The 122435-nt window shown below is 48.1% G+C and overlaps 4 protein-coding genes across 7 annotated transcripts; 2 read left to right on the plus strand and 2 right to left on the minus strand.

Moving 5' to 3' along the window:
• Positions 1 to 33851: 33851 nt before the first annotated feature.
• On the plus strand, positions 33852 to 84427 carry PADI2 (peptidyl arginine deiminase 2). Its single transcript, XM_081954643.1, has 16 exons — positions 33852 to 33987; positions 40956 to 41139; positions 46027 to 46099; positions 47960 to 48021; positions 52083 to 52200; positions 55413 to 55538; positions 58440 to 58618; positions 61029 to 61132; positions 62077 to 62188; positions 63409 to 63516; positions 71679 to 71830; positions 72995 to 73139; positions 76156 to 76249; positions 80789 to 80874; positions 81626 to 81754; positions 83726 to 84427. The coding sequence occupies exons 1-16, from the start codon at positions 33893 to 33895 to the stop codon at positions 83957 to 83959; spliced, it is 2001 nt and encodes a 666-aa protein (XP_081810769.1). The 5' UTR covers positions 33852 to 33892; the 3' UTR covers positions 83960 to 84427.
• A 2475-nt stretch (positions 84428 to 86902) lies between these two features.
• Positions 86903 to 91773, minus strand: LOC309392969 (E3 ubiquitin-protein ligase TRIM62). The gene is made up of 5 exons (XM_081954666.1): positions 90571 to 91773; positions 89731 to 89826; positions 89391 to 89647; positions 89185 to 89300; positions 86903 to 88544 (listed from the first exon to the last, which is right to left on the minus strand). The coding sequence occupies exons 1-5, from the start codon at positions 91015 to 91017 to the stop codon at positions 87994 to 87996; spliced, it is 1467 nt and encodes a 488-aa protein (XP_081810792.1). The 5' UTR covers positions 91018 to 91773; the 3' UTR covers positions 86903 to 87993.
• A 42-nt stretch (positions 91774 to 91815) lies between these two features.
• On the plus strand, positions 91816 to 96190 carry SVBP (small vasohibin binding protein). The gene is made up of 2 exons (XM_081954704.1): positions 91816 to 92044; positions 95844 to 96190. The coding sequence occupies exons 1-2, from the start codon at positions 91874 to 91876 to the stop codon at positions 95928 to 95930; spliced, it is 258 nt and encodes an 85-aa protein (XP_081810830.1). The 5' UTR covers positions 91816 to 91873; the 3' UTR covers positions 95931 to 96190.
• Positions 96191 to 96793: 603 nt separating this feature from the next.
• On the minus strand, positions 96794 to 114994 carry TMEM269 (transmembrane protein 269). Of its 4 annotated transcripts, XM_081954697.1 has the most exons (10): positions 114898 to 114994; positions 111878 to 111989; positions 110646 to 110720; positions 110185 to 110251; positions 107939 to 108027; positions 104011 to 104158; positions 103445 to 103542; positions 102076 to 102219; positions 100599 to 100799; positions 96794 to 98750 (listed from the first exon to the last, which is right to left on the minus strand). In XM_081954697.1, exons 6-10 carry the CDS (start codon positions 104058 to 104060, stop codon positions 98641 to 98643), a joined length of 603 nt encoding a protein of 200 aa, XP_081810823.1. In that variant the 5' UTR covers positions 104061 to 104158; positions 107939 to 108027; positions 110185 to 110251; positions 110646 to 110720; positions 111878 to 111989; positions 114898 to 114994; the 3' UTR covers positions 96794 to 98640. The 4 variants fall into 4 exon arrangements, with proteins under 4 accessions (XP_081810823.1, XP_081810821.1, XP_081810822.1 ...); XM_081954695.1 differs by lacking the exon at positions 107939 to 108027; XM_081954696.1 differs by lacking the exons at positions 107939 to 108027; positions 114898 to 114994 and adding an exon at positions 114855 to 114873.
• Positions 114995 to 122435: the final 7441 nt, after the last annotated feature.

Raw genomic sequence — 122435 nt, forward strand, 5'->3', positions numbered from 1 at the left:
ATGCACGGGCGGCGGAGTTGTCGGAGCAATCTGTTGCTGAGATGGACCGCCACCCGTTCCAATCTTCCCCAGCGCAAACCTGCCTCATCGATCAGCTGGTGCCCATTCCGAGCCCGGCTGAGGAAGAGGAAGAACTCGTGGCTCGCCTGGCAGAACTGCAAAGGCGCCGCAATCCGCGACCTCCGCGCCAGACTGTGACAGCCTGCCTTGGCTGCGGTGGCAGCCACGACCGGTCAGCCTGCCCATTCCGGGCATCCATCTGCCGCCGGTGCTCGAAAAAAGGGCACCTGGCCCAAGTTTGCCGTGCTGTGTTACCACCATCACCATCCCAGGGAGCCACAGGCCAGCAGATGACAGCCGGACCGCAGCAGCAGCCCCGCCGCCAGCCGCGCTCGAAGGCCAATTGTTACACAGTGGAGCCAGGCCCAGCAGCTGCCCCTGCTGAGGCGATCTACCAGGCCTCCGCAGGTGCGGACAGAATCAAGGCGTCAGTCCTCATTGAGGGCGCGCCTTGCGTGATGGAGGTGGACTCCGGCTCGTCCCGCTCCTTGATTGCCTGGGCAGACTTTCAAAAACTATGCCCCGGCGTCCTTAAACGCCAGCTGTCTGCTAGCCCCGTGGCCTTAAGGGACTATCAGGGGTCACTTATCCCAACCCTGGGCTGCCATACAGTCAGGGTGGAATACGGGGGGTTTTCGGGGTGCCTGTCAATCCTAGTGGTGGAAAAGCCCCTCCCCACTCTATTGGGTCTAGATTGGTTCCCCGCCCTTGGTCTATCCGTGCAGGGGGTGCACTCCATCTCAGACACGCCCCCTGACGTAGCGGCTGTCATCTCCGCCTACGCGGACGTCTTTGACGGCCAGTTGGGACTATACAAGGGCACCCCCATCTCTCTTAACTTAGATCCCCAGGTTGCTCCCATTAGGCTGAAGGCCCGCAGGGTGCCTTTTGCCTTAAGGGCCAAAGTTGATGAGGAGATTGACCGCTTGCTGGCGCAGGGCGTACTGGAGCCTGTAGACTACTCACGTTGGGAGACCCCTATAGTGGTCCCAGTGAAGGCCGACGGCTCAATACGCCTCTGCGCCGATTTTAAATCCACCATCAATTTGGCCCTTCAGGCAAACCCCTATCCAGTCCCTGTAGTACAGCACCTGCTCCACTCCCTGGGGCAGGGCTGTATTTTCGCGAAACTGGATATGGCGCAGGCCTACCAGCAGCTCCCGGTGGATGACGAAGCGGCGGCCGCGCAGACTATCGTCACCCACCGAGGGGCTTTCCGTTGCCGCCGCCTCCAATTCGGAGTTTCCGTGGCCCCGGGGATCTTCCAGAGCCTCATGGAGCGTTTGCTCCATGGGCTCCCTGGCGTTGTACCCTATTTCGACGACGTCCTGATCGCTGCATCCAGCCGCTCAGGACTCCTCGAAGTACTGGGGAAGGTCCTCGACCGTTTTAGGGGCGCGGGTCTCAAATTAAAGCGCAGCAAATGTTCATTTGCTGTGCCTAAAGTGGATTTCCTCGGCTTCTCCATAGATGCCCACGGAATCCACCCCACCCCTGCAAAAGTCGCAGCCATCAAGAACGCCCCCACCCCCGCCACTAAGGCGGAGCTGCAGTCGTTCTTGGGGCTTTTAAATTTCTACGCGCCATTTTTGCCACACAAGGCGTCACTAGCCGAGCCGCTGCATCGGTTGCTCGACCGATCGGCAGCCTGGCGCTGGGGCAGCCGCGAAGCGCAGGCGTTCGCGGCTGTCAAAGACATGCTGACGTCAGAGGCAGTCCTAGTCCAATATAGTGACAGGATGCCCCTGACTCTAGCGTGTGACGCCTCCCCCGTGGGTTTGGGGGCTGTCCTGAGCCACGTCCTTCCCAACGGCTCAGAAGCCCCCATAGCTTTTTATTCCCGGACACTCTCTCCAGCGGAGAGGAACTACAGCCAGATCGACAAGGAGGCTCTGGCTGCCGTGTCCGGGGTTAAAAAGTTCCACGAGTACCTCTACGGACGGCATTTCACGCTCTTCACTGACCACAAGCCGCTCCTTGGTCTTCTGGCCGGTGACCGTCCGACCCCTCCCATTCTGTCACCCCGGATGACACGCTGGGTGGAGTTCCTAGCGGCATACTCTTATGCCCTGGTCTACCGCCCTGGCAAGCAGCTAGGGCATGCTGATGCCCTCAGCCGCTGCCCCTTGCCCGTCTCCAACCCTCAGACAGTGCCTTGCATGTCTGTTTTGGCCATTGCAGACCTCGCCTTGCCGCTCTCTGCGGGCGATGTGGCAGCAGCGTCTCTGGCCGACCCCACCCTCTCCCAGGTGATGACCTGGGTTCTGCGGGGGTGGCCTGGGGGGCCGGTGCCCGACGGCCACCGCCCCTACAAGGCCAGGCAATTAGAGCTGTCCCTTCACAGTGGGTGCCTCCTGTGGGGGGACAGGGTGATCATTCCACCCACTCTGCGTGACCAGGTGCTGTCTCGCCTCCATGAGGGCCACCCTGGCATAGCGCGCATGAAGGCATTGGCGCGCAGCTATGTCTGGTGGCCCCGCCTGGACGACGAGATAGCTACCTGGGTTGCCAGGTGCTCGACCTGCCAGGTCTCCCGTCCAGCGCCTCCGGCGGCCCCGCCGCGGGAGTGGGAGATTCCCCGCGGCCCATGGTCACGCCTCCACCTAGACTTCGCCGGGCCTTTCCGAGGTCAGGTTTTCCTGGTTGTGGTGGACGCTTACTCGCGCTGGGTGGAGCTCATCATCATGACCTCCACCACAGCCGAGGCCACTGTCCGAGCACTGACGCGCCTGTTTGCCACCCACGGCTTGCCAGACGTCGTTGTGTCGGACAATGGTCCTCAGTTTGCGTCCACCGTGTTCCAGGGTTTCCTGGCCTCCCAAGGCATCAGGCATGCCCTCGTCGCTCCCTATCATCCGGCCAGCAATGGCCGGGCGGAACGCGCTGTCCGCTCGGCCAAAGACGCCCTTGGCCGAATGGACAAGGGCGACTGGCCCACGAGGGTGGCTGCTTACCTCCTGGTTCAGCATTCCACCCCGTGTCCCTTGTCCGGCAAAACCCCAGCTGAGCTGCTGATGGGCCGGCGCCTGCGGACCACCTTAGATAGGTTGCACCCAACCTATTCTGAGGCACAGCCGAGCAACCTGGGGCCCCCTCCCCGTTCCTTCCGTGAGGGCGACCCAGTATGGGCTAGGGTTTTCTCCGGGGATTTTAAGTGGGTGCCTGCCACCGTCACTTTTGTAACCGGCCCCTGCTCTTACAGGGTCCGGACCGCCGACGGTGCAGACTGGCGCCGCCACGTGGATCAATTAAGGCGCCGCGAACTTTTGGATCCACACAACAACCCCGCAGAGTCGGCCTCGCCAATTCCACCCGAGGCCCTGGGGTTGGCGCCGCACCCGTTTCCCCAGCCGTGGCAGTTGCCCAGGCCGCAAGAAGTTTCGCCAGAGACTGTTCCAGGCGCCTTCCGCCTTCCACAGCCCTCCATCGTTTCAGCCCCCGTTGGGCTACCAGCTCCGCCGTTGCAACCGACTTTGGCCTTCCCTCAATCAGGCCAGCCTGTCCCTCGCAACAATTCAAAGTTCCCTGACTCAAGCCCGTCAGCGGCCGCGCCACCCCGGCCCTGCCTACCTGTTCCAGAGTCTCCGCCTCCTCCTCCTCCGGCTGGGGTAGGCCTTCAAGATGGCGCCCGGAGCTCCACTCCCTCCAGGGAGGAGCTCCCACGGACACCACCTCCTTCTCCGACGGTCTGCCCAGTTCTGAGGCGTTCTGGGCGTGTCCGTCGCCGCCCAGCCTATCTTCGCGACTACGCATGCTCCACGGCTACGCATGCGTACTCGCTGGGGGGGAAGGAGTATTGTATCCTTTCCTCCCCGACCTACGACCGGGGAATTCCCCCTGTTGTCAGCCAGCAACAGCCATGCTGCGCCTTAGCCAATCAGGCGCGGCATGGCTGAGGCGGGCTGATCTGGCCTGCTGATTGGTTCTTCGGCCTGACAGCTTTCCCTTAAATAGCTGTCAGGCTACAGAACGGGCGCTTCTCTCCTGTATTACTTGACATTGCTTCTTGTTAATAAACAGAGTTGGACGTTCCTCTTTGTGTCAAGCCTCGTCTTTCCCCCACACTTCTTCACTCTGGACAAGAGTCCTTCAGGCTACATGACCAGCTGGTGACTTGTCCAGAAATAGATCCAATCTTACCTTGTTGGCAGCGTAGTTCTGGATGGTTCCTGTTCGGCTGGTATCGGCGTCCAGGGAGAGGGCTAAGAGAGAGACAGAGTTAAAATAGTATGTTTCTTCGGCCTTGGCCTTGAGAAGCAAGTCGGCTTCTTCTAAAATAGCTTGACAACAAGTGTATCCTCCATGTAAATGTTACCAACCAGTTCTCTGCCCAGTTGCTGGGTGGGCGTGGCCATAATGGGTATGGCCTACTTGGCCTCCTGCACCATTTGGGGGTGAGAGTTTTCACCCTCAACAGGCTCCGGAGGCATTTTTTGAGCCTCCGGGAGAGTGAAAACGGCCTCCGTCAGGCTCCAGAGGCCAGGAACGGGCCCATTTTCGGACTTCCAGTACTTCCGGTAGGCCCATTTTTCGCCCTCCCCAGGCTCCGGAGGCTTTCCTCAAGCCTCCAGGAGGGTGAAAACAATCTCCCCCTGGCTCCGGAAGCCCTCCAGAGGCTGGAACTGGGCTCAATTACGGACTTCCCAGAGCCTCTGTGCAGGCCCAGAACCTACTTAGCATGATGCACAGGCTGCGTGAAGACTCCTGGGAGGGGAAGAGAGGGGTGGGCAGGGCCAGCCGATGCTTGCAACAACCAGTTCGGCGAACCGGATGCAAAATTAACATTTGGTTCCCCTGAACCGGCGCGAACCTGCTGAATCCCACCCCCTGATGTTACCTGGTGTGAGCAAAACTCTAATTCCCACCCTCGTTCGCCATGGCTTCCTGCCTACCCTTCGCACAGAATTGCTGAGAAACTTGGCAAGGCTAGCCCAAAACAAAGCCGGAATTCACAATATACCTGCAGGATGGAGAAATTTTGACAGGTGTGCCACCCCTCCCCACCCCCCTCGCTGCTCCTTGGGCCTTAAGAACGCAGGAGAAGATGCAGGTTGCGGGTCAAGCTGATACTTACCTACACAAGTGATGTACACCCAAGCTTCAGCAATTGGTGTGTCACCTGTTCGATCGTAATAGGACACCCTGACCTACAACGAGAACGAATGGCCAAGTCACTGCTGAGCTGGTTAATATGTCAGTTTGTTTCCCTCCTGTTGAGACATGACCTGTGTGAATCCACAATCTGTCATGCAACGGGAAAGCAGATGACTGGACAGAGAAGTGAATTCAAAGCAGCTCCTAACTCAAGCTTTACACCTCAAGAAGGCCCTCTGGGATTTCTGATCCTCTCTTCTAAAGACTCTCTCCACCAGCCTGATGTTCTGACCGAGGCTTCCTAAGAGCATGAAGCAAACTCTACGTCCTGACAAAAACCCCTTGATTTACTGTGAATTCTGCTCATTCACATCCAGCAAAGTCTTTCAAGGGAGGATTTACAGTCACAGAGCTTATCTGGCTTGGAGAGCTGCCAGGCTGATGTCTGCAAAACTTGGCAAGGGGTCTCGGAGAGTCACCAATCAATGAAGCGAACTAATTGCCTCCTGCCAACTCTGCTCCCCTTTCGCTCCTCTTTTATTTCCTCTGGGTGGGGCCATTCATTGTCCACCTGTGGCCTTACTCCCAAGTCAACCCCTGTTCTCTAGCTGTTCCTTTAGTCTGGCAACTCTGCGCATGCGCACACTGGGAACAAGCTCCAGCTGTTCATCTGCCCCACTGATGTCTGACTCTGAAGGCAACTGATAACTGGCATACGGCCCTGGCCCCCTCTCACAGAGCCCTCATCAGAGCCTTCCCCAGACTCTAGGAGTGGCCCATGTTCCTCCCCAACCTCCTCACTGTCCGAATCTGCTGCCAGCTCCACTGGCGGGCCACAACACCTGGCCCAAAGACTCTTGGGATGTTATTCCCCACCATCTCAGTGTAGCACCAAGATGTCCTCCTTACCTTGTTGTCGTTGACCGCACCGCTAAGAGACTTCAGAGACACTATGACCTCGATGTCTGCATCAAGAGGCCACCTCTTCGAACCTTCAGGCTTGGGAAGGTGTCTGGGGTCATAGGTCACATAGACCTGGAGCCTTCCTGTTCCACGGGCTTCAAAAGATGTGGCCCCCCTGGGCCTGGAACTAAGGTCAAACCAAACAACACAGGTGTGTGTGTGGCATTACTCTATTTATTTATTTTATTTATTTATTTTAATTTGTCAACAAGTACAAGGAAACAAGTAGGAAAAACTGGATATAAATAAGCTAAACGTAGCCGTAAACACATAAAAAGAGTACATATAAATTGGGACAGTAGGACAGGGACGGTAGGCACACTGGTGAGCTTATGCACGCCCCCTTAGGGACCTCTTAAGAAACTCGTAAGGTACACAGTAGACAGCTTAAGGTAAAAGGTATGGGGGTTAGAGGAACTAACAACAGGATCAGGTAGGGTGTTCCACACATTTACTGCTCTATTGCTGAAATCGTTTTTCCTGCAATCAAGATTAGTACGGATGACATTTAGTTTGTATCTATTGATAACCCTTGTGTTACTGCTGTTGAAGTAAAAGTACCCTATTTTTCGGAATATAAGGCGCACCAGAGTATAAGACGCAGCAAGGTTTTGAAGAGGAAAATTAAAAACTCTGCAGACCTCCCAAAAACGGCTCATGAATAGCCTTTAGGGCACTTGCAGAGTGCTCCGGGGGTGGTGGTGTCAAAAAACAATAACAAATGCCCTGTTTTTTGCTCATTTCTGCCCTCCCCAGCCCCCAGGAGCTCTCTGAAAGCCTCCTAAAGGCCATGCACTGCCATTTTGGTGAAGGGGGCGGGGTTTCAGGAGGCAAAAATGCTGTATTCAATGTATAAGACGCATCCAGATTTTCAGCCTCTTTTTTTGAGGGAAAACGGTGCGTCTTATACTCCGAAAAATATGGTAGCCATTAACAGGTAGGACATTATGGCAGGTTATCTTGTGCATTAATCTCAGGTCAGAACGTAGACGGCGTAGTTCAAGGTTATCCAGGCCTAAAATTTCAAGCCTGATGGTGTACGGAATTTTATTACGAGCAGAGGAGTTGAGTCCTCTTCTTGGAAAGTACCTCTGGACCCTTTCTAATGTTTTAATGTCCAAAGTGCAGTGTGGGTTCCAGGCAGGTAAGCAGTATAAGTCCGTTCCGTCCTCAGCGAAATATTGCTCTAAGTCCTGCCGCGGTCGCCAGAATTGTTGCAGAAAATAACAGGGCTTAGACGTCTCGGGATTCAAAGAGAAGTTTATTGGCAGCCAGGTTCAGAAAACTAGCCAAAGGCTAGTATTGCAAGTTCTGAGCAACCTTCATCATCGAAGCATGCATTCTTATACATTCTCAAAGGCAGAGTAACACGGAAACACTTAACTCATTTCTTATTGGTTACCTTGAGGAAAGAAGCCTTATAAGTAGATATTGTCTTACTTCTCCTTTTGTCTTGGGCCATAGGTACTGACTACATGTTTCTGTCCGAACTTTAGCTGAACCTTGTGGTTTTGGACTTTTGACATAAGGACATTTACTGGAACCTTTACTGGACTTCTGTGATTTAAGGCTAATGACATTTTCCTGTCTCTATACACGACTTACAAGTGGGCTTTTATCTCTCCCTTCTGCCACGTCTGACTTTTATATTTTAATTCACATTTTATCCTGCTTTATCCCACCTTCTAGACTCTATTAATAGCCACAATTGAGCCTAGCCTATTACAGAGTTTTTGATTAACAATGCAAGCATACAGAATACACACCAGCAGGAGAGAAAAGAAACAAGTAATACACATTTTAGGGCTTATCTTCCGGAGGCACTTTCTCCACTCCCAAGAGTGCAAGTTGAACATACGGGCCAGTATCTGAAATTTCATCTTCCTCATCAGGATGTGGGGCAATCCTATGGTCAATAAGGCTTTCCATCAGCATTAATTCCTTTTCAACTTGTATTTCCTTTACGGATCTCATAACGAGTTGCTTGAGTAGGCGTATTATGCAAGGAAGAAAGGCTAAGCTCGCGATCCCACATAGCAGAAGAAACAGCATTTGCTTAATCCAACCTGATCCCGGTAGCCAAGAAAACCATGCATCTGTCCCTTGCAGTCTTTGACCAATTGTGGAAGCCCGGTCCCGCGGTTCTTTTACTACCCCTCGGACTGCTCCTGATCTATTCATATAGAAATAGCAGTCTTCTCCCAGGAATACACATAGCCCACCTTTTTCAGCAGTTAAGAAATCTATGGCACACCAGTTTTGTAAAACCAGCACTGCCAATGAGTCTATTTAGAAAGAAAACTCCATCCTACACATACATAAAGGCTCAAACGGCCATACCCTGACAGGTACTCAAACTTTCTAATTCATCTTATATCTAAGAACTGGAACGTTGTCTTCCTCCTTCAAATCTTCAGCCGTACGTAGAGGTCAGCTTCCAAGGGTGACTTCAGTAGGGCGTCTTCTGCCCCGTATGTAGATTGCCTGTTGCCGGTAGGACAAGTATAGGGGGGGCTTCTTTAAGCGTATCACTAGAGGAAGGGCTTCATCCCGGTTAGCTTCCCAGTACTCCTCAGCAGCTGACTTAATTCGTGTCCAGTGAATCCAAGACTTGGATTCTAACACTTTTACTGCAAGCGGAGAACACATAACTACAGTATACGAGCCCTTCCATCTAGGTTTTAGATCCTCCCCTTTCCAGTGTTTCACCCACCTGAATATTATGACTAGAAGTTGTCAGAAATGGTGGGGTAAGAGAAACACAGTACTATTGGATTTCTTGCATTTGCTTATTTAATTCTCCCACCATTTGATTCACCCATGAGATCCCCAGCTGTCCTAGGTCTCCTATATGATTTTTCAAATTAGGGCTTATAACCGGTGGCCGTCCAAACATCATTTCAAAAGGAGATAATTTAACTCCTTTACATGGAGTACATCTCACAGACCAGAGAGCCAAGGTGGGTTTCAAGACACATTTAAGGTGGGTTTCAAGACACAACCTCGGTTATCGTTTCCTTAACAGTGCGATTCACACATTTAGTGCAGCCCCCACTTTGGGGGTGTTTAATTTCTTTCCTGAGGCGCTTAAAAGACCTCTTTCCCTATAATCGGCACCATAGATATGCAAGGTAAGGAAGGCATACTTTGAGTCAGTCCAGATGTTCACTCTCTCATTCTTTGTCCTTTCTAGCGCTCGGATCAAAGCCCACAAATCTGCTGTCTCTAAGATTCCTTGAATTGCGTGGCTGGTATAGATCATGGTAGGCTGTCCAAGGATTAATTTATTAGCTTCCTCCATCAAGAGAGCCGTAGCGGCCAGGATTTTAAGATAATATGGCCAGCCTTTTGCAACACAATCCAACTGTTTGGATAGATAAGCCACAGATTGTTGCCAACTTCCCTTTTCTTGTGTTAGGACTCCCAGAGCCATATTGTCTTTTGAGTCCACAAAGAGATTAAAGGGTTTTTGTTTTGTTTTTCAGATTGGGGAGTCCCATCACCGGAGCCTGAAATAATTCTGACTTTAGGGCTTTGAATGCCCGTTTCTGTTCTAAACCTCAAACAAAGGGTTCTTTTTCACACACACCCCTCGTGGACTCGTTAAGGGGTTTGGCTAGAGACGCAAAATTTGGAATCCACATCTTGCAATATCCTGCCATGCCCAAACGTCCCCGTAACTCTTTCCTAGTCATTGGTTCAGCAATTTGGCACACAGCTTCTTTTCACTTGTGTCCTATTGCCCTCTGTCCTCGACTTATGATGTACCCTGAGTATTTAACTTAGGGCTTTACCAGCTGAACTTTTTGCCTTGAGGCACGATATCCCTTGTCCATTAACTGATGAAGCAGTTGATTGGTATTTTCCCAACAAGTCTCCTTCGTCTGTCCGGTTACTAAGATATCATCTACATATTGGAGTAGCACATCTCCGTCTTCGCGAGGCTGGAAATCTTCTAGATCTGAGGCTAAGGCTTCACCAAAAAGGGTAGGTAATTTTGTTAATCCTTGGGGAAGCCTAGTCCAAGCAAACTCCCTCTTTCGACCTGTTACTGGGTCTTCCCACTCAAAAGCAAACAGTTTTTGACTGTCTCTATGTATTGAGATGGTGAAGAAGGCGTCCGTCAAATCTACCACTGAGAACCAATTGGCTGAGGCTGGGATCAGGCTCAAAAGGGTATAAGGGTTAGGAACAATGGCGTGGACCGTGATTGTGGCTAAATTCACAATCCTCAGGTCCTAAGCTGGCCTGAAGGAGCCATCAGGATTTGGTATGGGTAGAATTCGGGTATTCCAGGGGGATTGTATTGTTCTTAGAATGCCCGCTCTTAAATATTTGACAATATGATCCTGAATCGCCCATACAACGGGGCAAGGATAACTTTTCTTGTCTGAGGCAGACAGGCACGGCTAGAGGCTTCACTTGTATAATTATTGGTGCATGATGAGATCCATGGCCTGGTGGATTATCTTCTGCCCACAACTGGGGCACCTCGAACTCTTGCTAGGTATTGGGGACCTGGTTCTCTTGAGTCACCATTACTCACCATATTTCATCTGGGGGGTGTCTCATCATTAGGGCCATCTTATCTCCCTCAGAGGACAGGGTAGCTCTCATTTTGCATAAGATGTCATGACCCAAAAGAGGAACTGGACACTCAGGCATGTAGAGGAACTGGCGTTCTAAATTTCTTCCATTCAGGGAACATTTCAGGGTCTTTAATACAGGGCGCCAATTTACTAAACCATCAACCCCTTGGATATCTAATACATTATTGGAAAAGGAAGCCAAGGGTTTTGTAATCACGGATCTAGACGCTCCTGTGTCTACCAAGAAGGTTGCATTATTGCCCCTTATCTTCATTCGGACCAAAGGTTCAGGGGGGAGCTTGATTAAACCCTGGTCCTCTTCATTCTTCAGACCACTCATCTATTGCAGCCAAGCCTTTAGCTTCTGTCCTTTTTTGGTGCCGACTTCGGCTTTTTCCCTGGAATTCACGGGACTTCATTCCTCTTCCACTTTCTTCCTCTCTGGGAATCATAAGTCTTGACCTCTCGAGTCAATTGGCCAGAGTCCATTCTTCTATTCTGTCCACTTCCTTGTCCCCTTATTCCGATTTCATGTCTCTTGGGACATTCTTGTAGCCAATGGCCTTCTTCCTTACACCAATTACATCGACCTCTGCCCTGGGTTTTGGAATTATTTGACAACGCAACTGTCAGCAATTAAGCTTTACGTTGCATCCGGTCATCTTTCTTCCTTTCTTCTACTTCGTCTCTATTCACAAAGACCTTTCGTGCAATTTTCATTAATGGGCTTATATTCATTCCTAAGACCCCTTCTTGCCTCTGGAGCTTCCGTTTAATATCCGGGGCACTCTTGAGATATGAAAGCCATGGCTAGCATCCGGGCATTTTCGGGATCCAGGGGATTGATTGGGGTATAGGTTTTATATGCTTCAACCAGCCTTGGGAAGAAGGCTTCGGGACTTTCGTCCGGTTTTTGGATTACAAGAGAAGGCTTGGACTTTTTCACTGGAGGTTTTGCAGCCTGCTCTAAGCACTTCCAGCAAGCCGGCCTGGCCTGTTAATGTTAATTTTATCTCATTTTTTAAAATGTTATTGTCCTATTAATTGGGTTTGTTTTTTTGGATATGTATCTAATTTCTTTTTAACTTTCGTGATGTGTGTTTTTTAATGTTGTACGCCGCCCTGAGTCCTTTGGGAGAAGGGCGGCATATAAATCCAATAAAATTCAAACTCAAACACTTAAGAATTAGTTCCTGACAGTCCTGGAGGGGGGGTCATGTCTCCATAGGGATCACATTGTGGAGCTTGTCTTGGAAACCCTAAATTTAGCGCAGCCTGACGGCTTCCTCCGGCTTTAGGATTTTTCCAATGGCGCTCCTTAATCTTTCTCTCTCTCTTCACCATAAAGGAGAGTAGTCATTAACTGTTCCAATCCTGCCAGGTTGGATTATGGGTTTTAATAATAACCCTGAACAAGTCAATAACATCCTGAGGCTTAGCGGACAACGGCCCGTAATGTTGTTTCCAATTTGTATTGGTGAACGGGACGTATTGAAATAGAGGCTGAATTTTCTGCCTGTCCCCATCCATTTACAATTCTTTGATCCACTTGGCGAAGTGGGGCTAAGAACTGACTTCTGGTTCGGGCAGCAATGGGAGAAGTCCGTTGGGTTGCAGGAGAGGGGGGAGGGTCTGCTAGAAGGACTTTCCACTTTTTGCATTTCCCTCTGGTCACTTTGTCCTACTGCCCCTTGATTATTACCACCGCTAGCATTTTGTTGCTGCCTTGGATGACAAAGAGGGGCATATGGAGGGGGACCTTCCTCTTCATAGGGTGCGGTCTTTGAGATAGGCTTCTTTTCGGGGTGACTCTTTTTGACCTCACATTTGCCATTTCCTCTCATTCGAGACACACAGACCTTCATGGCTTCCATTCTACATTTACGGAGCCAGTCAGGATTCTGTTGTACTGCTATTTGCCACTGGTCAGTATACTGATACTGATCCGGGTGGCCGGTTTTAGCATCTGTTATGATCTGGTGTATTTTTGAAATGATGTCTGGATTAAAAGTGCCTTCGGGCTTCCACCGTACATTAAATGTCGGCCATTCGTTCTCACAGAATCTTTTCAAATCCCCGGGATTGGGTTTGGGATCTCCATAATCTCCACTAAAAGCTTTCTTAAAGTTTCTCAACATGAATTGAAGAGGCGTTCGAGGAACGCCTCCCCCCCTCCCATGTTCTCTCTCTAACACACTTTCCACTGACCTGCGGCCCCGGAGACTCATGGTCACCAACAGGAACTGCAGTGGCTTAACCACCCACACAACTCTAGAGCCTCATTAGGATACGCCAGTTCTGTTTGGAAGGGACATTATCCCGGGCTCGGGGGGTGATTGGGCCCCCTCTTCCACTCTTAACCAAGTGGGTCTACAATTCCCACAATACTTGCCTGCAGGTGTCTTCTTTCTCAGCTGACGTAATTTTATTGACTTGTCCTGATCCCAGTCAGATTCTTGGATCGCCGGGGTCCACCGGATGCCCGAGGGAGGTCGTCTGCCCTCTTCCAGAGAAAGTCTCCATCGGCGCCTGAAAATGGGGCGAGACGGCCTCGATGGGGCACCGGTCAGTCCGTTCCGTCCTCAGCGAAATATCGCTCTAAGTCCTGCCGCGGTCGCCAGAATTGTTGCAGAAAATAACAGGGCTTAGACATCTCGGGATTCAAGGAGAAGTTTATTGGCAGCCAGGTTCAGAAAACTAGCCAAAGGCTAGTATTGCAAGTTCTGAACAACCTCCATCATCGAAGCACGCATTCTTATACATTCTCAAAAGCAGTGTAACACAGAAACACTTAACTCATTTCTTATTGGTTACCTTGAGGAAAAAGCCTTATAAGGCGATGGGGTCTTACTTCTCCTTTTGTCTTGGGCCATAGGTACTGACTACGTGTCTCTATACAAACTTTAGCTGAACCTTGTGGTTTTGGGCTTTTGACATAAGGACTTTTACTGGAACCTTTACTGGACTTCTGTGGTTTAAGGCTGATGATATTTTCCTATTTCTGTACACGACTTACAAACAGGCTTTTATCTCTCCCTTCTGCTACGTCTGACTTTTATAGTTTAATTCACATTTTATCCTGCTTTAGTATAGCTCATCTAGACATAGGGCTTTATCTGCATGGCAAACCATCCAGGGCCAACTTTGGGGTTTGACTCGGTGTGTTTTTCTGAATTTGTAGACAGAAAGGAAGACTTGCAAAATCCAGAAGGCAATTCCTGCTTTTGAGGTGAATTTAAGCCCGAAGGCTACGGCTACTCCAGCTTTGGGATTAGAGTATGTGTTAAGGAAAAAAGAAGAAGAAGAAAAGACTGTGATGAGAAAAATAGAGATAGTCCTTGATTTACGACAGCTCAGTTAGTGCCCATTCAAAGTTACAACGGCACTGAAAAATGTGACTTATGATCACTTTTCCACAGTTACGACCTTTGCAACATCCCCAGGGTTACATGATCAAAATTCAGACGCTTGGCAACTGGCTCATATTTATGACAGTCGTAGTGTCCCAGGATCAGGCAATCCCCTTTTGCGACCTTCGGATAAGCAAAACCAATGGGGGAATCCAGATTCATTTAACAGCCAGGTGAGTAACTTACTTATCACTGTGGCAAGAAAGGTCATAAAATGGGGCAAGACTCACTTAACAAATATCTCAGTTAACCGCAGAAAGTTGGGGCCCCTTTGTGGTCGCAGGCTACTTCTGCCGACGGCTGGGTTTGGCAGTTCGATCCTCACCGGCTCAAGGTTGACTGAGCCTTCCATCCTTCCGAGGTGGGTAAAATTAGGATGCAGATGGATGGGGGCAAGAAGCTGGCTCTGTGAACCGCTTAGAGGGGGCTATAAAGAACTGTGAAGCAGTATATGAGTCTGAGTGCTATTCCTTCCTTCCTTCCTTCCTTCGTTACCAATGGTTAGAATACAGTATTGCAGGCTAACTCTGCCCACTGCCAACAGTTCGATCCTGACCGGCTCAAGGTTGACTGAGCCGTCCACCCTTCTGAGGTCGGTAAAATGAGGACCTAGATTGTTGGGGGCAATAGGCTGACTCTGTAAACCGCTTAGAGAGGGCTGGAAAGCACTATGAAGCCGTATATAAGTCTTAAGTGCTATTCCTATTAAGAGCCATGGGGTCACAGTGGTTAGAAGGCAGCATTGCAGGTTAATTCTGCCAACTGCCAGCAGTTCGATCCTGACCGGCTCAAGGTTGACTCAGCCTTCCATCCCTCTGGGGTCGGTAAAATGAGGATCCAGATTATTGGGGGGGGGCAGTCTGACTCCAAGGTTGGGTTTCTTCCGGCATTATTGCCGGTTCAGTGCGTGCGCGATTTTGCACTCGCGCCAGACGCACGCTCCACACGCGTGCATAGTTGCCTATAAATAGGTCTGCGCCTGCGCAGAACATTTTAGAAGGCCAAAAAAAGATGTTGCAGTGACCGGAGAACTGGTTCAGGGGCGTGGTGAGCATGCCGTCCATACCGGTTCGCTCACCCGGCTGCCATTTCCACGATCAGTTCCACCGAACCGGTACGAACCGGTAGGAACCCACCACTGGCTGCCTCTGTAAAATGCTTAGAGAGGGCTTTAAAGCATCATGAAGCGGTATATACCATATTTTTCGGAATATAAGATGCACCGGAGTATAAGACACACCAAGGTTTTGAAGAGGCAAATTAAAAAAAAAAGTTTTTGCACTCTGCAAACCTCCCAAAAATGGCCCATTTTTCACGAAAACAGGCTCGTTGTTTTTTTTTTAAAAGGGCATGAATAGCCTTTAGGAGGCTTGTAGAGTGTTGGGGGGGGGGGGGGAACCAAGCAAAAAATGGCTCATTTTTCACGATAACAGGCCCATGTTTTGCCAAAAATAGGCATTAGGAAGCTTATAGAGTGCTCCTGGGGGTGGGGGGAGGGAAATTTGAGCAAAAAATGGCCCACTTTGTGCTCATTTCTGCCCTCCCCAGCCCCCAGGAGCTCTCTGAAAGCCTCCTAAAGGCTATGCACAGCCATTTTGGTGAAGGGGAAGGGGTTTCAGGAGGCAGAAATGCTGTATTCAGTGTGTAAGAAGCACCCAGATTTTCAGCCTCTTTTTTGAGGGGAAAAAGGTGCGTCTTATACTCCGAAAAATACCATAAGTCTTAAGTGCTATTGCTATAGGGGGAAAATTACATAGGGAAGAAGGAAGAAAAGGAGAGGGGGGGGAATGCATACAGGATATGAAAGGATATGTTTTATGAAACCGTGTTGTGGTTAGCTCCCTTCTCTTTTTTTTGTTCTCCCTCTTCAATGTCTTGCAGCGACTTGTTAAGAGATATATTACTCTGTCGGTACACTCAATTACACTCAAAAGGGGAGAGTCCAAGGCTGTAAATCTTCCCACAAGCGCTTCTATCAGCATCTCCTCTTGCAGCTGCCTTCCGCAGGATTTACAAGCTGTTGTAGCACAGCCACGGACCAACAGCTCCGCTGCGAGAATTTACACCGATGCTGCTTGCTGTTGATATGAAAAGAGGCTCTGATTTTTTTCTTGTCCATTGTCAGCTCCTTAAAAGTCGATCCTGCCATGCAAAGCTTTTAAAAAAAAAACCTCTGCAAACTTTTAACCTACTCTCAAAACACTCAGTATACTCCGAGGAGAAAAACGGCAAGAAATCGATAAAAGCAGAAAGGGTGGCCTGTTTAGTTGACCTTATAATAAAAGGAATTCCTGTACACCCTTGGTGTTTGGCAGGAAGAAGAAAAATTTTGAGTGCAAAATTTTGCACTCAAAAGTAACCAAGAATTTTGGGTAACCTTAAAGGGACGAGGTGGCTCAGTGGCTAAGATGCTGAGCTTGTCGATCAGAAAGGTTGGCAGTTCAGCGGTTCCAATCCCTAGCGCCACATAATGGAGTGAGCTCCCGTGACTTGTCCCAGCTTCTACCAACCTAGCAGTTCGAAAGCACGTAAAAAATGCAAGTAGAAAAATAGGAGCCACCTTTCGTAGGAAGGTCACAGCGTTCCGTGTGCCTTCGGTGTTGAGTCATGCCAGCCACATGACCACAGAGATGTCTTTGGACAGCGCTGGCTCTTTGGCTTTGAAACGGAGATGAGCAATGCCCCCTAGAGTCGGGAACGACTAGCACATATGTGCGAGGGGAACTTGGTGTTTGACGGGACGAAGAAAAGTTTTGAGTGCAGCCACGAAACTAACCAAGAATCTTGGGTAGCCTTAAAGGTGGACAGTTTGAACAATGGATTTGATTGGATGTCATTTTCTGCGAGCCAGAAATGATTGAGTGCAACAATTGTGAAATCAAAGCACCCCAATTACTGGAGTAATACATTCCAGAATATTTAACTGCTGAATCCTGTGATTTTCTTCTCTTCAGCCTGCACACATCTCAAATTACTCACGAAGGTGACCTGGGATTACTCAGTGTTTTTTTAAATCCTTTTTCAAAATAACGCATGGACATGTTTTTTCTGTCCCACCTGTGTGGTTGGACAACAATTGCGTACTCTTAGAAGGAAACACAGTGGGCCTCCAAAGATGTAATTACACCCACATTTTAAACAATCCCTCCTTACTTGAGCCATGGTGGCATTTTATCTTTCAAACATCAAAAGATTAAATGCAAGCGCTATGCTGAAATAAACTGTGGGAAATGTCATTAGCAAGAAAAGCTAATTTTTCATAGAATCTTCCGTTGGGACAGCTGGGGTTTAGAATAGAATAGTATAACAGAGTTGGAGGGGACCTTGGAGGTCTTCTAGTCCAACTCCCTGCTTAGGCAGGAAACCCTGCACCATGTTATCCAATCTCTTCTTTAAAACTTTCAGTGTTGGAGCATTTAAAATCTCTGGAAGTAAATTGTTCCATTGATTAATTGTAACTGTCAGGAAATTTCTCCTTAGTTCTAGGTTGCTTCTCTCCTTGATTAGTTTCCATCCCTTGTTTCTTGTCCTGCCTTCAGGTGCTTTGGAGAATAGCTTGACTCCCTCTTCTTTAGGGAAGCCCCTGAGATATTGGAAGACTGCTATCATGTCTCCCCTAGTCCTTCTTTTCATTCAACTAGACATACCCAGTTCCAGCAACCGTTCTTTAGCCTCAGTCCAGTCCCCTAATCGTCTTGGTTCTTGGCACTCTTTCCAGAGTCTCAACATCTTTTTTTATGTTTTGTTGACTCAGAAATGTGTGTTGCATTCAAAAGGATTTTGAATGCCCAAACTGTGCATGTGGCACATCAAGATTTCTTGTCCCTCCCACCGAAAAGTGCACGCTGAAAGCAGGAGACAGAAAACATCCAGAAATCTTTCATTTTTTAAGGAACGTGTTTGCAGCAGTGCAGGTGAAATTCCTTGGAGGTGTAAAAACATAGGTTTTTTTTTTCCTTTTGCACAATTTCATTCTCTGCACATTTTGCTTCTGCAAATAAACAAAAGCACATCTGGGCGTGACAGAGGACAGAAATAGCACCGTGCTCCCAGGGGTGTGCTCTCACTCCCCTCGCACATCTGCCTTTCAGGTTTTTGCACGCCTAATACGTTTAGGGATTCTGATACCCATCCTTGAAGATGCAAGGAAAAGTTTATTTTTCCTCTGTAGAAGAAGACTTGCTGAGTGGTATTTTGTCGGCATCTTAATTGTAAGCCCTTTCAGCTTCTCTCTGTCTCTCTCTCTCTTGCTATTGTAATATGATTCGATCTGAAGCCCAAATCTTGTCAGTGGGATTCAAAATTAAGATCCTAAATCTCCCAAAAAAGAAACCACAAAATAGTAAGGAAAGGAGGAGAACAGGGAAAACCCTGGGGAAAGTTACTAGAATAATAAAAGTAAATAGTCTGAAGAAAAGATACAATAATCACCAAAATAGGAAAAATAAAAAGAAGGTGAGGAGAAAGGGGGAGAAGAAGGAAAAGAATTAAAACTGGGATTTTAGGGACCCCAAGAGAAAACGGTTAAAAGAGGAAGAAAGGGGGAAAGAGTTGCATTAGTAGACTAAAGAGAATAGTAGTAAGATTGTTCTTGTGATGTAACTAATTAAGAAATAAAGAAATGATCGTACATTGTTAATTGCAGAAAAAAAAATCGAAAGGAATGCTCTCTATGTTTAAATCGAATTAGAGAAGCTATGCTGTTTATAGCAAAATATACCAATGGAGAAAATAAGAAATGAAAATTTGGCGTAACTTTGAAAAGGCAAATGGGAGATATTGTTTATATATTAAGAAAAAATAACCGCGAAGATGGAAAATAACGGAAGAGAATAATTTGGCGGAAATGAAAACAAAACTACAGTGTAAAAAGGACTTTGTAACTGAGAGGATGTAAAAGATAAGACCCGGACAACTCTTTGTTCCTATAATATGTATAATTCGTATTAAAAAATAAAAAACCTTGAATGGGGGAAAAAAAATTGAGATCCAGAAAAAGATGTGTTTGGAAAGAATGCGGTTATCCTTTTTTTTTTTCTTCGCCTTTCTGAAGGACAGGGAAGAAAAAAAGGCATTTTGAGCCTCTTATCCAGGAAAACAAAATAGATAATATTCATCAACTCCCAAAGGAAATTCGACATAGAAACCAATTTGCCTTCTGCGAGCTCAGGAGACCGAGAAAAACAAGTCATAATCAAATTCTGCAGAACTAAAACTGAGCTAGCTTTTGTTTTCGTTCCATTCTCTTTTTTTTTAGATAGCTCTTTTTTTTTTAAAGACAAAACTACAACGCATTTGGATTATCTTAAATTTTCATTATTAGTAGCTCCTGGGAAAATTCAGGAGGCTAAACAAAGAGACAATGATTTCTTTATTTCCTGACTGATCGTAGAGAGGGGTTTGCATCTCGTCATTTCTGGCAATGCATTGTTCTCAAGTTGTGGGTTCTAAACTATTTATTCAACGCTAACTTTAAAAAAAACCACTTCAAATAGCATGTATACCATCTGCCCCGCACCTTTCTCCCCCGTATATTATTTCTGATTACCTTCTGAGCAGGCTTAGGTGGTCAGCCACAAGAGGTGTGAAGGTGAAAGGAGAAAGAGGGACTTGGAGAAGGCATCACCTAAGCGGAGATTGGAAGACCAAGTCTTCTTCTGTACCCAACACAACTCTCATGAAAAATTGCAGGACTTACCTCTTGATGTCTAAGGAAATCTCTGTTCCCAGGACACAAACTGCGTAGCTCGGCTGCTTGGTGGACACGTGAATTACCCTCTGCTTGTTCATGATGGTTTCAATCAAACCAGAGCTTCAGATATGAAGAACACAAGATGTATTTTGCGGTCAAACCAGCATGGTGAGCTCTGGAGATAGAAGACAGTCCTTGTTTTCCTTGTCTGACGTCCTAATGGGGAGCAGCTGCTTCTCCTTCTCCTTCTCCTCCTCTTCTTCTTCTCCTTCTCCTTCTCCTTCTCCTTCTTCTTCTTCTCCACCAGTTTTTATAGACTGTTCTGGGGGAAGAACGAGGAGGAGGAGGAGGAGGAACGATGGGGTAAAATTCAGCCTAAGTCTCCACCAAGGCTGAGGACCAGGCAACGTTGGATCATCAGGGAGGTCCTACTTAAACCAAAAAGGGCAGGTCTGAGAAATGCCATAATTTAGTTATTCTGGTGTGTTTTGTGCAGCTTACTCAGAAAGCAATCAGGTTCTGTGTTTGGTTGGCAAGGAGAAATGGCTCAGCCAGGAATGCTTAATTCCCCGAGTCCTGTACAAATAAATAATTTCCTTTCCTCTTTCATCACTATTGTTTTTCATCCCTTAAGAGGTGACTTCTACATCGATGTGCAGAGTTTTTCCACACTCTTTCAAGAGTTTTGCTTGGCTGGCTTCCTGTAGTTGGGAATAACCCCTAGCAAAAAAAAAAATTATGAAAATGCATGTAAAAAGGTAAAGGGTTCCCGTCGCACATATGTGCCAGTCGTTTCCGACTCTAGGGGGCGGTGCTCGTCTCCGTTTCAAAGCCAAAGAGCCAGCTCTGTCCGAAGACGTCTCCGTGGCCATGTGGCCGCCATGACTCAACGCTAAAGGCGCACGGAACGCTGTTACCTTCCCACCAAAGTTGGTTCCTATTTTTCTACTTGCATTTTTACCTGCTTTCGAACTGCTAGGTTGGCAGAAGCTGGGACAAATCATGGGAGCTCACTCCGTTACAAAGCACTAGGGATTCGAACCGCTGAACTGCCAACCTTTCTGATTGACAAGCTTAGTGTCTTAGCCGCTGAGCCACCGCGTCCCTTGAAAATGCACGTAGGGAAACCCAAAATCTTTCAGTGGATTATGCACCATCTTTCAAAGTTTTGTAGCGATATCTTTTTTTTTTTTTAATCTATCGCAGTGGAAACCAGAATATTCCGCCAGGAAGCTAAAAATACTTCTGCTCCCACTCCGTCCGCTTATAATAAAACCCATTTTCACCCGTGAATCTTTTCTGCCACGATAAATTGGTTAGTCTTTAAGGCAGTGGTTCTCAACCTTCCCAACGCCGCGAACCCTTTAATACAGTTCCTTATGTTGTGGTGACCCCCAACCATCAAATTGGTGTCTCGGTTCCTAAGACCATCGAAAATATGTGCTTTCCGATGGTCTTAGGAGACCTCTGTGAAAGGATTGTTTGACCCCCCCCCCAAAGGGGTCCCGACCCACAGGTTGAAAACCAGTGCTTTAAGGGAAGACTTAATGGCGGAGGAAATAATTATTCCGATTTGAGAAACAGAGTCTCTTACTCTATAAAAGGTCTCGGAGAAAATCAGCTATGAAGAAAATGCAGGAAGACAAAGCTGATAGGCCGATAAATGGATAATCCACGCTGCAAGACTTCACCCCTTGGGAGTTCCACAGTGCAGTGTGCCACGTAACGTGGCATGGTGGTGGGTGAAGGAAAGTGTAGATGAGGAAATACATTGAACCTGCTCTGATGAACCTTGTCTTGGCATCTTCTGTGGCTTGCAATCTCCTGATCTTCAATGGTCCATTACAGCGGTCACCAACCGGTGGTTGAAATTTTGGTGGTCCCCAGAAAAATTATTTCCATTTTTTATATTGCACTAAATCAGGGGTCCTCAAACTACGGTCCCTGGGAGGGATACGTGCAATGAACGCTTGTGTTGCTGCAGAGAGTCTCCCCTTTCGGGAGTCTTTTTGTGTGGGTCAGAGGGGGGGCAGAAATTCTAACTTGGGGTCTGCTTCAGCTTCCTGGTGGGGGGCTTTGGGCGAAGGCTGGAGGGAAGAGCCGGAGGGCCTCGTTCCAGTGGGACTGCATCATGGCCTGGAACTGGCTGACCATCTCAGCCCGCTGAGCCTCCAGGCGCCAGTCCCTGGCCTTGCGCTCCCGCAGGTCTTTCCTCTGCTTGGAAAGCCTATGCTCCTAGTCCTCAGTGAGGTGCTTCTGCTGAGCCTCCTTCTCGGTCAGATCCAATTTGAACTGAGCTGTTTTGCCAACTCTTTCTCCTGGTGGCTGCTTAGCTCCAGCGACTGCTTCCTGTTGGGGGCCTAAGGAGCCCGGGCGGGCAGGCGAGGAGTGGCTGGGAGGGGAGGGGCGAGTAGAGGCCGATGAGGTGCCCCTCGACGTGAGTGACATTGAGTGGGCCATGCCCAATCAGTCACATGACCACCTAGCCACCCCCCAACCCAGCCGGTCCTTAGGCAACTCCTATTAGCGGTCCGCGGGATTTATTTAGTGATCCCTGAGGTCCGAAAGGTTGGGGACCCCTGGTCCAGAGGGAATTCCCATCGAATTTGGCCTGCCTACAGCTGACAGCTCTGGAGACACCAATTATTTTAAGTCCTGGGAGGGGATGGGCCAATGCAGAAAAACATCAGTAGTCCTCAAACGTACGCCAGCTAATCGTGGGCAACGAAGAGGCCTTTTGCCTGCCTGGTTGGTGCGAGGATTTATTGGGTTAATCCAAATTGCTCAGATGGGGTGGGTTGGGGGAGATGTACATGCAGTACCCCTGTGCAAGAAGGCCTAGACAGTGGGGATTATGGGCTGTGAAGTGGGGAGGGAAGGGGGTGGTTATAAGGGCACTCTGCCTCGAACCCCTTGAAATCTGGTTTCCAATTGGAATGAACACGAATTTCAGCGTTCATTCATTGCGATAATATTTTATTTATTAAGGGTATATGCTGCCCGGCTCACCGTGGCTGCGTTTAGGGATCAGATGATGAGAACTGAATTGGACAGGACCCCAAACTCCAAGTTTGTTTGGAAGGAAGGCTCACGTCTGGTCTTGTTTTCATGGAATCCTAGGTCTGGAAGGGACCTTGGAGGTCTTCTAGTCCAGCCCCCTGCCCAAAGCAGGAGAACTTATTATAACCATTCCAGACACTTGCCTGTGCAGTCTTTTCTTGAGGACTTTGAGCGATGGTGTACCCGCAACCCCTGGAGGTAATAAATGATAACTCTTTCAGATGTCCCTCTGACAATCCTGTGACCAGGACGGGCTCTTCTCTGGTGTGTCACTGGTGTTGGTGGCCATGCAACCTGAGACAGCCTTGTTCTCTGCAAACCTCCCCAATCTTCTTTCCTAATGAGAGATGCCGGGTACCTCTTGTGGCAGGGAGTTCCACCGTTTAATTGATGCACGAGCTAACTCCTCTCCACCCGCTTGATTAAATTCTCTGGGTTACCAGACTTAACAGATTAACAGAGTTGGAAGGGACCTTATAGGTCATCTAGTCCAACACCCCCCCCAGCCAAAGCAGGAGACCCTACACCATTTCTGACAAATGGCAGTCCAGTCTCTTCTTGAAAGTCTCAAGTGATGAAGCTCTCACAAGTTCCGAAGGCAACTTCTGTTCCATGGGTTGATTATTCTCACCATCAGGAAATTCCTCCTCATTTCCAAGTTGCATCTCTCCTTGGTCAGTTTCCATCCATTATTCCTTCTCTGGCCTTTGGGTGCTTTGGAAAATAGCTTGACCCCCACCCTCCTCTCTGTGGCAGCCCCTCAAATATTGGAAGGCTGCTCTCCTGTCTCCCCTGGTCCTTCTCTTCACTAGACTAGCCAGGCCCAGTTCCTCCAACCGTTCGTCGTATGTTTTAGCCTCCAGTCCCCTCATCATCCTGGTTGCTCTTCTCTGAACTCTTTCTAGAATCTCAACACCTTTTTTATAGTGTGGGGACCAAAACTGGATGCAGTACTCTAGGTGTGGTCTTACTAGGGCTTTATAGAGCGGTATTAGTAGCTCCCTTGATCTTGATTGTATCCCTCTGTTAATGCAACTGAGGATTATATTGTCTTTTTTGGCGGCTGCTGCACACTGCTGGCTCCTATTTAGCTGGTTGTCCACTAAGACTCCAAGATCCATCTCACAGTCTCTGCTACTAAGCCTGGTTTCACCCAGTCTGTATGTCTCCTTTTGGGTTTTCTTACCTAAGTGTAGGACTTTACTTTTCTCTACATTGAATTTCATTTGGTTAGATCGGGCCCAGTGTTCAGGTCTGTCAAGAGCCATCTGGATCTTGAGCCTATCTTCTAGGGTGTTAGATATTCCTACCAGATTTGGAATGCTTGTCTACATGTATGCACCTGTCTGTGGCCTTCCATCTGTACTTCGAAAAGGGTGCAAAGAGAGAACAGATAAACAGAGCTGGAAGGGACCTCATAGGCCATCTAGTCCAACCCCCGGATGAAGCAAGAGACCCTGACAAATGGCAGTCCAATCTCTTCCTGAAAGTCTCAAGTGATGAAGCCCACACAATGTTCTGATGCTTCTGGTTCTCCTCTGGGGACATTCAGGGTTTTTTTTGTCCGAAGGAATTTAATACAATATAATAGCAGAGATGGAAGGGACCTTGGAGGTCTTCTAGTCCAACCCCCTGCCTAGACAGGAAACCCTCTACCGTTTCAGACAAATGGCAATCCAACATCTTCTTAAAGACTTCCAGTGTTGGGGCATTCACAACTTCTGGAGGCAACTTCTATTCCACTGATTAATTGTTCTCACTGTCAGGAAGTTTCTCCTCAGTTCTAAGTTGCTTCTCTCCTTGATTAGTTTCCACCCATTGCTTCTTGTTCTACCCTCAGGTGCCTTGGAGAATAGTTTGACTCCCTCTTCTTTGTGGCAACCCCTGAGATATTGGAAGACTGCTATCATGTCTCCCCTAGTCCTTCTTTCTATTAAACTCGACATACCCAGTTCCTGCAACCGTTCTTCATATGTTTTAGCCTCCAGTCCCCTAATCATCTTTGTTGCTCTTCTCTGCACTCTTTCCAGAGTCTCCACATCTTTTTTACATCGTGGCGACCAGAACTGAATGCAGTACTCTAGGTGTGGTCTTACTAGGGCTTTATAAAGTGGTATTAGCACCTCCCTTGATCTTGAATGTATTTGTTGATTTTATTTGATTTTATGTTGATTTTGTTGCATTTCAGACAAATGGCTGTCACTTCTCATCTTGAAGACCTCCAGCGATGAAGCACCCAGAACTTCTGGAGGCAACTTCTGTTCCACTGATTAATTGTTCTCACTGTCAGGAAATTCCTCCTCAGTTCTAAGTTGCTTCTCTCCTTGATTAGTTTCCACCCATTGCTTCTTTTCCTGCCCTCAGGTGCCTTGGAGAATAGTTTGACTCCCTCTTCTTTGTGGCAGCCCCTGAGATATTGGAAGACTGCTATCATGTCTCCCTTGGTCCTTCTTTTCATTCAACTAGACATACCCAGTTCCTGCAACCGTTCTTCATTTACCTCTTCTACCTGGATCCAGGGGAGGGGCAGCGCAGGGGAAGTGAACAGGCAGGGGAAAATGCCTCTTTGCAGAGAAATTTCTTGGGTTGTCCTGGGCTGGAGTCGGTCCTTGGGACACAGAGGTGTTGAAGCGATGGGCACCGCCAAGTTCTGGGTGTTAAAAACACCAGATGTTGTGCCAGGGCTATTCCCACTTCTCCTTGTACAAATCATCCTTCCAATTTGTCATGCTGGGGAGGTGATGATGGGAGGGAGGGAGGGCTGTGGAAATGTCTTCCTCCGAAACCGGTTAAGTGGGTTCCTGTTTTTCTTGGGCTGTGGCGTGTCTCCCTCAAGAATGTCCATCCAGAGGTTGGATTTGGGGTGACAGGGAGGGAGGGACAAGCCGAACATCTTTCGGGATCATCCCCGGCGCTGAAAGAAAAGACGCTTTGAGCAACACCTTGGGTTAATTTGTTCATGACTCATTGCCAGACATTGGAAGTGGCTCCGTAGTAAAGTTCCCAGTTTGGGACACCTGTCTGGAAAATCCTTCTCAAGGGGTGACAGAGCAGCCGGCAGCCGCCTGGCGAGGGACAGTCTGCTTCCCAGGATGACGCGCTGCTGCCTCTAGTGGTGGGAGAGTGCCAGAGCAGGCAGGTACCTTGGCAAATTTAGGTATTCTTTACGGGAAATCCTCATCGCAGGACCAGAATTCAGCCCAAAATGAGGGGTCCTTGGTGCTCTCTGAGCTTGCTTGTTTGTTTGCAGGTGTTTCATGACCCAACTAGGTAACATCATCAGTGCTAGTAGCAAGGGAGGGAGGGAGGGAGGGAGGCAGGCAGGCAGGCAGGCAGGCAGGCAGGCAGGAAGGAAGGAAGGAAGGAAGGAAGGAAGGAAGGAAGGAAGGAAAGAAGGAAAGAAGGAAAGAAGGAAAGAAGGAAGGAAGGAAGGAAGGAAGGAAAGAAGGAAGGAAGGAAGGAAGGAAGGGAAGAAGGAAGGAAGGAAGGAAGGAAGGAAAGAAGGAAGGAAAGAAGGAAGGAAAGAAGGAAGGAAGGAAGGAAGGAAGGAAGGAAAGAAGGAAGGAAGGAAGGAAGGAAAGAAGGAAAGAAGGAAGGAAGGAAGGAAGGAAGGAAGGAAAGAAGGAAGGAAAGAAGGAAGGAAGGAAGGAAGGAAGGAAAGAAGGAAAGAAGGAAGGAAGGAAAGAAGGAAGGAAGGAAGGAAAGAAGGAAGGAAAGAAGGAAGGAAGGAAGGAAGGAAGGAAGGAAGGAAGGAAAGAAGGAAGGAAAGAAGGAAGGAAGGAAGGAAGGAAGGAAGGAAAGAAGGAAGGAAGGAAGGAAGGAAGGAAGGAAGGGAAGAAGGAAGGAAGGAAAGAAGGAAGGAAGGAAGGAAGGAAGGAAGGAAGGAAGGAAGGAAGGAAGGAAGGAAAAAAAGAAGGAAGGAAGGATGGAAGGAAGGAAGGAAGGAAGGAAGGAAGGAAGGAAGGAAGGAAGGAAGGAAGGAAGGAAATTTGTACCTCAGGGTGACATGAGGAGTCCTTGGTGTTCTCTGAGCTTCCTTGTTTCCTTGCAGACATTTCATGACCCAGCTAGGTAACATCATCAGTGCTAGTAACTGCTGTTTGCTTTCAGCTGGTACTCCTTACTGATGATGTTAGCTAGTTGGGCCATGAAACGTCTGCCAGAAAACACGCAAGCTCAGAAAACACCCGGGACCCCTCATGTCCACCCTGAGCTACGGATATTCTCCTTTATTCAGCCCAACATTTCTGTTGCTAAGTGAGGCATTTGATAAGGTTTATCTGTGTCCTCGGGGATGACCTGAGAAGCGCTCCTGGTTCCTGTAGTCTGCAATTTTTCCCTCTGGAAATCCATTCCTACTCCCACACAATTGCCAAATTGCCTAGCTAAAAGGTCTGTAGAGATTCTCGTCATTCAAGTCACGATTGTCCCAAAGGCGCTTTTTCAGGAGGCAACTGGACTCCCTTGTTTTGTTTTTCCTTTGAAGACATTTTGCTTCTCATCCAAGAAGCTTCTTCAGCTCTGACAGAAGAGTGGGGAATGGAAGGATTTATATTCCTTGCAGACCGCTGGACATTTGCATCCTTTTTAGAGGGTCCTTGAGGTCATGGAGATTTACCTGTGTCCTCAGGGTCACTTGAATGGTGCAAATGGTTCCTGTAGTCTGAAATATTTTTTCTCTCTGGAAACCCCTTCCTACTCCCACACCATTCCAAGGGTATAGCTAAAAGTCTGTAGAGATTCTCAGTCATCCAGCTACTGGTGGGATTCAGCAGGTTCTGACCATTTCTGGAGAACCGGTAGCGGAAATTGTGAGTAGTTCGGAGAACCGGCAAATACCACCTCTGGCTGGCCCTAGAGTGGGGAGGGAATGGAGATTTTGCAGTATCCTTCCCCTGGAGTGCGGAGGGAATGGGGATTTTGCAGTATCCTTCCCCTGGAGTGGGGAGGGAATGGAGATTTTGCAGTATCCTTCCCCTGGAGTGGGGAGCGAATGGGGATTTTGCAGTATCCTTCCCCTGGAGTGGGGAGGGAATGGAGATTTTGCAGTATCCTTCCCCTGGAGTGGGGAGGGAATGGGGATTTTGCAGTATCCTTCCCCTGGAGTGGGGAGGGAATGGGGATTTTGCAGTATCCTTCCCCTGGAGTGCGGAGGGAATGGGGATTTTGCAGTATCCTTCCCCTGGAGTGGGGAGGGAATGGAGATTTTGCAGTATCCTTCCCCTGGAGTGCGGAGGGAATGGGGATTTTGCAGTATCCTTCCCCTGGAGTGGGGAAGGAATGGGGATTTTGCAGTATCCTTCCCCTGGAGTGGGGAGGGAATGGGGATTTTGCAGTACCCTTCCCCTGGAGTGGGGAGGGAATGGGAATTTTGCAACATCCTTCCCCTGGAGTGGGGAGGGAATGGGGATTTTGCAGTATCCTTCCCCTGGAGTGGGGAGGGAATGGGGATTTTGCAGTACCCTTCCCCTGGAGTGGGGAGGGAATGGGAATTTTGCAACATCCTTCCCCTGGAGTGGGGAGGGAATGGGGATTTTGCAGTATCCTTCCCCTGGAGTGGGGAGGGAATGGGGATTTTACAGTATCCTTCCCCTGGAGTGGGGAGGAAATGGGTATTTTGCAGCATCCTTCCTTAGGAGTGGGGAGGGAATGGGGATTTTGCAGCATCCTTCCTTAGGAGTGGGGAGGGAATGGGGATTTTGCAGTATCCTTTCCCTGGAGTGGGGAAGGAATAGGGATTTTGCAGTATCCTTTCCCTGGAGTGGGGAGGAAATGGGGATTTTGCAGTATCCTTCCCCTGGAGTGGAGAGGGAATGGAGATTTTGCAGTATCCTTCTCCTGGAGTGGGGAGGGAATGGAAATTTTACAGTATCCTTCCCCTGGAGTGGGGAGGGAATGGGGATTTTGCAGTACCCTTCCCCTGGAGTGGGGAGGGAATGGGGATTTTGCAACATCCTTCCTTAGGAATGGGGAGGGAATGGGGATTTTGCAGTATCCTTCCCCTGGAGTGGGGAGGGAATGGGGATTTTGCAGTATCCTTCCCCCAGGAGTGAGGAGGAAATGGGGATTTTACAGTATCCTTCCCCTGGAGTGGGGAGGGAATAGGGATTTTGCAGTATCCTCCTCCTGGAGTGGGGAGGGAATGGGGATTTTGCAGAATCCTCCCACTGGAGTGGGGAGGGAATGGGGATTTTACAGTTTCCTTCCCCTGGAGTGGGGAGGGAATGGGGATTTTGCAGTATCCTTCCCCTGGAGTGGGGAGGGAATGGGGATTTTACAGAATCCTCCCCCTGGAGTGGAGAGAGAATGGGGATTTTACAGAATCCTTCCCCTGGAGTGGGGAGGGAATGGGGATTTTGCAGTATCCTTCCCCTGGAGTGGGGAGGGAATGGGGATTTTGCAGCATCCTTCCCCTGGAGTGGGGAGGTTATGGAGATTTTGCAGTATCCTTTCTCCTGGAGTGGGGGGGAATGGAGATTTTGCAGTATCCTTCCCCAGGAGTGTGGAGGGAATGGGGATTTTGCAGTATCCTTCCCCTGCCACGCCCACCAAGCCACTGGTAGTAAAAAAAAAATGAGTGCCACCATTGTCATGGTTATGCCAAAGGTACTTTTGGGATAAACCATCACCTGGATGATTAGAATCTCTACAGACCTTTAGGAAACTTGAGAGTTCACAAAGTTGATACTATGTGGAACAAAACTGTGACCGAATCTCAATGTTCTGCTTTGGATATGAATCCGTGCAATGTGAATAATATGGGAGAATAAAGAAAAGCTTTGGTTTTCCAATTCTGCTCTTAACGCCGAAGGAAGGATCAAACGTTTAGCAGAAGGGAAATTAGGAGCAATTGGGCTGTGGGTGCCCAATCTTTTTATTTATTTTACGTCCCCCCTGAAAGCATTTAAATCCTGCCTAACTATTTTTAAAAGCCATCTGTTTCCAAGAATGCGGAGGCTGAGAAATCTCTTATCCTTAGGATTTGTGATTCTCTCGATTCGGATTAATCGATTTTGCCCTTTCATCAAAGGCTAATACCGTGATAAACGGTGGGTGGCTGGAAACTCTAAGCATCTCAGCCTCTGGCTATAAAAGGAGAAAAAATGTCGCTAGTCCTCAGGGGTAAGGAAGTTTGTAAACAGAGCTGAAACGAATAACCAAACGAGACTGGTTTATTTTCAGCCTGAGACTGATCAAGGGAAATTGTTTTAAAGGAAATTGTTTAACCTAAAACCACTTTTGTTGTTGTTCGTTGCGAAGTCGTGTCCGACCCATCGCAACCCCATGGACCACGTTCCTCCAGGCCTTCCTTTCCTCTCCCATCCTCTGGAGTCCATTGAAGCTCATGCCGGCTGCTTCAGTGACTCCATCCAGCCACCTCCTTCTCTGCCGTCCCCTTCTTCTTCTGCCCTCCATCGTTCCCAGCATGAGGCTCTTCTCCAGTAAAACCACTAGGGGGCAGCTTCTGCAAACAGAGCCTTACATCGTAGTGCCGTTAATTTTTATCACATTTAATTTAACACACTGCCAAATAGACTTAGCCCAGGCCGTATTCAAAACTGAGATTCGTTCCCAAGCCTTTGCAAAACCTGAAGTCTTTTCCCAAGGAGTCTTGTCCTTGGCATTGTAAACCAGGATTCGTGGTTTGTTGATTTCTACATTCTGCTGCACCCGAGAGGCCAGTCAAATTCATCCTGGCTTAGAGAATAGATACAATACAATACAATACAATAGTAGAGTTGGAAGGGACCTTGGAGGTCTTCTAGTCCAACCCCCTGCCTAGGCAGGAAACCCTGTTCCGTTTCAGACAGATGGCTATCCAACGTCTTCTTAAAGACTTCCAGTGTTGGAGCATTCACAACTTCTGGAGGCAACTTCTGTTCCACTGATTAATTGTTCTAACTGTCAGGAAGTTTCTCCTCAGTTCTAAGTTGCTTCTCTCCTTGATTAGTTTCCACCCATTGTTTCTTGTTCTGCCCTCAGGTGCCTTGGAGAATAGTTTGACTCCCTCTTCTTTGTGGCAACCCCTGAGATATTGGAACACTGCTATCATGTCTCCCCTGGTCCTTCTTTCTATTAAACTAGACATACCCAGATTATTGTTGTTAGTTGCGAAGTTGTGTCCAACCCATCGTGACCCCATGGACAACGTTCCTCCAGGCCTTCCTGTCCTCTACCATCCTCTGGAGTCCATTGAAGCTCATGCCTGCTGCTTAGGTGACTCCATCCATTCACCTCCTTCTCTGCCGTCCCCTTCTTCTCTTGCCCTCCATCGTTCCCAGCATGAGGCTCTTCTCCAGGGAGTCCTCCTTCCTTCTCATCAGGTGGCCAAAGTATCTGAGTTCCCTCTTCAGAATCTGGCCTTCTAAAGAGCAGTAGTAGTTGTTGTTGTAGTGAAATAAAAGGCTGTGTTTGGGCTCGTCACGTTTTGGGGCAGCGGGAGGGGGCTCCCTGATCAGCCTTGCGTCCTTCGGGGGGGGACATCTGACTTCTTTGGGGCTGGTTTGGGTGTAGAGAGGCTTTTGAGCCACACTGCCCTGGGCGGGCAAAGAGGTGCCGGTTAGTGAACCTGGCGGTCTCTTGTCCTCTGTTTATTATTATCCTTTATTATCTTTTGCAACCTTCCTTCATTCTCTGGTGTCTTGCTTTGAGGGCTCTCCGTGGGGTGAGAAAGGGAGGGATGGAAACATCCTCCCTTCTGTGGGCCGTGGGCTGGGAGAAACACACGGGTTGATCTCCTCTAGGACTGACCAGTTGGATCACCTTGCAGTCCAAGGGACTCGCGGGAGTCTTCTCCAGCACCAGAGCTCCATTCTTTGGCGCTCAGCCTTCCTTATGGTCCAGCTTTCACACCCATGCATTGCAACGGGGAAAACCATCGCCTTGACTAAATGCACTTGTGTTGGCAGGGTGATGTCTCTGCTTTTTAGGATGCTGTCTAGATTTGCCATTGCTTTCCTCCCCAGGAAACAAGCCTCTTTTAATTTCATGGATGGACTTTGTCATGGCGGCTTCCTCTGTCTATCATGTGCCTTAGCTGTTGGTCACCCAGTCTTCGGATCGAATCCCACAGGAGCTGGCATTTCAGAAATGAGCCCAGCTCAGGCCGATCGCCCCACCTTAATTCCCCTTAAGTGAGGTTATCCTGGTTGCCAGGATGGGCCCTTTCACTTCTGAGCAGCTGCTGGCTGGGCAAAGTTCAGCATGTTGCCGGCTTGTTTCATAGGGTGGCGTGCATTGTTTTTGTTTAATTTTTAGAGTTTCACTTCGGTTGTCTTTAATTGGAAGAATAAATGAATAAACGGTGACAATGGAGGGGGGGCGAAATCAACATTTGGCAGGGGTCCCGGTACCGCTGTGGGGTTTTTACTATTTCTTTTTCTCGGCCTTTCGCCCCATATGACCGCCCCTACCCCCTTTTCAACACCCCACCGTGGCATGCATGTCTTAATTAAGGTATGGAGTTATCCACACGTTGGGCCCTATTTTTAATCTTGGGGAGGTGCCAGGAGGATTGCATGATGGGGATAAGGTGTTAGGTTAGTAGCTTACCTCCTTCCTCCTCTGGGATCTATTAGCAGTGTTTACACACACACCCTCCGCCCCAACCTCCCCCCCTCTTCCCTCCCGTTTAATTAAACCCCCAGATCCTTTTTCAAAAATGTGTTGGTTAAATAATGTGGATGAGATGAATCCAGAGAAAATTGCAAAGAGAAAACTGGCTGCAAGAGGTCTTAGAAGAGAAGAAAAGAACAGAAGAATAGAATAGAATAGAATAGAATAGAATAGAATAGAATAGAGGAGAGGAGAGGACAGGAATGGAATGGAATGGAATGGAATAGAATAGACAAAGTAGAGTATAGTAGAAGTAGGATAGAAGAGAAGAGAAGAACAGAACAGAAGAGGGAACAGAAGAATAGAATAGAATAGAGGAAAGGAGACGAAAGGAATGGAAGAGAAGAGACAGAGTAGAGTAGAGTAGAGTAGAGTAGAGTAGAGTAGAAGAGAATAGAATTAGAAGAGAAGAGAAGAGAAAAACAGAACAGAGAATAGAAGAATAGAATAGATTAGATTAGATTAGATTAGAATAGAATAGAATAGAATAGAATAGAATAGAATAGAATAGAATAGAATAGAATAGAGGAGAGGAGAGGAGAGGAGAGGAATGGAATGGAGTGGAGTTGAGTGGACAGAACAGAGAACAGAAGAATAGAATAGAATAGAATAGAATAGAATAGAATAGAATAGAATAGAATAGAACAGAATGAGTAGAGTAGAATTAGAATTAGAATTAGAATTAGAATAGAATAGAATAGAATTGAATTCTTTATTGGCCAAGTGTGATTGGACACACAAGGAATTTGTCTTTGGTCTGCAGGTAGAGTGCTTCTGGTGGTGGAGGATCTGTTCCTTCCCATTCTAGGGGAAGATAAAGACCCCTCCCCAATGCTCCCGCAGGGGGATGAGGGGATGCAATAATTTGGTGGCAGTTTGCCTGGGGCCACTGCTCCAAGGGAGTCAAATCTGAGGCTGGGAAGGATGGCAGTTGTAGTTCCCACTTTTTCCTTTTTTTCAAAGACCCTTTTTACGTTAGAAAAGCCCTCCCTTCCCCATCCCGTTCTGCGTTATAGGACGTCCCAGGGCAGGGCAGGATGCCGAAGTTGCAAGAAGAAAAAAGTTACAGAGGAACGATTGCAATCGCCCCCCTCCCCACTTTTAAAGACCCCCAACCCCTCCCCCCCTTTGCATTGGCAAGGGTTGAGCTTAGGGACCTGGTTGGGGCAAACCCCCCAAAGCCCTCTGCAGCTGCTCAGAGGCACTGCCGCTTGCCTCTGCCTGCAGAACGGAGGGTCCGGCCGGGCCGTGTCCTTGGCTGACTCCCCCCACCCCGCCCCCAGCCACCCACCCACCCACCCCCGAGGCGGGGCCAGCAGAGACTGGCTTGGTAACAGCCGGCGGGGCGCACAGCTGCTGCGCCCGGGGACCAGAGCGGGTCGAAGGAGCCGTGCGCCTAGGGAGAGGAGATGATGCTGCGCGATCGGACGCTTCGGCTGCAATTCGGCCACCGCCTGGAGGCGGTTTGCGTGTTGGGCACCCGGCTGTCGGTGGACGTCTTCGGGTGAGCAAGAGGCAGATTGCGACCCCTTCCCCTCGGCTCCTCCCCATCCCTTCCCTCCCAGGGCTGCAGTCCCTTCTCCCTGCCTTGGTGAAACATCAGTGGAACAGAAGTTGCCTCCAGAAGTTGCGAATGCCCCAACCCTGGAAGTCTTTAAGAAGAGGTTGGATAGCTATTTGTCTGAAACGGTATAGGGTTTCCTGCCTAGGCAGCGGGTTGGACTAGAAGACCTCCAAGGTCCCTTCCAACTCTTCTATTGTATTGTATTGCATTGGTGTTAAAGGTGCCTCCTTCAGAAAAGGGGGCAAAACTGAATCCAGGGCTTTGCTACTACAGCTGGAAAAGGAGGAGGAGGAGGAGGTGTGTGTGTGTGTTTTGTGTGTGTGTGTGTGTGTGTGTGTGTGTGTGTCACAGAAGAAGCCACTCTGCCATGGTTAAGAGAAAAAGGATACACCAACCTGTGGAGTTTAAGCCAGAGATATATATATATTTTATTGGGTATTCTACCCGAGAAATACAGTAAAGAAGATTCATATTTGATGGTACAAATAATAACAGCAGCTAGAATTGTATTTGCACCACATTGGAAAGCCGACAAAATCCCATCGGAAGGGGAGGCAATAAAGAAGATATTAGGCTGTGCAGAAATGAACAGGTTGACCTTGAGAATAAAGGACAAAGAGGAATCAGTGTACTACAGTGGGGGCGATTTTACGAGTGGCTTGGGAAAAAAGATACAAATAGAAAGAAGGAACAAAACACGAAATAAGTATCTCAAGACAACACATGATTAATATAGGGGGAAGGGAAATAAGAAAATATCAAAAGGTAAACATACAGGCGGAAAAATGATATGAACTGACATATGGTAAATAACAATTATAAGAATTGATATCTAAGAATGAATTTGAAAGGAAAAATAAAAAAACTTTTTACAACAAAAAAAAGAAGAAGAGACCACTCTGCTGATGCTCAGAGGCACTTAGAGGTAGTCCTCGGCTTACGACCGCAATTGATTTATTTACAATAAAGAGAACGTGTATTTAATCATCCCTGTATGAACCGCAGTTAGAATTGTACTTGGCCAACATTGGAAAAGTGTAGAGATCCCTATGGATAAGGAAAATATTAGAACGTGCAGGAATGAACAGATTAATATGAGCCATGAAGGAGAATGAGCAAAAAACCTGAATATTATATGATTTGGGAAGTATTTTAACCAATGGCTGGAGAATAACAACCAATTTCGTTGCATTTATTTTGTGCAATGACAATAAAGGGTATACTACTACTACTACTACTACTACTACTACTAATAATAATAATAATAATAATAATAATAATAATAATAATAGGAGTTTGGGAATGAAGAAGGCTACAGAATAAGGAGACAATATATGAAGATAAGAGATATAAAGAAGATGAAAACTCTTAGCATGCGTATGATGAGGATGAATGATGCTTAATGTGAATATAGTATCATCATTAGAAGATATTAAGAAGAAAAATTGAGAGTTTAAATGTTTAATATATTATAATATTAAGTTTTAGGGAAATAATGTGAATGTGAGTGGATGTGGCAAATTGTTGCCTGGAATTGTTTGTACCCAGACTGAATAAGGAAGGATGGAATGTTTATCGTTGTAATTGACAAATATTTTTTTATAAAAAAAGAAAAGAAATGGGGGTTTTCCCCCTCCCCATATAAACACCATCCCCTTCCTCTCCCCTCCCCCAAGATTGGAAACCCCCTCGCTTAAATCCATACATTTTGCTATCCCGAGGCTGCTGACGGAAAGTATTTGGGGCAATTCCTTGAAAACAGCCACTTCTTCATCATCATCCCCTTTTCCTGAAAGGTGAAACAGGTTTGCTTGAAAACAGCCAATTCTTCTTCATCCTCTTTTCCTGAGATGTGAAATGGGTTGGCTTTGCGTGCCCGTCCCAAATGTATTCATTTTATTTATTTGTTTCGTCAAGCATGTATAAAATAATAGATATAAATACAGACAAGATTATGAATACACGAAATGGGGACAAATAAATGGGGACAATAGGACAGGGACGGTAGGCACGCTGGTGTGCTTATGCACCCTTACAGGCCTCTTAGGAATGGGGTGAGGTCGACGGTAGACAGTCTTAGGTTAAAGTTTTGGAGGTTTGGGGAAGAAACCACAGAGTCAGGTAGAGCATTCCAGGCGTTGACCACTCTGTTGCGAAAGTCGTATTTTCTGCAATCGAGTTTGAAGCGGTTTACCTTAATTTTGTGTTTAATTGTGCGCTCGTATATCATTGTGGTGGAAGCTGAAGTAGTCATTAACAGGTAGGACGTTGTAGTGGATAATGTTATGCACTACGCTTAGGTCAGACCGAAGGTGTCGTCATTCTCAATTTCTTTCGTTTCTTGAATGGAGATATTCACGTCGGAGACGAAGTCGGCAACCAGTGTCCGTGCCTCCGTCTCCCTAATGTCAGCCTCCCTTTTCACGGAATCGCCCTTGCCCTGTGCCCGGCATTCCGCTTTGTATCCTTCAGTGGCACTCGTTAGCCAGCCTGGCATGGCTAAACGGGCACTTGGCAGCTTCTCTGCAACTCCCTGAGATGTGAGGAGACCAGGGTGAGTTAAGCTGCTTAAGGAGCAGCACCTGTTTGGGAGAGGGGGGAGGTAAATGTCATTCCTGGAACCGAAGGTTTATTGGGCTGTGAGGTCATCTTGCACAGAACCTTCATCCAAACCAAGCTTAACAGAAGTGACTGTGAGTGGGATCTTGGAGTCGTAGTGGACAACCGGTTGAATATGATCTAGCAGTGTGTGGCGGCAGTCCAAAAAGCCAATGGAATCCTAAATTGCATTAACAGAAGGATACAATTAAGATAGAGGGACACAGTGGCTCCGTGGCTAAGACGCTGAGCTTGTCGATCAGAAAAGTTGGCAGTTTGGTGGTTCGAATCCCTAACAGAGTGAGCTCCCGTGACTTGTCCCAGCTTCTGCCAACCTAGCTGTTCGAAAGCACGTTAAAAATGCAAGTAGAAAAAATAGGAACCACCTTTGGTTGGAAGGGAACAGCGTTCGGTGCACCTTTGGCGTTGAGTCACACGACCACCGAGAATGTCTTCAGATAGTGCTGGCTCTTCGGCTTTGAAATGGAGATGAGCACTGCCCCATAGAGTTAGGAACGGCTAGCACATATGTGCGAGGTGAACCTTTACCTTTACAATCAAGATCAAGTGAGGTCCTAATACCAACCTATAAAGCCTTAGTAAGACCACACCTAGAGTACTGCATCCAGTTTTGGTCACCACGTTATAAAAAAGATGTAGAGACTCTAGAAAAAGTGCAGAGAAGAGCAACCAAGAGGATTAGGAGATTGTAGACTAAAACATACGATGAACCGTTGAAGGAACTGGGCATGGCTAGTCTAGTGAAGAGAAGTGTCACTGCGTTTATTTCTGGTTTGCCAGCTGTATCTGCATTCTGAGTTATACGGCAGAATGAACTGTCTCTTTATCAGCAAATGATTTTACTGCGCAGGTCATTACATTCCACAGATCTTCTTCCTTCCTTCCTTTGTCTAATGCAGGCAGACAAAGGACCTCTGCCAAGATGTGATTAATTTAGTTAGCAAGTTTGTATTTTTATTTTCTTTTATATTAAAATGTTTTTTTATTAGATCATGCCTCGGGTTTATTTTTCGCTTACTTCAAAAAGTATGCTACAAGGAAATTCCACGGTCCACACCTCGTTAATTCAGTGCGGAATTCACACCCTGACAAGAAGCATCAGGGGAGACAGGATAGCAGTCTTCCAATATTTGAGGGGCTGCCACAGAGAGGAGGAGGGAGTCAAGCTATTTCCCAAAACACCTGAAGGCCAGACAAGGAATAATAATGGATGGAAACTGAACAAGGAGAGATTCAACCTGGAAATAAGGAGAAATTTTCTGATAGGGAGAGCAATCAACCCATGGAGCAGAAGTTGCCTTCAGAAGTTGTGGGAGCTTCATCACTGGAGACTTTCAGGAAGAAACTGGACTGCCGTTTGTCAGAAATGGTGTAGGGTCTCCTGCCTGAGCAGGGAGGGAGGGGTTGGACTAGATGACCTATAAGGTCCCTTCCAACGTTGTTAATCTGTTATCTGGAGACCAGAAGAAGTCGACTTTTCCTCTTAGAGAGGACCTTGCTTGGTGCAAGGTCCTCTCTAAGAGTTGAAGGAGGAAGAGTTGAAGGAGGAAGAGGTCCAGGATGATCAGATCTCTTCCGGAGGCTGCTTATAAAAGAGGAGAAACCAAGGAAGTCACTTGTAGCTCTAAGGAGGAACTGGTGATTCCCAACCTTAGCTGTGAGGTCACCAGAAGGAGAACCTTCTCAGATCTCCTGCCATCAACACCCCGTCGGAAAGCAAGACACAACTTGGGCTTCACAATCCTTATCTTTCCCCATAATACCTTTTTGGTCTGGCTTTTTGGTAAGGAACAACAGGCACTCTGCACATGCCCAGAGCCCCTCTTGGTTGACCTCCCTTTGAAAACATTCCAAGCCTGGAAAAGGAATATGAATAAAAGAACATAGGTTACATTTATCCAGATGACACACTGTTAAAGGAAGGAGGGGAAAGAGGGAGAAAATAAAATAATATTAATGTACAAATATATATGTTTAAAAGATTTTATATGTGGAATTATTATCATGTAAAATAAGAGGAGGAAGAGGGAATTTAAGAGTGTTGTGTAAATATAGAACAGGATTTGCTCAAACACCATCCCAAAAATACATCAGATCAAATAAGATATGAAAACTCAACAACGGAAGGAGGGAAAGGAGAGAGAAAGAGAGGGAAGAGGAAAGAAGAAGAAGAAAGGCTAGGAGAGGGAAAGAAGAAAGGGTAAAGGAGAGGAAGGAAGGAAGGAAGGAAGGAAGGAAGGAAGGGGAAGCAAGAGTAGGACAGAGGGGAGGAAGTGGAGGAAGAGGGGAGTAGCAGGGGAGAGGAAGGGGAAGAAGAAAAGAGAAAGGAGAGGAGGAAAAAATAGGGTAGAGAAGAAGGGAAGATAGGAGAAAGAGAGAGGGAAGAAGTAGGCTTGTTGTAATATAAGATGGATGGATGGATGGCAGGAAAGCAATCTCGAATATATTATTATATTGTTAGGCGAAGAAAGGAATGATAAATGTTAAAGGGTAATTTATTTATTTATTATTTATTTTATTCAATTTATAAGTCACTCCCTCTCCACGAAGGGACTCGGGGCGGCGTACAATTAAATATATAAACATATGGCATGGAGGAGGTATATACATAAAACATTTTTACAATTCATAAATAAAATAGCCATAAAGTTAAAAAACAGTACAATAAAATTAAAACAATTAAAATACCCGAAATTACCATTTAAAAATTGCCAGGGGGATTAGAGAATATAGTTCTAATTTAAGCCAGGCCGGCTAGTTGGAACAGGTGGGTCTTGAGTTTCTTGCTAGTGTTAATACATAACACTAATAATATCTATGAGAAATGTATATTTGTGAAATGTAAGTATGTATGAGTAAGAAAAATAAAAACAACTTTTGAAAAAGTAGTTTTTGGATGCCCACGTTGGGAGACAGACAGAATCGGCTACCAGCCCGGCCTAAAACTGCTTGTTTATGATGGATTGTCCTTTGTTCATTTATCCGAAGAGGCTCTTTGCCAAGACATTTTGGGTGCCACGGTCTTGCTCTTATTGTGTCCCATTTTTTATTGTTTGTTTTAAACAAAGCTTGCACAGATGAGTTGTGCCAGAGGGCGATTTAGTGCTCTCTGGGCAGAATAATAACAAGAATTTTCCCAGCTTCGAATATCTTCATCCTTCTCGGTCCCTTTCATTTCTTTATCTAGAATGAAGCCTTTTCACATGGGGCGCGGTGACTCAGGAGCTAAGACGCTCAGCTTGTCGATCAGAAAGGTGGTTGTAAGTTGAGGACTGCCTGTGTGGTCTTCCTTCTCTCATCTCTGCAGCCCGTTGGGTGGGGAGACGGCACTTCCACTTAGCAACACTCAAGGCAGTGACCTTGGCACGACAACAGCTGATGGCGTTGCCTTGTTTAGCTATCACAATATTTGTGAATATTCAATGGTGAAAAGAGTCAGGTTCTACATTTAGGCAACAAAAACGAAATGCACAGGTACAGTGTAAGTGGTACCTTGCTCCCTGTGAAAGGGATCTTGAAGTCCTAGTGGACAACCATTTAAATATGAGCCAGCAGTGTGCAGCAGCTGCCAAAAAAGCCAACCCAGTTCTAGCCTGCATCAACAGAGGGATAGAATCAAGATCACGTGAAGTGTTAATACCACTTTATAATGCCTTGGTAAGGCCACACTTGGAATACTGCATTCAGTTCTGGTCGCCACGATGTAGAAAAGATGTGGAGACTCTAGAAAGAGTGCAGAGAAGAGCAACAAAGATGATTAGGGGACTGGAGGCTAAAACATATGAAGAACGATTGCAGGAACTGGGTATGTTTAGCTTAAGAGAAAGAAGGACTAGGGGAGACATGATAGCAGTGTTCCAATATCTCAGGGGTTGCCACAAAGAAGAGGGAGTCAAACTATTTTCCAAGGCACCTGAGGGTAGAACAAGAAGCAATGGGTGGAAACTAATCAAGGAAAGAAGCAACTTAGAACCGAGGAGAAACTTCCTGACAGTTAGAACAATGAATCAGTGGAACAGAAGTTGCCTCCAGAAGTTGTGAATGCCCCAACACTGGAAGTCTTTAAGAAGATGCTGGATAGCCATCTGTTTGGAACGGTACAGGGTTTCCTGCCTAGGCAGGGGATTGGACTAGAAGACCTCCAAGGTCCCTTCCTACTCTACTATTGTAATTGGTATTGGTATTGGTATTGGTATTGGTATTGTATTGTATTGTATTGTATTGTATTGTATTTTGCTTTGTGGGTCCTCTGGCAAGTGTTTTTTCCTTTTCTTCTTCTTCTCTTCCAGGGCCGCTCCGCCCGAAGCGGTGAATTTCAGTGTGAAATATTCACAAGATGTCAGTGTCGAAGTCATAAGCCACGATCAGACGGATTCGGCCCCCGCCAACGGAGCTAAGCAATGGCCGCTGGATCCCACCACGTTCCTCCAGATCCAGATGACCCAGCCGAGCGCGGAGACCAACGATAGCAAAGTGAGATCCTTTCTCAACCACAGCGTGTCTGGATTATTATTTCAAATGGGGTTATAACGGAGGACGCGGTGGCTCAGGGACTAAGATGCTGAGCCTGTCGATCAGAAAGATTGGCAGTTTGGCGGCTTGAATCCCCAGAGCCGTGTAACGGAGCGAGCTCCCGTGACTTGTCCCAGCTTCTGCCAACCTATCAGTTCGAAAGCATGTTAAAAAATGCAAGTAGAAAAATAGGAATCACCTTTGGTGAGCAGCTATGGGGGTGTCTCTGGCCAAGGAGCCCCCCCCCGGGTGGTGCCAGCTGGGGCTCCTGCTTTGCCAACCCCACCCAGGCCAGACCATGGAGAATCCCTGCCTCTCCAGGATGGATGCCATGGGGACACCTGGGGGGAGGTTTCCTCTTGACTTCCCTAGGTGGGTGCCAGGCTGTCCATGGGGCACTCCTGCTTTCCTGGGCAAGGGTCACGTGGGACCCTGCTTTATCCCCTACCCGCTGGGCCAGACCTCTGGAGGCTCCCTGCTTCTCCAGGATGGCATAGGGGCAGCTGGGGAGCGAGTCTCCTCTGGTCCCAGGGTGATGGTGCCATGCTGGCCATGGGGCACTCCTGCTTCCCTGGGTGGTAGCCAGCTGGGGTCCTGCTTTGATACACACACACACACACACACACACACACACACCTCCACATGCAACGCATTAGCTGAGTGGCTAAGACGCCAGAGATCCAGATGGCCCAGCCTAGCGTGGAGACCAACGATAGCAAAGTAAGATTCTTTCTCAACCACAGCGTGTCCGGATTATCATTTTAAATTGGGTTATAACGGAGGACGTGGTGGCTGAGTGGTTAAGAAGCTGAGCTTGTCGATCAGAAAGATTGGCAGTTCAGCGGTTCGAATCCCTAGCGCCACATAATGCAGTGAGCTCCCGTGACTTGTCCCAGCTTCTGCCAACCTAGCAGTTCGAAAGCATGTAAAAAATGCAAGTAGAAAAATAGGGACCACCTTTGGTGGGAAGGGAATAGCGTTCCGTGCGTCTTTGGTGTTGAGTCATGCCGGCCACATGACCACGGAGACATCTTCCGACAGCGCTGGCTCTTGGGCTTTGAAACGGAGATGAGCACCGCCCCCTAGAGTCAGGAATGACAAGCACATAGGTGCAAGGGGAACCTTTACCTATATCGGAGGTATAGGAAGTCCTCTACTTACATCAGTTAGTTTAGGGACCGTTCAAAGTTACAACGGCACTGAAAATAGTGACTTGGGATTGCTTTTCACACCTATGACCACTGCACGACCATGGCCATGTGATTTAAATCCAGAGGCTTGGCCACTGGCTCGTATTTATGACCGCGCGATTCCATTTCGTGACCTTCTGACGAGCGAAGTCAATGGGGAAGCCAGTTTCACTTAACAACTGCAGGGAGTCACTTCGGAACTGCGGTCAGGAAGGTCGTAAAACGGGGCTGAACTCAATACAGGTCTCACTTAGCAACAGAAATTCTGGGCTCAGCTGGGTTCGTAAGTCGAGGACTGCCTTTGTTACGAGGACTCCAGGAAGCTGCTCCTGATTGGCCGATCTTGCTGGAATCTCATCAGCAGGAGTTTGCAAGGACTGGACAACTAAAGAGCACGTGGTTTTAAGATAACGTTTTAAAAGTTTATGACAGCTTTTCTTAATAATCTGATTATTTTGTGATAGTTGTGTGATTGTGGTGGTCCGTGCACAGAAATCGGCCCAATCCAGCTGAAGTAAGATGGGACATGATCTGGAGCAGGGTTACTGCAGCCATAGTCCTCTTGAATCTTTGGCCTGCCGCACTTTCTATCATTCTACTATGCTTTTTCTGTTGTGGGAAAATGGGAGGAGGGGGGGATTGTACGGAATTACTTAATGTGTAGCCAAAACAAAATTCCTTCTAGAAAGCCAAGGTCAGCCTTTGTTCTTGTGGAAGCTGCCAGCATGGCAGTGGGAGATTGGACCATGTGATGGACTGGTGGGTGTGGGGGGCAAGATCTTGAACTTTCAACTGGGTGGGGGAAACCGGGAAGCTTTCAGATTCGGGTTTTCCCAGATGGGCCAAACACGGCTCTCTTAATCAGGGACGTGCGGTCAGGGGAGGCAGAGCCTCACCGCTCTCATCATGAAAATAAAAAAAAGGGAAAAGGGAAAAGGCGCTGAGGAGCCTTCTGCACACGTGGTCCGGGAATGGGACCACGTGTGCAGGAGGCTCCTCTAGCCTCAGCCTCCCTCCTGCACACGTGGTCCCATTCCCCGCCTTCCTGAGTCAACATGAAGGGGACCGCGGAGCGTGAGCCGCGGTGCCGCGGAGCGCGCTCCGTGGTCCCCTTCATGTTGACTCAGGAGTCAGGAAGGAGGGGAATGGGACCACGTGTGCAGGAGGCTGAGGCAGCTTTAGCCTCCTGCACATGTGGTCCCATTCCCCGCCTTCCTGAGTCAACATGAAGGGGACCGCGGAGCGTGAGCCGCGGTGCCGCGGAGCGCGCTCCGTGGTCCCCTTCATGTTGACTCAGGAGTCAGGAAGGAGGGGAATGGGACCACGTGTGCAGGAGGCTGAGGCAGATTTAGCCTCCTGCACATGTGGTCCCATTCCCCGCCTTCCTGAGTCAACATGAAGGGGACCGCGGAGCGTGAGCCGCGGTCCCGCGGAGCGCGCTCCGTGGTCCCCTTCATGTTGACTCAGGAGTCAGGAAGGAGGGGAATGGGATCACGTGTGCAGGAGGCTGAGGCAGCTTTAGCCTCCTGCACATGTGGTCCCATTCCCCGCCTTCCTGAGTCAACATGAAGGGGACCGCGGAGCGCGCTCCGTGGTCCCCTTCATGTTGACTCAGGAGTCAGGAAGGAGGGGAATGGGACCACGTGTGCAGGAGGCTGAGGCAGATTTAGCCTCCTGCACATGTGGTCCCATTCCCCGCCTTCCTGAGTCAACATGAAGCAGACCGCGGAGCGTGAGCCGCGGTGCCGCGGAGCGTGAGCCGCGGTGCCACAGAGCGCGCTCCGTGGTCCCCTTCATGTTGACTCAGGAGTCAGGAAGGAGGAGAATGGGACCACGTGTGCAGGAGGCTGAGGCAGCTTTAGCCTCCTGCACATGTGGTCCCATTCCCCGCCTTCCTGAGTCAACATGAAGGGGACCGCGGAGCGTGAGCCGCGGTGCCGCGGAGCGCGCTCCGTGGTCCCCTTCATGTTGACTCAGGAGTCAGGAAGGAGGGGAATGGGACCACGTGTGCAGGAGGCTGAGGCAGCTTTAGCCTCCTGCACATGTGGTCCCATTCCCCGCCTTCCTGAGTCAACATGAAGGGGACTGCGGAGCGTGAGCCACGGTGCCGCGGAGCGCGCTCCTTGGTCCCCTTCATGTTGACTCAGGAGTCAGGAAGGAGGGGAATGGGACCACGTGTGCAGGAGGCTGAGGCAGCTTTAGCCTCCTGCACATGTGGTCCCATTCCCCGCCTTCCTGAGTCAACATGAAGGGGACCGCGGAGCGTGAGCCGCGGTGCTGCGGAGCGCGCTCCGTGGTCCCCTTCATGTTGACTCAGGAGTCAGGAAGGAGGGGAATGGGACCACGTGTGCAGGAGGCTGAGGCAGCTTCAACCTCCTGCACACGTGGTCCCATTCCCCTCCTTCCTGAGTCAACATGAAGGGGACCGTGGCTCGCGCTGATGATGTCACCAGCCTCACCAGCCATAAACCTCACCGCACGTCACTGCTCTTAATCAATTGAGCAATACTTTGCCTTGGACTCTAATTTAATTTTGGATGCTATTTGGAACGCTGACACCGGGGTTATGTGATTTCCTTTTGGGGACCTTCTGACAAGCAAAGTCATGGGTGAGGGCAGATTGACTTAACAACTGTATTACAGGTAGTCCTCGACTTACAACCACAATGAAACCCATTTGTGAGTTTTGGCCCATTTTATGACCTTTTTTGCCCTCGTTGTTAAGTGAATCACAGCAGTTGGTAAGCAGTTGATTTACTTGTGGATGCTATTGGGAAACCTGCCGGTTACTTTCCCGTTAATGTCCCAATGGTGCTTTTTCAAGAGGCCAATGGACTTTCTTTAATATAATAATAATAATAATAATAATAATAATAATAATAATAATAATAATAATAATAATAATAATAATAATAATAATAATAATAATAATAATAATAATAATAATAAAATTTATTTCTTAGCCGCACCCTCTCCCGAAGGACTCGGGGCGGCGTACAATAAAACACATCAAAACAATATAGACAATACACACACAAAATAAACGAATACGTGTACATGGAGGAGGTGGGAAGATGAATAAAGACAGTTAAAACACAATTTAAAATCCCCTAATAAAATTCCAAAAGTCACAAAATTAAAAAACCCGTCAGGAGCAGTGTGAACGAACTATGGTTGAGCCAGGCCAGCTACTTGAAATAGGTTGGTCTTGAGCTTTATCCGGAAGGCGCGGAGGTCAGAGGTAGTCCTAATATCCGGGGGAAGGTCATTCCACAGGGCTGGGCCCGCAACAGAGAAGGCTCTACTCCTAGACGCCGCCCCCCGACATTGTCTGGTGGACGGCACCTGGAGGAGTCCCTCTCTGTGCGAGCGAATTGGTCGCAGGGATGTATGGGGAAGGATACGATCCCCTTTGAAGACGTTTCCCTTTTCATCCAAGAAGCTTCTTCAGCTCTCACGAGGACCCCTGCCAGAACTAAAGAAGATTCATGGGTGAGAAGCAAAACATCTTCAAAGAAAACCCAGAAAGTCCACTTGCCTCTTGGAAAAAAGAAAATCCACCTTTGGGAGAACCACGAACTGGATGACTTGAGGATCTCCGTAGACATTTCTCTGTTAATGTTTTAACCTTCTGTCCTTCTTCCTCCTTCCTCACTAGGTCACCGTAGGATATTACGGGGAGAATGGAGAGCACCCTATAAATCAGGCAGGCATCTTTTTGACTGGCATTGGTGAGAGTCTTCCTGTTTCCCCCACTTCGGTTCTCGCTGGAAATCCTCTTATCCCCTCGCAGAGTATTATTACAGCTTTAATTTAAAAAGAGCCGATGATATCCGAAGCCGAGCAGAGGGGCATTCCTTTCCTTACAGATCAACAGGCCCTCTCCGCTCTTAAATTATATCCAATTAGTAAAATATTCTGGGGAATAGAATAGCAATAGCTCTTAAACTAGCAATGGCAATAGGAATTACATACCACTTCATAGTGCTTTATAGCCCTCTCTAAGCGTTTTACAGAGTCAGCATCTCTTGCTCGCAACAATCTGGATCCTCATAGAATGAATAGAATGGAATGGAATGGAATAGGAACAGAAATAGAAATAGGAAGGGAATAAAAAGTAAAATAAGAAAAATAGAATAAGAAATAGAATGGAATGGAATAGGACTAGAAATAGGAAGAGAATTTTAAAAAAGAATAAGAAATAGAATGGAATGGAATAGGACTAGAAATAGGAAGAGAATTTTAAAAAAAGAATAAGAAATAGAATGGAATGGAATGGAATAGGACTAGAAATAGGAAGATAATTTAAAAGAAGAATAAGAAATAGAATGGAATGGAATAGGACTAGAAATAGGAAGATAATTTTAAAAAAGAATAAGAAATAGAATGGAATGGAATGGAATAGGACTAGAAATAGGAAGAGAATTTAAAAGAAGAATAAGAAATAGAATGGAATGGAATAGGACTAGAAATAGGAAGAGAATTTAAAAAAAACAATAAGAAATAGAATGGAATGGAATGGAATGGAATGGAATGGAATAGGAGCAACAGTGAGAGTAAGAGTAAGAATAGAATAATAAGAACAGAATAAGAAAGAGTAGAATAGAATTAGAATAGGAAATATGGAATTGAAAAGAATGGAATTGATTGGAATATAATGGAATAGAATAGAATTAGAATTAGAAAGAATTAGAATTAGAATAGAAGAATAGAATAGAAAATATGGAATGGAATGACGAATAGAATAGAATAGAATAGAATGGAGAAGGGAAGGGAAGGGAAGAGAAGAGAAGAGAGAATATAGAGTGGAGTGGAGTGGAATAGAATAGAATAGAATTAGAATTAGAATTAGAATTATTAGAATTATTAGAATTATTAGAATTATTAGAATTAGAATTAGCATTAGAAAGAATTAGAATTAGAATAGAAGAATAGAATAGAAAATATGTAATGGAATGACAAATAGAATAGAATAGAATGGAGAAGGGAAGGGAAGGGAAGGGAAGGGAAGAGAGAATATAGAGTGGAGTGGAATGGAATGGAATGGAATAGAATAAGAATCAGAATCAGAATTAGAATTAGAATTATTAGAATTATTAGAATTATTACAATTAGAATAGAAGAATAGAATAGAAAATATGTAATGGAATGACAAATAGAATAGAATAGAATAGAGTAGAATAGAATAGAATAGAATAGAATGGGGAAGGGAAGGGAAGGGACGAGAAGAGAAGAGAAGAGAAGAGAAGAGAAGAGAAGAGAAGAGAAGAGAAGAGAAGAGAGAATATAGAATGGAGTGGAGTGGAATGGAATAGAATAGAATAGAATAGAACTGGAAAGGACCTTGGAGGTCTTCTAGTCCAGCCCCCCCTGCTCAAGCAGGAGATCCTGTACCATTTCAGACATGTGACTGTCTAGTCTCTTCTTAAAAACATTCAGCGATGGAGCGCCCAGGACGTCTGGTGGCAAGATGTTCCACTGGTTAATTGTCCTTGGATTGAAAAAAGTTTCTTTGTGTTGAGCCCAACCAGCCATTAGCTCTAGTTTTTCCTTCGCCTCTTTGAAAACGGCAAAAATATTTTGCTTTCTAGGAATCTCCCTGGACGTTGATGCGGACCAGGATGGTGTGGTGGAGAAGAACAACCCGAAGAAGGTAGTGTCCAGATTCCAAATCTTCCTTGGGCAGAAATAGTCTTTGGAATAGTCCCTTTAGAGGGATGCTCGCCTTACCTGGCTCTTAAAAGCGGACCCACCTGTATGCTCGTATTTCACAAGGCTAGATGTTAAACCAGTGGTAAAGTTCAATTTTTTTTACTACTGGTTCTGTGGGCATGGCTTGGTGGGTGTGACAGGGAAAGGATACTGCAAAATCCCCATTCCCTCCCCACTCCAGGGGAAGGATACTGCAAAATCCCCATTCCCTCCCCACTCCAGGGAGAGGATACTGCAAAATCCCCATTCCCTCCACACTCCAGGGGAAGGATACTGTAAAATCCCCATTCCCTCCCTACTCCAGGGGAAGGATACTGCAAAATCCCCATTCCCTCTCAACTCCAGAGGAAGGATACTGCAAAATCCCCATTCCCTCCCCACTCCAGGGGAAGGATACTGCAAAATCCCCATTCCCTCCCCACTCCAGGGAGAGGATACTGCAAAATCCCCATTCCCTCCACACTCCAGGGGAAGGATACTGTAAAATCCCCATTCCCTCCCTACTCCAGGGGAAGGATACTGCAAAATCCCCATTCCCTCTCCACTCCAGAGGAAGGATACTTCAGAATCCCCATTCCCTCCCCACTGCAGGGGAAGGATACTGCAAAATCTCCATTCCCTCCCCACTCCAGGGGAAGGATACTGCAGAATCCCCATTCCCTCCCCACTTCAGGGGAAGAATACTGCAGAATCCCCATTCCCTCCCCACTCCAGGGGAAGGATACTGCAAAATCTCCATTCCCTCCCCACTCCAGGGGAAGGATACTGCAGAATCCCCATTCCCTCCCCACTCCAGGAGAAGGATACTGCAAAATCCCCATTCCCTCCCCACTCCAGGGGAAGGATACTGCAAAATCTCCATTCCCTCCCCACTCCAGGGGAAGGATACTGCAAAATCCCCATTCCCTCCCCACTCCAGGGGAAGGATACTGCAAAATCCCCATTCCCTCCCCACTCCAGGGGAAAGATACTGCAAAATCCCCATTCCCTCCCCACTCCAGGGGAAGGATACTGCAAAATCCCCATTCCCTCCCCACTCCAGGGGAAGGATACTGCAAAATCCCCATTCCCTCCCCACTCCAGGGGAAAGATACTGCAAAATCTCCATTCCCTCCCCACTCCAGGGGAAAGATACTGCAAAATCTCCATTCCCTCCCCACTCCAGGGGAAGGATACTACAAAATCCCCATTCCCTCCCCACTCCAGGGGAAGGATACTGCAAAATCCCCATTCCCTCCCCACTCCAGGGGAAGGATACTACAAAATCCACATTCCTTCCTCACTCTGGGGACAGCCAGAGGTGGCATTTGCCGGTTCTCCGAACTACTCACGATTTCTGCTACCGGTTCTCCAGAACCTGTCATAACCTGCTGAATTTCACCCCTGTGTTAAACAACATTTCTACCAAATGGAGCCAAGCAAGGACTTCTAACCAAAAAATTGTTGCATGCTCACTCAAGTTTAAATTGACAATTACATTCCTGTTGCTTTGTGGGTGTTTAGTTTCCCTTTTTTTTGGAGTGGGGTGTCAGGAAGAATAAGAAGAGGTGTCCTCTACCACTGATTTTAATTAAGAGGCAAAAGTTTAGCTCACATTCCAATTCCATTTTTTTTCTGTATTTTGCCTGCTTCCTCTCCGTCCCTCGGGGTTCACAGCACCATCGTCTCCTTTTGGCTCCTGGGGGGCAGTGTTGTGAAATGGGTGGGGCTGAGGATAGGGTCCCTGGTTCAGAGTCCCACTCGCCAGCTTCCGAAAGCGAGCTTTCTCCACGAGCAGCAAGCCGAGGGCGGGGGACAGGTTCAGCTGGGGTCATTCTTTTGCAGCCTACAAGGCATTCGGATCGACAGAGCCCTCACCCGCTTTTTGGCAAAGGTGCCCATAGCGTTTGGCCCCCTGTGCGTAATTTGGCACTCATTCTCTAATGCCGCTCCAGGCCCCCTGCTGGGACAGTGATTTCCCTCGGTTGGGTTACTCTTCCCTCTCTCAAATCTCTTTTTTTTCCCCCTCTTGGGCTAAGGCACCTGCAGACGCTGAAGCAAAAAGGGGAGACTATCCCTTTTACCTGGTCTCCAGGTGTATCCAGACACGGAAGGTAGAGATGAAGCCGGGGAGATGAATCACCTGTATAAAAATTGGATTAATAAATAAATACGGGATGCAGAAACTCTGGATACATTTTATGCCCTTGGCCTTATTTTTGGGGATGTCTTATTATTTTGGAGGTGCAGGAGGCCCCTTAACCTCGGCCCGGGGATCAGCTGATCCAGAGAGGGCCAGACGTTCTCGCTCTGTTTATGGCACACTCTTGCCAGTCCTAGCGTCACTCTTTTTGCGGCCGCCACTAAGAGAAGTGGCGCGGTAGCTAGGGTTTGCGGGAGCGGCCTCTGCGAGGCCGTTCCGCGTGGATGGCAGGTGCATGCAGGGCGCATGGGGCATGTTCCCCCCCTTCCCCTTCCAAGAAACGAGGATGCTGTGCAAACATTTAAATATTTTAGGGGAAGGCTTATTTTCCGGGTAATGCTTATTTTAGTGCATACGCTCAAAAGCCCTATTGGGCTTATTATCCAGGGAGATGCTATATTCGGGGAAATAAGGTATAATATTTGCAAGTGGTTAAGGCAAACACCTCCCTATAAGAAAGAGGAGGAGGAGGAGGAGGAAATGAAGTATTTATTCATTTTTAATATTTATTAAATTTCTACACCGCCCTCATCTCACCTAAATGACTCTGGGAGGTTCGGTATATATATGTATATACACATACATACATACATACATGCATACATGTACACACACACATACATATACACACACATGCATACACGTGTGTGTGTGTGTGTGTGTGTGTACGTGTGTGTGTTTTCCAGCATAACTCTGGAATGCCTCGAGCAATTTCAACCCAACTTGTTACACAGATGACTTACTCTCTGGAAACAAATACTGTGGGGGGTAAGACATCCCTAACACCCCTCGGGGTGTGTTTTCCGTTAAGATACAGCCTGTTGTGCCTTAAAATGGCTTCTACTGTACTGCCGTAAAACGGCTTCTACTGTACCGTGCAGTGGAGTTGCCGTGGTAACGGCTTCACGGTACTCCACCAGGGGGCTCCTTCTGGTGAGGGGGAAAATCCATCATTAGAAATTACGTTTGATCCACACATTTCCCCTCTATCAATAAATTCCTGGGCAATGCCGAGTTATCAGCTAGTAGCATAATAAAAACCGCATCATTGCAAAAATATAAAAGCCTAGCTGAAAAAAAAGGCCATTTAAAACGAACGAGAACTTAACAAGTAAAAACAAATCAGGAAAATGCAGCAAAAATTGAGGCTTCCAAGACGGACAGAATCTAGAACAGCGCCATAAAAGTAATGTTAGCTTTCCTGTAGAGTTGATGGCCTGGCCTGGTTTAATCGTGGGGTTGATAATGATGGGTGTAGACTGGACCTATTGACCGTAAGCAAGACGGTTTCCTTATATTTTGGCCCTTTCCTGTGGTTCTGGATCACACCGAGTGTTGGAAACATGACTTCCCAGGGGCAACATGAATTCTTTTGATATTTGAATGGAACCCAGAGGAATCTTTCAAAATCTTTCTTAGCTCTCCCCTCACGTCATAGATCAGGGGTCGGCAACCTTAAACACTCAAAGAGCCACAAAGTTCCTAATCAGAAGCCCCCTCCCCCCCATTCAATTCTGGAGCCAACTGGAAGTCCAGTTCCCTCCACCATAGAGTCTCCTCCTGGTGTAACGCCCTTTTTCCTCTCGTGACCGGAAGTCCGGTTCCCCCACCATAGAGTTTCCTCTTAGCAGGGCATCCTTTTTCCTCTACCTGTCCTTACCGAAAGCCCTATCAATTGTGGAGCCAACCGGCGACAGGGAGCCACAGCAGAGGGATGAAAGAGCCACACGAGGCTCCAGAGCCGCAGGTGGCTGACTCCTGCCATAGTTAAATCTCTTGCCCGAATTGACCTGCTTAAATGTGAAATTCTGTCCTTCCAGGCCACGTGGACCTGGGGCCCCGACGGCCAAGGTGCCATCTTGTTGGTCAACTGCGACAAAGATAATCCATACAGCAGCACGGAGGACTGTCAAGATGACAAGATATTTTCCAAGGAAGGTACAGTATGATTGATCTCTCTGGAAATTAAAAAGCCGATAGAAATCCATTTTGCAGATCAGCCTCTATTGCTTGAAACACAAAATCCGGCTTTAAATGCAGCCAAGTGTTCTCCAGTCACGAGCTAACAAGGAGAAGAAAAATGGGTTTGAGGGTAAACCCCCTGTAATTTAGCAAGGGGTCAACATTCAGGCAGAAACCTGATGCTGACACGGTCATGTTGCATTTCTAAAGAAAGGCACGCACATGACTTAAAAAGAAACCTCCTTTAGTAAGTCAGGAATTAAAACGCCCTCGCGATGCGTGTTGCAAAGAAATCAGCAGGAAAAATGTTTGCGTCTTAAGCGGGAACTCTTGTTAGGAAGCTGCAATAAGGACGAAGATTGCACCTTATAGAAAAGACGAGTTTTGAGTTGGAGGAAGGGGTGTTGAGATCTTGTTGTGGTCCACCAGTGGCCAGCGGATCTGGCAGCAGATTCAGACAGTGAGGAGGTTGGGGAGGAACTTGGGCCAGTCCTGGAGCCTGGGGAAGGCTCTGATGAGGGCTCTGTGTCGGAGGCAGAGAGGGGACCAGGGCCGTCTGACAGTTATCAGCTGCCTTCAGAGTCAGACATCAGTGGAGCAGAAGAACAGCTGGAGCCTGTTCCCAGTGTGCACATGCGCAGAGCTGCCAGGAGAAGGGAATAGCTAAAGAACAGGGGTCGACTTGGGAGGAGGGTCACAGGTGGACGGTAAATGGCCCCTCCCAGAGGAAACAAAGAGGAGCAAAAGGGGAGGGGAGTTTGCAGGAGACAATGAGTTCAATCCATTAGGGTGAAGATCTGTTCCTGACTCCTTGCCAAGTAATTGGCAAGCATACAGCATGGAGTTTTGAAGATATCGGCCTGGCAGCTCTCCAAGCCTGATCAAGATCTGCAGTTGTGAAATCTCTTGAAGGACTGTTGGCTGGGACTTTGCTGGAGAGGAATTCCTTTTGAACTAAATAAAAGGGGTTTTATTGGGACAACGAGTTGGCTTCGTGCTTTTGGGAAGCCTCGGTCAGAACAGATCTAATAAAAGCTAAATGCACTTTTCTGAGAGGAACAGCAGAACAATGGAGGCAGGAATTGGCATCTGGCGGGCAAGGGGGAAATGCCATCCTGAGTCCCTGGCATATCCTGCCTGAAGCCTTTGAAAGTCGGGCCACATCTTTAGTCTGCACAAGGGGTTTGTCGTTGATCTGACAGAGGCTTCCCGAGAGCATGAAGCAAACTCCTGGTCTCGACAAAAACCCTTTTATTAATTTACTGTAAATTCTGCTCATTCACATCCAGCAAAGACTTTCAAGGGAGGATTTACAGTCACAGACCTTCTCTGGCTTGGAGACCTGACAAGCCCAATATCTGCAGAACATGGCAAGGAATCTTGGAGAGTCACGAACCAATGAAGCGAATGAATTGTCTCCTGCAAACTCCACTCCCCTTTCGCTCCTCTTTTATTCCCTATGGGAGGGGCCGTTCATTATCTGGCCTTACTCCCAAGTCGACCCCTGTTCTTTAGCTGTTCCTTTAGTCTGGCAACTCTGTGCATGCACACATTGGGAACAGGCTCCAGCTGTTCTTCTGCCTCACTGAAGTCTGACTCTGAAGGCAGCTGATAACTGGCATACGGCTCTGTCCCTGTCTCTGCCTCTAACACAGAGCCCTCATCAGAGCCTTCCCCAGACTCCAGGACTGGCCCATCTTCCTCCCCAACCTCCTCACTGTCCGAATCTGCTGCCAGCTCAGCTGGCTGCTGGCAGGCCAAAACAGTCATGTGTTTTGAACCAAAAAGAATACAAATAGTCCTTGACATATAACCGCAACGGAGCCCGAAATTTGTCTTGCTAAGCGAGATGGCCGTTGAATGAGTTTGGCCCCATTTTACGCCCTTTCTCGCCGCTGTTGATAAACGAGCCCCTGCCATTGTTAATCTAGTCACACCGTCGTTAAATGGATCTGGGTTCCCCATGGATGCGGCTTGTCAGAAGATTGCAAAAATGGATCAGTGACCCCAGGATCAATAAAGAGTCAGTTGCCAAGCGTCTGACTTCTGATCACATGATCACGGGCATGTCGCAATAGCCATAAGCGTGAAAAACTGTCACTTTTGTCAGTGCTGCTGTTGTACCTTCGAAGAGTCTCTAAATGGATGGTTGTAAGTCTACCTGTATGAGAAAATGCAAAGCTCAGAACGGCGGACAGAATTGGGTTGCAGAAACTGAGCCACGAACTGGAGGCTTTCAAGAATAGGACAATCATTTAACAGGGGTGGGAATGGGTGTAAGGTCTCCTGCCTTGAGCAGAGGGTTGGACTAGAAGACCTCCGAAGTCCCTCCCAACCCTATGATTCTATTCTATATTCTATGTCCGTGATGGCGAACCCTATGGCACGCAGAGCCATATCAGTGGACATGCAAGCTGAGCTCTGGTGGCGTGCGCACGCAGTCCAGCTGATTTTCGGGCCTTCTGGGGCGTGGGGAAAGTGAAAAACGGACCTTCTAGTCTAACTGGAAGATGTCAAATAGGGCGTTTCCGGCCTCCAGAGGGTCTCTGGGGAGTGGGGAGGGTCTTTTTCGCCCTCCCTAAGCTCATAGAAAAGTTCTGGAGCCTGGGGAGGGCGAAAAACGGGTCTACTGTGCCACTGCATGCCAAAAGAGGTGGTCGCGTGGGGGGGGAGGGCACATAGAATTACGGGGGTGGGGACATGTGTGCACGAAGCCCCAGCACTCCAGTGGTGGGTTGCAGGCGGTACACCCCAGTACAGGCATACCGGAGCCAGCCTGGAGCACCGTGTATCGTTCCGGTACGGTGCGTTAGAGGGCCCACCCGCCCGAGCGCCTTACCTGTCCTTTAAAGCCTTCGGCGCCTGCGTGACACTCCGACGAGTAGCTGGAGCGCCTCCATGTGGGTGACGCCGGGCCCATTCCAACCGTACCAGTTGGAACGGGATCCGTAACCCACCACTGCCGCACTCCCTCCGCTTTTGGCACACGATGGCAAAAAGATTAGCCATCTCTGTTCTATGTGCTCTCAGAGAATTAGCTCTGGGAAAGAAGATAAAGCATTTGCCCTGGTCTGCCCAGTACTCCGATTCTTCCACTCCCCCATCGGACATTCTCCTCCACTCAAAGAACCCCCTGGAACTTCCCTCTTTCTTCTTTCTTGGGCTTTGAACCCACCCACCCCCCGCAGATCTGGAGGACATGTCCCGGATGTTGCTGAGAACGCAAGGCCCCGACAGGCTTCCCGCTGGCTACGAGATGATTCTCCACATTCCACTTTCGGACACCGACAAGGTCGGCGTTTTTTACCTGCAGAGTAAGTGCCTTTCCTGCTCTCTCCCCCCCCCCCCCCCCGTTTTACAACCAGTGGTGAAATCTTTTTTTTTTTTTTACTACCGGTTTATTGTGGGCGTAACTTGGGGCGGGGCTGGGGAGGTCATGTGACTGGCAGAACGGACGATTTGTTTCCTGCAAAAGCCCACTCCCCTTTCGCTCGTCCTTTATTTCCTACGGGAGGGGCCATTCACCGTCCACCTGTGGCTTTACTCCCACTTCGAGCCTGAATTCTGAGTTGTTCCTTTCGTATGGCAGCTCTGCGCCTGCGCGCACCGGGAACAGGCTCCAGCTGTTCCTCTGCCTCACTGCTCTCAAGCTCCGTAGGCACCTGATCACTGCCAGACAGTCTCGGCCCCATCTCTGCCTCCAACACGGAGCCCTCATCCGAGCCTTCCCCAGACTCCAGGACTGGCCCATCTTCCTCCCCAACCTCCTCATTGTCCGACTCTGCTTGCCACAACAAGTTAGGAGTAGAAAAATGAAATTCTTCTGGCTCTCCCATCTCTTTTGAAAAACAGGGAAAATTCTCCTTTGAAGTCAGAAAAGTTTACGTAACTTTTTCTGGCAATATGACAAAAGGGAGGGGTTTCTCAGGCCTCCTTTCCCTGTGATTCATTCATTTATTTTTTTCAAAGAATTCCCCTTCTACGAATTTCCTGGCTGTTTCCATCTCAAATGCAAACTGGGTCCAGCCAGGTGAGAGGTCGTAAAGCTCACAAGTCTTGAGGGTGTTTTTTTTTCCCTTTCGCGGGAGAGATGGTGGATGTGTCCATTTTGGTCCACAAATGCAACAGGATACCCCGGGGGGCCGTCTTGCCAGGGGATCAGGACATCTGAGCAGGCCATGTCCATTTGGCTGGTCTCATCCTTGGGAGACCTCTCGACGCCCTTGGGGTGGATGCTTTCCTGCAGATTACACAAGGCCCTTTTGGAGCAGCTGATGGGGGAGCGAATATCAGCCCGGCCTCCATAGAACAGAACAGAACAGAACAGAACAGAAGAGGAGAGAGAATAGAAAATAGAATAGAGAGTAGAGTAGAGTAGAGTAGAGTAGAGTAGAGTAGAATAGAATAGAATAGAATAGAATAGAATAGAATAGAATATATGGAATGGAATGACAAGTAGAGTAGAGTAGAGTAGAATAGAATAGAATAGAATAGAACAGAATAGAACAGAATAGAACAGAATAGAATAGAATATAGACAGAATACAATAGAAAAGAACAGAAAAGAATAGAATAGAATATAGACAGAATAGAATAGAATAGAATAGAAAATATGGAATAGAATAGAATAGAATATAGACACAATAGAATAGAAAAGAACAGAAAAGAAAAGAATAGAATAGAATAGAATATAGACAGAATGGAATGGAATAGAATAGAATAGAATAGAATAGAATAGAATAGAATAGAATAGAATAGAAAAGAAAATATGGACTGGAATGAGAATAGAGTAGAATAGAATAGAATAGAATAGAATAGAATAGAATAGAATAGAATATAGACACAATAGAATAGAAAAGAATTGAAAAGAATAGAAAAGAATAGAATAGAATATAGGCAGAATAGAATAGAATAGAAAATATGGAATGGAATGAGAATAGAGTAGAATAGAATAGAACATAATAGAATAGAATATAGACACAACAGAATTGAAAAGAATTGAAAAGAATAGAAAAGAATAGAATAGAATATAGGCAGAATAGGATAGGGTAGGGTAGGGTAGGGTAGGGTAGGATAGAATAGAATAGAATAGAATAGAATAGAATAGAATTCCTTATTGGCCAAGTGTGATGGGACACACAAGGAATTTCTCTTTGGTGCATAAGCTCTCAATGTACATAAAAGGACAAGATACATTCATCAAGAATAATAAGGTACAATACTTAATGATAGTCATAGGGTACAAATAAGCAATCAGGGAACAATCAATATCAATATAAATCGTAAGGATATAAGCAACAAAGTTACAGTCCCGCAGTCATAAGTGGGAGGAGATGGGGGAGAGGAACGATGAGAAGGCTAATAGTAATAGTAATGCAGCCTTAGTGAATAGTTTGACAGTGGGGAGGGAATTATTTGTTTAGCAGAGTGATGGTGTTCGGGGGGGGAAACTGCCTTTATGTCTAATTGTTCTGGTGTGCCGTGCACTATAGCGTCGATTTGAGGGTAGGAGTTGAAACAATTTATGTCCAGGATGCGAGGGGTCTGTAGATCTTTTCACGGCCCTCTTTTTGACTCGTGCAACGTCCAGGTCCTCAATGGAAGGCAGGTTGGCATCCATTGTTTTTTCTGCAGTTCTGATTCTCCTCTGAAGTCCGTATCTGTCTTGTTGGGTTGAAGAGCCAAACCAGACAGTTATGGAGGTGCAGAGGACAGACTCAATAATTCCTCTGTAGAACTGTATCCGCAGCTCCTTGGGAAGTTTGAGCTTCCTGAGTTGGCGCAGAAAGAACATTCTTTGTTGTGCTTTTTTGATGTTAGGTGTCCATTTTAGGTCTTGAGATATCTTGAGATGTCATCCTCCTCAATATCTCCGTTCTTCTGGGTCCCTTTTCTGCTAAGACTGATCTCCATTTCCCTAAATGTAAGGCTGGAGGACACCTATGACCTCAAGCTCATTAAACACACAAACAAGCCTGTTTTCAGGGAGGTTGTGCTTTTTCCATCATTTTAAGACCCTTTCCCATAACTTTAAGGAAAAGTGGATCCAAACGCCACTTTCCTTAAAACAGAACCCTCGGCCCACACCCCTGATTTGGTTCTGACCCAGAATTTTGGCTTCAGTGACCATCATGGCTTGTTCTGTGTTATGGTGAATGCAGATGTTTGCTGCAGGAGAGCCCATGCCTCTCTTCCTCTCTCTCCTCCGTTCTCCAGATCCATTCTTCGGCCAGCGCTACATACACATTCTGGGCAGGAGGAAGCTGTGCCACGTGGTGAAATACACGGGCGGCTCGGCCGAACTGGAATTCTTTGTGGAGGGGCTGCGCTTCCCGGACGAGAGTTTTGAAGGACTCGTCTCCATCCACGTCAGTCTGCTGGAGCCGATGGCCGAGGTTGGTCTCTGGGCAGAAAGTTGGTCTCTGGGACGAGGACAGTGGTGGGATTCAAATGTTTTTACTACCGGTTCTGTGGGTGTGGCTTGGTGGGTGTGGCTTGGTGGGCATGGCAGGGGAAGGTTACTGCAAAATCCCCATTTCCTCCTGATCATCCGGGACTCGGGAGGCAGAGAATAGATGGGGGCGTGGCCAGCCAGAGGTGATATTTGCCAGTTCTACCAACTACTCAAAATTTCCACTACCGGTTCTCCAGAACTGGTCAGAACCGGCTGAATCTCACCTCTGGCCAAGTGTCCCTTTTGATCTCTGTGGTCTCAGTATCCCTTTTGCCCTCCCCCTCCCGTCAGAGCCTCTGGAAATCCTGGCATCCTGGCAGAGCTGGGGCTGACATGGCTTTGGCCAGGAGGAAAATCACGGCTTCTAATGTACCCACTGTTTCACGTGCCTTTTTCTGCCACCTCCCACCAATGCGTGAGTTGTTGTTATATTGCCTGTCTTTGCTCCTACAGTGTCAGCCTTCCTTGGCCGAGGGGCACCCTTGCTTTCTCACTGCCCAGCCTGCCCCTGTACAGGTTCTGACCTAGGCTTCCCCAAAAAAGCACGAAGCCGACTCCTGGCCCTGATGAAACCGCTTTTATTAAATGAATGTGAATTCCTCTCCTTCACATTCAGCCAAGGCCTGGCAAACAGTCTTTCAAAGGAGTATTTATGACTACAGACCTTATCTAGCTTGGAAAGCTGCCATGTCAATATTTCCCCAAATGAGGTGCTGTGCAAGGAAAGGCTGGGCACAGAGTCTCGGAGATTCAGGGACAGATCTTCACACTCCTGAAACGAATCTAACGGCTGAATAAACGCATTGTTTCCTGTCCCCTTTCGTTCCTTTTTTATTTCCTATGGGAAGGGCCACTCACCTTCCACCTGTGGCTTCACTCCCAAGTCAACCTTGATTCTGAGTTGTTCTTTTCTTCTGGCAGCTCTGCGCATGCGCACACTGGGAACAGGCTCCAGCTGTTCCTCTGCCTCACTGCTATCAAGCTCCGTAGGCACCTGATCACTGCCAGACGGCCTTGGCCCCGTCTCTGCCTCTGATGCAGAGCCCTCGTCCGAGCCTTCTCCAACCTCCAGGACTGGCCCATGCTCCTCCCCATCCTCCTCACTGTCTTACTCTGCTGTCAGTTCCAAGCAGGCCACAACAGTAACCACCTCCAGATGATTTTAGAATCGTATCAATAGAGCCAGGGATGGAGGCTGTTTTTTTACATTACTGCTGGTTGCCTTCTCGGGTTCCTGGCCTGCTTGAAATGCCACCTGGGGTCTTATGGGAATTAGCTGTATCGCCTTACCTAACAGGGCAAATTTCATTAGCCTAAAAATGCTAATTTCATTAGCCTTCATCGGCCAGTTGGGGGCCTCATTTCGAACTGCCCAACCTCCTCCATTTGCCCTGGGGTGGACCTCACCCGTTTGCCCGGACGTTTAGTCCGCGTCCACTCCCTGACCGTTTCTCTCCACCATCCGAATCCTGGCGGTTTCCAATTTCTTTTACCAATGAGCCAATTAATTATGTTTGCAAGATGAAATCCTACCCGGGAGCCCTTGGGTTATTTATTTATCTATTTGTCTGGGAAGCCCATTGGCTCTGAGCAGTTTGCTTCTGCGTTTTTCTTTCTGGCAAATAACAAAAAACGTGAGTTTTTCATATATTTTGTTTCAAAAAGCAGATCTGTTTTACACAAGAAGGTGTTCTGACCGAGGCTTCCCAAGAGCATGAAGCAAACTCCATGTCACAACAAAAAACCCTTTTATTAATTTGCTGTGAATTCTGCTCATTCACATCCGGCAAAGGCTTTCAAGGGAGGATTTACAGTCACTGACCTTATCTGGCTTGGAGAGCTGCCAGGCCAATATCTGCAGAACTTGGCCAGGAGTCTCGGAGAGTCAGGAACCAATTAAGCGAACTAATGGCCTCCTGCAAACTCCACTCCCCTTTTGCTCCTCTTTTAGTTCCTCTGGGAGGGGCCATTCATCGTCCATCTGTGGCCTTCCTCCCAAGTTGACCTCTGTTCTTTAGCTGTTCCCTTCGTTTGGCAACTCTGCGCATGCGCACACTGGGAACAGGCTCCAGCTGTTCTTCTGTCTCACTGATGTCTGACTCTGAAGGCAGCTGATAACTGGCAAATGGCCTGTCCTCCTCTCTGCCTCCGACACAGAGCCCTCATTAGAGCTTTCCCCAGACTCCAGGACTGGCCCAGTTTCCTCCCCAACCCTCCTCACTATCCAAATCTCACACCAGCTTTGCTGGCCTCTGGCGGGCCACAACAGAATGCTTGATGTTAGAAAGGCTCCAGTGTTGCATTTCTTAACTTTTTTTTAAGACTGTCTTTTTAAAAAAATCTTCCGGCAGGGTATTCCGCAGGCCCCGATCTTCACCGACACTGTCGTTTTCCGAGTCGCGCCCTGGATCATGACCCCAAACACCTTGTCGCCAATCAGCGTCTTTGTGTGCAGGTAAAGGACCAAAGGAGTATACAGGTTGCCCTCAACCTATAGGGGCGTGGTGGCTCAGTGGCTAAGACGCTGAGCTTGTTGATCAGAAAAGTCAGCAGTTCAGCGGTTCGAATCCTTAGCGCCGCGTAACGGAGTGAGCTCCCGTGACTTGTCCCAGCTTCTGCCAACCTAGCAGTTCGAAAGCACATAAAAAATGCCAGTAGAAAAATAGGAATCACCTTTGGTGGGAAGGTAATAGCGTTCCGTGCGCCTTTGGCATTTAGTCATGCCTTTCCCCTCTTTTCTTCTTCAGTCTTTTCTTCCTTCCTTCCTGCCTTTACTTTACTTTCCCTCCTTCTTCCCTCCCTCCCTCCCACCTTCTTTCTTTTCTTTCTTTTCTTTCTTTCTCTTTCTTTCTCCCTCCCTGCTTCTTTCTTTCTCTCTCTGTCCCTCTCCCTCTTTCTGTCTTTTCTTCCTTCCTTCCTCTTCCTTCCTCCCCCACCTCTTTCTTCTTCAGTCTTCTTTCTTCCTTTTTCTTTCTTTCTTTCTCTCTCCCTCCTTTCTTTCTCTCTCTTTCTCTCTCCCTCCTTCTTTCTGTCTTTTCTTCTTTTCCTTCCTTCTTCCCTTCTACCTCCTTTCTTCTCTAGTCCTTTCTTTCTTTCTTTCTTTCTTTCTTTCTTTCTTTCTTTCTTTCTTTCTTTCTTTCTTTCTTTCTTTCTCTTTCTTTCCCACTCAATCCTCTAAGAAAAAGAGCCAGAGATACAGAGTGGTTTCATATGTTTATTAGAAACTTAAAATAAGGAAGGTATTGTTATAAGAATTCACACTGTATCTCCGGCTCTTTTTCTTGGAGAACTGAGCGGGCCCAGGCGTGGGCCATGGGTACCAGATGATGCCCTCAAGGGAAGGATGTGCAGGCAGGGGCTCCGGTAACACCTCACCTTCTTCTCCTTCCCTCCACACAGTGTCAAGGACAACTATCTCTTCCTGAAGGAAATTAACAGTTTGGTGAACAAAGCCGGATGCCAGATAAGTGTTTGCTCTCGGTACATGAACCGTGGCGACCGATGGATGCAGGTTAGCACCAGTGGCTGTGGCCAGATGCACTTTTTGCACGCAGGTGTGAATGTGTGCTGCATCAGGGGTGGGATTCAGCCGGTTCGTACCGGTTCAAGTGAACCGGATGCTAATTTTGCATTTGCGGGATCGTGGGATAATTTTGCGGGATAATTTTGCATCTGCGGAATCGTGTCCTGCCCCATACATCCCTGCGGCCCATTCGCTCACACAGAGAGGGTCTTCTCCAGGTGCCGTCCTCTAGAGATTGTCAGAGGGCAGTGCCCAGGAGTAGGTCCTTCTCTGTGGCGGGCCCTACCCTTTGGAACGACCTCCCCCCAGACATTAGGACAACAACCGATCTCCGCTCCTTCCGCAGTAAACTGAAGACCCACCTGTTTCAGCTAGCCGGCCTGGCATAACTCGACAACTTTTCCACCCCTTGGTCATTTTTAATTGTTGATTTTAGTTCTTTAAATTTTTAATGTTATTGGAGTTTTAACCTTTCTGAGTATTGTAATTTATTTATTTATTTTTACCTCCCCTGTATGACACTGTTCTGACTGTTGCTTTTGTACGTCGCCCCGAGTCCCTGTGGGGAGAGGGGGCGACTAATAAGTTCAAATAAATAAATAAATAAAATTTGGTTTGCCGAACTGGTAGTTGGAAGGACTGGCTGGCCACACCCACCCTTCCCCTCCCAGGAGTCTCCCTGTGTCCCGTTCATCATGCCAGGTAAATGCAGGTCCTGCTTGAAGGCTCTGGGAGGAACCCAGATGAGACCATTTTTGCCCTCCCGGAGGCTCAAACAAAGCCTCCGGAGCCTGGGGAGGGCAAAAATCCGCCCCTCTGCTGTAGTGCAGGAGGCTGAGTAGGCCATGCCCACCCAGCAACCGGGCAGAGAAGCGGTGGCTAAAATGTTTCAACCCCATCCCTGCATTGCACATCTCCATAAAATTCTCCATAGATTGATGAACGTTGACTATACGCCATCCAGTGGGCATTGACTCTTAGCGACCACATAAGATAGATTCTCTCCGTAATGATCTTCTCGATTGCTCTTCCCAAAGGCAGCCTTGTTTCTCAAACCTGGCACGCTTAAGAATGTGGACTTTGACTCCCGGAATCCCCTCACCTGGCCTTTGATCTCCCCACACCTTGCTTCTTCCCTTCAGATCTCCTGCGCTTCAGCTGTAGAGAATCTTGCAACCTCCGTAGTCCTGATTCTCCTTCTCTTGCAGGACGAGATTGAATTTGGCTACATTCAGGCGCCCCACAAGCAGTTTCCGGTGGTTTTGGACTCTCCGCGGGATGGAGGCCTCGAACATTTTGCCGTCAAAGAGATTTTGGTAAGAGCTTTGTTGTTGTTGGTTGCAAAGTGGTGTCCAACCCGTCACGACCCCAAGGACAACGTTCCTCCAGGATTTCCTGTCCTCTACCTCCTCTGCAGTCCAATTAAGCTCAGGCCGACTGCTTCGGTGACTTCATCCAGCCACCTCCTTCTCTGTCATCCCCTTCTTCTTTTGCCTTCCATCGTTCCCAGCATGAGGCTCTTCTCCAGGGAGTCCTTTTTCCTTCTCATTAGGTGACCAAAGTATTTGAGTTTCCTCTTCAGGATCTGGCCTTCTAAAGAACAGTCAGGGTGGATCTCCTCTAGGAACTGACCGGTTGGATCGCCTTGCAGTCCAAGGGACTCGCAGGAGTCTTCTCCAGCACCAGAGTTCAAATGCCTCCATTCTTTGGCACACAGGCTTCCTTATGGCCCACCTTTCACAGCCATCCATTGCAACTGGGGAAACCATTGCTACGGCTGTGCTTTCCTCTCTTAGTGACCTTGTCGTGGGAGCTGAGGCACTCCTCAGGGGCAAAGACATCTAAAAATATTATTCAAGGGAGTAAGCAGCAGAAGACCGATAGCAAACCGGCAGGAAAATCTGAATATATATATTTTTTAAAAAATAAGCTTTTCGTTTTGCAGTTTGATGGAGCCCTGTCTGGAAAAGATCTTGACAGACTTGAACAATGGGCCTGTCTAACAAAATGAAATTCAGTGGTGAAAAAAGGAAGGTTTTACACTTAGGCAAGAAAAACCAAAGGTAGAAAGATTGGGTGAAACTTGGCTTAATAGCAGCAAGTAAGAATAAACTTGGAAGCCCAATGAACAACCTTGCTCAATAGTAGTAACTGTGAAAAGGATCTTGGAGTCCTAGTGGACAATTATTTAAATAGGAGCCAGCCGTGTGCAGCAGCTGCCAAAAAAGCCAACACAGTTCTAGGCTGCATCAACAGAGGGATAGAATCAAGATCACGTGAAGTGTAAAATACCACTTTATAAGGCCTTGGTAAGGCCACACTTGGAATACTGCATTCAGTTTTGGTCTCCACGGATATTGAGCTCTGGAAAGAGTGCAGAGAAAACTCAAGAGATTATTAGGGGGCTGGAAGCTAAAACATATGAAGAATGGTTGCAAGAATTAGGTATGTCTAGTCTAGGGATGTGGTTGCTCGGTGGCTAAGACGCTGAGCTTGTCGATCAGAAAAGTCGGCAGTTCAGCGGTTCGAATCCCTAGGGCCGCGTAATGGAGGGAGCTCCCGTTACTTGTCCCAGCTTCTGCTAACCTAGCAGTTCGAAATCCTTGCGCGTAAAAATGCCAGTAGAAAAATAGAGGCCACCTTTGGTGGGAAGGTAACAGCATTCCGTGCGACTTCGGTGTTTGGTTACGCCACCTGACCACGGAGACGTCTTCGGACAGCGCTGGCTCTTCGGCTTTGAAAAGGAGATGAGCACCGCCCCCTACAGTTGGGAACGACTAGCACATATGTGCAAGGGGAACCCTTACCTTTTAGTCTAGTGAAAAAAAAGGACTATGGGAGATATGATAGCAGTGTTCCAATATTTGAGGGGCTGCCAGAAAGAAGAGGGGAGGGTCAACCTATTTTCCAAAGCATCAAAAGGCCAGGCAAGAAACAAGGGTTGGAAACTAACGAAGTAGAGAAGCAACTTGGAATTGAGGATAAATCTCCCGACAGTGAGAACTATTGATCAGTGGATCAGCTTAGCTTCAGAAGTTGTGGGCGGCTTTCAAAAGGAGACTGGGCAGCCGTTGGTCCGAAATGGGATAAGGATCTTCTGCTCGAGCAGGGGGTTGGACTAGAAGACCTCCGAGGCCCCTTCCAACTCTACTATTCGACGTTCTGTAGAATAAGGATTCTACAATAAGAAGAAAAAAAAAAGGATTGGCGGCTTAGTCTTAATCCTGTATATAAAGTTTCTAGCCCAGTGATGGCAAACCTTTTCAGCACTGAGTGCCCAAACTGGGACGTGTGTGAATGGAAATGCATTTGCGTGTGCTGGAGTGCCGGATACCCAGTGAACAGCTGGCTGGCGTGAGCATGCCTGTTTTTTGGGCGCTGTCTGGGCCGTTATCTGGGCTGTTTTCAGGCCGTTTTGGGGCCAAAAACAGCCTCCCAAATGGCTTGAAAACAGCCCAAAAAACGGCCTGAAAACGGCCCCAAAACAGCTTGAAAATGGCCCCCAAACAACCTGTTTTTTGGCTGTTTTAGGGGCCATCTTCAGGCCTGAAACCAGCCTGAAAATGGCCCATAAATGGCCTGAAAATGACCTCCAAAACTGCCTGTTTTTTAGCTGTTTTTGCGCCATCTTCAGGCCGTTTTCTGGCACTCCAACACCCGCGAAGACCAGCTGGCTGGCATGCACATGCCTGTTTTGTGGCCATTTTCCGGACCGTTTGCAGGCCATTTTCGGGCCAAAACCAACCTGAAAACAGAGAGAAAAATGGCCTGAAAATGGCCAAAAAACTGGCGTGAAAACAGCCCAAAAACCGGCCAGAAAATGGCCCCAAAACAGCTTGAAAATGGCCTGAAAACGCCCCAAAAATGGCCTATTGTTTGGCTGTTTTTTCAGGCCATCTTCAGGCTGTTTTCTGGCACTCCGACACCCGCGAAGACCAGCTGGCGACGGAGCACATGCCCACTGAGAGGGCTCTGCGTGCCACCTCTGGCACGCGTACCACAGGTTCGCCATCTCAGTTCTAGCCTCTTCAACCCCCAGGCGCTGGCCTGCGTTAGGACTTTTCCCGACAGGAACAATGTGCAGCCTTAACGGACCTCCGGATTGCCGAGTGTTGTTTTCAAGGTCCCATGTCAATCTGTGGCGTCCAGAAGTGGAATTCATGAACTGGACACCGATATTTCGGGGATGGCGTATGCTACAGACGCCCTGCCAAGAATGGAAATGTTTTCGGGAGGGCCCAGACCTCCTCCGCCAAGGACTCCGTCAAGGACTCCTGTCCCCCTAAAGCTCCAAACGTACCGACCCCTCAAACTCCGTACGATCCCCAACATGGCCCCTGCAACGCTTTGGCACCCCTGAATTTTTTTGGGGGGGAGGGAAGCCTGTGCATTTCATCGGATCTCTTCCCACGTGGCGCCAGAACCTGGCTGTTTTCGAAGCGTAGCTGGTAACCGGAGCCGAGAGCGAGGCGCCGCTAGTGTTACACGAAGAAGACGCTCCCTATCCATACATGGACTGGTCGTTCCTAAATGTAGGGAATCCATCATTTCTCCTGCCTCCGATGAGGACGTGCACCCCTGAATTGGTCACGGAGGGAGAAATATCATACCTCTCTCACTTTGCAAAAAATCCAGTTTGGTTGACGGAGGACAACCGTGGAAAAAAAAACATTTCTACCTGTCTCCTGCTGTTTGTTTCGCAAAGGGAAACCAAGAAGCCGGAGTGCTTAAATATTAAATATCCCCATCTTTTGTTTAATCTTTCCTCTCCTCGCCCCCCCTGCCTTTGGGCCTTCTCATTTTCCAATGAGGCTATTTAGCAGACTCTCTTTCTCACCACCTGCTGGGTAAGTGCCTGTCGGTAGCCTCTTGAGAGGCACTTAACGGAAAACGAGACCAGGAAGAATTCATTTCTCTGTGGACACAGAGCAGAAGGAAAAGAATTTGGTAGCAATCAGGATGGAGTTTCGGGATTTCGCGCGGTTTTCTAGAGATATCTGGCCTTGTTTGGCTCTTCTTAAAAACTTCCAGTGTTGGAGCATTCACAACTTCTGGAGGCAAGCTGTTCCACTGATTAATTGTTCTCACTGTCAGGAAAGTTCTCCTTAGTTCTAAGTTGCTTCTCTCCTTGATTAGAATATAGAATCACAGAGCTGGAAGTGACCTTGAAGGCCTTCTAATCCAACCCTCTGCTTAGGCAGGAAACTCTACACCACTTTAGACAAATAGGTATCCAACATCTTCTTAAAAACTTTCCGTGTTGGAGCATTCACAACTTCTGGAGGCAAGCTGTTCCACTGATTCACTGTTCTCACTGTCAGGAAATTTCTCCGTAGTTCTAAGTTGCTTCTCTCCTTGATTAGTTTCCACCCATTGCTTCTTGTCCTGCCCTCGTTATTCCTTGCCTGGCCTTCGGGTGCTTTGGAGAATAGTTTGACTCCCTCTTCTTTGTGGCAACCCCTGAGATATTGGAACACTGCTGTCATGTCTCCCCTAGTCCTTCTCTTCATTAAAGAAAAGAGTAAACGAAATTGTTGAGAGGTGTCTGGGCTCCAATGTGGCGCTCCTTTGGCCGAGAACATTGCAGTTATTTCCTTCCACTTTTTAAGCCACTGTCCTGGGGCATCCTGCGTGAGGCAGCTCAGCAGCCAACTTGGGGATATCTGCCCCACGAGTAACATGCATTAAAAGCATGTAGACACATTTGAGGCTTCTGTGTAAGTGCCCGGAGGGATTGCTAAATGCCGCTTGCTAATCCCGGGGAATTGGCAAGAAAGCTGAAAAAGGAACAGGGCAGCCGAGTGGAGGGAAGGCGGATTTTCTTTCCACACCTCTTGAGAATGAATGGCCTTTTTAAAAACTTTAGCAGAAGCAAGCAGAAACCAAGGCTTGTAACTCAAGACGCTCTCCGGCTTCGGCCTCCCCACTTTCGGAGCCTGGCTGCGGGGAGGGGAAACAGGCAAGGCAATGGGGGAAATTTGCAAGGTTGTGAAAACGGTGGCACAAGATTTTCTGAAACTGTAATGTCTCCTGGTGCCTGCCTTCCTTTCTCAAATGCTGACTCAGTTTTACAGAGGAATTACTGAGTCTCTCCTCTGCACCTCCGTAACTGTCTGGTTTGGCTCTGCAACCCAACAAGACAGACACGGACTTCAGAGGAGAATCAGAACTGCAGAAAAAACAATGGCTGCCAACCTGCCTTCCATTGAGGACCTGGACACTGCACGAGTCAAAAAGAGGGCTGTGAAAAGATCTACAGACCCCTCGCATCCTGGACATAAATTGTTTCAACTCCTACCCTCAAAACGAGGCTATAGGGCACTGCACACCAAGACAACTAGACACAAGGACAGTTTTTTCCCCCCGAACGCCATCACTCTGCTAAACAAATAATTCCCTCCCCACTGTCAAACTATTCACTAAGGCTGCACTGCTGTTACTATTAGTCTTCTCATCGTTCCTCTCCCCCATCTCTTCCCACCTAGGACTGCAGGGCTGTAACTTCGTGGCTTGTATCCTTACGATTTATTTTGATATTGTTTCCTGATTGCTTATTTGCACCCTATGACTATCATTAAGTGTTGTATCTTAGGATTCTTGACTAATGTATCTTGTTTTTTTTATTCACACTGAGAACTTACGAACCGAAGACAAATTCCTTGTGTGTCCAATCACGTTTGGCCTATTCTATTCTATTCCTATTCCTCCTATTTTTCTATTTCTATTCTTTCTATTTCTATTTCTTATTCTGTTCTGTTCTATTCTATTCCTATTCCTATTTCTCCTATTCTTTATATTTCCATTCTTTCTATTTCTATTCTATTTTATTCCTATTTCCATTCCTATTCCTTTTCTTTCTATTTCTATTCTTTCTATTTCTTATTCTATTCCTATTCCTATTCTTTCTTTCTATTCTTTCTATTTCTATTCTATTCTATTCCCCATTCTATTCTATCCCTGTCCTCTATTCCTATTCTATTTCTATTCTTTCTATTTCTTATTCTATTCTATTCCCTATTCTATTACCTATTCTATTCCCTATTCTATTTCCTATTCTATTCCCTATTCTATTCTATTCTACTTACTCTACTCTATTCCTATTCTATTCTATTCTATTCTATTCCCTATTCTATTCTATTCCCTATTCTATTCTAGTCTATTCCCTATCCTATCCCTATCCCTCTATTCCTATCCCTTTCCTGTTCTTTCTATTTCTATTTCTGTTCTGTTCTATTCTATTCTATTCTATTCCTCTACTCTACTCTACTCTACTCCTATTCTATTTCTATTCTTTATATTTCTTATTCTATTCTATTTCTATTCTTTATATTTCTTATTCTATTCTATTCCCTATTCTATTCCTATTCTATTCCCTATTGCTATTGCTATTGCTATTGCTATTGCTATTGCTATTGCTATTGCTATTCTATTCTATTCTATTCTATTCTATTCTATTCTACTCTACTCTACTCTACTCTACTCTACTCTACTCTACTCTACTCCTATTCCTATTCCTATTCCTATTCCTATTCCTATTCCTATTCTATTCTATTCCCTATCCTATCCCTATCCCTATCCTGTTCTTTCTATTTCTATTTCTGTTCTATTTCTGTTCTATTCTATTCTATTCTACTCTACTCTATTCCATTCCATTCCATTCCATTCAAAGAGCTCTGGCCACATGCACACAGGGACACACACATGTGTCCTTCCCCGTGCCAACCAGAGACGTTTCTCCCTGCCTGGGCTCAGAGATGAAGACGTCGTCGGTCACCTCCTGCCAATCTCCCGGCGCCCGTGGTTGGCACAGGATCCTAACAAGCATACCTGGTAGGACGGACTGCCCTTCCCTCTCGTCTGTCCCAGCGGCCCAGTCCGCTGGATGGAATTACAGCCGCGTCGCCTGGACACAAGCCGTCTAATTTGCAGCAAAGCCGGCCTGGCAGGCTCCCCTGGACTCGAGCAGCTCTCCGCTCTCTTCTTCTTCCTCCTCCTCCTGCCTACCCTGGAGTGAGATTCCTTTAGCAAGGAGGGAAGCCCCCCCAGCAGCTTCATCAGGACTAGTGGCTTGACGGCGGAGAGAATTACAGCCCGGATTCCACAGGGTTGATTGGCGGATAAGTTGGATGAGTGCCTTTGCCTTTCCCGGAAAGCGGGATTTCCTTGGCTCGGCTTGAGTCCCCTGAAACGTTTCCGAAAATGGTCTCTGAACGGCAGAATGTGCAGAAGGATATTTCTGCGCATTTTACTCTGGGGGAAGCTGTGAGGCTCCGTCTGCAGACAGGAGGAGACCACAGCTCAGAAGGAACTTCTCCAGTGACACATGCCCTCCCTTCCTTCCTTTTTCCTTCCTTCCTTCCTCCCTTCCTTCCTTTTTCCTTCCTTCCTTCCTTCCTTCATTCATTCATTCAGTCCTTTTTCCTTCCTCCCTTCCAAGCACCCAAATATTCTTCTCTCATCTCTCTATTTCTTCCTTCCCTTTCTCTCTTCCTTCTCCACCCTCCCTTCCTTTTCCTTCTTTCCTTCTTCCCTCCCTCTCTCCCCATCCTTTCCTCCCCATACTACCTCCCTTCCTTTTCCTTCCTTCCTTTTTCCTCCTCCTTTCCATCCACTCAACTATCCTTCTCTTATTTCTCCCTTTCCTCCTTCCCTTTCTCTCTTCCTTCTCCTTCCTGCCTTCCTTTTCTTCTTTCCTTCTTTCTTTCTTCCCTCCCTCCCCCATCCCTTCCTCCTCCCTCCCTCCTTTTCCTTCCTTCTTTCTTTCCTTCCTCCTTTCTTCCCTTTCTTTCCTTCCTTCCAACCACCCAAGTATTCTTCTCTCATCTCTTCCTTTCCCCCTTCCCTTTCTTCCTTCTCCTCCCTCCCTTCCTTTTTCATCCCTTCCTTCTTTCCTTCCTTCCTTCCAACCACCCAAATATTCTTCCCTCATCTCTCCCTTTCCTCCCTCCCTTTCTCTCTTCCTTCTCCTCCCTCCCTCCTTCCCTTCCTTCTTCCCTTCTTTCTTTCTTTCCTTCCTTCCTTCCCCATCCCTCCCTCCCTCCCTTCTCTTTCCTTCCTTCCTGGAAGCTCTCCAAGCCAGAGAAGGTCTGTGACTGTAAATCCTCCCTTGAAAGACTTTGCTAGATGTGAAGGAGCAGAATTGACAGTCAATTAATAAAAGGGTTTTTTGACGGGACAAGGAGTTTGCTTCCTGTTCTTGGGAAGCCTCGGGTCAGAACATGTCTGGTGGAGTTTCCCATTCCATTCTCACACTCATGTCCTTGGTTGTTCTGTTCTGGATTGGCATCTCTGCTTCCTGTCGTCCCTCCCCCCCTCCACATTCCCTTTCTCCCCCCCTTCCCACATTTTAAGGCAGGGTGCCAGCCGAAGGGAATCATCCTGAAGTGTTTACGATGGCAGACCTGAGCCAGAGCTCAGATTCCTGTCCTCTTCAGGTAGACGTCTGCCTGAAACTTCATCTCTTACTTTCCCTCCCCAGGGCCCAGATTTCGGCTACGTGACACTGGAGCCTCTCTTTGAGGTCATCACCAGCTTGGACTCCTTTGGAAACTTGGAGGTCAGCCCCCCGGTCTCGGTCCACGGGAAGGAGTATCCTTTGGGCAGGATCCTCATTGGGAGCAGCTTCCCCACGTAAGCAGGGAAAGTTTGCGGAAACTGGGAAGTGCAGCTTATTGATTTTTATGTGTATTATTTCGGCACGCTCAAAGTTTCCTTCCTTCTCTCATTTCCTTCCTCCCTCTCTCCTTTTTCCTTCCTTCCTCCCTCCCTCCCATCCATTCTTCTCTCATCTCTTCCTTTCTATCTCCTTCCTTCTTCCTTCCATCCCTCCATCTATTCTTCACTCATCTCTCTTTCTATCTCCCTCCCTCCCTTTTTCCTTCCTTCCTCCCTCCCAACCATTCTTCTCTCATCTCTCCCTTTCTACCTTCTTCCCTCCCTTTTTCTTTCCTTCCTTCCTTTCTTCTTTCCTTCCTTCCTCCACACCTCCCAACTATTCTTCTCTCATCTCACCCTTTCTCCCTCCCTTTCTCCCTCCCTCCCTCCTTTTTCCTTCCTTCCACCCAACAATTCTTATTTCATCTCTCCCTTTCTCCCTCCCTTCTTCCTCCTTCCTTCCTTCCATCTATAATAATAATAATAATAATAATAATAATAATAATAATAATAATAGTAATAATAATAATAATCTTTAATTTATAAACCACACCCTTTCCTAAACAGGACTCGGGGCGGTGTACAGTCATATTAAAACAGTATGAATACAGAATATAGATATACTTAAATATATAAATAGGTAAACGGAGGAGGTAGGATATGCACTGTACAATATTTAAATTAAAACACAAATAAACATTAAAATTACCCTTAAAAACTACCCAATAAGATCTATCCATTCTTCTCTCATCTCTTCCTTTCTACCTCCCTCCCACCTTTTTTGTCAAGGTACTGAGGACTTAATAGCTGCCAGCTGATGAAAGGTTGTAAGCTGTAATCTACAAGCTGATGTAATGTAATATAAGGCTGATGCAATGAGGCTGATTCATTGCAGCTATGGCATAACCCTTTTAAGACTCTGATGGGATAACAATTCTTTTCTCCTCCCTCCATCCCTCCTTCGTTCCTTCCTTCCATCCATCCATCCTTCCAATCATCCATCCACCCATTCTTCTCTCATCTCTCCTTTTCTACCTTCCAACCTTCCTCCTTTTTCCTCCCTTCCTTCTATCCATCCATCCATCTATCCATCCATCCATTCTTCTCTCATCTCTCCCTTTTTGCCTTCCTTCCTTCCAGCTCTGGGGGACGCCGAATGACCAAGGTGGTACGCAACTTCCTCCAGGCCCAGCGGGTCCAGTCCCCGGTGGAGCTGTATTCAGACTGGCTGACCGTCGGCCACGTGGACGAGTTTGTGACCTTCGTTCCCGTCCCTGGCAAGAAGGCAAGAATGGCACAATTTTTCCTTTAAAATGTCTTCCTACATTCTCCCAGTTGGGGCAGCTTTATGATGCCCTTCTCTGCTGGGCTTTCAAAGAGTACCCCCACCCTTAGAGATGGGGGTAGTAGTAGTAGTAGTAGTAGTAGTAGTAGTAGTAGTAGTAGTAGTTAGATCATCATCTAACCAAAAGCTAATTTGGAACTGGTTAAGATCAGGAGTACTGAAAAAAGAAACAGAAGGCTTTATTTTGGCAGCTCAAGAACAAGCCTTAGCCACAAACTGCACGAAGGCAAAAATTCAACATGTTACCACCAACAGCAAATGTCGCTTCTGTAATGAGAAAGATGAGACAGTCGACCACTTGATCAGCGGGTGCAGCAAAACTTCAAAAACTGACTACCTACAACGCCATGACCGCGTTGCTAAGATCATTCACTGGAAATTGTGCCAAAAGTTTGGATTTGAGTACAGCAAAAACCACTGGGACCATCAGGTTGAGAAGGTTTTAGAGAATGAGAAAGGCAAGATCTTGTGGGATTTCAGAATCCAGACTGACAGGCACTTGGCCCACAACACACCTGACATAACAATAATTGGAAAGAAAAAAGTATGGTTCATTGACATTGCAATACCTGGTGATGCACGAATTGAAGATAGCAGCAAGAAAAAATCATAAAATACCGGGACTTGCAAATTGAGGTTGAGCGACTGTGGAAAAAGAAATCATGTGTTGTCCCAATTGTAATTGGAGCCCTTGGAGCAATACCTAAAGGGCTACCTCGCTATTTGGAAATTCTAAATTTACCGGAATTGAACATTCTGATTCTACAAAAAGCCACCCTACTTGGAACAGCTTATATCCTCCGACGTTACCTTAACAATTCCTAGGTCCTTGGTTAGGACTCGAGCTGTTGAGCTACCAACCAGCCCCAAAGGCTGTGAATCTCACCAAAGATTAACCAAATAATAATAATAATAATAATAATAATAATAATAATAATAATAATAATAATAATAATAATAACAACAACAACAACAACAACAACAACAACAATAATAATAATAATAATACCAGGACCTAAAAATTGAAATCCAACGATTATGGCACAAACCAGCAGTGGTAATTCCAGTGGTAATTGGCACACTGGGTGCTATTCCAAAAGCACTGGAATTACATTTAAAACAGTTAAAACTTGACAAAATCACCATCAGTCAAATGCAAAAAGCTGCACTGCTTGGATCTGCACGTATATTATGAAAATCCGTTATGACGTCCTGGGCCCCTAGGTGGGGCCCGACTAGTAATCAATGCCAAATCCGGTGAAACAACTGGCCGCTGTGATACAATCATATAATAATAATAATAATAATAATAATAATAATAATAATAATAATAATAACAACAACAACAACAACAACAACAACAACAACAATAACAATAACAGATTAAATCGATGGAAAACCAAAGCTTTGTGTTGACAGCACTTGAAAAACATTGAAGGAAAATGTGATGACAACTTGACACGGACATGGCTTAAGATGGGAACCATCAAGAAAGAAACGGAAGGTTTAATACTGGCTGCTCAAGAACAAGAACTACAAACTAATGCCATGAAAGCAAAGATACAAAAATCCACGGACAACCCAAACTGCCGACTTTGCAATAACAAAGTCAAAACTGTTTCACGTTTAATATGTGAATGCAGCAAAATTGCACAAACTGAATACAAAGCTAGACATGACCGAGTTGCTAAATTAATCCACTGGTAAAAATGTAAAATTATGTAAAAAATACGACTTACCTGTATCCAAAAAGTCATGGGAACATAAAGTGGAAAAAGCTATCGAAAATGAGAAGGGGAAGATCTTGTGTGACTTTCGAATACAAACGGATCGTCATTTGGAGCACAACACGCCAAATATCACGATTGTAGAGGGCCGAAGCGTACAGTTTATTGATATCGCTGTTCCTGGAGATGCCGGAGTCGAAGAAAAAGAATAGAAAAAAATAATGAAATATTGCGACCTGGCCATCGAAACTACACGGCTATGGATGAAACATGTAACAGTGATGTCCATTGTCATCGGGGCACTTGGTACCATGTCCAAGAATTTTACAAAACACTTAAAGAAATTGCAGCTTCCTGCAATAACACCAGCGGAACTGCAAAAAACTGTGCTACTAGGAACATCCTATATTTTAAGAAGATAGTTGGTTGATACCTAGGATGCTGGCAGCAACCCGTATCAACCATTAGCACCAGTCAATGGTATTTGCGACATATCTTTAAATGTTCAGTTGACTGAGTTTCATGTTTAATGAATAAAAGAAATAATATTAATAATAATTGGAACATCATATATTTTAAGAAGATCCTTGGTTGATACCTGGGACTCTGGCAGCAACCCGTGTCAACTGTTAGCACCAGTCAATGGTATTTGTGATGCATTTTTGAATGTTCAGTTGACTGAGTTTCATGTTTAATGAATAAAGTATAATAATAATAAAAAAAAAATCATTGATATCGCTGTACCAGGAGACACCAGAATCGAGGAAAAAGAACTAGATTAAAAAATCGTGAAATACCACGGCCTGGCCATCGAAAACTACGTGATTTTGGATGAAGCCTGTCACAGTGACACCCATTGTCATTGGAGCACTTGGCACCATGTCCAAGAATTTTACACAATACATCAAGAGATTGCAGCTTCCTGCACCAGCGGAACTGCAAAAAAAATTGCACTACTCGGAACATCGTATATTTTAAGAAAAGATTTGGTCTATGCCTAGAATGCCGGCAGCAACCCGTATCAACCATCAGGGCCAGCTAATAACATTTGTGACACATTTTAAAATGTCCAGTTGACTTGAGTTTCATGTTTAATGAATAAAGTATATAATAATTTATTAAACTTGTCTGCCACATGATGCCCAATGTCTGGGAAGTAGAGAGGGTCCATTCCATCCGTGCCACCTTACCCTCTACCCAAATCTGACGTGGCATTTCCTTCTCCCCAGCAATTCCGGATGCTCATGGCCAGCCCCTCCGCCTGCTACAAGCTTTTCCGAGAGAAGCAGAAAGAAGGTCACGGGGAAGCCATCATGTTTAAAGGTGAGTGGTCTCTGGCATCCCGTCCGTCCCCCCCATTGCAGACTTTTGACAGCAGAAGTGGAGTGAACACTGGTGAGACCTACTTCCCTCCCCGAGAATGGGAGGAAGTCTCCAAGTGGGATGGTAGCAGCTTAAATTGTGTGCTTAAATTTTGTTTTGTTTTAGTTTAGTTGTTTAGTTTAGTTTAGTTTAGTTTAGTTTAGTTTAGTTTAGTTTAGTTTAGTTTAGTTCAGTTCAGTTCAGTTCAGTTCATTGTCATTGCACAAATTAAATGCCTGTCAGGCCTGCAGAGGTTCCTTTAAGAATCTTTGGCCTGCCACACTTTCTTATAATTTCCTATGCTGTTTCATTAGTGTAGTAGTTGAGAGGGGGGAATAGAAAGGAGTAGAAGTGTGGAATGTGTGTTGTCATTCCATTCTAGAAGCCAAGGTCATCTTTTGTCTCCGCACCTCGACATTTGACCGGAAGAAGCTGGGTGGAGATGCCAGCGTGGAAGAAAATTGGGCCATGTGATTGATTTATGGGTGTGGGGAGAAGATCATGAACTTTCAACAGAGTTGGAATTCCACAGATGTGCCAACATACCTGTATTCTTAAATTGGAACTTTAAGGATGATTCTGCCTGGGACTTTGATTTATTCCTGCATGGGATTTGGAACGCTGACATTATTCCAGCTCTGTTGAAAGTCCATGTCTCTGAATGAATGGCTGGAGACAATGCCTTCTCCAGTGTACATTCTAACTATAAAAATAAAAACACAAAAACACATCCTTGCTATATACCAGTGATGGCGAACCTATGGCACGCGAGCCACAGGTGGCACGCGGAGCCATTTGTCAGGGCATGCGAGGCGCTGGCCAGCTGATTTCACCATTTTTAAAAGCCATTTTTGCCCTCCCCAGGCTCCAGAGGCTTTATAGGAGCCTGGGGAAGGTGAAAAGAGCCTCCCCCCCACCCGAGACCCCCCATAGGCTTCAGGGGCCGTCCAGAGGCTTCCCTGAAGCCTTCTGAACACTTAAAACAACCTTCCAAGCAAACCGGAAGTCACTTCTGGATTGCTTGGAGGGTCGTTTTGAGCGCTCCGAAGGCGTCAGGGAAGCCTCTGGACAGTCCCTGAAGCCTTCAGAGCACTTAAAACGACCCTCCGAGCAAACCGGAAGTGACTTCCGGTTTGCACATAGTTTCATTTTAAGCGTTCCAAAGGCTTCAGGGAAGCCTCCGGACAATCCCTGAAGCCTCCAGAGGGCCTCCGGGGGGTGCAGAGGAGACTCTTTTCGCCCTCCCCAGGCTCCTATAAAGCCTCTGGAGCCTGGGGAGGGCGAAAAAAGCATGTAAAAATGGGGGGGAAAGGGCCTTTTCCGCATGCATGCACACTGGGGGTCGCGCATTGCATTATGGGTGTGGCACGCACACACACGACCCCCCTGCGTTCCCCTCACTTGTGGCACGCGAGCCAAAAAAGGTTCGCCATCGCTGCTATATACAGTAATTGAAATTGAAAACCCCTGATATTGCCATTCATATTGGACTGTACCGTAGAATTCAATATGGTTCCTGCCCTGGGATAGAAGCTGTTTTTCAGCCTTGATTTTATTGTCCTGTACCGGCTGCCAGATGGTAATAATTTAAAAAAAAAGGGAGATGGATCTTTAAGGATGTTTTGAGCTTTCTTAAGAATTGAATTGAATTGAATTTATTGAATTTATAGACTGCCCCCTCTCCCCGAAGGGACTCAGGGCAGTGTACAGACAACAAGATAAAAACCATATACAAAATAAATCATCTTAAATACCCCTAAAATCAGAATAAATGTTAAGCTGTACAGTAATAAAAATTTTAAAAACAACCTAAAAAACCAACCCCTAAAAATTTAAAATACAGGCTAGAAAGATTAAAACTACGGTTAGGCCAGGCCAGCTAAGTTGAACAGGTGGGTCTTAAGTTTCTTGCGGAAGGAGCGGAGATCGGTGGTTATTCTGATGTCGGGGGGGAGGTCATTCCAGAGGGTCGGGCCCATCACAGAGAAGGCCCTACTCCTGGGCGTCGCCCGCTGGCACTGCCTAGTGGACTGCACCCGGAGGAGTCCCTCTCTGTGAGGGCAGATCGGCCACAGGGATGTATGGGGTAGGATGCGATCCCGCAAATAACTAGGTCCTGTGCCATGGAGTGCTTTAAAGATGGTAGTCAACACCTTGAAACGCACCCGAAAAGCCACAGGTAGCCAGTGCAGCCCGCGCAGGAGAGGTGTTACATGGGAGTACCTAGTACCTCCCATGATTGCCCGCGCGGCCGCATTCTGGACCAGCTGCAGCCTTCGGGTGCATCTCAAGGGAAGCCCCATGTAGAGAGCATTGCAATAGTCCAGTCGGGAGGCAGCGGGAGCTATCAAGCTCTTCCAAAGAGGGGAGAGGGGCAACCCATGATCCTCTGGGCAATGACGTTGACCCACTGGAGTGCTATGCCACTGTGCAATTGGCAAACCATACACAGGGGCAGTAAGTTAAAATACTCTCTATGGTGCAGCGGTAGAAGGTCACCAGCCGTTTTTCGTTAATTTGTCGTTTCCCGAGATGTCTCAGGTAGTATAATTTCTGCTGGGCCCTTTTGACCAGGACTGCACTGTGAGCACCCCAGGTCAGGTCCTCTTTTTATGACGGCACCCAAAAACTTAAAACTGGCCACTTGCTCAGCTCGGTCTCCATTGATAAGCAAGGGCTGAATGTCTGATCTATTCTTTCTGTAGTCCGCTATAAGCTCCTTGGTCTCATTGGTGTTAAGGACCAAGTTACGGTCTCCACACCACGAATGCCAACAGTCCATCTCAGACAAATAGCTATCCAACATCTTCTTAAAGACTTCCAGTGTTGGGGCATTCACAACTTCTGGAGGCAACTTCTGTTCCACTGATTAATTGTTCTCACTGTCAGGAAATTTCTCCTCAGTTCTAAGTTGCTCCTCTCCTTGATTAGTTTCCACCCATTGCTTCTTGTTCTACCCTCAGGTGCCTTGGAGAATAGTTTGACTCCCTCTTCTTTGTGGCAACCCCTGAGATATTGGAAGACTGCTATCATGTCTCCCCTAGTCATTCTTTCTCTTAAGCTGAGCATACCCAGTTCCTGCAATCTCATCTCGATCAGTGTCCTTCTGCGCAAACCATGCCATCTGCTGCAAACAGTTACACACGTTGACGACCAGATATCTGGAATAGGAAACGGCGGGATGGCATTTTGACGCCCAGTTTTATCCTGGGCTTCTCTAAAGCAGATGTGCAGGACAGATAGCTTTTTCCTGCTGGCAGGGTGTTTAGCGGGCAGGGCTGCAATCCTAGCGGAGGCGGGTGGGACCGTCGTAGAGCTAGCGAGACCCGCTTGACGCCAGGCAGAGCAGTGCCCGGAACAGGTGGGAGGGGATCGCAGGCGGGTGACATTTTATTGCCCGACAGCTGAGCCTTCCGAGTGGGCCATTTCTCTTCATTTAAAAAGGAGCTGAAGAGGACGTAAATCACCGCACTTCCCAATTCCCAAATGGAGGGGTGTCGTCTCCAACGGAGATTAGCTGCCAGGCTGGACGGTGCCTCGGCACAGCCTGGCTGGTGCCTCTGCTTCATCGGCTCTGCCTTCCTGGCTGGGGGGGGTGTGTGGCAGGTGGGCTTTGAAGGGGACTGAAAGGTGGAGGGTTTTTCTCAGGCATCCTACCTTGTGGTCATCCACGGGAGAAGGAAACAAGACCCTTCATGTTTGCCTTCTTTCCCCCCCCCCCTTTCTCTCTCTCTCTGTCTGTCTCCCCCTCTCTCTTTCTTTCTTTCTGTCTCTTTCTTTCTTTCTTTCTCTTTCTGTCTCTCTCTCTCTCTTTCTGTCTCACCCCCCTCTTTCTCTCTCTTTTTCTCTCTCTCTGTCTCTCCCTCTTTGTCTCTGTCTCTGTCCCTTTCTTTCTCTTTTTTCTGTTTCTCTGTCTGTCTCCCCCTTTCTTTCTGTCTCTCCCCCCTCTCTTTCTCTCTCTTTTTCTGTCCCTCTGCCTCTCTCTCCTCCTTCTCTTTCTTTCTCTGTCTTTTTCTGTCTCTCTGTCTCTCTCTCCCCCCCTCTCTTTCTTTCTCTGTCTATCTTTTTCTCTGTCTGTCTCTCTCCCCTCTCTTTCTTTCTCTTTCTCTCTGTCCCTCTGCCTGTCTCTCTTCCCCCCCTCTTTCTTTCTTTTTCTCTGTCCCTCTGCCTCTGTCTCTCTCCCCCCCTTCTTTCTCTCTGTCCCTGTCTCTCTCTCTCTCTCCTTCTTTCTTTCTCTGTCTTTTTCACTGTCCCTCTGTCTCTCTCCCCCCTCTTTCTTTTTCTCTGTCTCTCTCTCCATCTGTCTTTCTCTGTCTCTTTTTCTCTGTCCCTCTGCCTCTGCCTCCCTCCCTCCCTCTTTCTTTCTCTTTCTGTCTGTCTCTGTCTTTCTCTGTCTCTTTCTTTCTCTTTGTCTCTGTCTGTCTCTCTCTCCCCCTGTCTTTTTCTCTGTCTGTCTCTCTCCCTCTCCCTCTCCGTCTCTCTCCCTCTGTCTCTCTCCAGGATACTCAGGCACAGATACAAAACGTGTCACCATCAACAAGGTCCTTTCTAATGACATTATGGTGCAGGAGAATCAATACGTACAGGTGAGGCTTTACAGAGAGGCGTTTTGTGTCTGTGTGTAACTTTGCTTTTCATTATTTGCCTCTCTAAATCCTTTTAGAGATCAGATTTGTTTCTGGCCATCTTCTAACTTTGGTAGAAGGCTCAAAAGAGATTCAACAAAAGCATGATCAGAACAAATAGATAATAACAGAGTTGGAAGAGACCTTGAAGGTCTTCTGGTCCAACCCCCTGCTTAGGCAGGAAGCCCCACACCACTTCAAATGATTATCTAACCTCTTCTTAAAGGCTTCCAGTGTTGGGGCATTCACAACTTCTGGAGGCAACTTCTGTTCCACTGATTCATTGTTCTAACTGTCAGGAAGTTTCTCCTCAGTTCTAAGTTGCTTCTCTCCTTGATTCGTTTCCACCCATTGCTTCTTGTTCTACCCTCAGGTGCTTTGGAGAATAGCTTGACTCCCTCTTCTTTGTGGCAACCCCTGAGATATTGGAACACGGCTATCATGTCATCCCTTAACCCTTCAATGGTTTTCCATATATCTCAGAAATTTGGGGAGCACAGAATATATTTTGAGGTCTAAAAATCCAGTGGGAATTTAAGTGTCTGCGTCCTAAGGATGTTTGCATCTAAGTATGCACGTTTCAAAGCTCTTCGGCTTTGAAACGGAGATGAGCACCGCCCCCTAGAGTCGGGAACGACTAGCACATATGTGCAAGGGGGGAACCTTTACCTTTAATGCTGGGCCCGGCCTCTGTTTTTTTTTCCCCCCCCAGAGGTGCATCGACTGGAACCGCGATATCCTCAAGAAGGAACTGGGCCTGAGAGAGAAGGATATCGTTGACCTGCCTGCCCTCTTCAAGATAGACAAGGGAGGGAAAGCCATGGCTTATTTTCCAAACATGGTGAGCATGGGGGGGGGGGGGGGGGGAGGCAGTGACGTGCAGTGAGGTTTATGGCTGGTGAGGCACTGACCCAGTGGTGGGTTTCAAATATTTTTAGACTTCTGGACTTCAACTCCCAGAATTCCACAGCCAGGGCATGCTCAGTTCCGATTTAAAACAACAGCATTTGTTTTTTCTCCTTTGCGAAATAAGTTTCCTTTTTTCATTTTCTTTTTCCTTTCCCCTCCTTCCTCCCTCTCCCTCCCTCCCCCTCTCTCAAACACACACACACACACACACACACAGAGAAGTTGGATTGGACTCTCTCGCCTACCCCCTTCCCTCTCTCACTCACTCTCAAACAAACACACACACACACACACACAAAGGTTGGATTGGATATCTTTTCCAGTGGCTTGAAAGCAGCTCCTCTGCCATCCCCCCACCCCCGTTCCCCTGCTGCCTTCTCCAAAGACCTCCACCATCGCAAATGCAGCCTGCTGTCTGGGTGGGAAATGCCTGGAACGCAATAAAGCCCACCCATTCACCTCCTGCTGGCAGGCTGGGATGAGAGGAGGGGAGCCGATCCGAGCCTTCCAAAAGAAAGAGGCTGGGGGAAAGTGTGTGTACTACAGCATGGCTCTTTGCCTGTCTTCCGTGGATGACTCTGCTTAACTGTTTAAAAAAGCCTCTAAAAAAGCGCCCTCTACTATGAGGCAGGAGAACTGCGTGCCTCACCTACATCAGGAATTTTTAGGCTTTTAACCCTGGCTTAACTCTGCTCGGAGAGTCACGAACCAATTAAGCGAACTAATGGTCTCCTGCAAACTCCACTCCCCCAACAATCTGGATTCTCATTTTTACAAAAGGGCGGAAGGCTGAGTCAACCTTGACCTGGTGAGGATCGAACTTTTGGCAAGTTCGTTTATCCCCTCTTCCCAGTCAGCTTCTGAAATACAAGGCCGTTTCTGGCCCCCAAGTTCTCCTCTCTCTTTCCCCCCCCCCCGATATAACTCACCCCCGGCTTGGTTTTTCTTTAGCCCAGCACAGCTGTTCTGACCGAGGCTTCCCCAAAAAAAGCAGGAGGGAGAGTCCTGGTCCCGACAAAACCCTTTTTATTAAACGAAGGTGAATTCCTCTCCTTCACATTCAGCAAAGGCCTGGCAAACAGTCTTTCCAAGGAGTATTTATGACCGCAGACCTTATCTGTCTTGGAAAGCTGCCATGTAAACATTTTCCCAAATGAGGTGCTGTGCAAGGAAAGACTGGGCACAGAGTCTCTGAGATTCACGGACAGATCTTCACACTCCTGAAACGACTCTAATGACGGACCGAACGAATTGTTTCCTGCAAAAGCCCCCTCCCCTTTCGCTCCTCTTTTATTTCCTATGGGAGGGGCCAATCACCGTCCACCTGTGGCTTTACTCCCATGTTGACCGTGATTTCTGAGCTGTTCTTGTTTTCTGCACATGCGCACACTGGGAACAGGCTCCAGCTGTTCCTCTGCCTCACTTCTGTCTAGCTCCAAAGGCAGCCGATGTCTGCAAAACTTGGCCAGGAGTCTCGGAGAGTCAGGAACCAATTAAACGAACTAATGGTCTCCTGTAAACTCCACTCCCCTTTCGCTCCTCTTTTATTCCCTCTGGGAGGGGCCATTCATCGTCCACCTGTGGCCTTCCTCCCTTAGTCGACCCCTGTTCTTTAGCTGTTCCCTTCATCTGGAAACTCTGCGCAGGCGCACACAGGGAACAGGCTCCAGCTGTTCTTCTGCCCCACTGATCTCCGACTCCAAAGGCAGCTGATAACTGTCAGATGGCCCTGGCCCCCTCTCTGCCTCCGACACAGAGCCCTCATCAGAGCCTTCCCCAGACTCCAGGACTGGCCCAGGTTCCTCCCCAACCTCCTCGCTGTCCGAATCTGCTGCCATCTCCATTGGCCACTGGCAGGCCATAACAGAACCCCTCACTTAGCCTTTCATTCTTATCTTCCCAGGTGAACATGATTGTGCTTTCCAGGGATCTGGGCATCCCCAAACCGTTTGGCCCCATCATCGAGGGCGAGTGTTGCTTGGAGCAGAACGTGTCCTCCATGCTGGAGCCCCTGGGGCTGGCCTGCACCTTCATCGACGACATCTCCTCCTACCACAAGCAACTGGGAGAAGTCCACTGCGGCACCAACGTCCAGCGGAAGCCCTTCGCCTTCCAATGGTGGAACGCGGTGCCCTGAAAGGGGCGCCGTCGCTCACCGGGAAAAAGTCGAGAGGGGAAGTCGGGTTTCAGACACACACTTTTTTGACCCTCCGGGCGCCTGGTTGACCTGCGCGAGCGGGAATCCGGCCGCCTTTGCACGCCCGCTTTGAGAAGCTGCGCGAGTCAGCAGGTGCCGCGTGGGGAGAAACTGTTTGTCTGAATGCTGCAAGGAAGCATGTTGTGTCGATTGGACCCCGTGTCTAAGCTCTTATACGGAGCCTTGCAGGGCCCCAACCAGGCGTCCTGACTGCTGTGTGTATGGTGTGGGGTTTCTTTGCCCTCCCTAAATTAATCTTCAGCATCCCCCCTTCCTTCCTTCCTTCCCCTTCCCCCTGATATGTAGCCAAGAAAAGGGCCCTTACGCAGGGGAGGGGTGCGTGTTACGCTCTTGGCCTTTGTTGAGGGGGGCCACTTTGGAACAACAGGAATAAAAATGTGGCGACAACGGTGGTGGCGTGGCCCAGTGGTGAAATTCAAAAAAAATTCCTACCAGTTCTGTGGGACGTGGCTTGGTGGTCGTGTGACTGGGTGGGCATGGCTTGGTGGTCATATGACTGGGTAGGCGCGGCTTGGTGGTCATATGACCGGGTGGGCAAGGATTGGTGATCATGTGACTGGGTGGGCGTGACTTGGTGATCATGTGACTGGGTGGGCGTGACTTGGTGGTCATATGACCAGGTGGGGTGACAAGCAGGAACCTCACAGAGAACTCAAAAACCAACTATCACGCTTGACACAAACATAACACAAAAGCTGCACAACGGACTCACACTCAACGTAAAAAGCAGCTGGGCTTCACACCAAATGGCCCCTGCAACAATCACAATCAGGCACAGATGACCATCGCACAGCGGAGCGTGAGAACTTTTGAAAAACTTTCCAAAGCATTTTTTACTACCACCCCCTACTACCACGCGTTTCCCCCCTGGCGTGCCCATAATAGCAGTGCGCGCGCGCGAGGATTTTGCAGAGTGCGATGTCCTTTCTGAAGAGGGGGGGAGGATCTGCAACCGTGATTTCCGTATTTTTTATTATTCCTTGAACAAACATCTTTTGCCGCTACTATTGAGACTCTCTGTCTCCCTCCCCACACACAGACGCAAATTCATGCACCGTTCACACAGCCAGAATAACAACTTGGGGGGAAATTTGAACGGGGTTGAAATTGAAAGCTGTACAGCTTGGATTGGAAGGAAAGACCATTGTTTCTGGAGAGATGGCTTCTGGTGTGGGAAAGAGCCCGAGGGCATCGGGAGGGACCAAAAACAGGAATGCTTTCAGCAGAGGGAAAATCTTTTGTCACTCCCCCACCAAATCCCCTAAACTTGATTAATTTAGAATAGAATAACAAGAGCTGGAAGGGACCTTGGAGGTCTTCTAGTCCAACCCCCTGCTTAGGCAGGAAACCCTACACCACTTCAGACAAATGGATATCCAACATCTTCTTAAAGACTTCCAGTGTTGGGGCATTCACAACTTCTGGAGGCAACTTCTGTTCCACTGATTAATTGTTCTCACTGTCAGGAAGTTTCTCCTCAGTTCTAAGTTGCTTCTCTCCTTGATTAGTTTCCACCCATTGCTTCTTGTTCTACCCTCAGGTGCCTTGGAGAATAGCTTGACTCCCTCTTCTTTGTGGCAGCCCCTGAGATACTGGAACACTGCTATCATGTCTCCCCTAGTCCTTCTTTCCATTAATCTAGACACATCCATTTCCTGCAACCGTTCTTCATATGTTTTAGTCTCCAGTCCCCTAATCATCTTTGTTGCTCTTCTCTGCACTCTTTCTAGAGTCTCCACATCTTTTCTACATTGTGATGACCAGAACTGAATGCCCCCCCCCCCCACTCCTTCTCCCTTTAAGAGGGCACTTTTGCTATAGGGAGATCTTTCCCTGCCGCTCACAGCATTGCCAGTCCTTGAGAATTGTTCTAACTTCCTGACAGTGAGAACAATTAATCAGTGGAACAGCTTGCCTCCAGAAGCTGTGAATGCTCTCACAGTTACTACTCTTTAATGTTTAGTCACTATTTAATGGGGGAGGGTTGTGGCTTATGCTGCACCAATCTGTCCCATTTGAAGTTTAGTGCAATTGTAGAAAATGAGATGATTCAAATCACCAAGTGAAATCTCTTGTGTGAATTCAGCCAACGCTGCGACTTTGAACAAAAAAAGGGTGTTGCTAGATAAAATCAGAGACATCACCCTGCCAACAAAAGTGCGTATAGTCAAGGCTGTGGTTTTCCCAGTTGCAATGGATGGCTGTGAAGGTTGGACCATAAGGAAGGCTGAGCACCAAAGAATGGAGGCCTTTGAACTCTGGTGCTGGAGAAGAAGACTCCTGCGAGTCCCTTGGACTGCAAGGCCATCCAACCGGTCAGTCCTAGAGGAGATCAACCCTGACTGCTCTTTAGAAGGCCAGATCCTGAAGAGGAAACTCAAATCCTTTGGCCACCTAATGAGAAGGAAGAAGGACTCCCTGGAGAAGAGCCTCATGTTGGGAACGATGGAGGGCAAAAGAAGAAGGGGACGGCAGAGAAGGAGGTGGCTGGATGGAGTCACTGAAGCAGTTGGCCTGAGCTTCAATGGACTCCAGAGGATGGTAGAGGACAGGAAGGCCTGGAGACAGGTTGTCCATGGGGTTGCGATGGGTCGGACACAACTTCGCAGCTAACAACAAATAAACCCTTTTGTTCCGACAACCAACATCTCAGCCAGAGATGTTAATTAAGGCACCCCCAGTGCCTTAATTTTGGGGCGCCAGGCAAAGACAGCAGAACAAAAGGGATCGAAGTGCAGCAGGGAGACGGAGCCTAAAATCACTTGGTTCTGTCTCCCCCTCCCCCACCCCATCAGCTTCCCCACCACCCTCCTCCCCAAATTCGTAAGACAACATTAAAGCGTTGCAAGAAAGCTCCGTCCATTGGCCAAACGTTTAATTACAGACTTAACAGAAATTTCCACCGTAAAGGTTTACATAAAATGAACTCTCTCGCCATTCCCCTTGCCCAAACCCATCAAACGACGTTTTCTTCCCCCTTTAAACCCCCACACTGACAGGGACAAACACCCCCCCTCTCCCACGCATGGCATGAATTAAGCCAACATTGCCCTCTTGTGGGACCTTGTAGGTCATCTAGTCCAACCCTTCTATTCTGAAACCGGGGAGGGGTGTGTGTGTGTATCTTGCACCCAAGACAGCTTTGCTTAACCGCACGGTGGGCTTTCGATTGATCAGCACACCCCCTCCTTTGCTTCGGAAGCTTCACCATGTGGAAGATTCCCAGAAGGGGAATGAATTCATTCAGCAGTCAGGTGCAATACGTTGCATTTAATGCAACCTCGTCCCTCAAGTCTTTGGGGAGGCTGGCAAGTATGAAACCAGGCCTCCCGTTTAGCACTGCAAGCAGCTAATAATTCTATTTCCCCCCCCCCCTTTAATAAATAACAAAACACATCCTGCGCGAGACACGACACAAACCTCCCGTTGAGAATTAAGACCTGTTAGCCCTGTTTATTTCCTGACTGGTCCGCTTGTCTCCCCCCCCCCTCCCCTCTTGCTTCCTGCTCGGCTTAAAAGCAGGAATTAAAACCAGTTAAGATCCGTAGCATTGATCCCGCCCTCCCTCTTCCCCAGTTTTGCAAAAATGACAGGATGGGGGAACTTTGGGGGAAAAGCATGCCAAAAAAAATAATAATAATAAGTTGTTGCCTGAACAAGGCTGAGCAGAAGACTAAACATCCCTGCCTCTTAAAAGACCCTCCCACGTTATATCCTTCCTCACTGCGTCGGAGAGCGCCGAATGTCGTAGATCCCCGAGGAAGGAGTCCCAAGGGCCATCGTCCACAGCGCCGCTTCCCACGCTCTGCCCTAGGGGAATCCTCACACCAACTGGGTCCCCCTCCCCCTCCCCTTGCTTTGTTCAGTCCTCGGCAGCTCGGAATGGTATCCCAGAGCAGCTCGCGTGTTGCCCCGCGTCGGGACCGATTTCACCGTTCCGCAACCGGGACTCCTCAGATGCGGATAGTGTTAATCCGGAGAGGCTGCACGTTCTTTCCGTTGGCGTGGCTTTGCCCGGGGCTGAAGTAGGAGCAGAGTTTCCCCGGGAACTTCTCCCGGAAAGTGTAAAGCCAGGACATGTCGTCGGCATTGTAGAAAATGAGCAGCCCCTTGGCGTAATCGAGAAAGACCCCAACTTTCTCCAGCTTGCTCTTGACGTTCAGCCGCGTCCAGGGCTCGGTGCAGGCGCTGTACTGGTTGCCGTCGTGCATGACGATGCAGTAAAATCCGCGGCTGGGCTGGATCTGGATGTTCCCCTTGCGGGTGACGGCCTCGTGGGCCAGCCCGATCATCCACTGGGTCTTCTCCGAGACCACCACCTCCCAGTAGTGGATGCCGCTGTTGAAGGCCTCTGAGCCCAGCACCGAGACCTCCACGTCGAAGCGCTTGGGCGAGTCCTGCAGCGGCTGTGGGTGCAGGTTGCCGTAGGAGACGAGGGTGCAGTCGTCGGAGAGGATCAGGCGCTGGTGAGCTGTGGCCGGGTCCAGGGTCAGCGTGGCAGGCACTGGGGAAGGAAGGGGGAGAGAAAAGACAGAGTGAGGTCACCCGATTGCGGAAGAGCCAAGGCCTTCTCTAGGGACTATGATAACTCAAGTGTTCTGGAAGGGGGTCAAAACAAAAAAGGCCATGCCAAATGGGATAATTATGAGGGTTGAAGTCCTTTGGGAGGGGGGGGTGTTCTGACTGAGGCTTCCCAAGAGCATGAAACAAACCCCTTTTATTAATTTCCTGTGAATTCTGCTCATTCACATCCAGCAAAGTCTTTCGAGGGAGGATTTACAGTCACAGACCTTCTCTGGCTTGGAGAGCTGCCTGGCCGGTATCTGCGAAACATGGCAAGGAGTCTCAAAGAGAGTCACGAACCAATGGTCTCCTGCAAACTCCTCCCCCCTTTCGCTCCTATTTTGTTCCCTCTGGGAGGGGCCATTCATCATCCCCCTGTGGCCTTACTCCCAAGTCGATCCCTGTTCTTTAGTGGTTCCCTTCGTCTGGCAGCTCTGTGCATGCGCACAGTGGGAACAGGCTCCAGCTGTTCCTCTGCCTCACTGATGTCTGACTCTGAAGGCAGCTGATAACTGGCATACAGGTTTGAAGGCCTTGGAGTGGGTCTCCCTACCACCTACCTGGGCCAGGAGCTGACTCACCTGGCTGGATGTCCTGGAAGAGGGATTTCCAGATGGTGTACTGCAGAGGCCCCATGTATTTTGATGTGGGGAAGTCCTCATAGGTGAGACTCGTTTCGTGGATCTTCCCCTTCAGCCTTTGGGGGGAACAGGGGGGAGGAGACTGAGGTTCGTCTCTGCTGTGCCCCTAGTCCCACCCCCTGGCACTGCCCACCAACTCCACGCACCTCTCCGAGAGAGAGGCGATGCCTGCCAGGAAGTTGTGCTTGTCGGTTTCCGCCAATCTTTCCTGCAGGATCTGGCTACCTTCCTGCACCTTACGCAGCTGCAGGCTGTAGCGCTGGATCTTCTGCTCGATGTCGGTCAGGGTCCGGGCCGTGTCGGCCTCCAGCTCCTCCAGCATGGCCTTCTGGCGCTCGCGGAGCAGCCGATGCAGCCGCTCAAAGGCCTCACCGATAGTGGCCCGCAAACTCTTGGCCGAGGACTGGAAGACAGGCAAGGAGGCACTGAGTAGCGGTTACCAGGGGATGGGAATGTCCAGGGCAGAGACCCCCGCCTGGCCCTTACCTTGGTCTCGGCCAGCTGATGTTTCAGCAGAACCAGGGCTTCCGTGTGCCCACGCTCGCTGTCCTGGAGGGTCTGCAGCTGCTCCTTCAGCTCCCTCTGAAATGAGACCGGCATTAGGGTGAGAGTCTCTGGGCAGTGTCTAGGCAGTGCCCAACTCAATCCAGGCAGGATAGGGGGGAGACAGTGGGACTCATCCTCCCAGCCTCAGCGGGCATCCACCCCTGGGAGCACCCGTCTCGGAGAAGCAGGAAGCTCACTTCCCTGCCCCATGGCTATTCTGCCACAGGGACAGAGCAGAGCCCCACATCCAGGGAAGCAGGAGTGCCCCATGGCCAGCCTGGCACCACCACCCTGGGACCAGGAGACCCCCTCCCCAGTTGCCCCTATGCCATCCTGAAGAAGCAGGAAGCCTCCAGAGGTCTGGCCCAGCGGGTAGGGGATAAAGCAGGGACCCAAGTGCCCCTTGCCAAGGAAAGCAGGAGTGCCCCATGGACAGCCTGGCACCCACCTTGGGAAGTCAAGAGGAAACCTCCCCCCAGGTGTCCCCATGGCACCCATCCTGGAGAGGCAGGGATACTCCATGGTCTGGCCCGGGTGGGGTTGGCAAAGCAGGAGCCCCAGCTGGCCCCACCCAGGGGGGAGGGAGGCTCATTGACCAGCCTGGCACCCATCCTGATGCCAGAGACGCCCCCACAGCTGTCCCCATGCCAGCCTGGCACCCATCCTGGAGAGACAGGGAGCCCCCCTCCCCCTCCATGGTCTGGCATTGGGTGGGAGGGCAGAGCTGTCCCCCCACCCGGGAAGCCCCTCCCCCCTGGGAAGCCCCTCCCTTCTCCCCACCTGCATCTCCTCGAAGGCCTCGTCCAGCCCGGTGACCTGGTGCTGCTCGTGCAGGGCGGGCCGGTCGCAGAAGAAGCAGACGACGGCGCGGTCGGTCAGGCAGAAGAGGCGGACTTTGGCGTGGGCTTTCCCGCAGGGCGTCCCTCCGCCTCGGCCTCCCCTGCCGGCGCCTCCCAGGGCGGCCTCGGGCGGGAAGGCGGCGAAGCGCTCGACGATGTTGGCCAGCTTGAGGCTGGGCGCCAGGGCGGGGGCGGAGAAAGCCCGGCGGCACTCGGGGCAGTCGCGGGCCGGAGCCGCCTGGGCCTCCTGGCGGCTCCAGTGCTCCGAGATGCAGCGCCGGCAGAAGTAGTGCTCGCAGCCGAAGCTCACCGGCTCCTGGTAGAGGCCCAGGCAGATGGGGCACAGCAGCTCGTCCTTCAGGCTGCAGCCCGGGGCAGGGACCGACATGGCGGCGCTTCCCTCGGCCCTCCGCCCGCCCTCGTCCTCGGAAGGCGCCGGCTGCGGGCGGGGGAGGGAAATTAGGCCGGAAAACGAGAGAGAGAAAAGAAAAAACGGACCGTCTCGGAGCCGCTTCTCGGTAAGAATGAAAAGGCTTCCGGCTCGTTTCCGGAAGCGACGCACAGACTTCCGGCCAAACGCTCTACGGGGAGGCCGCTCTAGGCTGCGCGCCGTCCTCGGTGGTGGATTCGTGACGTCATAGGATGGCCTTTGGCGCGCCGTCCTCGGTGTTGAATTCGTGACGTCATAGGGTGGTCTTTGGCGCGGCGAAGGGCGCTCGTCGGAGTTCTTGCCTCTGAGGGGAGGCCGCTCTAGCCCGCGCGCCGTCCTCGATGGTGGATTCGTGACGTCACAGAGACTGGCCCGTGTCCGCCCTGCCCCAGTGGCCTTTAGCGCGGCGAGAGGCGCTCGTCGGACTTCCCTGTCCGGGGAGGCCGCTCTAGCCCGCCCGCGTCATTGGTGGATTCGTGACGTCACAGAGACTGGCCCGTGTCCGCCCTGCCCCAGTGGCCTTTAGCGCGGCGAGAGGCACTCCTTGGATTTTTCCTTGTCTCTGCGGAGAGGCCGCTCCGTCCTCAATGGTGGATTTGTGACGTCAGACAGTGGCCCGCACGGCCGGCCCTGGCCCTTGCGCGACGAGGCGCTCGTCGGACTATCCCTGACTATCCCTGTGTTGGCGGGAGGCCGCTCTAGGCCGCGCGCGTCCTCGATGGTGGATGCGCGACGTCGCCCGCGCGGCCGGCCGTGGCGCCTGCGCGGTGAGTCGGCGCTCCTGGGCCGGCCCTCTTTTGTCAGTCTGAAAGGAATGGAGCCCGGCGGTGGCCGCCGCGAGAAGCTCCCGCCGCCGCCGCCGGTGCTGCCGCCCGCTAAAACCAAGGAGGGCCCCGGGTCCAGCGGCGGAGGCGGCAACGCCCGCCTGGAGAAGGCCAAGCAGCGCTCTGCTCAGCAGGAGCTGAAGCAGCGGCAGCGCGCCGAGGTGGGCCGAGGCCTCTGAGGAGATCCCTGAGGCCGGGTGGGGTGGGGTGGGGCAGCTGGAATAAGGGCTGGGGGCCTACGAAGCGCCCCTCCTCCGGTCTCTGAGCTCCCCCCACGGGGAATGAAGCCCCCTTGATAGAGGGGGTGGGAGAAGCCTGTGGAACTCCCCGCCACTGTTGCCTCTATTTACTTTTTGTATTAATTTTGTATTAATTTACATTTTGTATTGTTTTAAAAGGATGGATACCCATATATATATGGATATCCATCCTTTTAAAACAAAGATTTTCATCATTCATCAATCGGTGTCGTCTGAGTACAATTATTTTCCTTTCCTTTTTTAAGATATTTTTTGTTACAAATATTAAACTAATTAAATTTATTTATTTTTGCAAACGACGTGTTGTCCGGGTTTTCCCCCCTTTTACATTCTCTCCTATACATAAATCATTTTTTTTACATCACATTACCTTTTTTTTTCAATTTCAGCCCCATTTTTTTTCTTCCCATATTTCCATCTTAAATTTAACATTTTTTCTTAACGCCTAAACCTTTCGGAAAAGATACCAAATTTATCGTTCCGTTTTCCATTTGTTGTTCTAATTTCTATAGGTTTAGTGTAGCCTTTATTGTCATTGTACAAAATAAATACAACGAAATTGGTTTTAGCCTCACTGGTGCAACATTATAGCGGAAACAAAAAAAAAGAAAGAAAAAATTAGCCATACGTTTCCATGTGTGCATGGAATAATTGTAGTTGTATTTAAAAGTTTATAATACAATACAATAGAAGAGTTGGAAGGGACCTTGGAGGTGTTCTAGTCCAAACCCCTGCCTAGGCAGGAAACCCTATACCGTTTCAGACAAATGGCTATCCAGCATCTTCTTAAAGACTTCGAGTGTTGGAGCATTCACAACTTCTGGAGGCAACTTCTGTTCCACTTATTAATTCTTCTAACTGTCAGGAAATTTCTCCTTAGTTCTAAGTTGCTTCTCTCCTTGATTAGTTTCCACCCATTGCTTCTTGTTCTACCCTCAGGTGCCTTGGGGAATAGTTTGACTCCCTCTTCTTTGGGGCAACCCCTGAGATATTGGAACACTGCTATCATGTCTCCCCTAGTCCTTCTTTCTCTTAAGCTAAACATACCCAGTTCCTGCAACCGTTCTTCATATGTTTTAGTCTTAAGTTTGACAGCCCTAAGGGTAGAAACTATTTTTAAACCTATTTTGTTCGGCTGGCTATACTTTGATGTCTTCTGCCCAATGGTAGCACATATCCTCAAATTTAATTTTAATATAACAAGCATTTTACTTAATTGCTTATCCACAATTAATATCTTATTTAACTATATATCATTAGCATTATTCACATATTACATTTACCTACTGACACATCCCTTCTTTCCCTTCCTTCTTTCTTAACCATTTTCTCTTAACTCATCCCTTATTCTCTTTGATGTTCCATTTTTCTTCAGTTTTCTGCTTATCCTTCTAGCCCCTACTCTTAAATTCATTTTTTTCTTTTCTTTTATATGTATTATATCTTCTGAATTTTTTTTTCTCTCCTGATAGTTATAGCTTACCACCAAATTCTTTATATACATCTGTTCTTATTTTAACGTTACAACTTAGCAAATCTCCTGTTATAACATTTCTCTTCCTAAATTATTTAATTTTATACTTTTATCCATATTCATTTTCTAACCAATGATAAAATAACCCCCATATATTATAATAATCAGATTCTTCCTTTCCTCTAGTATTAATCTACTCATTTCTGCACAATCTAATATTTTCTTAATCCCATTTTCATCTTTAGGGATTTCCCTAAAGAAGAAATCCCATAACTTAGGGGTCTCCTGAGGAGAGATTTGGGGTGGGGGTGGGAAGCTTGGCTACTACTTGCCAAGCCCTTCCCTCCATGTTAACTTTTTCCATTGCTTTTCAGGCGGCTGATTCTCAAGTGTGTCCTGAATACAGGCAGTCCTCAACTTACGACCATAATTGAGCCCGACATTTCCATTGCTAAGCGAGATATCTACGTGAATTTTGGCCCGTTTGACTACCTTTCTTGCCATATTTGTTAAATTTATTTATTATTTATTTATTTTATTGAACTTATTAGTCGCCCCCTCTCCCCACAGGGACTCGGGGCGACGTACAGAGCAATAATCAAGATAGCACCATAAAATCGTGCAGAGGAGGTAAAAATAAGTCCATAAATAAGCATACTATGAATTGCTGCACTTGATAAGTTACTCACACGGTTGTTAAGTGAATCCCCATTGACTTTGCTTGTCAGAAAGTCGCAAAATGGGATCACGTGACACACACACACACACACACCCCTCGGAGACACTGCGACCGTCATAAATATGAGCCGGTTGTAAAACATCAGAATTTTGGTCACATGACCATGGGAATGCTGCAGTGGTTGTAAGCGTGAAAAATGGTCCAGTGCCATTGTAACTTCAAACGGTCACTAAATGAATGGTCGTAAGTCGAGGACTACCTGTATTAGGTAATGAAGGTGGGATAAAGATGAAATAAATAAATTTTCATAGGCAAGGGGGAAAGTGGAGGACTTCTTTTCTCTAGGCCAGGGGTGTCCAAACGTGGGAACTTTATGACTTGTGGACTTCAAGTCCCAGAATTCCCCAGCCAGCCATGCTGGCTGGGGAATTCTGGGAGTTGAAGTCCACAAGTCTTAAAGTTCCCAAGTTTGGACACCCCACAAGTCTTAAAGTTCCCAAGTTTGGACACCCCTGCTCTTGGGAACCCCTGTTCCCAAGTTTGGACACCCCTGGTTGGCAACGGTTTGGGGGGGGGGATCCTATTGGCAGCTTTCCATTTGTCTGCACTGAGGGTCCAACCCAGAGTTTTCCAAAATGTCAATATTGACACCCTCCTCCCCCCACAAAGGGTCAGTGGGACCCATTTAAGTTATTATTCATTGCACAGTCAGGCAAATGTTTAGACTGGATTTAGCATTTCCTCCATGTATCGTCCTTTCCAAGGTCCTAGGATAGCTGGGTGTTGTTGGTTGGATTAGTATTGTTATTTAAGATTTAATCTTCAGTTCGATTCACAGTCTGGGACTGGTAAAAACTTAACAGTCCAAGTCCTAATCAAGGACTTAGGAGCTGTTAAGGTAACGCCTGAGTATATAGGCAGTTCCAAGTAGGGTGGTTTTTTTTTTTTGCAAAGTCAAGATATTCAGGACTGATAAGTTCAAATTTTCCACGTAGTCTACCTTTGGGTATTGCTCCAAGGTCTCCTATTACTATTGGTACAACCAATATTATTTCTTCCTCCACAATTACTCAACTTCAATTTGCAGATTGCGGTATTTTGTGATTTTTTCCCCCCAGTTGTTTCTCTTCAATTTGTGTGTCAACTGGTATACCAATATCAAAGAACTCTTTTCTTTTCCACAATAGAGATGTCAGGCATGTTGTGGGCCAGACGTCTGTCTGTTTAGATCCAAAAGTCCCACAAGATCTTGACCTGTTCATTTTCAAGAACTTTATTATTGTTGTTGTAGCTTCGATGGCCAAGTCGCGATATTTCGTGTTTTTTCTAGTTCTTTTTCTTCGACAACGATATCAATAAACTGTACACTTCGGTTTTTGATTACTGTGATATCTGGCGTTTCTAAATGACGATCCATTATTATTGTTGTTGTATTTATCGGATTATTTTCCCGTAATAAATGTTGGCAGTGGATGAACAATTTCACGAAATGATTGATGAGTTGAAAAGTTTGGGGACAATGGCTTAACCTCTGCTTTGGTCTGTAGATCTATGCCCTCAACCGGGTGATGACGGAGCTGGAGCAGCAACAGTTTGATGCCTTCTGCAAGCAGATGAGGGCTTCCAGTGAGTGAGTCCTTCAGACAGCCAGATCTTCGCTCCCCACACAAGACTTCACTCAAGGTCTGGACGCGGGACCGTGGTCAGTGGTCTGTTAAAACCATGGTGGGAAGTCCCCAGACCCTTTTTCCTCTGGGCTACGGCAGTGCCTCTCAGCCGCTTCCAAAATCCACCAAAAGTCCAAGCCCTTGCCAAAATTGAGTGTCTCATTGTTTGAACTGTTTTTTTTTAAATCCTATTTATTAAACAAATGAGTGTTTTATATGTGTGCAAATATCTGTCTGTCAGGCCAGTGCAGATATGGTCAGGACCATTACGATACTTCCAGGAAACTCAAAAGCCAAAGAAAAAAGTTTCCTCTCCTCACTCCCCCCCCCCCCCCAGAACAGAGATTCGGGGTACGCTGCCTCTTCACATGGAGGCGTTGCTTGTAAGTCATTGATGGGTGAAGAGTCCTAAGGCTCTTGATTGTTTGGTGGGCGTAATGTTTGTTCAAGTGGTTCCTTGTTGCACAGAAATGCAACATAAATTTTTATATACCTGAAGCCTAATGACCCTCCTTGCTCAAGGTTTATAAGAAAGGGAACCAACCCCCTCCCTTGTTGCCGACACACAGCTGACTTTGTCTCCCTCCCCTCTGTTTCCCCCTCCCGTCGCCCTTTTTGGGGGGGGTCTGCTTCTGTTTGAGTGGCCTTTCTAGACTTAGTAGGGGCAGGCAGTGGATAGCCAACAACGTGAGATTTGTGTGGTAATGGAAGAGGACGGGGAAGATTATAACCACACAGCTTCTCCCCTCCTGCTCCAGACCTTATGAATCACTTGTCGCAGTTCCCAAGCATATACACTCAGTGCAAAACCCAAAACACAAGAAAGTCTCTTCAATATTTTCAGAGTTTAATTTTTCCTCCAAACACGAGAACATTAGTTTCAAGTATTCAAGTTTTCCAATTACACAGCTTGTCATCTTCCTGCCTTTTTCCGTCTTGTGGTTTTAATCTTAACAGCTCTCGGGAAGAGACCGTTCTCCCAATGTACTTTTATTAGCCTGATAAATATTTTAAAAACCCATTAAAAGTGCTGCCTGCCACACAAGCCTTTGGGGCGGTTCTTTTCGCAACACACGTTTAGAATGCCTGCCATGACTGGCTAGAATTGGAAGTCAGGGTGGGATTCTAGATCTGAGATCTACCCAGTAAGGTGTATAAAGGATTCCTGTGGCAAAGCTGGGCAGCTCACAGAAGTGTATGCCTCCCTTTAAGCCCTTTCTGGTGGCAGAGGGATGTGTGGCAGGAGGGATGCCATGTACTGGCCCATTTGCTTGGCAACTTGCTTCCAGAGATCCTTCTTTATACCAGATGGCGGACTTGATTTGCAGGCCCAGCTGGAGGGAATAATTCCCAAACTGTCTCCAGCAGCAGTTCCTGCCCACGTTGATGAGCCAACTGCTGCTGGAGACTTAGATTCTGGATGGCATAATGAGGTTTTTTTTAGATGCCCTGTTTCCTGTCCATTCTGGAAAGGCTACCCACTCATATAGGGTAGAACACGTACACAAACCTGCAACTCTCTTGGCAAGTAATAAGAGTCTTTTAAAAGACCCAGAAGGAGCTTGACTTATCAGTTGTGGGTCAAAGATAGTTTAGTTTCTCTCCCATTAAGAGCCGGACTTTGCTTTTTTACTTGTGTGGGCTTGGATAAGAATAGGGCAGTTCATGTGAGAGATAACTTCCTCTTTTCTCTTAAGGGCCAAACCTGTCTCCAAAAGCAGTGGGATTTCCTTCTAAAGGTTGCAAATCCAGCTAGCTCACCTGTTGCAAAAATCTAGTTAAAAAAGGAAGGACCCCTGATGGATCCAGAGTGAGAATGCCACAAGAGTGGAAAGTGTTAAGAAAAGAGGTCTGTGTTCAAGTTTTCCCCATGTCCCTAAAAGCTATCGGCAAGTAAATTACTGGCATTAAAAAAAAAAGCAAGCAACAAATTCGCCTCTTAAACCTATATTGCACTTATTTATAGGGGGAAAATATTCGTCCAGACGTAATTTCTAATGTTGGATTTTACCCCTTACCAGAGGGAGCCCCCTTGTGGAGTACTGTGAAGCCATTACTATTGCAGCTCCACTGCAGTGCATGGTGGAAGCCATTTTACGGCACAACAGGCTGTATCCTAACAGAACACACACCCCAAAGGGGTGTTAGATGTGTCTTACCCCCACAGTACTTTTTCCAGAGTCATCTGTGTACTGTTTCATTGAAATTGCTCGAGGCATTCCAGAATTATGCTGGAACACGCACACGCACACACACACATATTTCTCTCTCTCTCTCTCTCTCTATATATATATATATATATATTTCTATATATATTTCTATATATATACATATATTTCTATATATATACATATATTTCTATATTTATTTATATATATAGATATAGATAAAAGAAGATATTGGTAGAAAGAATCTGTACATATCTACACTGACGAAAAGCTCAGCTTGTTAGCCAGCTGTTGACTTCATTCTTCAGGCAATGGGCTGCCCAGCAAAGATAACACTGCCGGAAGCAATGTATAAATCTCTCAGAGGTTTATCCCCTCAGGTGGATGAAAAACTGCAGCAACTTTAGACAAAATACGGATTTTAAACACGAGACTCGTCAGCCCAGTCCCTGAAGACTGCCCGGGCAGGGTGCAATGCTGGCGTCGTCCGCTCGCATCCTCCGACGAGGTTAGACTTTGTAACTCCACAAAATGTTGGGGAAAAAAATGTACGATATGGACCAAATCAGGAAGTAGAGAGAGGCCAGGAAGGAGGCATGAAACAGGAGCACCAAAATACCTGCAAGTGGCCAAGAGAGAAAAAGTTAAAGAAGCCTGTTGAGACGAGCCAGATCGGATTGGCAACATTTGATATTTTGAAGACCTGTCGGCTTTCTGTTTTCAGGCCCTCAGACGCCACCGTCTTTGTGCCTCCAGATCACAGGTGGATTCCCGCTGCAGATCACCTGATTTACGGGGGCCAAAGTCCCATTAGTCCTGCTCTCTGGAATGTCACCGCACCTTTGCTTTAATCCCTACCCATTAAAGTTTTTCCCCCGCGAGGAAACGGGAGCGGTTTGTTCAGTTTTATTTACCATAAAGTCTTGCAATGAAAGAGATCAACTGGGAACTGTGGAGTTTGGTATTCAGAAGATATGAGACAACATCAGTAAAGACCTCGCTGTCCCCTGAATCCAGGTTGGCTTGGACATTTAAACACGAAGGGCACTTAAAACATTTTTATTCCCCCCCCCCAAACCCCTTTTAGCTTCTCGCACCATATTTTTTAGCCAGACTTTCGTCTCCAGGATCTACCATGTTTTCCCGAAAATAAGACAGGGTCTTATTTTCTTTTGACCCCCCTAAAATAAGCACTTGGCCCTATTTTCAGGGAGGTCTTATTATTTTTGAGGTTGAGGAAGCAGCGAGCGTGGTCACCTCATGGCTGCTGCTGTATTGCAATATTTTAAGGCTTATTTTCAAGGGAGGGCTTATTTTAGCGCATGCACTCAAAAGTCCGATTGGGCTTATTATCCCGAGGTGGTCTTATTTTCAGGGAAACAGGGTACTGAGACTGCAGTATCCAGATTTTGGAGTAATCAAATGTTCCTCTAGACCAGTGATGGTTAATCTTTTCGGTACCAAGTGCCGAAACTGGAGTGCGTGTGCATACATGTGCCGGAGCATCGGAACTCAGACGAGAACAGCTGGTCGGTGTGCAAGTGCGCGACAGAACCCAAAAAAGCATCTAGCGATGGTGCCCGTTCCAACAGAAATAGCTTTGCCTGCCACCTTTGGCACGCGTGCCTTAGGTTTGCCATCATGGCTCTAGACTCTTAGGAAAACAGCTTCTGAAAACCACCTCAAACTTTTAGAGGATCTCAGATGGGCTCAAACTATGTCTGAATCTTCAAACTGGCTACAAATAAGCCTGTTTTTTTAATGAAGAGAGACAATCTTAGCTTCATGTAACAAGGGAACTCTTTCATGTCCCTGCTTTCCAGACGGGCCAAGCCAGGGAAGGTGTGTTGGCTCGCTGGCAGCAGACTCAGACGGTGAGATTGGGGAAGAACATGGGCCGGTCCTGGAGTCTAGGAACGGCTCTGATGAGGGCTCTGTGTCGGAGGCAGAGAGGGGGCCAGGGCCGTCCGACAGTTATCAGCTGCCTTTGGAGTCGGAGATCAGTGGGGCAGAAGAACAGCTGGAGCCTGTTCCTGATGTGCATATGCGCAGAGCTGCCAGGAGACGGGAACAATTAAGGAACAAGGGCTGACTTGGGAGTAAAGGCACAGGTGGACGGTGAATGGCCCCTCCCATAGGGAATAAAGAAGAGCAAAAGGGGAGTGGAGTTTACAGGAGACAATTAGTTCACTTAATTAGTGTGAAGATTTGTTCGTGTCTCAGAGACTCCTTGCCCAGTATTTTCTTGCATAGTATTGCATTTGGAAGATATTGGCCTGGCAGCTCTCCAAGCCTGATAAGGTCTGTGGTTATAAATTCACCCATGAAAGACTGTTTGCCGGGACTTGGCTGGGTGTGAATGAGAGGAATTCACATTAGCTTCATAAAAAAGGGGTTTTTGTCGGGACAAGGAGCCTGCTTCGTGATTTGGTGAAGCCTAGGTCAGAACACAAGGCCCTGGACGTACCTCCTCCGAAGATGGCCTTCTTCCAAGCCTGGGACTCCAGCACCTTGTCATGGGGATAGAAACCCTGGTCCACCATGAAGAGGACCATCACTATGGCCATCAGGCGCATAGCCACCAGGTGGCCTTCAGTCAGGAAATAGGTGGCTGCTACCATAGAGGCGCCGTAGGGGCATGGCAAACCCCGGTACATAAAGGGCATCTCTGCGGATAAAGAAGAGAAAAGATACACATGAATTCCTTGAAGGGCAAACTGTCGTCCCCCATCCCCTAGCCACACCAAAAAAATTTTTAAAAGAAGGACACGGTATGTTGTGTCATCACAAAGATCTAAAATATCAGCTGGGCACGTTGAAAAACACACCAATTCCTTTATGGAATGGCAGCTTCCCAGAATCGTTTACAAAACACAGAATCGAGATGCCACTTTTCCTGTTGAAAAGCACGCTCTTATAAACCTAGGGAGAGCTGGCAATGACTAACGGGTTTTCCCCAAACAAGACCGGGTCTTATTTTTTTATTTTTGCCACCAAAAAAAAAGGCGCCGGTCTTATTTTCAAGGGCGGGGTTTAATCCACCTCGCGGCGGCAGCACCAACAGCCCCACCCAGCAGGAGCCCGCTGCCAGCCCACTTCTGCGGCCACTTGCCGTCGCTCGCGCGCATTGTCCCCGGCCTCCCTTTCTCCATCAGGGGCCTTCCGGAAAGCCCTCTGCAGCCAAGAAACGAGGTCTGGATTGATGTGCGCGGCACCTCCCCCAGCCTCCGTTTTGCCTTCCGGAAGGCCTCTGACAGCAAAACGGAGGCCAGGGGCGACATGCCCGAGCGTATCGGCGTGTGCGAGGCCTGGAAATTAGGGCAGCTCCACCACCCTCTATTCCCACACTAGCTTAATTTTTACCCATGCATCTTGCCCCACCCCCTGCGCCCTAGAATGGGCCTAAAATTAGGCTTATTTGGGGGGGGTAGGGCTTATTGTCACTGCGTTAATTAGTTTGCCTACTTGAGCTTATATTCTGAGTTATACTGTAGAAATGTTTTTTTCTTATCTGACAATGATTTACTGCGCATGTTTCATAATACGTCATCACATTCTTCTGATCTTCCGTTTGCCTGCCCCGAAGGAGGTGGGCAACACTTGCTCTTGCCAGAATGTAAGGTTTAGATAGGAAGATTTATTTTATTTCATATTAAAGTTTGTTTTCATTAGAATATGTTCTCGGGTTTTATTTCCTGCTTATTCAGAGATATGCTTCTTGGAAGGGCTGACGGTCCGCACCTCGTGAATTAGAAAGGGGGGGGGAACTCCCTCCCTCCCTCACACTTATATTAGGCAGGCGTGTAAAAATCAAGCTAGGGCTTACTTTCGGAATAGGTCATATTTTTGGGAAAACGTGGCACTTGTGGCACCAAAAGGTAGGACAACTTTTTAAAAGCTGCCCCCCTATTCCTCCCAATGAGATCTTTTCCATCCAGACTCACCACTGGAGAAGAAGCATAGCCGTGTGAATACTGCCAGCACATACACAATCACCAGTAACCCTTCGAGGATCCCATGACCCTGCAGAAGGAGCCCCGTGGCCAGGCCGAAGGACGTGAAGTCTGCAAAGTCATCCAGTTTAGCCCCTGCAGGCGATATGAAAAAGGGACGTGGTTAGTCTCCGTCAAAGAGGCCTCTGCTTTCATTCCTCGGGCGACGCCAAAAATAACGAAAATAATAATAATAACCTCAGCGTTCCCTCTGCTTGGGATGACCTCTCTCCCCCCTCCACATGGAGTGGAAGCTTCCAGAAACGAGGACTTAAATTGGGGGGGGGTGAATCAATGCCTCCTCCTCCTCCCCAACCTGGCGCCCCCCAGATGCTGACCAAGGAAAAGGTACCCAGCTGGAAAAAACTTCCGTCTCTTAAGGCTAAGCCGACTCTCTGTTGAGCGGCCAATGATGGCATTTAAGGCAATGAAATTTAAGGCCTGCCCAGCTCCTGGGTGTTGTGGCCCACCAGTAGCCAGTGGAGCTATCGGCAGGCTCAGACAGTGAGAAGGTTGGGGAGGAAAAGTCCTGGAGTCTGGGGAAGGCTCGGATGAGGGCTCTGTGTCGGAGGCAGAGAGGGGGCCAGGACTGTGTGCCAGTTATCAGCTGCCTTTAGAATCAGACATCAGTGAGGCAGAAGAACACTGGAGCCTGTTCCCGATCTGCGCATGCACAGAACTGCCAGGAGAAGGGAACAGCTAAGGAACAAGGGAGTAAGGCGACAGGTGGACGGTGAATGGCCCCTCCCATAGGGAATAAAGAGGAGCAAAAGGAGAGGAGAGTTTGCAGGAGACAATTAGTTCGATTAATTAGTGTGAAGATTTGTTCGTGACTCTCAGAGACCCCTTGCCAAGTATTTTCTTGTACAGCTTTGCGTTTGGAAGATACCGGCCTGGCAGCTCTCCAAGCCTGATAAGGTCTGTGGTTGTAAATTCACCCTTGAAAGACTGTTTGCCGGGACTTTGATGAGAGGAATTCACATTAGCTTAATAAAAAGGGGTTTTGTCGGGACAAGGAGCCTGCTTCGTGATTTGGTGAAGCCTACGTCAGAACACAGGTGGTCTTTTTTTTTCGAAAGAAATGGCCCTTGGCTCCCTAGAGAGCAGCCACAAACTTTTCAGAAGGCCTCTCCATGAGTCAGCGACGACCTCTCTTTCTTGGATTCCCCCATAATGCTTGGTTTTCCCCTTGGCAGTGCTCCTCTCTTCAAGGACCACGTACCACATAGCTTGGCTTTTTTCTGCACCCTCTGGAGGTTGGCCAGATCATTGGTAATCATCAACTAAAGTGAGTTGGAGGGAAAAGGTGGCGGGGACTCACCCAAAGCAGAGCAGGTGTTGAGTTGCCTCGCAACGGCTCCGTCAGCAAGGTCTAGCACGAAGCCAGTGAGGACTAGCCAGCACGCATAGTGGTATTGCCTGGAGGAGGAGGAGGAAGGAAGAAGAAGAATATAGATGATAAAGAAGACGACTATAGAGGAAGAACGAGAAAGGCACGATTGCTTCCTGTGTCCATGGATGCTCTCTCCGTCTCCCACCTAGTCCTGCCATCCCTCTTGATCTCTGGGCCACTGGATCCAAAAAAGCCTGGGCAGTAGGAATTCTCCCTGTCATGAATCCAGCTAGATCCCAACCTTCCCTGCGGAGGCAGAAGGACTAGCCTGCAGTTTGGCATTGCCAGCACGGAGGCAACTGAAGCTCAGAGAAAATATGCGAAAATATAAGGCCAGGTGGCCACTGTGCCCCCCTCTTCTCTCTGCAATGGCACAAGAGTAGCGCTGAGGCCCTGTACATTGGGGTCTTTCCAATCTGCCCGGCGTTGATCCCTCCTTGAATGGAGACCCATAGCGGCCAGGAGGCAGAGCTCCAGGCCAACCTCCCACCTACCCGTTTAGGCTGCAGAGGACGGAAGAGAGGCCCATGAGGAGGTTGGCCATGGAGATCGAGTTGGCCGCATTCTTGCGCAGGAATTCGATGGCTTGCGCACGGCCCGCCTGCTCGGTCAAGAAAAGCTTCTTGGTGTATTGGAAGATTCCTGGAAGAAAACATCAGAAAGGATAGCATGAGAAGCTGAGAGTATCCCCACCCAGGCCAGCTGCGAAGAAATTTTCTTCCGTGAGCATGGCCTGGAAGGCAGCTCCTTGGTTACAAACAGGAGAGCTTTCAGGAATAGGAGATGGACAAGGCCAACTGTGTTCAGCCTGCACATCCTGGGCATCTGTTGTGGCCCGCCAGCGGTCAGCAGAGCTGGCAGCAGATTCAGGCAGTGAGGAGGTTGGGGAGGAACCTGGGCCAGTCCTCGAGTCTGGGGAAGGCTCGGATGAGGGCTCTGTGTTGGAGGCAGAGAGGGGGCCAGAGCCGTATGCCAGTTGTCAGCTGCCTTCAGAGTCGGAGATCAGTGGGGCAGAAGAACAGCTGGAGCCTGAACCCAGTGTGAGCATGCGCAGAGTTGCCAGACAAAGGGAACAGCTAAAGAACAGGGGTCGACTTGGCAGGAAGGCCACAGGTGGACGATGAATGGCCCCTCCCAGCGGAAATAAAAGAGGAGCGAAAGGGGAGTGGAGTTTGCAGGAGACCATTAGTTCGCTTAATTGGTTCGTGACTCTCCGAGACTCCTTGCCAAGTTGTGCATAGATCGGCCTGGCAGCTCTCCAAGCCAGAGAAGGTCTGTGACCGTAAATCCTCCCTTGAAAGACTTTGCTGGATGCGAAGGAGCAGAATTCACACTCAATTAATAAAAGGGGTTTTTGTCGGGACAAGAAGTTGGCTTCATGCTCTTGGGAAGCCTCGGTCAGAACAGCATCGGAAGTCCACACACATTGCGGAAACATGCAGAGGGAGGTGAGCCCTGCATGCAACAGCCCAGCTCTTCCCCAAGTGCTACATCCTCCCACACCCCCATTTGTGAGTTCATCTTGTCCATGTGAGTTATTCTCAGACCGGCCACAAGGCTGCAGCACATGGGCAGCCAGCCGCGTCATCAGCCTGTGAAGCCTTCGCTCTGTTGGATGACTGACACGGCAAGCCCGCCTGGCACAAGAGGTGGCTGGCTTTCCGCCAGGAGGGCAGGTGCTGACTCGACCCTGGGACTCGAGGAGGCAACGGATGACCCACTGCCCGCCATCACCAGCAGCCTGGATTCTCCGCCTCATTGAAAACCTGCGGGCACTGGGTGGCCAGAGGATTTCATGCAATTCCAGAGAACAGATCCAAGTTGTGGAGGAAAAAGGAAAGCAGGTCAAAGGGCCAGGCGGGTGGGGCAGGAAGCAGCCCTTCAATTTCATTCAGGGCCTCAGAGCAATCAGACCAATTCTCGAATACACCCATCTGCCTGGAATCCGCACAGTACATCGGATATTAATACGATCGGGCGAGTCCAGAGGTATTTCACGAGAAGAGGCCTCCACTCCTCTGCTCACAATAGAATCCCTTATGCCACCAGGGTTGAAATTTTGGCCTTGCACAACATGGAGTTACGCCGATTAAGGTCTGACCTAAGCATAGTAGACAAAATTGTCCACTACCACATCCTATCTGTCAACGACCACTTCAGCTTCAACCGCAATAATACACGGGCCAACAGGGACAACGAAAGAAGCCAATAAAGCCCAAAAGTAGAAGTTAAGGAGGATTATACATGCACTCGAGAGAGTTTAAACCTATCAGAGGTAATCCCCCAATATCTAATATAGATAAGTAAAATAAGAGGGGTAAAAATGGTGAAACTCAAATGAAATATATTAGAAGGGGAAAAAAACCTAAGGAGAATGGTACCAATTTGAAACTGCTATGAGAAGGAACATGAAGTTCTAATGTACTGTGTCAATGTAGTTGATGTCTAAGTTTGGTTTTTGTGTACTTTGTATGTTTAAAAGTTTTTAAACATTTATAAAAATAAATAAATAAATGGACAAATAATAGATACAAACTCAAGGCAAACCACTCCAAACTCGATTGCAGAAAATACGACGTCAACCACAGAGGGGTCAACGCCTGGAATGCTCTACCTGACTCCGTCGTTACATCCTCAAACCCTTTAACCTTCAACCGTCTAGCGTGGACCTCACCCCATTCCTAAGAGGTCCGTAAAGGGGATGTGCTACTGACCCCATTTATTTGTATTCACTTCCTTCGTTCATGTCCATGTTCACACTTATATCTGCTCTCTTGTACATGTTTGACAAACAAATAAATACAAATAAATAGAGTCAGGGAGGGAAAGCCCCCTCCCTGCAAACAAAGATCTCATTTCTTCACATTGCTTGGAACGTATCCGTGTATTCGTTGGCTGGTTAGTTTTAGTGCCAAAAGGCAACAGTAATAATCACTTTAAAAAGCAGCAAAGTTCAAATCACGCATCCGTTCCTATTGTTTAAGCTTGCAAAAACAATTTGCATCTAAATCCAAATTCCAGGGAAGCTGTGGAGAGCCCAAGCTGGAAGCCTCTGACGGAGTGCTTTTTCTCCTGTTCCTATGCCAGAGTTTACCCCGAGGGAGGAGAGGGGAAAGCATCCAGCTTTCTAAGCGGGATTGGAAAGTTGCCACAAAGCAATGAACTGTTCAGACCTAGGCTTCCCCAAAAAGCATGAGGCAGAGTCCTGGTCCCAACAAAACCCCTTTTAGTAAAAATGTGTATTCCTCTCCTTCACATTCAGCAAAGGCCTGGCAAACAGTCTTTCAAAGGAATATTTATGACCACAGACCTTATCTAGCTTGGAAAGCTGCCATGTCAATATTTTCTAAGGAAAGACATTGGCACAGAGTCTCTGAGATTCACGGACAGATTTTCACACTCCTGAAACGAATCTAACGACTGAACGAACAGGTTGTTTCCTGCAAAAGCCCACTCCCCTTTCACTCTTTTATTTCCTATGGCAGAGGCCAATCACCTTCCACCTGTGACTTTACTCTTGAGTCGACCCTGATTTCTGAGCTGTTCTTTTCTTCTGGCAACTCTATGCACGCGCAACCTGGGAACAGGCTCCAGCTGTTCCTCTGCCTCACTGAAGTCTGACTCTGAAGGCAGCTAATAACTGTCAGATGGCTGTGGCCCCCTCTCTGCCTCTGACGTAGAGCCTTCCCCAGACTCCAGGACTGGCCCATGTTCCTCTCCAACTGACTCTGCAGGCCGCTGGTGGGCCACAACACAAACCACCATATTAGGCATTCCTTTACTACCAGCTTTTGGGCTCACAGTCTTGAGACGGGCACACTTCAACAAGCTGCGTTCCAAGCATCAGCCAGGCAGGGGGTTAAGTTCTTGCCATCAAGATCGTAAGCCTGTCCCCAGGGAAGATACCCATACCAAGATAGGTGGAAGGGAAGGGAGATGGGAAGAAAGCCAGAGACAACCCACCAAAGAGTCTTTGGGGGTCCTAGGTTGGGTATTAATTGTTGTTATTTACCTAGGTTGGGTATTAATTGCTGTTAATTATTTCTTGAGTCAACTTGCCTATTGGACGGACCTGTTCCACCTCATATTTTAACGTTCCATTCACATGTAAGGGTGCCTAGTCTTATGTAACCATGACTATCCCGTTCCGAGCCTTAGCCCTGCCCCGTGAAATCCTCTTTATCCTTCCTTCCTAGATACACAGTCCTGCGTTTCACGGACATAAATTCGAACTCCTCCCAATTTGCCTTTTAAGAGACCACTGGTTACACCTTCAAGATCATCTCGACGGCCCGGAACCCTCCCTCCCTACTTGGCCTTTTTAAGAGGCCTTTGGTCGCACCGTTTATCCTGGTACATTCACCCTCATGCTCTTATCACTTATGCCAGCTCTACCCCTAGTTAGCCTTTTTTTATCTCTACCTTTCACCTGACACCTCGATGCTCGTTACCCCTCACCGGGGTAGACTTCCCAGTCCGGGTGGCGCACGATTCTTGGCCAAGCATATTCCCTATATGGGTACATATAGGGAATAATAATACAAATATAAATAATTATAATTATTGTTAGTGGCAAAGTCATGTCCGACCCATCGCGACCCCAGGCCTTCCTGTCCTCTGCCCTCCTCTGGAGTCCGTTTAAGCTCACGCCGACTGCTTGGGTGACTTCATCCAGCCCCTCATTCTCTGCCGTCCCCTTTTTCTTTTGCCCTCCATCATTCCCAGCATGAGGCTCTTCTCCAGGGAGTCCTTCTTCCTTCTCATCAGGTGGCCAAAACATTTGAGTTTCCTCTTCAGGATCTGGCCTTCTAAAGAGCAGTCAGGGTTGACCTCCTCTAGGACTGACCGGTTGGATCGCCTTGCAGTCCAAGGGACTTGCAGGAGTCTTCTTCTCCAGCACCAGAGTTCAAAGGCCTCCGTTCTTTGGCGCTCAGCCTTCCTTGTGGTCCAACCTTCACAGCCATCCATCGCAACTGGGAAAACCATCGCCTTGACTAAATGCCCACTTGTGTTGGCTGGGTGATGCCTCTGCTTTTTTAGTAGGCTGTCTAGATTTCCCATCGCTTTTGGGCTGGGTGTTTTCTTCTTATGGGCTGGCAGCATTGTATGAAAACAGCCCTCTTTTCTGCCCCCTCCCCCCCCCCCCTGCAGCACTGGGCTGAGATAGTGCCACCCTGGTAGCCCTGCGGAGCTGGGAGAAATGGCCGCTCTTCCGCTTTAGAGGTTGCTGCTGGCACCCAAGGACTGGTCTCCGGGCAATGGAAGCAGGAGGCGGCAGGTGTAGTGGATTGAAGTACTGTATTTTTCAGAGTATAAGACACACCTTTCCCCCCCCCCCCAAAAAAAAAAGGATGAAAAGCTGGGTGTCTTATACACTGAATACAGCATTTTTGGCCTCTCGAAACCCCGCCCCCTTTGCAAAAATTGACGTGTAAAGCCTTTAGCTCATTTTTGCGCCCCACCTCCCCGGGGGGGGGGGACTTTGCAGGCCTCTCAAAATCTGCATGGCCCGTTTTTTTTTTTTTAATTGAAAAAGTTTTATACAAACAGATTTCCCCCCCTTTTTACCCCCCCCCCCATATAATGTAAATCACGTACAAATACTGTACCCTCTCCCCTCCCCCCATCTTAAGGTAAATTTCTCATTCAAATATTGTACCCCCTCACCTCCCAACAATCATAGTATAAGTTTCTCTTAAGATAACAATAACCCAATAACCCCATCATCTAAATTTATTAAACGTATATAAATCATAATATAGGCTTCTCTTAAGGTAACAATATCTCATTAGTCCCATCTTCTAAATTTATTATGCATATATATTTCTCCACCCTAACCCTCCCCCACCTCCCAATCAAACCCACCCCCCTGGCTATACACCACTCTAACAATTCCAAGCATCCCACATATTATTTACTCTGATCATCTGTCAATCTGAACATTCTTACCTAAAGGCTACATAGTACTTCCTAGCATGATATTTATTCTGTATGTAATCAATCCATTTTACCCATTCCTGTGTATAATTCTCCTGCTTCTGACCTTTTAAGAAAGCTGAAATTTTTGCCATTTTGGCAAACCCCGCCACTTTCTGAATCCATTGATCAATTGTCAGTAAAAAATCTTTTTTTCCAATGTTGTGCAATCAACAACCTAGCTGCTGTGACCATATACAAAACCAGTTTTGTTTCCCCTTTGGTAAAGTCCTTAGTTATACCCAATAAAAACATTTGCGGAGTAAATTGTATTCTTTTCTTAAATACATTTTGCATAACCCACCATATTTTTATCCAAAAGGCTTTGCATGGCCCGTTTTTCACAAAAAATGGTTTGGGAGGCCTGCAGAGTGCAAACACTTAAAAAAAAAAATTACCTCTTCAAACTCTTGGTGCGTCTTATACTCCGAAAAATAGGGTAAGTCTCATTTGAACTTTTAAGGGTGTTGTTGATTGTCCTTTCACACGTCGTGGACCCAAAGGGGGAAACCCTTTGCCTTTGGGGTGGCTTCCCTCCTGGATTATTTGCTCCTCTGGTTTTTCCAGGTTTTTGGGTGGCGAGGGGAGAAATTGAGCTACTTCTGCCCACTGATGACTAGCTATTGGAGATAGAGAGGAGGCCTGGGTGAAGTGGGGAGGGAGAGAGGTCTCAGCTAGGAATCTTGACTTACCGGAAGGGGGAAATGCTATCCACATTGTGGCTGAAGTTCAGCCGGAAATCCGTGCCCACCGACGTCCCTGAAATTGAAACGGGCCAGTTAGAGGCTTGGCAGAGGCATCACAAAAGCAAACCAAAGTGGGGTTTTGTCTGCTTGTAAACAATGACCAAGATTCACCTCCTGGGGAAGCCAGTCGTTCTATCATTTTCCCCCTGCTAGCATCGTCGGTCAATCCCATTTGGTGAGGGGGGAGGCAGCAAAGATTAAGAAGAGTCAGGGATGAAAAGAGGGTGGGGCGGAGGAAGCCCAGAAGGGACCCCCCTCCCCTCCAAATGAGATGGATTGAATGGGACTGAAGCCAGTTTGGTCTACTGGAGAAGGCACCAAGTAAAACACAAAAACCAGGCCCAACCTTGGCTCTCAAAGCCCACTGGGTGACTTTGGGTCAGTCTGTCCCTTTCAGCCCAACTTACCTCACGGGAAAACTTGTTTAGGGGGCAACCCGAGTGGAGGATGGAGGATTAGGAATCTTCTGCCTGGAGTTCTTTCTAAAAATCAAATCAAATAAAGGCAGGATGAAAATATTTTTAAAATTATCAGCAAAGTTCATCCCCTGGAGCATGCCCGCCCTTATACAATAATACAATAGTAGAGTTGGAAGGGACCTTGGAGGTCTTCTAGTCCAACCCCCCTGCCTAGGCAGGAAACCCTATACCGTTTCAGACAAATGGCTATCCAACATCTTCTTAAAGACTTCCAGTGTTGGGGCATTCACAACTTCTGGAGGCAACTTCTGTTCCACTGATTAATTGTTCTAACTGTCAGGAAGCTTCTCCTCAGTTCTAAGTTGCTTCTCTCCTTGATTAGTTTCCACCCATTGCTTCTTGTTCTACCCTCAGGTGCCTTGGAGAATAGTTTGACTCCCTCTTCTTTGTGGCAACCCGAGATATTGGAACAATGCTATCATGTCTCCCCTAGTCCTTCTTTTCATTAAACTAGACATACCCAGTTCCTGCAACCGTTCTTCATATGTTTTAGCCTCCAGTCCCCTAATCATCTTTGTTGCTCTTCTCTGCACTCTTTCTAGAGTCTCCACATCTTTTTAACATCGTGGCGACCAGAACTGAATGCCGCATTCCAAGTGTGGCCTTACCAAGGCATTATAAAGTGGTATGAACACTTCACGTGATCTTGATTCTATCCCTCTGTTGATGCAGCCTAGGACTGTTGGCTTTTTTGGCAGCTGCTGCCCACAGCTGGCTCATATTTATATTGGTTGTCCACTAGGACTCCAAGATCCCTTTCACAGATCCCTTGCTGTTGAAGGACAGCTGGCAAATGGCCTGGAGGGTGTTGTGGCCCACCAGCAGAGCTGGCAGCAGAGCTGGCAGCAGATTCGGACAGTGAGGAGGTTGGGGAGGAAGATGGGCCAGTCCTGGAGTCTGGGGAAGGCTCTGGGTCGGAGGCAGAGAGGGGGCCAGAGCCGTATGCCAGTTATCAAGTGAGACATCAGTGAGGCAGACGAACGGCTGGAGCTTGTTCCCAGGGTGCGCATGCGCAGAGTTGCCAGACGGAGGGACCAGCTAAAGAACAGAGGTCAGCTTGGGAGTAAGGCCACAGGTGGAGGATGAATGGCCCCTCCCAGAGGAAATAAAAGAGCAGCAAAAAGGGAGTGGAGTTTGCAGGAGACCATTAGTTCACTTACTTGGTTCGTGACTCTCCGAGACTCCTCTTTGCCAAATTTTGCAAATATCGGCCTGTCAGTTCTCCAAGTCAGATAAGATCCGTGACCGTAAATCCTCCCTCGAAAGACTTTGCTGGATGTGAGTGAGCAGAATTCACAATCGATCAATAAAAGGGTTTTTTGTCGGGACAAGGAGTAGGCTTCACGCTCTTGGGAAGCCTCGGTCAAACAGTGGGCAGGCTTTGGGTTTGCTTGCGAGGTTCCCAGCCACTGATGGGGATAGCTTTTTGTGGGAGGGAGGAACTGGGTATGGATTTGACGTAGGAATGCCATGCTCTGTGCTCCTAACCTCCTCACCCTCTTCCATTTATCTTGAACTGAGGACAAACACGCTGGATTGGCCCAAGGGGAAACCTGTTGGGTGAAGACTAGCCCACTTTTAGTGTATGCCACAAAGACTATTTCTAACTAACTTGGTTTGGGCACCTGTACCGACATACTGCGCAGGGTCTGATGAAGAGCATTTCAGTGAGCCTGAGAAATGGATGCTGGGTTTTAACAGATTAACAGAGTTGGAAGGGACCTTGTAGGTCATCTAGTCCAACCCCCCCGCCCAAGCAGGAGACCCTACACCATTTAACAGATTAACAGAGTTGGAAGGGACCTTGTAGGTCATTAAGTCAGGGATGGGTTCCTGCCAGTTCTAACCTCTTCTATAGAAGAGGTTCCACAAATCTACCGTGCCCTTTAGAACCAGTTCCAGCTCCCTACCCCTGCCCGCACCCCGCTTGCCGCTCACTGATTGGCTGGCTCACCAATCGCCCTGCCTGCCTTGAAGAGTCCTATCTAAACTTCAAAGTCTTAAAGCTGTCAAGTTTGAACATCCCTGGGCTTTTTTTCTAAAGGGTTAGGGGTGCGAGGGTCTTGTAACTTGACAGCTTTAAGACTTGCACACTTCAATGCCAGAGTTCCTGAGCCAACATGACTGAAAAAGGAATTCTGGAAGTTGAAATCCACAAGTCTTAAAGCTGCCAAGTTTGAACACCCCTGGGGATTTTTTCCCCTAAAGGGTTAGGGGTGCAAGGGTCTTGTACTTTGACAGCTTTAAGACTTGCATGCTTCAAATGCCAGAGTTCCTGAGCCAACATGACTGAAAAAGGAATTCTGGGAGTTGAAGTCCACAAGTCTTAAAGCTGCCAAGTTTGAACACCCCTGGGGATTTTTTCCCCTAAAGGGTTAGGGGTGCAAGGGTCTTGTACCTTGACAGCTTTAAGACTTGCGTGCTTCAAATGCCAGAGTTCCTGAGCCAACAAGACTGAAGAAGGAATTCTGGGAGTTGAAGTCCACAAGTGTTAAAGCTGCCAAGTTTGAACACCCCTGGGGTTTTTTTCCTAAAGGGTTAGGGGTGCAAGGGTCTTGTAACTTGACAGCTTTAAAACTTGCATGCTTCAAATGCCAGAGTTCCTGAGCCAACATGACTGGAGGAGGAATTCTGGAAGTTGAAGTCCACAAGTGTTAAAGCTGCCAAGTTTGAACACCCTTGGGGTTTTGTTTTCTAAAGGGTTAGGGGTGCAAGGGTCTTGTAACTTGGCAGCTTTAAGACTTGCATGCTTCAAATGCCAGAGTTCCTGAGCCAACATGACTGGAGGAGGAATTCTGGGAGTTGAAGTCCACAAGTCTTAAAGTTGCCAAGTTTGAACACCCCTGGGTTTTTTTTTCTAAAGGGTTAGGGGTGCAAGGGTTTTGTAACTTGACAGCTTTAAGACTTGCGTGCTTCAAATGCCAGAGTTTCTGAGCCAACATTTTGGTTGCTAAGCAAGAGCGTTGTTAAGTGAGTTTCACCACATTTTACAAGTTGGTCACGCCCACCCAGTCACATGACTGCCAAACCACGCCCACCTGATCACATGGCTGGCAAACCACTCCCACCCGATCACATGGCTGGCAAACCACTCCCACCCGGTCACATGGCTGGCAAACCACTCCTATCCAGTCACATGGCTGGCAAACCACTCCCACTCGGTCACATGGCCGGCAAGCCACGCCCACAAAGGCCGCACTTATAAAAGAGGTTCTAAACAATTTTGAAACCCACCACTGCATTGTCCAACCCCCACCCACCCCCAAACAGGAAATCTACTACCCCATTGGAGCCGGGATTCCCCTGGCAGGCTGGGGAAAAGCGGAACTGTGGCTGGCCTGCCTGTCAGTTCCCGTAAACCTGCGGCACGAGAGGGAGGGAGGGAGGCAACCGGTCCCCGTGAGCTCTGGCTCAGCGGGCAGGGGCAGGAGGAGGGGGGGGACAGTCCTCAGCCAGGGATTGCAAAGGACCAATGCCAGCTGGGATGCTATGAGATAGGGAGAGGGGAGGGATTTAAGCGGCCAGGCATCCCCCCCACCCAATGGGAGAAGGGAAGGCATGCATCCTGGGATTAGGAGATGGGCATTGGGCACATCCTGGCACGGCCTCCCTGTGACCAAATTCCTGCCAGCTGACACCTCTTGCAATTCTGCACTTCTGGGTCAGTGGGTTTAGGGAGAGGCGGGCGGGGGGGGGGCTCCCCGTTCTGAACTCCCTGCCCTCCAGTCGCCTTCTCCGTCCAGGGATCCAAGGGGGTGGGGGGCAGAGGGAGGAAAGCAATTTGGGGAGGGGGTGTCCAGGGATCTCAGCCTACAGAGGTCCACTCCACTACCACCCCCGCGGGGAGCCTTCCTCGGTCCTCGGAAGCCGGGCTGGGTTGGGGGATTCGCTATCCTGGGGGGGGGGGGTCGCCGCGTACATCCCCACTGCCCTTTAGGCTCATCCAGCAGCCCTGTTGGAATAAAGGGAGGCTCCGGGAAGGGCTGAGGATGCACCCGATCCTCTCTCCCTGCGCATCCCCGCCATCCTTTGCAGGGAAAGGAACCCCGTCGCAGGTGGACTGCTCCCGAAGGTGGAAGCTCCACCACCGGCCGCGCTCTCTCCCCAGCCAGCCCCCGGACGCCTGCCCCAGGGCACCTGATCGCTTTCTCTCTCCCCCGGGACGAGCTAGGCCGCTTACCCTCTGCCGCGCTCCGCAGCCTCCCCGCTGACGCCTCGCCGCTTTTATGCTGCGCATCTCGCCGCCGCCGCTGCTGCGGAAAATTCCAACAGAGAGCAGGGGCTGGGCGGGGCTCGCGGCTCCTCCTCCCGGCCCCGCCCCCCGCCCCGCCTTCCCCTAAGGTCCCTCCCCTCGCTCAGGAAAGTCACGTTTTAGCCCATGCGGGGAACAAATGAAGTGACTATTAACAGAATAACCGAGATGGAAGGGACCTTGGAGGCCCTCTAGTCCAACCCCCTGTTTAGGCAGGAAACCCTCCACCACTTCAGACAAATGGTTATCCAATCTCTTCTTAAAGTCTTCCAGTGTTGGAGCATTCACAACTTCTGGAGGCAACTTCTGTTCCACTGATTCATTGTTCCCACTGTCAGGAAATGTCTCCTTAGTTCCAAGTTGCTTCTCTCCTTGATTAGTTTCCACCCATTGCTTCTTGTTCTACCCTCAGGTGCCTTGGAGAATAGCTTGACTCCCTCTTCTTTGGGGCAACCCCTGAGATATTGGAAGACTGCTATCATGTCTCCCCTAGTCCTTCTTTTCATTCAACTAGACATACCCAGTTCCTGCAACCGTTCTTCATATGTTTTAGCCTCCAGTCCCCTCATCATCTTTGTTGCTCTTCTCTGCACTTTTTCTGGAGTCTCCACATCTTTTTTACATGGTGGCAACCAAAACTAGATGCCCCCCCCCCACTCCTTCTCCCTTTAAGAGGGCACTTTTGCTATAGGGAGATCTTTCCCTGCCGCTCAGAGCATTGCCAGTCCTTGAGAATTGTTCTAACTTCCTGACAGTGAGAACAATTAATCAGTGGAACAACTTGCCTCTAGAAGCTGTGAATGCTCCAACACTGGAGGATTTTAAGAAGATGTTGGATAGCCATCTGTCTGAAGTGGTGTAGGGTTTCCTGTCTAAACAGGGGGTTGGACTAGAGGACCTCCAAGGTCCCTTCCAACTCGATTATTCTATTCCATTCCATTCCATTCCATTCTATTATATATTCTCTTCTCTTCTATATTCTCTTCTCTTCTATATTCTCTTCTCTTCTATATTCTCTTCTATATTCTTCTATTCTATATTCTCGTCTCTTCTATATTCTCTTCTTCTATATTCTATATTCTCTTCTCTTCTATATTCTCTTCTCTTCTATGTTCTCTTCTATATTCTCTTCTATTCTATATTCTCTTCTCTTCTATTCCTATATTCTCTTCTCTCTCTTCTTTTCTATTCTATTCTAAAGTTTGGAAGATAGGATGGCTTGCTGGAGAGCTGTGTGGTTCAGTTATGGCGGGTGCTCTGCTGGACAGTCTTTGAAACTCCATTTTTGCCAGGATAGGAGCCACCTGTGGGATTTTTACCCAAAGCAGCAGTCAGGATTATACTAAATTATGCTTTCCCCCCCCTTCTTGCCCCCTTCTAAGAGGAGGGTGATGGACAGGCAAGGTGGGCCAGGGTTGGCACCGCCTTCCCCTTCTCAGAGGCTCTCCCGGTGGGCAGGTCCGTGGAGAATAGGACCAGAGCCAGGTCCACAGGCTCCCATTTCAGAGGCCTCCAGCCAGGCCCTTGCAAGGAGCTCCCCACCCACAAGGCCCAAAGGCAAGGCGAGCCCAGTGGAGCTGAAGGGAGAGAAATGTGGGGGTGGGAATGGGAGTCATGCCACCTGGCCAAGGAACCCACCTGCGGCCAGGTGGATCAGGGCTGTTCTAAGCATGTAAGAACGGTGGCAGGAACTCGGTATGTCTAGTTGAATGAGAAGAAGGACCCGGGGGGAGACAGGATAGCAGTATCTCAGGGGCTGCCCCAAAGAAGAGAGGAGTCAAGCTATTCTCCAAAGCATTCGAGGGCAAGACAAGAAGCAATGGGTGGAAACTAATCCAGGAGAGAAGCAACCTAGAACTAAGGAGAAATTTCCTGACAGTGAGAACGATTAATCAGTGGGACAACTTGCCTCCATAAAGTTGTGGGCGCTCCGTCCCTGGAGGCTTTCCGAGGTTGATAAAATGAGGACCCAGCTTGTTGGGAACAAGAGGCTGACTCTGTAAACTGCTTAAAGGGGGCTGTGAAGTACTGTGAAGCGGTATATAAGTCTAAGTGCTATTCATTCCTTCCTCCCTCCCTCTCTCCTTTCCTTCCTTCCTTCCTTCATTCCTTCCTTCCCTCTCTCCCTCCGTCCCTCCCTCCCAGTGGTAAGAATACAGTATTGTGGGATAACTCTGCCCACTGCCCACAGTTCAATCCTGACGGGCTGCAGCTTGACTTCTATCTTTCCAGGGTTGATAAAATGAGGACCCAGATTGTTGGGGGCAAGAGGCTGACTGTAAACTGCTTAGAGAGGGCTATGGAGCAACTGTGAAGCAAGTCTATAAGCCTAAGTGCTTTTGCTATTCCTTCCTTCCTTCCCTCCCAGGAGTTTGAATACAGCATGGCAGGCTAATTCTGCTCACTGCCAACAGTTTGAGCCTGACAGGCTGCAGGTTGAGTCAGCCTTCTGTCTTTCCGAGGTTAATAAAGGGGGGGGGGGCAAGAGACTGACTCTGTAAACCCCTTAGAGAGGTCTGTGAAGCAGTACATAAGTCTAAGGGCTATTCCTTCCTTCCTTCCTTCCTTCCTTCCTTCCTTCCTTCCTTCCTTCCTTCCTTCCTTCCTTCCTCCCTCCCTCCCTCCCTCCCTTCCTTCCTTCCTCCCTTCCTGTTAGAATGCAGTATTGCAGGTTAATTCTGCCCATTGCCAGCAGTTCGATCCTGACCGGCTCAAGGTGGACTCAGCCTTTTGTCCTTCCGAGGTGGATCAAATGAGGACCCAGATTGTTGGGGTGGGGGGAAGAGGCTGACTCTGTAAACCGCTTAGAGAGGGCTGTAAAGCAGTACATAAGTCTAAGGGCTATTCCTTCCTTCCTTCCTTCCTTCCTTCCTTCCTTCCTTCCTTCCTTCCTTCCTTCCTTCCTTCCTTCCTCCCTTCCTGTTAGAATGCAGTATTGCAGGTTAACTCTGCCCATTGCCAGCAGTTCGATCCTGATTGGGCTCAAGGTGGACTCAGCCTTCCATCCTTCCGAGGTGGGTCAAATGAGGACCCAGATGCTTGGGGGACAAGAGGCTGACTCTGTAAACCGCTTAGAGAGGGCTGTGAAGCAGTACATAAGTCTAAGGGCTATTCCTTCCTTCCTTCCTCCCTGTTAGAATGCAGTATTGCAGGTTAACTCTGCCCACTGCCAACAGTTCGATCCCGACCGGCTCAAGGTGGACTCAGCCTTCCGTCCTTCCGAGGTGGGTCAAATGAGGACCCAGATGGTTGTGGGGGCAAGAGGCTGACTCTGTCAACCGCTTAGAGAGGACTGTAAAAGCACTGTGTAGCGTTATATAAGTCTACGGGCTATTGCCAAGTGCTGTCATGGGAAAACTAAGGCAGGTTTAGTGCAAAGTGTTACGGAGGTCGGAGGATCTTGTTCGCGGAGCACCTCGCCTTCCGAACAACTCACTTGTGAGGACAAGGAAGCAAAACAATAATACCTTGGACTCTTCTGACCCAGGGCGCAATATAGATTTAATCTTTATCGTTTTTTTAATGCTGTCTGATGTCTGGCTGTGCGGTGACAGTGACCTCTGACAAGCCGTCCTATTACGGCCATAAACTGAGAACGAGGGCCCTTAAGCTCCCGGCAGACGCATTGCAATCCCTGGCCATAAAAAGCGGTTGTAAAACACGAGTAATCATTGCAGGGCAGGCCATCTTTTACTACTGCACGGTTCTCGGAAATGGAGCGATGTTTGGAGCGCTATATAAGTGTGACCTTGGCTTCGATCCCAGGAAGGGAGATGGGTTCTCCTTTGCCCTCCTTTTGAGGTTGCCACAGGCCTGCCCTGGAGGAGGAGGAGGAGGAGGAGGGAGCACAGGTGCGGATATCTGGACGGAGGGGGGTGGGGGCAGGCTTGAGGCTGGTCTCATGCTTTCCCAGGTGGGTGGGCTCCAACTCCTGGGGATGTGTGTGTGAGAATAGAATAGGAAGAGAAAAGAAGAGGATGTATAATAGACGTAATAGAATAGAATACAATACAATACAAAACAGAATAAAATAGAATGTAGGATAGACATAGTAGAGTAGAGTAGAGTTGAATAGAATAGAGTTGAATAGAATAGGATAGAATAGAATACAGAATAGAATACAGAATAGTATACAGAATAGAGTAGAATAGAATAGAATAGAATAGAATACAGAATAGAATACAGAATAGAATAGAGTAGAGTAGAATAGAATAGAATGTAGAATAGAATGCAGAATAGTATACAGAATAGAGTAAATAGAATACAGAATAGTATACAGAATAGAATAGAATAGAATAGAATAGAATAGAATAGAATAGAATAGAATAGAATAGAATAGAATAGAATAGAATAGAATAGAATAGAGAATAGAATGCAGAATAGTATACAGAATAGAGTAGAGTAGAATAGAATAGAATACAATAGAATAGAATGCAGAATAGAATGCAGAATAGTATACAGAATAGAGTAAATAGAATACAGAATAGTATACAGAATAGAATAGAATAGAATAGAATACAGAATAGAATACAGAATAGAATAGAGTAGAATAGAATACAGAATAGAATACAGAATAGTATACAGAATAGAATAGAGTAGAATAGAATAGAATAGAATAGAATACAGAATAGTATACAGAATAGAATAGAGTAGAAGAGAATAGATTGCAGAATAGTATATAGAATAGAATAGAATAGAATAGAATAGAATAGAATAGAATAGAATAGAATAGAATTCTTTATTGGCCAGGTGTGATCACCTCTTTCTTCCTTCCCTCCTCTTCCTCTCGTCTCCCCTACTCCTCTCTTCCTCTTCCCCTTCCTACCCTCTCTCCTTCTCCCTTCGATCTTCCTCGCCTCGCCTCTTCCTTCCTTCCCTCCTCTTCCTTTCCTCTCTTCTCCTCTTTTCCTTTCTTTTTCTATTGTTGCAGGTGTCTCTTCCAGCTCTTACTTTTTATTTTCTTGGGGTGGTGTTTCCGCAAACCCAAAGATAGTTAAATATCATTTTTTGTTCCCTTTCCTTCTCAAATCCATCCTAATTATGTCCGTCCGTCCGTCCCGCCCGTGTATCTTGACCCTACACCATTTCTGACAGATGACAGTCCAGTCTCTTCTTGAAAGCTTCCAGGGATGAAGCTCCCACACCTTCTGTTCCATGGGTTGATTGTTCTCACTGTCAGAAAGTTCCTCCTTATTTCCAGGTTGAATCTCTCCTTGGTCAGTTTCCATCCATTATTCCTTGTCTGGCCTTCGGGTGCTTTGGAGAATAGCTTGACCCCTTCCTCCTCTCTGGGGCAGCCCCTCAAATATTGGAAGACTGCTCTCCTGTCTCCCCTGGTCCTTCTCTTCCCTAGACTAGCCAGGCCCAGTTCCTGCCACCATTCTTTATATGTTTTACCCTCCAATTCCCTAATCATCTTGGTTGCTCTTCTCTGAACTTTTTCTAGAGTCTCCACATCTTTTTTATAGTGTGGTGACCAAAACTGGATGCAGTACTCTAGGTGTGGTCTTACTAGGGCTTTACAGAGTGGTATTAGTACCTCTCTTGATCTTGATTGTATCCCTATGTTAATGCAATTTAGGATTGCATTGGCTTTTTTTGGCTTCCGCCACACACTGCTGGCTGATATTTAAATATGATTTAAATCTTTAAAACATATTTAAATACGGACCTCTTCTCTCCAGAACGCACTATTCATACTTCCAGACAGACAATCCCTCCCCCCCTCCCCGAACCTCAGCACGCACACCTCTCTCGGCCGGACTAAAAGTTATGGGCTGCAGCTGAGCGTGTGGGGCTCTGAAGAGGGGAGAAGGAGCGGAGAGGCTGGGATACAGCAAAGCTGTTTGTGCTCCATCCTCTTCTCGTGCTTTCTGCAGCCGCCAGGAGCCAAGACTTTTTGGCAAAGCACCGTGTTTATCACTGCAGGCGTCAAATAACGAGGCTAGGAACATCCCGAACCGAAGGTCTCCCTGCGGCAGATTTGACAGTCCCGGGATCCTTTGACACTGGCGCATGGCCTCGGCTGCGCCCAGCTTGCACCCGATAACATGCACCATGCACTCTTTCACGCCGCCAAACTCTGTGAACTCACAGCCCAGCCCGTCTTGGAGGAGGAGATGCCTTGGCACACGGCCCGGAGTTTGATTGACGGTAAAACATGTCCAGGCTGCTGGCGGGGTGGGGTGGGGGGAAACCAGTTGCACATCAGGCAGGAAATGGGACTGCAGGCCCACACTGTTCTGAGCGAGGCTTCCCAAGAGCAAGAAGCAAACTCCTCGTCTCGACAAAAACCCTTTTTATTCCTTTCCTCTGAATTCTGCTCATTCACCTCCAGCAAAGTCTTTCGAGGGAGGATTTACAGTCACAGACCTTCTCTGGCTTGGAGAGCTGCCAGGCCGATATCTGCAAAACTTGGCCAGGAGTCTCGGAGAGTCACGAACCAAGTAAGTGAACTAATTGTCTCCTGCAAACTCCACTCCCCTTTTGCTCCTCTTTTATTCCCTCTGGGAGGCGCCATTCATTGTCCACCTGTGGCCTTCCTCCCAAGTCGACCCCTGTTATTTAGTTGTTCCCTTCGTCTGGCAACTCTGCACATGCGCACACTGGGAACAGGCGCCAGCTGTTCTTCTGCCCCACTGATCTCCGACTCCGAAGGCAGCTGATAACTGGCATATGGCTCTGGCCCCCTCTCTGCCTCCAATACAGAGCCCTCATCAGAGCCTTCCCCAGACTCCAGGACTGGCCCATGTTCCTCCCCAACCTCCTCACTGTCCGAAACTGCCCGCCAATTCTGCTGGCCACTGGTGGGCCACAACACACACGGTGAAGCAAGGGCTTGCACCCCAGATCCAGAACAGGCTGCCCAGGTCCACCTCCCAGGGTCAAAAGCAGGGAGGACCTCAATGGAGCACCTCCCCAGAGGTCAGTGCTCGTTAGGCTGGGCCGAGAGAGAGAGGGGGGGGTGGCACTGAGAGCGTCAGCAAGAGGGGGCGAGCGAGGCAGTCAGAGCCCCAAAGACGGGTGGGAGGGCAGGAAGGAGGCATTCTTGGGAGCTGTTGAATTAGGCATCCAGAAACAAATACACACACACACACACACACACACACACACACACACGCGGCCTCCCTCTTACTCATCCCACAACAATGTGTGCTTCAAAGGCTTCCTGACTCCCTGGACATGATGTTCCCCCTTCCGCCAGTTAGCAGGGCCAGAGGCCTCTCCGTCCCTCCCTGCCTGCTCAATGGTGCCTACAAGCATGGGCAGCCCTTGGCAGAGAGCCAGCGCTTGACTAGGATGCCAGGGTTTGGGGTGGGTAGGAGGAGCTGTTTGGAGAGAGTTAAGCGTGGTGAGCGGGGGGGGGAGGTTGCAGATGTAATTCGGCCCTTCCCGGCCACCAGGCCCTTCTCTTAACAAAACGACATTCAATATCGAGACAAGTAAAGAAAAACCAAACGTACTGG

This window comes from Natrix helvetica, assembly GCF_964273705.1.
Source record: "Natrix helvetica genome assembly, chromosome: 5".
In the NCBI taxonomy this organism is placed as follows: domain Eukaryota; kingdom Metazoa; phylum Chordata; class Lepidosauria; order Squamata; family Natricidae; genus Natrix; species Natrix helvetica.

Bases quoted from the DNA above. Each gene is read 5' to 3' on its own strand.
- TMEM269 (XM_081954695.1), bottom strand. From the start codon at position 110,209: ATGTGGATAGCATTTCCCCCTTCCG. The intron at 103,543-104,010 runs GTAGGTGGGAGG...CTCCTCCTCCAG, and splicing joins GTCCTCTGCAGCCTAAACGG to GCAATACCACTATGCGTGCT. The intron at 100,800-102,075 runs GTGAGTCTGGAT...CTTTATCCGCAG, and splicing joins GCTATGCTTCTTCTCCAGTG to AGATGCCCTTTATGTACCGG.
- SVBP (XM_081954704.1), top strand. From the start codon at position 91,874: ATGGAGCCCGGCGGTGGCCGCCGCGAGAAGCTCCCGCCGCCGCCGCCG. The intron at 92,045-95,843 runs GTGGGCCGAGGC...TTTGGTCTGTAG, and splicing joins AGCAGCGGCAGCGCGCCGAG to ATCTATGCCCTCAACCGGGT.
- LOC309392969 (XM_081954666.1), bottom strand. From the start codon at position 91,017: ATGTCGGTCCCTGCCCCGGGCTGCAGCCTGAAGGACGAGCTGCTGTGC. The intron at 89,827-90,570 runs GTGGGGAGAAGG...GTCTCATTTCAG, and splicing joins AGGCCTTCGAGGAGATGCAG to AGGGAGCTGAAGGAGCAGCT. The intron at 89,301-89,390 runs GTGCGTGGAGTT...TTCCCCCCAAAG, and splicing joins ATCGCCTCTCTCTCGGAGAG to GCTGAAGGGGAAGATCCACG.
- PADI2 (XM_081954643.1), top strand. From the start codon at position 33,893: ATGATGCTGCGCGATCGGACGCTTCGGCTGCAATTCGGCCACCGCCTG. The intron at 58,619-61,028 runs GTTGGTCTCTGG...ATCTTCCGGCAG, and splicing joins TGCTGGAGCCGATGGCCGAG to GGTATTCCGCAGGCCCCGAT. The intron at 71,831-72,994 runs GTAAGCAGGGAA...CCTTCCTTCCAG, and splicing joins ATTGGGAGCAGCTTCCCCAC to CTCTGGGGGACGCCGAATGA.